Here is a 143,451-nt window from a genome sequence, read left to right on the forward strand (position 1 = left end):
TGAAAAAAGATTACATCCATCAAACACAGCGGACGATCTGTAATTGTTTTACGGGAATAATGTCATAATAATAACGTCGTTCGTGTGTGGCTGCGTGTGGAAAATGAAAACAAACAACGCGCCGCAGAGTCAACATAAATAGCGACATAATGCAAAGATAATAAAATTAATTATGATAATTAAAATATAAATCAAGAAACAAGGTTAATATATGCGCCGCGTAGCTAATTAAATACGTTTTAAGGCACACTTTTAACGGTATCGCCTTTGTAGACATTAATTTTTGCAGTATTTGCAATTGTGTCGCATGTCGACGAAAGAAAGGTTAAAATGGCAATTAATGTCTTTGAAGGTATCAAATGAGTTTTTTAGAAGAAAATGACGTGTTTTGATAAGTTTTCAATTTTTAATGTCAAAAATGTCTTTTTTTATTAAGGCAAAAGGTCAGGGCTTAAGATAAAAAATTTATAAGTGACAAGAAAAGGTCATTTTTGAACAATCTTGATAATAACAAGGCTGATCTTAGATTGATTGATAATTTTTTTTAAAGTAATTATTAGATAATAAAAAAAATAATTTAAAATTAAAAGAAAAATATTTAAAAAAAAAAATATTTACTAAAAATTTTGAAAAAATGAACAAAATTAATTTAAAAAAAAATGAAAAAATAATTTAAAATTTAATTAAATTCAATTTTTTAAAATTTAAGCTTTTGAAAAATTTTTTTCAAATAAAAATTCTGCTTTTGAATATAAAATTGCAATATTTTCTTTTGAAAAAATTAAATTTTATTGAGAAAATAAATTTGAGAAGATTTTTGAAAGAATTAAAATTTTGATTAAAAAAATTATTTAAAAAAATATTTTTTTATCAGAAAAAAATTTAATAATACCTAATTTAATTATTTTTTGATAAATTTATAAAAAATTATATTAGAATATTTTTTGTTGTAATAAAAAAAATAAATTAAATAATTAATTTAAAAAAAAAATGTTTCGATAATAATTTAATTTTTATAAATTCGTAACTTAAACAGAAATAAATTTAAAAAAATTAAATAAAAATTTAAAAAAATTTTAGAAAAAAATTAAAAAAAATCGAATTTAATTATTATAATTATTAAATTCGAACAAAAGATTTTTTAAACAAAATATTTTTTCAAAAAATTTTAAAAATAAAATTTGATTAAACTTAATAAAATTAAATAAAAATATTAAATTAAATAATTTATTATGATACTTTAATTCTAATTCAAGCAAAAAAAAATCACAAAAAAATTCAAATTAAATATTTTCAACAATGTCCCCATGAATTTATGTGAAAAATGCACTTCAAAAGCTCACGCCCGCAAGAATTCCTCTGGTTATGTGACAAATTCTCTCATGATCATCACTCAACCGACAAATAAATTCCCTCGCACTGCACATAAATCCAACAAATTTATTTACTTTTGAAACTTCTATAAATACACAGCAACACTCACTTTTTCATTTTATTAACACCATTTATTTATTTATTCACATTATTTGCAACCACAATATTTTTTTTATAATTTAAATGAATTTTATTTTTTTTTTTATATAATAATAATATAAAATGATAATAATGATTATCTGACTGGAAAAAAAATTAAAAAGAGAGATAGAGAGAGAAAGAGTAAGGGGAAGCCGGTAATTTCGTGTGTTCAAATTATTTAATGATAATTTATCATTTTGACTGACAATTTTCCCAAAAAAAAAAAACGACAAATTAAGTTGCTGTCACTTGCGCGGGCGTTGTTGCTTCCGTCGCGGTACTCGAAGTTTCGACATCTTTCTCGGTAATTGCGAGCCAAGGGAGTTTCTTTTGGAGTTCAATGCGGTATCTGGGATGAGAGATCGCATAAACGTATGGATCGAGGCATGCGACGAACTTGCATGTGCAAGCTGGGATCATCGTAACGCCCGGCGTGAGGAGACTTTGATCACCAAAAGCTAAAAAAAAAATTTTTTAGAGAAATTTTTTGAGATTTTTTAAGAATTTACCTCCAATTAAGGCTAAGACAGCATACGGAGTCCATGAAGCCACAAACAAAAAACAAACCGTAATCGCCGCTTTTGCAATTCTGATCTCAACTGAAGACCCAGCTTGCTGCTGACCCGATCTTAAACTCTCGACATTCATTTTTTTCGCTTGATCTCGAAGAGCTTTCTCGTGATTCGCCACGTGACTCACAATTTGGCTGTAATAGTAGATAATCAGCGACATCGGAATGACGTAACTAAAGGTGAAAAGGACTCCGACGAACATTTTGTTGTCAAAAGTTGTCGTTAGGTAGTCAAAAGTGCACGACGTGAGATATCCTTCGGGCACAAAACGTCCCCAAAATTCCATCACGGGTAAAATAGCCCACGGAATTGTGTAAAGCCAAACCATGGAGATCATAAAAATCGCCTTTGTATGTGTTAGACGCCCATCAAAGGGACGAGCGATGGTATTGTAACGATCATAGGCGATACAAGCATTTGTCGTTGAAGCTCCGATGCCACTGAGAGTACCCATGACGCCGAATATTTGACATCCCATGTTGCCGAGAGTGAAGCCACGCGTGAAAGAGTTGTAAATGAAAATTGGGGTCTTTAGCATCATCACAAAGTCACAAAATGCTAAATTTACGACGAAGATGTTGCTTGGAGTTCGGAGGCTTTTTGCACTGAAATTTTAATTTTTTTACTTGGAATTATTTTTTATTTAATTTTAATTTTTTTTAATTAAATAATTTAAAATATCATTGATTAATTATTTAAAATAATTAAAAAATTTAATAAATTAATTTAAATTCAATATCAATAATTAAATTTAATTTAAAATTATTTAATTACAAAATAATAATTTTTTTATTTTAAATAATTTATTAAATTAATAAAAAAAAATAATTATTTTTTAACTTAATTATTTAAATAAAAAATCATTATTTAATTAATTTTCAATTTAATTTAATTAATTATTTTTTTCAAATTTAATTAATTAACTTTAATTCAATTTTTTTATTTTAAATAAATAAATAAAATTAAATAAAAATTAATTATTTATTAATTTAATTATTGAAAAAATTGAATTGAAATTAAATTTAATTAAAAAATTTTTTTTGAGACAAAAATTAAACTTACGTCGTAAAAACCCAGATAACCAAACCATTACCGATCAACGAAAAAATCATGAAAAAGATGTAAAGAAGGCCCAAAAGGTAATTCATGGAGGCTTCGGGTTCAGGATAAGCCAACCAATGTGTTGGAATGTGAGGCAATTCGTGAGGAGGAACATTCCATCCGAGCATTTGCACGTCGGAGGCTAATCTGAAAAATAAAAATTTATTCAAAAATATTTGTTAAATTAATTTTCGATTTTAAAAAATTGAGAAAATATTTTTTAAAAAATATTTATTAATTTTATTCTTTTAAAATTATTTTTATTTTGAAAAATTTATTTTAAAAAAATTTAATAATTTTTTTTTTCATTAAATAAATTAAATTCAATTTTTTTGAATAATTCAGAATTAATATTTTTTATTTATTTTATTTATTTTTTTATTTAATTTTTTTATCACTTTTTATTAAATTAATATTTATTTTAAAAAATTAATTTTAAAATTGAATTTAATTTAATTTAATTTTTATTTTTAATTTAAAACTAATTTTTAAATTAAATTATTAATTATTAAAAAAAAATTTTGACAATTTTATTATTTTAAATAATTAAAAAAATTAAACTCACCGTCTCGCAGGCATCAACACCTGCTCAGTGACATTCACTCCATGGCTAAAATTAAGAGCAACCATTTTAAAAATTATTTTTTTTTTTCAATATTTTTTTAAAATATGAACTGAGTCCTAGACACAGTTCCTTTCGCGTGTCTACTGACAGAATTTCATGGTAAAAAATTCTTTTTATACTGTCGCTTACATCAAACAGCTAAATACCTTTAATAGGGATCAATCGAGACACAAGTGCCTCACTATAAAATTTCCAAATCCAATTAATTAGTGAGTGATATAAAAGAGATTTGCGATTTATTTTAGGCTGAATCTCCTTTAATTATCGCTAAGTTGAATTTCAAGTGAAAAAATATAATTTTTGTCATCCTATTAAACGGAAAAATTAAAATTTTAAAGGCTTCTTATAATAAAATAACGATTTTGTGATAAAAAGCCAATTGTTTAAAAAAAATTGCATGTCAAGTTTATCTAAAAATAAATTTTGAATAAATCTAAGTGACACGTGCAAAAAAGGTGTAAAAATTGGTTTTTACATAAAAATTTAACTTGGGCGTCCTAAATAATAATTTTTTAAGGTTTCACATAATCCTGTACTTGACATATTTTTTGTTTTTTAATTGATTGATGATGAGACCTTCTCCATAACATTTTATTGTTTTTTTAAATAAAATAATTAAGGATGACGCATGACATTGGATAATGTCATGAGAATGGGTATTTGGGCATAATGTTGTCATTTATTGAATTTCTATTGAAAAAATTTTTTTCTATTAAAAAATTACAATTTTATGAAATTTATTAAAAAATTTTGTCAATTAAACAAAAATTTTAAAAATAAATTAATTAAATTTTAATTTAATTTATAAAAAAAATATTTTTTTAATATTTTTTTTTTTAATCAAATTTTTAAAATTAAATTTAATTTAAATTATATTTTAAAAAATATTTTAATGAACATTTTTTAAAAATATTTTAATTGTTTGATAACAAATTTTAAAAAATTTTTTTTTCACCTTTTTTTTTTTAATTTAATTTTAATTTAATTAAATTAATTATGAAATTTGATCAAATTCAATTTTATTGACAGTTTGTCATTTTTATAATTTTTTTTAAATTTTGCATTAAAAATTTTTTTTAAGAAAAACTGACAATTTCATCGTAAATCAACTTAACACATGCAAACTGCCTTCTGGTTAGTTGGTCACGTGATTTATTTAATACACAAAAAAAAACTTTTCTTTTATTTAAATTTTTTTTCATGATAAATGCACGATAAAAATCCTACTGTGTCGACAACGGAATCGCGCCAACAACATCTCACTTAATATTCTTAATCTTAACAATGAAATTTGCATAAAACAAAAAAATTAATAATAAAAACGTCTCTCTGATGATTTAAAATAATCACAATAATACAAAAGACACGAAAAAAAAGTTAAACAAAAAAAAAAGAAGAAAGAAACAGGAGAAAGTAAAAAAACGTAAAAAATAGGCGTTTAATATTACAAGCAAAACTGCGTTTTGTACTGACGTTCATTATTACCCCGAATTATCTTATTATTGCCTTTTCGTTTTATTGTTTTATTTTTCTTTCTTTATTTATGCGTTCGGATGCGATGCATGAAAAAAAGTCTCAAAAGCGACGAAAGTGTAAAATATGAGGCAACAGTTCAAAAAAAAAAAAGATGATTGCAAAGTTGCTAATTTAATAACATGAATTTTACTTTTTTCTTGTTTGTTCCTTCTGTTTAACAACTTCACATCCTGATTGTTTTGCTTTTTTCTTCTGTTTGAGTAATTGCACGTCAAGGTCACGACAAAAGGTCGAAATTTTTGGAGCAGCAGACGTATTATTATTAATGAAAGAGAGAAATTATTATGCGTTTAACCTTTGATTGTGTCGTTAAAAATGTCGCATTTTTTGCGGTTGAGACCACGATGCTTGACGTCACGTAGCGATGAAAGCGGTTTCAAGGGTACTTAAGAAAAATGCGAATCTGAGGTAATTATGGGGACTTTAATTACAGAAATTAAAGTAAAAAATTTAAAATATTCGACAGAAAGTTTTTTTTTTGGGTTGTATCAAAAAATAATTTAAAGTCGATTAAGAGTTGAAAAGGTCAAGATTTATCTTTTCATCGTTCCAAAAAAAAAATTCAATATTTAAAAAAAAATAAATATTTATGAAGGTCTTGAAAAATTGATAAAATTAATTAAAATTAATTTTTAAAAAAATCAGAAAATCAATTATAAAAAAACCTTTAAAAATTTAATTTAATTTTAAAAAAAAAAAAAAAAAAAATCTAAATAAAATATTTAAAAAAAAATATTTTTTTTAATTAAAAGTGAATCTTTATAAATGAACAAAAATAATTTTTAAAAAATTTTACTTAATAAAAATATTATTTTATTAAATATTATGATATTATAAAAAAAAATTAATACAAAATATATTTTTTAAATTTATATTAATTTTTTTTAAAAAATTATTCGTTTTAAATAAAATTTTTAATTTTAAAAATTTAAATAAATTTTTAATTGCATGTCATTTTTAAATTCATCGTTAATTAATTTTTTTTAATTAATAAAAAATTTTAATTTTTTATTAATTTGTTTTTTAATTATAAATTTTAATTAACTTGGATTTTTATTCTTAAAAATTATTTGTAAAAAAAATAATTTAAAAAATTTATAATTATTTTTTATTAAATTTTTTTTAAATGTCACAAAAAAATTAAATAAATTCTCGTAACTGAAAGAAAAATATAAAAAATTACTTTTTGGTACAAAAAAAAAATTAATTTAACTAAAAAAAAAATGTCATATAATCTCAAAAAAAAATTTGGTAAAAAGCTCTTAATGTATTAAAGTCTTATCTCACTCTCGACATCCCATTATTACGAAATTCACTTTTCTTTTCTTTCATTTAAATAATTTCTCTCCTCCCACAAGATTTTTTGTCTTTAATAATCGCATTGTTTTACCACTCGTCGTCACTCTTATCGGCATGTTGTATCATCATCGGAAGTTCGTATCATAACTCATTTAATAATAACAACCCATAAGAGAAAAAAAAATATGTTTACTCAACACTTTGCTTTTGATATCTTCAAACATATTAAAAACAGAAGGCAGACACTTGAAAGCAGCGCTCTTTTAAAATAACAACAAAAACGCGAAAAAAAATGATAATAATAAAAAGGAAAGCCTGATTAATTGAACATGATATGGAAATGGAGTATTTTGTTTACACTCGCTCTTCTTTTTATTTTATTTTATGATATATGAAAAAGAATATTTTCTCTCGATTTTTTTTCTTCTTGAACAAAAAGAAAACAATCTTGATGAAATTCGTGTGTTTGTTTAGACAAAAATTTGACGGTGAAGTGATCTTGATAAAATGTTCAAATTGTATCGAGTGGCGTCATCGAAAATAATTATAAACTTCAATTTCGCGCTAAATCACTCCACAAATCTTCAATGGACACATTAAATCTATTTCATTAATTTAAATTAAAATCACTTAACTTGTCATTTCGTGTGTCGATGAGTCGCTGCACAAACTCCAAACTAATAATTATGGTCAAAACATAAATTATCTCCGCCGTTTTGCCCGGCATAATTATGCGAATTTAAATATTTATCATAAACAAAATGTATTCAATTGGTGCACGCGTCATATGCGAGCAAAACTTGATAATTATGGCAATATTTTGTGAATGCGTTTGCATAATTTTCAATTTTCATCCCCGAAATATGCAAAGAAGCGTTTCTTTGACTAAAGAGGATTTTAATGAGAAGTACTTTGAAAAGATATTTTATCATTGCGGTTCAATTAAAAGCAGTAAAGTTGATGTGACATCGATTTAATGCAAAATTTGAAGTTGTTAAGTGCATGAAAAGATAAATACTAGATGAGACATCAGTTAATGAAGGGAAAGGAATATTACTTTGTGATGTGAGATATGGGACAAGAGTTCATTAACGGGAGGTAAATTTGCAGGAAGCTTCATCTTTTCTCATTTGTACTTAAGTCTAACAATGCTTTTCAATTCGTTCTTAATTTCAATTCTTTTCTGAAGTCCATTGAAGTCGACAAGGTTGGTGAAATCATTCTGTTGCTCTTGTAAAGTATCAGTTTTGTATCTCTATCAATCTTTTTTCTTTTTAAAATGAGAAAACTTACCTCGATAACTTTTTTTGATGACATTGATGATCTATTTAACTGAAAAAAAATATTTTAAGTTTGCTATTTAGCTCCACGTTTATTTGCCATTAAACTTCTAATCGTCCATCAATTTATTGTAATCTCTTGGCGTATATGGCGGCGCACCAAAAGTCTCAAAGAAAAAGTGACCATTGACCTTTTTCTTGGCATAAATTCCCATACGATCTTGCTTTTTGAAGCATTCCCTTCGCAAATAAAAATAACTATCCAGGCATTGCTGTCCCATAAATACGTTATTTTTATCTAACGAATATCGGAAATACTCGATCGCCATTTTGTCAGCACACTCATCCGTAGCATCATCTTTGTAAATGCATGGAAGTTGCGGAGCTTTTCCCAAATTCGGATGGAATACTTGATGAGCAAAATCCTGTAAATATTCGCCATTGGTCGTTTGAATTACCTGAACGTAATTGGCGTCATCCAAACTTAAACGTTCATCGATATGTTGTTGTTTGTCGATCTCGCGTCTTCCATAGGGATTCAAGGCGTAAATTTCGCCAATTCCTTTTTTATCGCGTCCTCCCCCAATTCTATTTCCAACTACGCCAGCAATTTGGGCGCCAATTCCGTGACCAACCATAGTTATTCTCCCATAATCAACTTGGTGTTTTTCGTGAAGTTTTGTAATGAAATAAGCGATGAATTCAGAACTTGCTGCAGCACGAGTTTTACGAGTTTTCGAAGGCATAACGTCCTCAACTCGAGCCCAAATTATTTCGCAAACATTTGCATCGACGTGCGTTGAGTAATCTGAAAAAGGAAACATTTTAAACGATAGTTACTATAGAAGATGAAAGATCTTACCATGTTTTAGCTCATGGGGAAGCGGTTCGTTCCCGTGTATCAAAAAGACAATTTTTTTGCTAAAATCAATTTTTTCAGCAAGGTTCGATTCATTCGCGAATATTGCGAATACTTTGTATTTACCCTTTCCGAGTCTAAAAAATCGTTCATTTTTTTATGAGAAATTAAAAAAGCTTCATAAAACTTACGGTCGGTTACACGAATAGATGATTGCTTCATTCATATTCTTTGGTTTATTAGCATCGTCTGCAGCTAAAAAATAAACGGTAATGGATAACATTTCAGCCATTTGTTTTGCTTCTTGAAATTTAGTTTTAATAGGCTCTATAATTTTATCATTGAACCAATCCACAAAGCCACAGTGGGCAAAGTGAGGTAAACAAAGTGCTATAAGTAACAAAGCTACCTTCATTCTGAGATCGATGTTAGGTAACAACTAAACTAAAATGGGATAACGACACTTTTTATATTGGAGAAAAATTTCGCCAAAATTTATTTGATAATTGACGTCAATAATTGCGATATTTGAACAACTGTTAAATCTTTGTGAAAAACATTTTTTACTGATTTCGTTTTTTTTTAGATGAAAAACAAATAAAAAAAAATATAATTTGAATTGATCTGAACAAAATTGATCTTTATAAGAGTGAAATAAAGTTTCCAAAATTTTAGGCGGGAAAACATTTTCAATTTGAAATTAAATGAAAATTTTAATATTGTTGCAAAATTTCGATTATATTTTTCGATCTTTGAACATTTGATCTTCCAAGTTATCTTACAATGAGGACCCAGTGCATATTTTAAGATTTTATAGGATAATACACTCGAAATTTGTCCCAGTTAAAATTTTAACAAAATCCCAATCACCAATGCACATGCACATTTGAAATTTGAGAAAATCCGTTAAAAGTGCAAAAATTCACGCAAAAATAAAAACACGTAATCGATCTAAAACAATTTCTTCAAACGTAGATCAACAGTTGTCTAAACACTTTCAATTGACGCAAATCTTTCGTAAATTTCGAGAAAAATAACAAAAATTTTCAATATAAAAACTATCGTTATCAAAGTCGAATTCAGTTCATTTGGAGCCTTGAACCGTTCCACTTTAAAATGAGAAAAACTTTAATTTTTCTTGTGGTTCTTTGCGTATCCGTTTGTTACGCTGAAGAACAAGATTTTAAAATACGATAATTTGCCTATCGGTAGCATTATAAATGTGATCACACAACCAGAATTCAAAGAAAATGATTATGCTGACGTTGTATTTCACTGCATTAACAGAAACTCCGAGTAAGTCCTTGTTTTCAAGTCACAGCATCAGTTACAATGAGTTCTTTTTGTTTCTCAGCCACAATAGATTACAACACGTTAGAAAAAATGACAACAAGTTGAAGCAAAAAATTGACTTTTCAAAAGAAAAAATCGTTTTTCTGATTCATGGATGGAGTCTCTTAAACGTTGAATGGATGGAACCAACAGCGAAAGGTACAATCCTTGATTTGATTTGACAAACTTTTTCGGAAAACATCCTTTTCAGAGTACATCAAACACGAAGACACAACTGCCTGTGTTGTTTATTGGTTAAAATTAGCATGGAATATCCACTATCCTGAAATTGTAACTCGCGATGCGAGAATTGTGGCAAGAAAGATAACACAATTCATAGAGGATAATGAAATCGATCAGAAAATTGGCTTGGAAAATATCACATTAGTAGGTCATGGTATTGGTGCTCATATTGCCGGCTTTGTAGGACAACATTTTATCGCAGAACAAGACACAAAAATTGGAGCTATTTATGCATTAGATCCTGCAGGTCCTTTATACACGAATCTTGTGCGTGAGAAACCTGAAAATCGTTTGGACAAACACGATGCTGAATATGTGCAAACAATTTGCACAAACATGGGCGGCTTTGGGGCAAAGATAAATCTGGGTCATCAGAATTTCAGACCCAATTTGGGTTTGAGTCCACAACTGCCATGTGCTTATAGGAATGAAAATAAACTGTTTTCCTTTGACATGAAATGCAGTCACGAAATTGCGACAGATTATTTCAGGTATTCGCTGAATCCGAAAAATAAGTTTGTGGCTTTGCGATGCACCAAAGAGAGAGATAGTTACTTGAGGGACAAGTGTCATAAGGAGAGAATTTATGATCGAATGGGAATTCATGCTAAACGGGATTTTGGAGGAACTTATTATTTGGAACCTTTTGGATCGGAGCCCTATTCAAAGAATGACATTAATGTCATGAACTATAAAAAATTTAAAAACTTTGGGGTTTTCTTGTAAAATTAGGAAACCTGAAACATTTTTGATAGTTGTATCAGCCTTGAAATAATTTTTTAACATTTTTGCTTGGTTTGGAATAATTGGAATAAATTAAAAAAGTTTCAAAATTAACTAAAAATCAATAAACAAAATAATTTTTAATTGACAAAAATTTACTTACCTGCCAAATTCCATGAAAAGCTCTCATATTGATTAAATGAATCGCCCAATAATAAAAATTTAAAATAATAAATTTTGACAAGCTGCAACAATATAATCGCCGTGTAAGCCGCTGCATTCAATCCTGCCCTGGCTTTAGATAAAACCATTAAAATAATCATAATAACCAAAGTACAACTAAAAACATGCACTTTTCCATCAATAAACTGAACTATGAACGGCAAAATAGACCACTCTCTACAGATTGGATTAATTAATAAAATTTTAATTTGGTTTGGAGATGACGTCGGTCTGGTTAGTTCATAAACGAAAAGCAATTATTATTTGTTACTATCCCGTCGCTCGAAGCTGAAAAAAAAAAAATATTGAATGGAAAATCTTTTATAATGTTAACTCGGAAGACATTTGTGACACTTTCAATTTGTGTGACGGAAAATAAATATTTTCTGACCTGTTATGGATATTTCCATAAAAAAAAAATAAGAAGAAAAAAAAATTGAAAGTGAGAAGTAGAGTGAAACTAATAAATAATATGAGCCACTTATGTACTTACCCAGCTGCTGATATGCAACGAATGCAATTAACCTACAATAACAACATCAAATCAATTGACCTGCTCATTGAAATGAAACTTTTGTTTCTCTCTCTCTGTCTTTATGCAATATAGTCAAACTTTAAAAAAATATTCTATCGTTTATAAAATTTATGCTGGATAAACAGTTACAGTAGTAGTTACAATCTCTCTTCATTTATTATTTATTTTGATCTCCGTTCAACTTATTCGTTCTTTCATGATTTTATCTATTTTTCTCTTGCTTTGTGTTTTCTGTTATATTCTCTCTCTCTATGAGTTTGTTTATTGCTTATTTTATATTTTGAGTTGTTTATATAATGAGTTTGTGATGCAAAGAAACGTTAAACGAGGTCATCAGAGTTGACTGGAGCAGGTTCATGGCGGTTAATGAGAACGCTCTTATGGGAAATGTGGTTAATTTTGACCACTGTAGTTAACCAATAAGTTGATCAGATTGTTTTGCGTCATTTAGCAATTTGATTGGACTGAGAGATTTCTTGGAAATTGCAAATTTAGTATGTAATGTTCATTGCATATCGATGAAATTTGGAAATCGCCATCATGCTAATTCAATTTTTTTAAAAATCATATTATAGAAGATAAAAATTTATTTTTTTAGCTGAAAATCTAATTATTTGTCTAATTTTTAAAGTTTAAAAAAATTAAATCATTAATTAAAAATTATTTAAATAATTAATTTTAATTAAATAAATTATAAATTTAAAAAAAATAATAAAAAAAATATCATAAAATAAAATAAATTAATAAATAAGATAAAAATATCTCAGCTGAAATAAAAAAAAGGTCTAAAAGAATAAAAATTTTATATTATGAGGTTAAAATATTTAATTTTAAAATAAATATAATTTAGTAAAAGTAAAATGGATTTTGAGCATTTTTAAATTAGTTATTAATAAAAAATATATAAATTTAATTAAAAAAATCTAAAAAAAAAATTTAAGTTTCTTGACATTTTTTTATAAAAAATATTAAAGCATAAAGGCTAATTATTTTTTAAAAATTGAAAAAAAAATTTTTTGAACTTTTAGAAACATTCTTAATTTTTTTATAAATTTTGAGTAATTTTTTAAAAATAAAATTTTACAAGCCCTTTTTAAAATTAAAACATTTCTCATTATAAAAACTTGCGAAAAATTTATTTAATTTTTAATTTATTAAATAATTAAAATTTAAATTTTTATTTAAATTTATTAAATTTAATTTAAATTAAAATAATCAAAATAAATTTAATAATAAATAAATAAATATAAATTAATTAATTAAATAAATTAAATAATTAAAATTTATTTAATAAATTAAAAATTTAAATTAATTAATTAATAAATTAAAAAAAAATTTTTTTTCGAATTAAAAAAAATTTTTTTTTCATTGTCTTTAAAAAATGTTTAACTTAAAATTCGCTATAAAACATTTATTTCTTGCTCGAATGATCTCTTTATTCTCATTTGACTTCCCCTCAAATTTCCTCCATAGCACAAAATTCCCGGAAAAAATTCATCCAATTTATCCAAAGTTGATATATATTTTGAACAAATACAGAAAAGAAGAGATAGATCAAGTTATAAAATTTTTGAGTCATAAACTTTTACATAGTCATGCATGATACATGCCTATTATATCGATGAAATTCAGCAAAAGTTAAATAAAATTCGAAGAAAAAAAAAAGATTTAAAACTTTTAACCTTATCAAAACAAATTTATCTATTCCTCATACAAAATCAAACAAAATCCTTATTCATCATTTTATTATAAATTCTACATGAAAACAATTTTTTCTTGCAAAGTTTTTCTTCTCGTCTTCATCTTCTGCATTTTGCTGGAAGATGATGACTGTATTAAAGCGACACATTTGTGCATGATGCATTATGATTGCATCCGTAATTTAAACGTATGACAAAAAACACGAAAAAAAAATCGAATAAAAATATTTTCCAATCAATCCACATCATGTTTCTACTTCATCATGATTTTATAAGAAAAAAGTTTTTTTTTCTTCAAATTCAGAATATCATCGATATTTTTTTTTGCTACGACGAAGAAATAATAATACACAAACAAAATTATTATTAACGGAATAGATCACGTTCCCTCGTCTGCTTCGCTTTGTCTTCATTTCATGCCGTCGTCGTCGTCGTGGTTGCAATTGTCTCGTTTCAAGGCTTCAAGATGATTGCATTTTTCCTTCGTCGTCGCACCAGACTTCTTATGTGGTTAACAAGACTCCAGAGACCATTTACATTCCACTTTTTCATGCTCTTGATAAACAATAATGATGCGATGATGACAGACAAGTGAGGGAATTTGTTTTGGCAAGCAAGTGTCGTCGTCGTCTCGATGTTGCCGCAGGATTGGCGCGGGCGGAATGTTAATATGTGTTTCGACTCTCTTGAACTGCGGCGACGGAGTATTTATAAGGAGGGAGAACGTGACTTTTGGTCGACGATAATTTATTTGAACGAGAAAGCGAGACACTTTTTCCTTTTGTATTGATTGATGGGGAAATCGATTAAAGATGTGCTGTTTGTGTAGGCGACGCGAGAAAATATTGATGTAGGTCTGCGTTGATGAAAAAGGGACTGTGTTTGCAATCGTTTAAGAGGAAAATGTGAGGAAATTTATTGGAAAGAGAATTCATTTGTTGTTAAATTGTCACGTTTTAAATTTTTTTCTGAAAATTTATTAATTGTTTTTTTAATAAATTTTTAATTTAAAAATATTTTGAGGAATTTTTCAATTAAAATATTAATTTAATTTCGATTCAAAATAAAATGATAATTAAATAAAAATATTAATTATTAAAATTTATAAAAAAAAAATAATAAATTAATATTTTTATTTAAAAAATTATTTTTATTTTTTTTTAGTTAATATTTTTTTATAAAATTCTTACACAAAATCACAAGATTTCATTGTAATGCTAATTATTTTTTTTTATTTATTTTTTTATTTAATTATATTTTGTTTTTAAACTATTTTTTTATTTGTCAAAAAAATTAATATAATAAATTTAATTTTCGATGAAAACATTAAATTCCTGAATTTTATTTAAGAATTTAAAAAAATATTTACTAAAATAAAATCAAAATAAATTATAAAAATAATAAAACAGATAATTAAAATAATTAATTTCATAAAAAAAATGAAAATAAAATAAATTTGAAAATTTTTAATTTTTGCTATATAAAATCTGATTAAAAATAATTAAAGTTTTTAAATTAAAAAAAAAATTATACAAAAATATAAATTATTTTAAAAAAATTTAAAAAATTTTCAAAAATAACAATTTAAAACAAAAATTGTTAAGACAAGGAGTTTTATCTTCTTTGTTGGTTAAGAGAACAAATTTTTAAATTTCATTAGAATTATCTACTTTACGTTAATAACTTCTTAGCCTCATGAAATCCTTCAAAGAATACTAAAGGAAATTTTTAAAAATTAAATTTGAATTAAATTAAAAAATAATTAATTAAAATAAACTATTTGATTAAATGAAAATAAATTAAAATTAGTTAAAATCTATTAAAATTAATTTTAAAAAATAATTTAATTGATTAATTATAAAAATTTAATTTTAAAATTTTTAAGGCTTAAATTTATCTTGAGAAGCATTTATTTAGATTAAATTTCTTACAAATAATCACGCCCTTTACATAATTTACCATAACTTTAGATCGCTTCAGGAACTTCAAGGTGCTAATAACCGACAAACACACTACTTATTAATAACTTCATCTACCATGATATAATCAGCATGGCATGCCATAACATTCCTCCTTTTGCAATAACTTTGAACCCATTTTTTCGCTATTCGTCCTTAATTTCATTTTCTACAGACCCGCAGCAAAAAGTTCTCTACAATTACCGAACTGAAGTGCACGCGATATTCTAATCCATTCACAAAACTCGACTTTACATAAGTTTTCACTTGCAAAAAAAAATCATGTCAGCTCTACTTTTGCTTTCTTTTAATTTTTTTTTTATTTCTGAAATTTTGAATGAATTTTTGTTTTTTGCGTAACCAAATGAAGTGTAATCGAATTGCCTCCCGAAAAATAATTTTTTGTAAAAAAAATTTCCCTTTCATTGCCATATCAGACGCGATCTGGCGTTTTGTTGTGTATTAAAATACAATTTCCGGTTTCGTGAACATCATCATTGCACGCAAATTACTCATGAAAATGAAAAGAAAAGAAGCAAAAAGTGAACGAGAACGCAAAAAATTAATAACGGATTTCTTTTTGTACGAAAATGATAAAATAATAACAAAAAACCGATAATAATCGTAAAAAAATAAATGTAAGTTCAAGGCCGTCTGTTTTTTTTTTACGGGTGTAATTTTTTAAATGCATCATAATCAAAAATCGTTCAAGTGGCGAACGAGCGAATAAAAGAGAAAAATAAAACTTTCTTTAAAAAATTAAAAAAAAAACGGTTAGTTAGTTTAAACATAATGATAATAATGAAAAAAAAGTACATTGGCCCAGTCCTACCTTCGAAAGAAAGAAGAAGAAGATGAAGAAGCCGTGAAATACAAAATTGTGGTTAATTTAAATTTTTGTATGTTAATATGGGCGCACCGGTAAATCATTCAAGGCAGCTTCATAATTTTTTATTTCGCGCACCAAAAGAAAAAAAATGTATAATAAAATTAATATTATTATAATAATATAAATATATATCATGCAAAAAAAAAAATTGCATGAAAAAAACATTCATTATCATAATAATATAATTTTTAATGCTGTTTTACATGAAATCCCATTAAAAATTGTGCATTTAAGAAAAGTACCATATACTACATGGTGATTTTGCAGCATTAAAAGCAACCTTGCTTTACATATTTTTTTCGTGTGATGACGCGAGAGTCGCACCACAACCGTTAATATGTAATACAATGATAATTTATTGTTTTAATTTTGTAAGTTTTTATTTTAAAATTTTTACATGCAGACATGTAATTAAATCGTCAATTAAAGAAGTTCAGTTAAGTGTGTGGAAAAATGGTAGGAGTATCAAAAGTGACTGAGATTGAATGTTTAATGAAGATGTTGGAGCTTAATTTTCGTTTTATGGCGTTATTAAAGTGAGTTTAATGATTTTTTGGGAAGAAGCCACACAGGAGGCTTTTTTAATTAATAAAATAATTAATAATAAAAAATAATTTATTTTTTGTTATTTGAAATTTTTTCAATTTTATTTTATTTAATAAAAAAATAATTTTAATTTATTAATCAAAAATTTAAAAAATAAAATAATGAAAAAAATATTTAAAAAATTAAGATAATAAATAAAAAATTATAATTTCTATAAAAAAAAATATTTTGCAATTTTAATAAATTTTATTAAATGTTTAATTATATTTTAAATAATAATAAATAATAAAAAATATAATTTAAATAATAAAAAAAAAATAAACTATTAATTTCATTAAAAAATAAATTAAATTAATTTTAAAAAAATCAATATAAAAATAATTATTACTTTTAATCATGAATTAATAAAATTATTAATTAATAAATATTTGCTTGATTTGAATTAATTGGAATAAATTTAAAGCTGATCTCTCGCTGCATCGATTTTTAGTTTGAAGATTTTAAACTTAAAGGTTCCTTCTCAGCTTCTTTCCTGTAACGAAATTCAAGCTTTACTTATTTTAAAGTTTTACCCGTCATAAAGATTCAAATCTGATGCCTTTTTCGGAACATGAAACTTCAACACACGCCAAAAACTTTACCCGATAAACATCTTCTAACCCCCGATTTTTGTTTAATTTTAATGACTCTCCATTACCACTACCATTATGAGATTAGTAAATTCCTTTAATGTCGTATTTTCATCCTGCGTTATGGTCTACCGGAGTGAAAAACAAAACTACTCTCGACACATAATGTAACAACAATTCGTGCCATTAGAGACGAGAAGAGGATTGAATTAATTTACAATATCTTCTTTGGAAGAACATTTGATCCACATAATCAACTTAAAACTGTACCTTCTATAAATTTTATAAATTATTTTATACTTTGCCGAAGTAATAATAGAGCGCTATCTACCTAGATTCCATCGTGCTGGAAAATTCCTCAAGTTTTTTTCTTGTTTCTTATCTGTAACTGTATTGAAACTATTGTTATTTATTTTGCTGTAAATAATATGAAAATAATAATAATAGAGATACAGATAATAATGGGAGAAAGGTGTCAGATTAATTCTTTCTTTCTGTCAGCGCCAGTAAATAATAATGATATAAAATAAAAATAAAATGAGATATAATAATGAAATGCAAATCGTTTGCCAGCCGAGAGATAGATTTAAATCTTCAGCAAAAAATAAAATGAAACTACACAAAATTCCTTCCTCATTATTATCCATGATACTTTACGGATACGTCGTACAAATTATGTTGATCCCAAAAATGTTTATTAAAGTGACGAAAAATTGCAAAACACAGAGAGAGAGAGAGAGAGATGTGCTCAAAAATTTACGATAATGGTTATGTACATAGGACCGGGATTTTAAATATGGAAGGATGAATAACAAATATTTTACTTTCAACTCGGTAATAACAAGGCAACTCCATGCCCTCACCCTGTTCTCGTTCTCGTTCACGGATAAACGACTCGAGTCATCATCATTATTATCATCATAACGTTAATTATGTATCTCGTACCGAAATTCTTGTTTGTCGAGGAAATGAAATTATTTATAGAGTTGAGGACTTTAATGCGTTTTGATAACACAAAGGAATAAAAGTGCTCTTTACAAGACATTTCAAGCAAAATCTTCAAGCAACGGAAATTTTCCTTCAAAAATTTAACGAACCATATGCAATATATTGCAATATATGCACATACATAATTACTCATTCCGGTCTCTGTGGTACTACCAATCTCTCGCAGATCAATTATGTGTTATGCTGTATCATTCACGTACAAGGCATAATATTTTTTTCATAAATAGGTAACGTTATACATTTTATTGTACAATTATTATTAATATTGGCGTTTATTACATGGCAAGCTTTTCAGCACATAATGTTATAAAACCACATTAAAAATGGCTAGAAGACCAAAAACTCGTTCTACAACTTTCATTCAAGTTCATTTTTATTATTATTGTGTCATGCATTGCGCGCTTTGCCATGCATGCTATGAAATTGGTCTGCATGCGAGAATGAAATAAAAAACTTGCAAGTTTTTATTAGTCCGAAAAAATTTGTTGCTGCAGAAAAAAAATTGCTAATCTAATTTAATGGATATGTAACATACACACAAATATTGATGAAAAATAGTGAGAAGAGAATGTTGGGAGTTTTTTGGGGTTTGGTTTTTGTATGCGAAATTTGTTTGATATTAGTTTAGTTGATGTTTTCGACTTTTTTAGTTCTACTGTTTTTGTATCTGTACTGTGCAAATAATCAATAAATTTTACTCTATTTTCATGTTGTATATTTTTTGTGTATTTTCAGATGGATCATCCGCGAGCGCACAAAATATTATTAAATATTTAAAAAGCACGGGACAGGTAAGTTGTTTGTGTTTTGTAATTGAATTTCAATATGCATGCGTATTTATGTGCGAAATATTACAAAAGCCGGAATGAAAGTATTTGAAAAAGAGAAGAATTTTACTAAAGCGCTTTTGTATAATTTATGGATTTTTCACTCGTTTTATGTTTTTTTACGAATTTTCAATATTAACTTGGCGATTATTGAAAAAAAAAATGTTCTTGTATTCTTTCATTTCAAATAATTTTGGCAATGCATCTTCTTGCGTATTAAATAGCTTTTGGGATTTCTCTTCGAGGTTTCGAGAAAAAAGATATCTTTCCATTCAAAAATTTTAATGATGAATTTTGCTCAATAATTTTTTTCAAAAGGCAGATCCACAGAGAAAAAAATGAAGTAGCTGAGTTTAAGATTATTGCCTTGTATTGTTCATTAATTAAGGAAGCTTATAACTTTTGTTAGTCTGATGAAAGTCAAATGATTTGATTTCGATCCATTTTTCGATGATCATTGATAGAGCTTTTAATTTTGTAGAATATTGATTGGTTCCTTCCAAATAATATTTTGTTAGACATTTTTTCCCAATATTTAAGGAATAATTGTCTTGAACGACTTAATGTCTTAATTGTATTGCCACTGACCTAAGATATTAAGCTAAATTTTTATAAAGTGAAAACTGTTTAAAGATGCTTTGTTTAGAATTGTTGATGCTTTGTAATACGATTTAAAGTTGTTTATGCCGATGACTCCAAAGGAAAAATCCAAATTGTCGACTTCCATTCTTTCGACCTTTATTTGAGATCTTCTGTTCATATAAACCAAAAGTAGCATAGGTCCTTGTTCTTCACTCAAGTTCTTCCTTGTCCTCAAATCGAAATCTCTTCTTCTTCTTCCTTACTTTATTTTTTTATTTGAACTACAGGAATTGAAAATTTTCATTTCAGAGTCAAAAAATTAACATTTAGAACCTGAAATAGTAAAAAATTCAAATTAATTTAAAATTATACTTACCCAAACAGACAGACTCCTCCATTCCTCTTTGGCGCCATTTTCCATCTCTTCACCTAAAAAATGAACTTAAATTAGATAAACCGTCGCCGCATCAATAATTCAGTAACCTATATCGATAAAAATTGTCTCTCACAAAAAATTGCTGCTTTGTCCACTTTTTTTTATTATCACTGAATTCAATCTATAAAGTGACAAACATGTTCATCCAAAAAGATATTCAATTTCATCACACCCACAAAAAAAAGTATTTGTACTCTCAACAACAAAGCAATCGAGATAATTGAAGCAACTTTACACAAAATCAATTTTCCCTGATATCTACTTACATTACGACGAAAAACATTCCTTTTTATTGACGTTGCAGTAATATTTATCAAACACTGTCATTTACATAAATTAGCATCGTTAAAACGGTTACTACTACTTGCTACATAATTTATTGTCAAAAGATATGTGTGTTTGGTATAAATGCCACATGACACCGAACACTGATATCGATTAGAACCGCCGCACACACAAACACAAATTATTATTAATTGACTAGACAATAATTTGTATCAGTTCCATCTCGCTACACGATTTCCTCATAAAATGTTTGCTCGTTTTTGGCTTTGATCAAAAATTTAAACAGATATTTATGTCAACCGCAGACAATTTACCACAAAAAGTGATTTCAGAATTTCTCTATGTGTGTCCTCTATGCCAATATTGATAATTATAATTATTAGTTTTGCCTCGACGCCATGTGACATAAAATTACGGGAAACTTTGGGGATTTTATCGCTGCTCGGTAAACATTTTTAATAGCAAACAAGAAACCTTTTAAAAGTCGCTTTGAACCTCGCTTGAAGGTAACTGTTCTGATTTCAAGGACACACAAAATTTTGCTGTTAAAATGTGTTTTTTTCAGTTAAGCACAAAAGTTTTAAGTCAAAATCAATACAATGTCGTTCAAAATGTATTTACTTGGGTGTGTTCACAGTTCACTGCGTTTGAGTTAAATACTTTCAACTAACAATAAATCCATTTATATCACTAATTGACACCCATTCACGGGAAAAAATATGATTGCTAACGAAATTTTGCGTACAGTTGTAGTTCAAGAAGTATTTTTTTTTATTTTTCAACTTGTAACATAAAGTGCTTTCATTATTTCGAGTGACTCAACAATAGTCGGGCAAATCGAATGCCTTTTTGAAAAGGTTTATGGATCATTAGTGCAAGTGCACCACTTTTGCAACTAATTCTTTTTTTTCATGAAAAATTTAATTGTGCTCTCGATTTGTAGAGCATTATAGCAATGATTAATGCTAAATAAGCAAATCTCACCCTTTTGTCATACTTTGACTTGAATCGTGCTTTTTGTTAAACATTTCCGAATGGCTTGAAAGCAGGTAAGTTTTTTACATCTCAATTTCAGCATCTTTTGTTACTTTCAAGCGTCTTAAGAGCTTAAACAACTCCCTCAAATCAATTCAAAGGGACTTTTTTAAGCTCTTGAGACGCAAATCGATCTTTGAAAGTAAAAAAGATGCTGAAATTGAACCTCAAGATGTAAAGTTGGACTATTTGAAAATTTCCGGATGGCTTTACATCTCAATTTCAGCATCTTTTGTTACTTTCAAGCGTTTTAAGAGCTTAAATTAATCTCTCAAATCAATCGAGAGGGACTTTTTTAAGCTCTTGAACCGCGAATCGATCTTTGAAAGTAAAAAAGATGCTGAAATTGAACCCTAAGATGTAAAGCTCGACTATTTCCCGGAAATTACAAACAAGTTTCACATCATTTATCCAATTTCTGTCGCCTCGACAAGTGACGGAACAACAGCAGAGGATGCCAGTGCAACAAAAGTCATTGCATGTTACGCTCTTGCACACAACAATCTTTCTTCTCAAATTGAATAGATTTGAATAAGATAATTTTATTTTGTACGTCAGACTTTTTAGTTTATTATTGTTACAATCAGTGCACACGCCTTCGCCTTCTCGCTCGTTCAATTTTGCTACTATATTTTTTTCTTCTTTGCTCACTTGCGAGTTGTAAAGAAAAATGAAACAATAATGAAGACGTTTTGTGTTGCATTTCAAATAATTTATTTAGTTTTGTCTATGGAGTTGCAACGAAAATCATGTGTATGCACTTTTAATCTTTGCTCGGAAGATTTGTTTTCTTTTGTTAAAAATTTTAGTTGTTGTGCAAAAAAATTGAATTTTCCTCTACACATCATTAATTTGGGCAGTCAAGTGCGAACATGAAAAATTATAAATTTGAGAAAATTTAATTTTTTAGAAAATTTTCTCTTAATTCTCAAGAGTCTTGAGTATAAATTTTAATCAATTTGACAAAAATGACACTTTAATCTGTACAAATCGCCGTTAATTCCCATTGTCACTGAAGTGAAACAGAAATTTCGATAAATATCTCGACATAATCTCTCAATCTAATCTCGGCAATAACTTCTACTTAACGCAACTATTAAATTTCCAATTAAATTTGAAATTGAATAGAAAGGTGCGTGCGTTTTACATTCTCTTCTTATTTCTCGCCCATAGTTCAATTTTATATTTTACATAACTTAATTAAAAATATCTCCAAAGAGCCGGAAAATAACATCAAAAAATTTTGTTAACAATTTATAAACAAATTCTATTATTTCCATGCCTCATTGCCCGCGACACAATAAGACGCTTATTAGCATTTATTTTGAATTTGAGATGAGAAAGTATTCAAAAAATTTAGTGATCGAGTCATTTTTGATCGTGTGAGAATTCACCTGCAAAAAAATCCCAAAGTCACGTCTTTGTTACGCATTTTCTGTTCGCGTTCAATTTTTCAACCTTTCATTAACGTTTTTTTACAATTTTTTTTTCGAAAGCACATCCTGTGCAATACCGGCACGATGTATTAAATCCGAATTTCACGTAAAATATTGAAAACTACAGTACAACACCTTCCTGCTACAAACTAAAATGATATCTCTCCTCATCTCTCGTTGCGTGTCATTTTATCGATTGCAATGCTTAATAATTTGAAATAAAAAAAAAGTTTTAGTTATGTTCGTTCATAACACACAAAAAAAATGTATATTGAACTTTTACAACTGGAAATGGATTAAAAATTTGTGCTTTCGATACATTTATCACGTCCGTGAGATCTAATGCACTTTCTATCTGCAACTATATAAAAGAGTAGGCTCCGTATGAAGATGAAAATTGATGCAATGTAATTCACACAGACAATTTGTAAAATTTCCGTCTGTGATTTTATTTTTAGATATTTTTGTATAGAAATAAAGAGAGAGATGTCGGTAGATTTTTTGTTTTGCAAAAAAAGATCCGGTGAAATGTTGGACAATTAAGGCTTGTAAATGTAGTTTTAAAGATGGTTTCGGAGAAAATTTTAAGTAGCGAGTGTGTGGGAGGTCAAGCTAATGAAAAAAGTTAATAGATGCTTTAAACGTTTGTATAAAGATCGAGTTTTTGATTGAATTTCAACGAATCAAAGTAATCCAAGTTTGAGGTTAGGTTTGAGGATGCATCATCGCGATCCGAAGATCTATTGTGAAGTTTTAGTTTTATATGTTTGCTAATGTGATACGACGTTTGATCTCTGAATGGTATATCCATCAACAGGTAAGGTCATCAGGCTTTGAATGGCTCGCATCAGGATCTATCAAGGTCTACTATACTTCAAGCTCTCGAAATGGACTGGTATCATGAAACTTTTGATGAATTGAGGTTTTTCAAATTAAATTACTTTAGATTATGGGATATACTTGTGAATATTGAAAAGTCTTAAGTAGCTTCTATTAATTTCAATTCAAATATAATTAACTCCTTTTTTATTTCAATTCCTTCAAAAGCTATACGTCACTGAAATGGCAATGAGAATTTTTAAAAAGACATTTAATTAAGAAATAAAAAAAAATTGAGTAGGCGTTGAAAGGAATATAGTTAAATTTTTTCTGCTAATGAAAATTTAATTTAAAAAATAAATTTAAGCACTTTTAATAAGTTATTAACTCCATTCTAAATTCAAAAACAAAGCTAAACATTTTTTGTCTAACGAATTTATTAAAATGAGCCTACAAAGAACATCTATTAAAATGCAGCTGAAAAATCGCAACAAAATGGCGGAAAAAAATATTTTGGAAGATGACATAAAAAATAACATACAATAAAAAAATACAAAAAATACTTCAGACTCTGAAATTTTTCGAGTTAGATGATAGCTTTCAACCTTTAAAAATCTTTAGAAGTCTCTTAAAGCTCTTACAGAATTTTTTAAGTTTGAAACCTTAAAATTAGGGTCTTGATGCGATAAGGGCTTATCCAGAAGCCTATTGAATATCTCTGAGTTTTGTGAACGAGACCCTTAAATTTGCAAAGCCAAAATTTTGTACCTCATTAAATTTTTTTATACACGTTTGGACCTCTTGACCATTGGAAAAAGAATGAAAATGAATGTTGATGTACCAATGAAGTACTAAAAAAAACCCCGGCTCCCATGATTGAATTTTCCTTTTTTCATAATTTAACGGCGTTAACTGTTAACACGTTTTTCCATTACTTTTTTTTCCATAAATGGGTTGGATGTGCTCCTGCAGCCAGTGCTCCATCTCCTGCACTTCAACGCCAAACGGATCTATTTCCATTACTTATCACAAAGTATTTTGCTTTTACTCCAAATTGTGTCAAATTCATTGAACTTGTATCAGATTTTGTTCATTTCGTTGAATAATACTTTTCCTTTGTAAAAAATCGAATTGTTTTGAATGTTGATTTCAGTTGATTGTTTCTTCTTAAAATATTGTTCTCTTTCGATCTTCTTTTTTCTTTTACTCTCAATGTTAGGTACGTTCAACATATTTCTTGGAACTGAAAAAAACATGATACTTACCACACAAAATAATCCTGAAACCTTAGATGAAATCCAATAACTTTTTGTCAATAAAATCATTTTCTACAAATTTCGTGGAAATTCTCATCTCCTTCGGTTTGTTTAATTTTTCCAAGAAATAAACACCTTCCTTCCTAAACTAAAAAGAAACAAAAAAGTGTTATTTAATTATATAATCATCAACCGACACATTTTTACTCCTCTTACATAAACTTACCTCCTACATCATTAAGACTTTTTCTTCCTTTCCTCCTTTTTTTATTATTGAATATTATTACTTAATTTTTTTTTTTGAACCTTTTTCGAAAATGGATATTTTCTTCTTCTTCCTTGAGAAATTTGCTTGAGAAAAAATTAAAAGAGTCTTTGATGTTTTTTTTGCCTTTTTTTGTTCTTTATAAAAAAAAGCTATCTTCACACGTGGCTCGTCCGTAGATAGAAGAAGATATGATAATAATTATCAAAAGCGGCCTTTTTTGTTGTACTTTCATTAACTTTAATAATAATGTGAGCGCCGCAACGAGGACTGCTTCTTGGAGCGCAACGTGAAGTGTTGTTCTTTGAAATTGCACGGAAAATTTGAGGGCAACCCTTTCGTCGTCGTCGCGCGCTGTTATTTAGTGTAATGAATGAATAATGAAATAACGAGGAGGAAAAACGCTTAAACATCCTCGTTTCCGTTCCTCGTTTCTTTGTGCGTTGAAATTAATGCAAATGAAATTGAAATGCAATTAACGTTGCTCCAACGGGAACGCGCCGCTTTGTCTTGTCTTTTTGCTTGTGATATGCCATGATGATGGTAATGTGTGTGTATTTCCTTTTGTGAATTCCTAATGAAAATTATACCTTCCATATAAATATTAATATTTTAATGCTTTTCGTCGTCGTCGTGTAATTACAGATGGAGTCTCTCACGATGAATGACTTGAACAACACACGAAAGGCGGGCACTGAAGTGCTTTTTTTCAATCGTGTTCCGAAAGTTGGAAGTCAAACTTTTATGGAGCTCTTGCGTCGCTTGTCCATTCGGAATGACTTTAATTTTCATCGAGATGCCGTTCAACGTGTGGAAACAATTCGTTTGGCGCCAGATCAGCAACAAGAGCTTGCAGAGTTGATTACTGATCTGCCGGAGCCTTCGGTTTATGTGAAGCATGTTTGTTACACGAATTTTACGAGATTCAATCTGCCAACGCCAATTTACGTGAATATGGTAAGAGATCCCGTTGAACGTGTGATTAGCTGGTATTACTATGTACGAGCGCCATGGTATTACGTTGAACGGAAACAAGCCTTTCCGGATTTGCCGTTGCCCGATCCACGATGGTTGAGGAAGGTAAGAACATGAGATTAAAAAAAAATGAAAAATAATTTAAAAATTAATTTTTTTAAAAATTTTATGCATCAAAATTTATTTATTTAATTTTTAAAAAATTATTAAAATACTATATATTTAATTTTTATTTAATTTTTTTTTTTGTAATTTGAAAAAAATTAGAAATTTTCAATAAAATTATTGAATTAATTATTAAATGGTAAAATTTATTTAATTGAATTAAAATTATTAAAAAAAATTAATATAATAATTAATTAAATTTAAAATATATGAAATTAAAAAAAAAATCTTAATTAATATTTTAAATAAAATAAATAAAAAAAATTATTTTACATTTTTTGAATTAAATCATATTTAAAAAAAAATAAATTATTTAAAATTTTAATTAAAATAAATTAAAATTTAATTTAATTTATTAAAATTTTTATTTATTAAAATTCATTTATTTAATTTAAAAAAATAATTAAAATATTATTTATTTAATTTTTATTTTTTTTTTATTTAATTTTCATTTGATTGAAAATTAATTAAATATTAAATGGTAGAATTTAGTTGAATTATTCATTAAAATTAATAAAAAAAATTAAATTAGATTAATTAATTAAATTTAAAATATATGAAATTGAAAAAAATTGAATTTCAAATAAAAAATAATTTAATTTTTTAAAAATATTTTTTAATTCAAAAAAAAAGTTAAATTAATTTGTTTAATTAAATTAATTTAAACTATTAAAAAAATATTTTTTTATTAATTTAAAATTAATTATTTAAATAATTTATATGAAAATTTAATTAATTAATTCTAAAATAATTTTTAAATTAATATAAATATTTTTTTCACAGAACTTCGAAGCCTGCGTTCTCCGTGGCGATCAAGAATGCACTTACCGCGAAGGCGAAACCCACGAAGGCATCGGAGATCATCGTCGTCAAAGTCTCTTCTTCTGTGGACATGATTACGAGTGCACGTAAGTCTTTTTTTACTTTTCCCGCCAAAAACAAGATCTCAAAAATCTCCATATTTCAGTCCTTTCAACACAGATGGCGCTCTCCAACGTGCAAAACGTGCTGTCGAAACACAATACGCCGTCGTCGGAGTTTTGGAAGATCTCAACACAACCCTAACTGTCTTTGAAAAATACGTGCCTCGTTTCTTCCAGGGCGCAACAGAAGTCTATTATGACGAGATCGCGAACGGAAATCGCATCAACGGAAACGCCTTCAAACCACCCGTTAGCGAAGAAGTCAAAAATATCGTGAGACGCAATTTTACGCGCGAAATTGAATTCTACGAATTTTGTCGTCAACGGCTACATAAACAATTGTTAGCGGTGAATTTAGGGAAATAATACAAAAAATTGGGGGAAAATAATAAAAATTTGCACAAAAAGATAATTTTGTAGATAAAAAATTTAAATTTTAATATTTATGAACTTTTTTTGGGATTCTTTGAATTTTCTATGAAAAAAAAAACAAAAAATTATTTAAAAAGTGATATAGAATTGATAAGGAAAATATTGTATTTTTTGCCATCTCAATAAATATTATTCTCATTATGAAAATCGGATACTTGTTCACTTTTAACACTAATTAAAATACTTTGACTTTGGCAAAAATGTTAATCTTAGGATGTTGAACTGTAGATTTTAGGGAAAAAATAGTATTTTATGAACAAAAGTTATTATTATTTAATATATGTATATTTAGAATGTAAAATGTTAATTGATTAACAAATAAAGAAAAAAAGTTAAAAATAAAATAAAATTAAGAGTTTTAACGAAAATCTTGCGAAATGGCTTCAATTTTTCTTTGGCTTTTAAATTCTAACCTCAAAAAATTTATTAATTTTAAGTTTTTAAAAGGTAAAAAATATTCATGTTAAATTTTTTAGTATATTAATGATATGAAATAAATTTTTAATTAAAAAAATATAAAAATTATAAACAAAAAATTTGGATTTACAGAAAATTTTCTTATTTTTTATATTCTAACTTCAATTTTTTTTTCTAATTTTGCCCTTATTTCAGTATATTTTTTTGCATAGTCAAAAATTTAATATTTAAAATAAAATAATGAAGGTTTTTATTGCATTTGCGAGAAATTTTGAATTTAAATTAGAAATTTTGAGACTTAGCTTCAATAATTTTGAAATTTTTGAATTCCTAACCTAAAAAAATATTACAATTTCTAAACAAATTTAAGTAAAAAAAAATTCTTTTTAAAAATGACTAAATTTTAATTTATTAAAAATGACATGAAAAAAAAAAAATTTAAAAAAAAAGTTTTTTTTTAAATTTTATCGTTAATTAAATTAAAAAACTTTTATTAAAGTTTTTCAAAAGTCAAAATTAAATTATAAAAAAAATAAAAAAATTTCTTCACGTGATTTTCAAATTTTCGAATTTTAGAAGAAATTTAAATTTTTACTGGACATTAAACTTTACCAAAAAATTCAAAATTTTTCCGTTTTGAAATTTTTGACTTAAATTTATAATTAAATTTAATGGCCTTAAAAAAAAAATAATTAAATTATAAAGAAAAAAATAATTTTCAGAAGAAATTTTATAAACTGACTTCAATATTTCTTTAATTTTTTTATTAAAGTTCCAACTTTTTTTAAAAATTTATAAAAAAATTTCGAAAATTATTTTTTTTTAAATAACAGAAAATTTGCAAAATGTTTAATTTGAATAAAATTTTCATAGAAAACTTTAGAAATTTTCTACATTGATTTCTTTAATTTTTATTTTATTTTTTTTTATATTTTCGTAATATTTTTTCTTTAATTTTCAATACAAAACTGGCACAAAAGATAATTTTTAAGTAATTTTTAACGAAAATTTTCAAAAAAATAACAAATCATGCATGATCATCATGAATTCCATATGAAATCCAACCCAAATTTGTTATTGGGTATATGAGACGAACGAAATTGATGAAAAAAGTTACCCAGCTAACATAATTTATCACTTTCATTCGTCTCATTATTATCAAAAACGAACGATAACAATAACAAAAGGAGCAAAAACATTATTAATCGAGTATTTATCAAAGAAAGACGTAATTTTAAAGTTCTACGCAGAACTTTTCATCGAAAAAATGAATTATTCATTATTAGTCATTGCAATTATTTGCTCAAGTGTCTTACCGAGTTCAGCAAAAATTGATCATTTTCAACCGGAGCAAGTCCATATATCACTCGGAGGTTGATTTTTCTTCCTGTTTTTGTTCTAAAAGTGACTCATTAATTTTTTTTTATTTTTTTTTTTGCAGATGAACCGAATTCCATGACCATAACTTGGAGCACTCGCGACGACGCCGGCGAAAGTATCGTCGAATACGGCATCCGAGGCTTAGTTCTGTCCGCCAAAGGCACTTCCCAGTTGTTCGTTGACGGCGGAAATCTTCATTTATCGCAATACATTCACCGCGTTCATCTCCGAGACCTCACCCCAGGCGCGCAGTACGTTTATCACTGCGGCGGCGAGAACGGATGGTCCCCAGAATTTTGGTTCATGGCACCGCAAGAAGGCGAAAATTGGAGTCCTCGTTTCGCGATTTACGGCGACATGGGAAACGAAAATGCCCAATCTCTGGCGCGGCTTCAGGAAGAATCGCAACGCGGGCATTTCGACGCCATTTTGCATGTTGGCGACTTTGCGTACGACATGAACACGGAAAATGGCAAAGTGGGCGATGAATTTATGAATCAGATTCAATCTGTGGCCAGTTACGTGCCTTATATGGTTTGTCCCGGAAATCACGAGGAAAAGTACAATTTTTCGAATTATCGCGCGAGATTCACGATGCCCAACTTTAAAAATAGCGAAAATTTGTGGTATAGCTTCGACATGGGGCCCGTTCATTTCATCAGCATCAACACGGAAGTTTATTATTTCATGAATTACGGCATCAAAACGCTCGTTAAGCAATATTTGTGGCTGCAAAAGGACTTGGAAGAGGCAAACAAGCCGGAAAATCGTCAAAAGCGCCCGTGGATCATCACCTATGGACATCGCCCGATGTACTGCAATGACTTGGATGGCGACGATTGCACTCATAACGAGACCCTCGTACGTGTTGGACTCCCTTTTACTCACTTTTTCGGCTTGGAAGACCTTTTTTACAAACATACCGTCGATATTGAGTTATGGGCGCATGAACACACCTACGAGAGACTTTTCCCGATTTATGATTATAAAATGTACAATGGGAGTTATGAGGCTCCGTACACGAATCCTCGAGCTCCGGTTCATATAATTTCGGGTTCAGCAGGATGTAAGGAGAAAACTGATACTTTTCCGGAACATGCGCCGACTTGGAGTGCCTTCAGGAGTACGGATTACGGATATACGAGGATGAAAGTGCATAACAAGACGCACATTTACTTCGAACAGGTGTCGGATGATAAGTTGGGACAAGTCATCGATTCGTTCTGGGTTATCAAGACTGAGAGGAAACCGTATCCGCTTGCAGACCAAATTGATTAAAAATTGATGTTACCAAAAAAAAATTAGAAAAATTATTTTTTTTAGCACGAATGACGCAGAAATATTTGAATTTTTATACATTTTTATGTAAATTTATTGTGATTAATAAAGAAATATATTTTTATTCTTTTTTTTTTAATTTTTAAATTCTTTTTAATTGTGGAATTTTTTTTACCGCATTTTGAAAAAATTTTTTTTTTTAAATTGGTTAAAACTTGACGTGAGAGAAATCAACGGTTTTTGCTCCTCATATGAAAAAAATCGTTTTTTTTTATTTTTTCGAGGAGATATGCATGGAAATTATCTTTTGAATATTTATTAACTTTTAGCTTTGAAACCCAACAAAAATGGGTTGAAACTTGATGTGAGAAAAAAAGTACGATTTTTGCTCCTCATATGAAAAAATCGTATTTTTTTTATTTCATCAAAAATCGATCAGATAGCAATGGAAATCAACTTTAGAATGAATATTTATTCAATTTTAGCTTTGAAACCCATCAAAAATGGGTTAAAACTTGATGTGAGAAAAAAACAACGATTTTTGCTCCTCATATGAAAAAATCGTTTTTTTTTTATTTTATCAAAAATCGATCAGATACGCATGAAAATTATCTTCATATTGCATATTTATTCAATTTTAGCTTTGAAACCCATCAAAAGTTTGTTAAAACTTGCCTTGACAAATTTCATGACCGTTTTTCTTTTTTTTTTCTAAAAACGGTCATGAAAATATTATTTTTTTATTTCTTCAAAAATCGAGGAGATTTAGAAATGAGAATAAATTAAAATAAAAAATTCAAATGTTTTTTCAAAAAAAAAATTTCAGGAATACTTTCGTAAAAATAGAATTTAAAAAAAATAAAAAAAAGTTAAAAAAATAATTAACATTTTAATTTGTTAAATTTTTTTAAGTCTAAATTAAATTTTAAAAATTAAATAATTAAAAATAATTTAAATAAATAAATTATAAAATTAAATTGATGATTTTTAAATTAATTAATATTTTTATTGTTTATTAATAATTAATTAATTAAATTTAATTTTTAAAAATAAAAAAATATTTTAATTGAATATTTTAAGCCTCCATCTTAATTTTTTTTTATTTAGTATCTAAGTATTTCATTTATAATTTTTTTTTAAATTTTTTAAAATAATTTTAAGTTTAAAAAATCCTCTTTTTACATACTTTCACTTCTTTTAATCATATCATTAGTTTCAACTTTTAAATATTCCTTCATTTCCATTTTTTCTTTCATGAAGAACTTCCTCACAATCGGCGACAGCAAAGCTGGATCGACATTCTCGACGTCTCTTTTGCCAAATATCAAGGCACACAAATTAGCAACTACTATCGTAACTGTCGTTCCTATCAACGAATAATACAAATATGACACGTGATAGAATTTGGCTTCGGGAGTTTCGATATCGTCGAAGGATTTGGTCAAAAGTGTTGAATTGTCGAAGGCATACGTGCAATTTTCAACCGAAGTTGGTTTTTCCGGGAACACTAATCGACCACTTGCGACATCCATTTGCGTGAAATAAACGATTAATGTGCTGCATAAAAGTCCGAAACCTGCTCCGATGATCGTTTCCTTGAAAAAAAAATTTTTTTTTTTAATTATTTCGTCAAAAATTTAATAAAATATGAATTTCTTACCGTTGAATCAATATAAGGCATCACAAATCCAATTGTGAAAATTCCCAACAACGGTCCATACGTCACGCCCGCAAAAGTAATCGCAAGTTGCAAAACCGGCCCAAGTTTCTCGACAATAAAAACCATTCCGGTTGAAAGTGTCCCGAGTACAATTACGGTACTTTTCATAATGATCGCCGTTGCTTTTTCACTTAACGCCGATTTTCGATAAGGTTTGATGAAATCTTCCAAAATGACGGCAGTTATTGAATTCAAGCCGGTCGACAAGGAACTTAACGAAGCCGAAAAAACTCCGGCGATGAAACATCCCGCTAAGCCTGGATAATCTCCGAGAATTTGCATCACAAGTAACGGAACCAATTGATCTTTTTTCTTCACGAGACCCGTAGTTAAGGGATCGCAATCGTGATAAATCGCATAAAGAAGCAGTCCGTTGTACATGGAAAGTCCAAGCAAGACAAAAACGCCCGCGACGAAAATCCAAACAGCTTTACGGGCATCACGCAACGTCGGCAAAGAGACATAACGCTGAACCATCGATTGGCAAATTCCGTTAATGGCGCAATGGAAAACCCATCCTGAAAGGAAATTAATTGAAAATTAAAAGTAAAAATTAATTGATTAATTTTAAATTAATTTTTAGAATTATTTTAATTAATTTTATTTAATTTTTTTTAATAATTCTAAAAATTATTTAAATATTTTTTTAGAATTATTTTAATTAATTTTAATTAATTTTTTTTTAATAATTCTAAAAATTATTTTAAATATTTTTTTAGAATTATTTTAATTAATTTTATTTAATTTTTTTAATAATTCTAAAAATTATTTTAAATATTTTTTTAGAATTATTTTAATTAATTTTTTTAATAATTCTAAAAATTATTTTAAATATTTTTTAAAAATATTTTAATTAATTTTATTTATTTTTTTTAATAAATTAAATTAATTATTTCACTTTAATTATTTTTATTTAAAAAAATAATTTAATTTTTTTACTTTTTTGACGTTTTTGAACGTTAATCGTTGATTGAACACAATAAAATATTTTTTATTTTCATTATTTTAAATTTTTAAATCAAAATTTCACAAAATAAAAATTTAAGAAAAAATAAAAAATTTGGTCACGTGACTCACAAATTTTTTCATCAAATTTTTGATAGAGAATGCGTTTTTAAGCAAGTTACGTTCATATCTAATATAATTTTAAATTTTACACTTTCGTTTTTCAATCAAAAAGAACCAAAAAAATGTCAAAAATTTTCCTTTTTTTTAATTATTTTTATTTTTTCCCCTGAATTTTTTCGGCAAAATCGGAGGGGGGCGACATAAAGTGAAATAATTAAATTTAATGGCCTAATTCTAAAAATTATTTCAAATATTTTTTTAGAATTATTTTAAATATTTTTTTTAGAAAGATTTAAATTAATTTTTTTAATAATTCTAAAAATTATTTTAAATATTTTTTAGATAATTTAAAATAATTTTAACAGACAAAAATTTACCTCCAATGACAGTTGTCCATATCGTTGATCGAATCGTTGGATTGATATCCCAACTAAAAATCACAAAAAAATTAAAAAAAACTTTAAAAATTAAAAAAAAAATTATTTTCTTACATTGGAGGTTCAATTCTCCCGCTATCGTAATTAATTTGAAGAACTGTGCCTAATCCTCCAACAGCGAAAGTTGCTTTGACAGCAACCATAATTAAAGCGAAAATCATGACGACACTTTGGATGACATCGGTCCACACAACAGCTTTGATCCCTCCAACGGAAGTGTAAAAAACTGTAATTGCACACACCTTCAAGAGAAATTTTAGTAAAAAAATATTTTTTTTTTAATTTGCTGAAAATCTTACCACAGGAGTGGTTATGTGAATATTGACGCCTGTAACTGCGGAAAAACTTAAGGCTGGAACGTAAATCATGATGGGCATTTTAACAACCTGTGAAGAAATTTTATTGAATTTTAAGAATTTTTTGAGAATTAATAAAATTTTATAACTTACTGTGCTTAAAACAAACACGAGAGAACCAAAAAGTCGAATTCTGTTATCAAATCTTCTACTGAGGTACTGAAAAATGTTAAATTTTTAATTAATATTAAATTTAATTTCAAGTTAATTTTTTTAAAAATTAATTATTTAATTGTGACTAAATTAAATTTAAAAAAAAATAAAAATTAAATTTAATTAAAAAAAAATAATTAAATTTATTAATTTATTTAAATTAATTTTAATAAAAAAATTAAATAAAATTTAATTAATAAATTAAAAAAAAATAAATTAAATTAATTTCGTTTTAATTCATAAAATTAAATAAATTATTTATTATTTTAATTTTTTTAAATTTTAAATATAAATTTTTAAAATTAAATAATTTTTTTATTATTTAGTTATTACTTAATGTTAATTTAAATTGAATTAAATATTTTTATTTGTAAAATCATGAAAAAATCCAAAAATTAATCTCATAGAAAAAAAAATTTAAAGAGATTTTTTAAATAAAAATAAAAAAATATATATTAAAAAAAAAAATTCTTAAAAATAAATAAAAAAAATATTTTCTAAAAAAAAATTATAAAAATAATCTAATAATTTACCTATTTATATAATTTTTTTTAATTCAAATTTTAATTTTTAAAAATATCTTAAAATTTTGTTTTCTGTGACGAAAATTTTATTTCGTGAAAAAATAATTTTTTTCAATAAATTTCAATAAATAAATTTTGGCTGATGCAATAACGAAAAAAAAACTTAATAATGGCGCGCAAAGTGAATTTTGAATGATTTATTGACCAAAAGCCTCTTCAAACAAAGTCTTTCTTTATCTGAGTTAAATTTGCGTCAAAATTAGTTCAATGTTCTCTTTCAACGAAAAACGCCAAAAATTTTATAATTTTCATCTCGCGTGAATCTCACGTGTTTTCTTCAAAAAAATAAAAAAAAATCTTACCTCATAAAGAGAAGTCAACTTCAGTTCATGATAAACGGGCAAATAGAAGAAATGCAGAACGAGTCCCATCAAAACCACGCCGATCAGAATGAAGCAATATTGCGTTCCATAAAGATAAATTTCCGTACTTGTTCCCAACAGTCCGATGCCACTTATCAAGCTGTCACAAATATTTACAAAATTACTCCTCAAAATTTCCTTGTTTGCGTTTCTCGCCAAAATTACCTTGCAACGAGTGACATTGCTACCGGAAAAACCTTCATTTTTCTCCCGCCAACCAAATATTCGAGCGCCTCGGAGCCCCGTCGGACCTTTCTGCCGCGCATTTTTTTGTGCTTCACATGATCCTGCCAGCCAAAGAAGACGCCAATGGCACTGCAGAGCGCCAACATCAAGATAAAAACGAGATAATCGGGCCATCCGAAGCGTTTTAGCGACTCACTAACTCCCGCAATATCCATCGTGTTATCGCGACGGAAGCTAATTAAATACTGATTATGCACAACGAGAGATGTCAAGTGTATGAAGTAGCACTTTTCTTTATTTGCATCTTGTCATATCAGGTGAGATAACGAGTCGCTGACTTTTTTTTTTCGTTGTTTGCTCTCAGCAAGTTCAGCTTTACGATATTTTGTAATTTCTTTGACTTTGATCTAAATTTAGTCTCAAAATTTCCATTATTTCATAAAAAATTTAATTTAAAAAAAAATTTTTTTCAGTTTCAATTTTTTGGCAGTTTTGAGTTATAAAATGATTAAAAATGATAAATTAGAGCCTTCTGACAAATTTTTATCCATTTGGAGCAAGATTTGACAAAAATTGCTTTGACACAGTTTTTGACATAGTTTTTTTGCTCTTGATTTAGTTTTCAAAACAAAACTATGTCAAAGAAAATTTTTTTTTCAGTTTCAATTTTTTGGCAGTTTTGAGTTATAAAATGATTAAAAATGATAAATTAGAGCCCTCTGACAAATTTTTATCCATTTGGAGCAATATTTGACAAAAATTGCTTTGACACAGTTTTTGACATAGTTTTTTTGCTCTTGATTTAGTTTTTAAAACAAAACTATGTCAAAGAAAAAATTTTTTTTTCAGTTTCAATTTTTTGGCAGTTTTGAGTTATAAAATGATTAAAAATGATAAATTAGAGCCCTCTGACAAATTTTTATCCATTTGGAGCAAGATTTGACAAAAATTGCTTTGACACAGTTTTTGACACAGTTTTTTTTTGCTCTTGATTTAGTTTTCAAAACAAAACTATGTCAAAGAAAAAAATTTTTTTCAGTTTCAATTTTTTGGCAGTTTTGAGTTATAAAATGATTAAAAATGATAAATTAGAGCCCTCTGACAAATTTTTATCCATTTGGAGCAAGATTTGACAAAAATTGCTTTGACACAGTTTTTGACATAGTTTTTTTTTGCTCTTGATTTAGTTTTTAAAACAAAACTATGTCAAAGGAAAAAAAAATTTTTCAGTTTCAATTTTTTGGCAGTTTTGAGTTATAAAATGATTAAAAATGATAAATTAGAGCCCTCTGACAAATTTTTATCCATTTGGAGCAAGATTTGACAAAAATTGCTTTGACACAGTTTTTGACATAGTTTTTTTTTGCTCTTGATTTAGTTTTTAAAACAAAACTATGTCAAAGAAAATTTTTTTTTTCAGTTTCAATTTTTTGGCAGTTTTGAGTTATAAAATGATTAAAAATGATAAATTAGAGCCCTCTGACAAATTTTTATCCATTCGGAGGAAGATTTGACAAAAATTGCTTTGACACAGTTTTTGACATAGTTTTTTTGCTCTTGATTTAGTTTTCAAAACAAAACTATGTCAAAAAAATTTTTTTTTTCAGTTTCAATTTTTTGGCAGTTTTGAGTTATAAAATGATTAAAAATGATAAATTAGAGCCCTCTGACAAATTTTTATCCATTTGGAGCAAGATTTGACAAAAATTGCTTTGACACAGTTTTTGACACAGTTTTTTTTTGCTCTTGATTTAGTTTTCAAAACAAAACTATGTCAAAGAAAAATTTTTTTAGTTTCAATTTTTTGGCAGTTTTGAGTTATAAAATGATTAAAAATGATAAATTAGAGCCCTCTGACAAATTTTTATCCATTTGGAGCAAGATTTGACAAAAATTGCTTTGACACACAGTTTTTGACATGTCAAAGAAAAAAAATTTTTCAGTTTCTATTTTTTTGCAGTTTTGAATTGAGAAATGATTAAAAATGATAAAGTATTTTGACAATATTTGACAAAAAGTTTTGCTCTTGATTTAGTTTTCAAAACAAAACTATGTCAAAGAAAAAAAATTTTTTTTTTCAGTTTCAATTTTTTGGCAGTTTTGAGTTATAAAATGATTAAAAATGATAAATTAGAGCCCTCTGACAAATTTTTATCCATTTGGAGCAAGATTTGACAAAAATTGCTTTGACACAGTTTTTGACACAGTTTTTTTTTGCTCTTGATTTAGTTTTTAAAACAAAACTATGTCAAAGAAAAATTTTTTTTTCAGTTTCAATTTTTTGGCAGTTTTGAGTTATAAAATGATTAAAAATGATAAATTAGAGCCCTCTGACAAATTTTTATCCATTTGGAGCAAGATTTGACAAAAATTGCTTTGACACAGTTTTTGACACAGTTTTTTTTGCTCTTGATTTAGTTTTTAAAACAAAACTATGTCAAAAAAAAAATTTTTTTTTCAGTTTCAATTTTTTGGCAGTTTTGAGTTATAAAATGATTAAAAATGATAAATTAGAGCCCTCTGTTAAATTTTTATCCATTTGGAGCAAGATTTGTCAAAAATTGCTTTGACACAGTTTTTGACACAGTTTTTGCTCTTGATTTAGTTTTCAAAACAAAACTATGTCAAAGAAAAAAAATTTTTCAGTTTCAATTTTTTGGCAGTTTTGAGTTATAAAATGATTAAAAATGATAAATTAGAGCCCTCTGACAAATTTTTATCCATTTGGAGCAAGATTTGACAAAAATTGCTTTGACACAGTTTTTGACACAGTTTTTTTTTGCTCTTGATTTAGTTTTTAAAACAAAACTATGTCAAAGAAAAATTTTTTTTTCAGTTTCAATTTTTTGGCAGTTTTGAGTTATAAAATGATTAAAAATGATAAATTAGAGCCCTCTGACAAATTTTTATCCATTTTATTTGACAAAAATTGCTTTGACACAGTTTTTGACACAGTTTTTTTTTTTCTTGATATAGTTTTCAAAACAAAACTATGTCAAAGAAAAATTTTTTTTTTCAGTTTCAATTTTTTGGCAGTTTTGAGTTATAAAATGATTAAAAATGATAAATTAGAGCCCTCTGACAAATTTTTATCCATTTGGAGCAAGATTTGACAAAAATTGCTTTGACACAGTTTTTGACATAGTTTTTTTGCTCTTGATTTAGTTTTTAAAACAAAACTATGTCAAAGGAAATTTTTTTTTTCAGTTTCAATTTTTTGGCAGTTTTGAGTTATAAAATGATTAAAAATGATAAATTAGAGCCCTCTGACAAATTTTTATCCATTTGGAGCAAGATTTGACAAAAATTGCTTTGACACAGTTTTTGACACAGTTTTGCTTTGATTTAGTTTTCAAAACAAAACTATGTCAAATGAAATTTTTTTTTTCAGTTTCAATTTTTTGGCAGTTTTGAGTTATAAAATGATTAAAAATGATAAATTAGAGCCCTCTGACAAATTTTTATCCATTTGGAGCAAGATTTGACAAAAATTGCTTTGACACAGTTTTTGACATAGTTTTTTTTTGCTCTTGATTTAGTTTTCAAAACAAAACTATGTCAAAGAAAAATTTTTTTTTCAGTTTCAATTTTTTGGCAGTTTTGAGTTATAAAATGATTAAAAATGATAAATTTTCTGACAAATTTTTATCCAAGCAATATTTGACAAAAATTGCTTTTTGACAGTTTTTGACATAGTTTTTTTTTGCTCTTGATTTAGTTTTCAAAACAAAACTATGTCAAAGAAAAAAAATTTTTCAGTTTCAATTTTTTGGCAGTTTTGAGTTATAAAATGATTAAAAATGATAAATTAGAGCCCTCTGACAAAATTTTATCCATTTAGAGCAAGATTTGACAAAAATGGCTTTGACACAGTTTTTGACACAGTTTTTTTTTGCTCTTGATTTAGTTTTCAAAACAAAACTATGTCAAAGAAAAAAAATTTTTCAGTTTCAATTTTTTGGCAGTTTTGAGTTATAAAATGAAATTTGATTAAAGAAAAAAAAAATCAAATAAATTAGAGCCCTCTGACAAATTTTTATCCATTTGGAGCAAGATTTGACAAAAATAGCTTTGACACAGTTTTTGACAGTTTTTTTGCTCTTGATTTAGTTTTCAAATTAAAACTGTGTCAAAGAAAAAAATTTTTTTCATTTTCAATTTTTTGGCAGTTTTGAGTTATAAAATGATTAAAAATGATAAATTAGAGCCTCGTGACAAATTTTTATCCATTTGGAGCAAGATTTGACAAAAATTGCTTTGACACAGTTTTTGACATAGTTTTTTTTGTTCCTGATTTAGTTTTCAAAACAAAACTATGTCAAAGAAAATTTTTTTTTTCAGTTTCAATTTTTTGGCAGTTTTGAGTTATAAAATGATTAAAAATGATAAATTAGAGCCCCCTGACAAATTTTTATCCATTTGGAGCAAGATTTGACAAAAATTGCTTTGACACAGTTTTTGACACAGTTTTTTTTCCTGATTTAGTTTTAAAAACAAAACTATGTCAAAGAAAAAAAAAATTTTCAGTTTCAATTTTTTGGCAGTTTTGAGTTATAAAATGATTAAAAATGATAAATTAGAGCCCTCTGACAAATTTTTATCCATTTGGAGCTTTTTGACAAAAATTGCTTTGACACAGTTTTTGACACAGTTTTTTTTTTGCTCTTGATTTAGTTTTCAAATCAAAACTATGTCAAAGAAAATTTTTTTTTCAGTTTCAATTTTTTGGCAGTTTTGAGTTATAAAATGATTAAAAATGATAAATTAGAGCCTTCTGACAAATTTTTATCCATTTGGAGCAATATTTGACAAAAATTGCTTTGACACAGTTTTTGACACAGTTTTTTTTCTCTTGATTTAGTTTTCAAAACAAAACTATGTCAAAGGAAAAAAAATTTTTCAGTTTCAATTTTTTGGCAGTTTTGAGTTATAAAATGATTAAAAATGATAAATTAGAGCCCTCTGACAAATTTTTATCCATTTGGAGCAATATTTGACAAAAATTGCTTTGACACAGTTTTTTTGCTCTTGATTTAGTTTTCAAAACAAAACTATGTCAAAGAAAAAAAATTTTTCAGTTTCAATTTTTTGGCAGTTTTGAGTTATAAAATGATTAAAAATGATAAATTAGAGCCCTCTGACAAATTTTTATCCATTTGGAGCAATATTTGACAAAAATTGCTTTGACACAGTTTTTTTGCTCTTGATTTAGTTTTCAAAACAAAACTATGTCAAAGGAAATTTTTTTTTTCAGTTTCAATTTTTTGGCAGTTTTGAGTTATAAAATGATTAAAAATGATAAATTTGAGCCCTCTGATATTTTTTTTTCCATTTGGAGCAAATTTGACAAAAATTGCTTTGACACAGTTTTTGACACAGTTTTTTTGCTCTTGATTTAGTTTTTAAAACAAAAATGTCAAAGGAAAAAAAGTTTCAATTTTTTGGCAGTTTTGAGTTATAAAATGATTAAAAATGATAAATTAGAGCCCTCTGACAAATTTTTATCCATTTGGAGCAAGATTTGACAAAAATTGCTTTGACACAGTTTTTGACATAGTTTTTTTTTGCTCTTGATTTGGTTTTCAAAACAAAACTATGTCAAAGAAAAAAAATTTTTTCAGTTTCAATTTTTTGGCAGTTTTGAGTTATAAAATGATTAAAAATGATAAATTAGAGCCCTCTGAAAATTTTTATCCATTTGGAGCAATATTTGACAAAAGTTGTAGTTTTTGACACAGTTTTTGACATAGTTTTGCTCTTGATTTAGTTTTCAAAACAAAACTATGTCAAAGAAAATTATTTTTTTTTTCAGTTTCAATTTTTTGGCAGTTTTGAGTCATAAAATGATTAAAAATGATAAATTAGAGCCCTCTGATAAATTTTTATCCATTTGGAGCAAGATTTGACAAAAATTGCTTTGACACAGTTTAACAAAAAAAAAAAAATTTAATTTCTTCATAATCTCTTTAATTTATTTTTCGATTGATATTTTTTTTAATTATATTGCGAACATTAATTTTAAATTTTATAACAATAATACATTTTTAACAGGAATACGTTTTTTTTGCTCAATAATTATTTAGAAATCTCATTTTAAGGAGCAAAGCTGCGATATTTAGATTAGGTACTTGAATTTCATTGCAGTTGTAGATTTTTTTTCTACAACATGGAACGGAATGTTTTTATTTTTAAGTTTTTTTTTAAATATTTAAAAATATAAATATATAAATACTTCTTTCTATAATTTTCTACAAATATAAATTAATTATTTTTTTTTATAAATTATAACAAAGTACGTTTTTCGTTTCATTCACTGCCAATTTTGGAGCAAATTTTAAGGAATGTTTTTTTTATACAAATATGTAAATTCTTGATATAAAGGAAGAAGGCAATAAGCTCGTTTCGATTAAATTTTCGTTAAAAGGCCATCTAGTTGCAATCCGCTTGGGATTTCAATTTCTTCTAATTTTTTATCGCTCTGTTTATAGACTACAGCAAGTCCGATAACTGCGTTCTCGTCAATGGCGAAGGTTTCGTCAGCGAGCTAAAATGGAAAATTTGTTAGATTTTTTTTTTATTTTTAATGAAAATTTAAAACTTACGTTTCCGGGACGTCTTTTGAGCTTATCTGCCAATTTTTCGATAAATGCGGGTTTGATTGAATTTTCACAGTCGTCTGAGGTGTAGGATTTTATGATCTAAAAAAATTAAAATAAATTTAATTATTTATTAATTAATTTTATTTTTATTTAATTTAATGATTTTTTTTTCTAATTTTAAATTTATTTAATTAGTGATTATTGAAGTTTTAAAAAAATATTTTTTTTTATTTTTATTTAAAAAAAAAAAAATAAAAATTAAATAAAATTAAAAAATTAGTTGATTAAAAATTTATGAAAAATTTATGAGTTAGTATAATTAAATTGATTAAATAAAAAATAAATTAACTTTAAATTCAGTATTTTTGAATAAAAAATTTAATTTAAATTAATTTCTTTAAAATTTATTTTTTTTACATTTTAAAATGAAAAAATAAAAATATTTTTTAAAAAAATAAAAATTTATTGAATTAAAAATAAATTAATTTAAATAAAAAACTTTTTTTTTTTATAATTAATTTAAAAAAAAATTAAATAAATAAAAATAATTTTAAATTATTAAAATAATTAAACTAATTTTTTTTAAAATTAAATTTTACTTTTCTAAAATTAAAAAAATTAACAAAATTCAAAATTAATAAAAAAAAATATTTTAAATTTGTTTAAATTGTATTTAATTATATTTAAATTTGAATGAAAAAAATTAAATTAAAAAAAAATTAAAAAATCATTACAAAATTAAAATTAAATTTAAAATAAAAAAAAATAACAAAATTTAAAATTAATAAATAAAAATATTTGATTAAATAAATTTGAATTAAAAAAAAAATTAAAAAATTAATTAAATTTAAAAAAATAAATTAATTAAAAAATTAAAAAATAATTAAAAAAATAAATTAATTAAAAATTGAATAAAAAAATTAAAATTAAATTAAATTTTACTTTTTAAAAATTAAAATAAAATTAAAAAAAATTTAAAATATTTTTATTTTTTCAGCAACTCACCTTCAAAACTTGTCCTGCCGTCAAATGAGGGCACAATTCGCACAGCGATTCAATGTCTTCCTCCTCCAACTTTCGCGCTTGCAACACTTGAGCGACTTCATTGAGCGGTTGCAACGGATTCAGCACATCTTTCGACAACTGCGTCTCCCGAATCCATCCTTCCAAGCAACTCACGTTATACCGAATCCTCATTCCCGTCTTCCACATGCAAATTTCGGGGCGCAACATCAAATTATTCATGGCAACGGCGCAAATATACTTCATGAGCTGCGTTATAAACTGCTCGATGTAACACGGATCGAGCCCAAAATACTTCAATTTCTGATAAACGCTGTCGAGATGTTTAATGAGTGACTTTGGCTCGGTCGGCGATGTCGGACTTGCCGCTTCCAAGGATTTAGTTCGCGAACGGTTGAGTCCTCGCGACATTTCGTCGTGATCCAGCACTGCAGGCACTATGAATTGCTTAATTATGGCTTGAATTTGGCGAATTAGCACGGCATATCCGGCGAGAATTACTTCGTAAATGACCGAACGATATTCGGAAAGGTCGAAATTCTTCAGTTGTTGCTCGTTTTGTGTGGCACTGTTAAAGGCAAGGTACTCTTCGACACCCCCATATTGCTTTAAAAGGTTCAAAAGTGTGATGGCATTGACGATCCACAAGACCCGATGATCGACGGAATGCATAAATTTGTAAATTTTCTTGATGGCGAGGACAAATTGGCTCAAAAGCGTTCGCACATGTTGATCGGCATTCACTAAATCCGTGTACCGGATGCACATGAAGATGATAAAAGCGGGCAATCCGGGATCTAGAGTCAGCGCCGTGCGAGGACTCAAGTCATGAACGAGCCTCTGAAGGATTTTCGGTTCGTCTTCGGGGCGATATTTGAAAATTCCTTGATAATTTTGTGCCTTTTTCTTCACTGCCAGCAAATTATTTTGCTCATTTTCCGGTTTTGCCGCTGCCGTGGGGTCATTTAGTCCATTTTCCTTGATGACATGCAGCAACATTTTATTTTGCTTCGTTAACTCGTTCAAACGTGCCTGTAACTCGTTCATTTGTTCCTGAATCTCGATATAACTCGCCGCCGATCTCTCGACTTCGCATCGCAAATAATTATTTTGCCGCAAAATTTCTTCAAAAGAATCATTTTCGCTGTCGCCCGTCACTGCGTCGAGTTGCTCGTGCAAAATTGCGTGCAAACGAGTTTTTTCTGTCGTTAAATCGTCAATTTGCTTGTGAAGTTCGACCAATTTTGCGTTTTGTTCCTCCGTTAAGGCTTTCAGTTCGAGCTCCAGTTGCTTGTTGACCAGTTTTTGTGCTTGGAATGCCTCGACGAGCTCATTTTCGTCGTAAACGCGTTCGACATCGACGCGATTTGAGGGTTGCGAGAGCGAACGGAGCGATTCACTTTGTTGTGCGAGGATCGCTTTGAGTTGCACGACTTCTTCGCGACTGCGGGCAAGTTCGTGGATGACAGTTTGATACTGATTTTCGAGTTCCAAGCCGGCAACGTCGCGATCGATGCTGTTGCGGAGCAGTTGGTAGTCTTGTTTGAGCTTTTCGTTTTCGACTTCGAGCTCGGAAAGTCTGAAAAAATAATTTTTTATTAGAAATTTCGAAAAAATTAATAAAAATTTCAGAAAATGAATTTTCGAAATTAAAAATTTTATGAAAATGAACAATTTCGAATAAAAATTTTATGAAAATGAACAATTTCAAATAAAAATTTTATGAAAATGAAAAATTTCGAATAAAAATTTTATGAAAATGAACAACTTCGAAAAAAAAATTTATGAAAATGAATAATTTCGAATAAAAATTTTAAGAAAATGAACAATTTCGAATAAAAATTTTATGAAAATGAACAATTTCGAATAAAAATTTTATGAAAATGAACAATTTCGAATAAAAATTTTATGAAAATGAACAATTTCGAATAAAAATTTTATGAAATTGAATGATTTCGAATAAAAATTTCATGAAATGAATAATTTCGAATAAAAAATTTTCGAAAATGAACAATTTCGAATAAAAATTTTATCAAAATGATCAATTTCGAATAAAAATTTTTCGAAAATGATTCTTTTTGAATAAAAATTTTATGAAAATGAACTTTCAAAAATAAAAATTTTATAAAAATCAACTACTTCGAATAAAAATGAATAATTTCGAATAAAAATTTTATGAAAATGAACAATTTCGAATAAAAATTTCATGAAAATGAACTTTCGAAAATAAAAATTTTATGAAAATGAACAATTTCGAATAAAAATTTTACGAAAATGAATAATTTCAAATAAAAATTTTATGAAAATGAACAACTTCGAATAAAAATTTTATGAAAATGAATAATTTCGAATAAAAATTTTATGAAAATGAACTTTCGAAAATAAAAATTTCATGAAAATGAACTTTCGAAAATAAAAATTTTATGAAAATGAACAATTTCGAATAAAAATTTTATGAAAATTAATAATTTCGAATAAAAATTTTATAAAAATGAATAATTTCGAATAAAAATTTTATGAAAATGAATAATTTCGAATAAAAATTTCATGAAAATAAACAACTTTGAATAAAAATTTTATAAAACTGAAATGTTTCGAATAAAAATTTTATGAAAATGAACAATTTCGAATAAAAATCTCACCTAATAATGTCAGCAACCGTAATTTTCGAATTAGTTTTATCCCTGAACCGCCCAATTTCCTTCCTCAAAATCTCCCCGCGACTTTTTTCCTCTTCCAACAGCTTCCTTAAACGCAAAATTATCGCTGTGGCATCTTTGTGAGCAACTTTATCCCGATGATTTTCATACAAATGAACTAAAAACACAAAAAATCAATAAAAAAATTATTTTTTTTATAAAAAAAAATATTCTTACTATCGGACAAATTGGAAGATCTCTTCGACTCCAAGGAATCATCATTCGACGTGTTACTAATTGACTTTGAGTAAACTTCAAGCTCATTTGGATGCGTCAAGATATACTGAAGTCGCTTGACCTCAACTTTCAACGATGCGTTTTCGTTCTCCAAATTTTCCTTATCTTTCACCGACTTCTGATAAGCGTTGTGAATTTCGTTGTTATCGACATTCAACATGATTTTGCTGCGTTTCGTCGAGGGCGAGTCTACGATGGAGATAAAAAAAATTTTTGAACATGAAAAAAAAATTAAAAAATGACTCACCTTCCCGATTTGTCGTCAAAATCTCCAATTTTTGATACAATTCGTCTTTTTCGGCAATCCATTGTTGCTTTTCGTCCCTCAAGTTGTCCTCAATTTTTTGTTTTTCCTGTAAAATGTCCATTTTTTCGTCCTGTTCTTTCTGCAAGGCACTCTGAAGTTCCTCCAAAGTCACATTTTTTTCACTCAAAATATTTTTCGTGCTTTTTAATTCGTTTTCTAAATTTCTCATGTGCTCGAGACGTGATTTAAGTTCCGGCACATCCTTCACCTGAGCCTTCAATCCGTGATTTTCCTTCGTCAAAGTGTCATTTCGTTGTTGCAGTTCGAATATTTTCTGCTCCAATCCCTTATAAAGCTTCTGAATGTGAGTTATGGACCTCGCCTCAGCTTTTAGCTTCTTCAAAAGTCGCTTCGCCAAGAACCTCCGGACCAACGATTGCACTATAATTATACTTTTTTGTCGTTTCGCGAATGCCTGACGTGCCAAAAAGCCTCTGCAGTACCTCTGAACTTGCGTTGCCTTGAAATTATCCAACAAAATTTTGAATTTTCGTCTAACCAGCAGTCCTCGAGCTCGGGTTTGAAGTCCCAAGATGGTTTTTTTCGCGGAAATGAAGCGACTTCGACATTTCCAGCCCCGGAAATAGCGTTGAATGGTAATCGCAGCGCGAGTTTGTCTCAATTCTCTTGCTTTTTCTCGCGCCATGAAGCCTCTTCCATATCGCTGGAGCCCCAAAATTGTATTTTTTATTTTTTCGAAGCGTTTTTTGTAGATAAATCTCCGGATATTAGCTTGAACGAGAATTATCGAGCGTTTTCTGAGGTCAGTTCGAACTTGTTCAAGGAACGCTACTTGCCCAGCCCGGAAAAAAATCTGAGATTTTCCAAAGCGATATTTTTCCGGGTCTCGAATCCATCTTTTGACAATTTTAACGGAAATTTCCTTGATATTCCAGTCTGAAAGTACCATCTCGGCGTGTTTACATAGCAAGTGGTAGCGTTCATAGAAGCGATCGTAAGACCAACGTGATGGAAATCCCGCTGCTGAAATTCGAACCGTTTCTAAGACCCCGCAGGCTCGTAATTGTTGAACAATTTTCTGGGGCTCCCATTTAAAAGGCGCTTTTTCCTCATTTGGCTTGATGCACCGCACATAATGCGACGTTGTCCGACTCAAAGTCGAAATTAACGAAGAAAGGCTCTCCCGAAATTGACTTCCGACGGTTTTTTTCTGCGGTTGTTTCGTCAGTGTCGCGTATTTCGCTCGAATTACGACTTTTTCCTGTCCCGGACTCGTCGGCGAAAGTGAATTTTCTTTTTTATTGTTATTTTCAAGCGATTCCAAGCACATCAGTTGACGACAAAACGGCATATCGGACATTTGTAATACGCCTACCAACTCTTTCGACACGTGATCGCGATTTTTTTCCACAAATCCACGCGATTCGTACTGCACGGTGTCCGAAAAATGCTTAATTACGAAGGCTTGTTGCCCAAAACGGGGTTTCGCGAAGTGTTCGTACTTCGGGCATTTCTCGTAGAGCTTTGTGAGCCACGTTTCGTCACTTCCGTTGACCATGCGACACTCCTCGTCGAGTAAATCGAGCACTCCCAAGCGTTCTTCGATCAAATTGATGCATGGTTGGTTGTCATAAAAGTCAATCATGGTCCAGACGATGCCTTCTTTGAGATATTCTTCCTGTTCCAGCTTGAAAACGTGCTGATTAAATTGCTGCTGGAGCTTTTCATTGGCGTAATTGATGCAAAATTGCTCAAAACTGTTCGTTTCAAAAGTTTCAAAGCCATAAATGTCCAAAACTCCGATGAAAGCGTCTTGTTTCTCGTCCGAAACGAGGTTCTGATTGATGATTTGCACGATAAAATCGAAAAGTTTCGCGTAAATGTGCTTTGCCAAGGCATCACGAGCTGTTTCTGCCGCATGTTTGTTATGCGGGATCAGGACTTGTTCGTTATACGAGTCGATTTGACGTGTAATGAGCCATTTTCGGAGGTCTTTCTTGTTTATTTGAAGCAAATCGCATAAAACGCTGAGGCTTAGGTCGTTTACGGCGATGTTGCAGGCGTCTTCGTGTTCGCCCCCGGACTGATTTCGGCCTGAAGAAACGAATTTTATGTTGCCTAAATGCAAAATTCCCGCCAAAACGTGCATGATGTCTTTAATGGCGTCGACGTCGAAGCCACAAGTCTTCAGAGAATTAATTGTATCTTGAAAATCGGTGGGATCCGAAGCAATTTGAGTCGCATTTCCCTGATTTAAAAACGTAAATTTGTCCCAATCGTCGAGCAAAAGTTCACTCCAGTCGGATTTTGAGGCGCAAAGTTGGTAGAAAATGTGGTAGTTTCGCTCCCCGGGCGATTGGAAGACAACGCGGGACTTTTCCAGCAAATAAGTTTTCATCGTGGCACCCGTGAGGGACATTACACTCATCTCGTTCGTGAAAAGGAGTTGAGTAAATTTCCCAAAACGTGAGGAATTATTATTCCTCGTGGTTTTTGCGTTGCCAAATGCTTCCATAACCGGGCTACTGGCCAAAACTTTTCGTTCGATGTGAGTTTGTGAGTCATTTCCGCCCACAGCAGCGAAATAACGCATCGCATATTTAGCGGACATCGTTTTCCCGGCTCCTGATTCCCCGCTGACGATTATACTGATGTCGGATTTTTCGCGTTCGAGCTTTGCGAAGGCTTCTTCGGCTATGGCGAAGATATGCGGCTCCAATTCGCCCATATTGTGACCTCGATACGCTCGAATTATGTCCAAACCGTATAACGGGAGGTCTTGATAAGGGTTGATGGCGACCAGAATTATGCCGCAGTACGTGTAAATTGTTTGTTTGCCCAAAAAACGCACTTCCAGGTTATGCAGGACATCGGGTTCGTGCAGATATGACAACGCCGTGAGATCATTTTGGCCAATCAGGATACTCGGATTCCTCAAATGCGGTAAATCTTTCTCTAAATTGGCGATTTGCAGCTCTTTTTCGATGCCATCGTCGTCCGTAAGCAGTTTCAGCACTTTGTCGCCCTCCCGGAACGGCTCTTGGATCGTCGCACTTTGCCAAACACGCGTCGGATCCGGAATCCATACTTTGATGTCCTAAAAAAAACAGAGAAAAAATCACGGAAATGTGAGAAAAGGTGAAGGTGTCATGTAAATAAAACAATAGCTGAAAGGCACAGAGACTCGTGCACACACGTAACGTCTTGAGAAAAAAAGAAAACATACAAATACCCGACAACTAAGTTGAAGAAAGACGAGAATTGGGTCAAGATTTGATGAATTCTTTTTTTTAAATTCGAATTTTTTTTACCTTTTGATATAATTCCGACATGATTTTGATGATTCTTTAATTTTTTGACATTATTTGCGATGAAAACTGAAATTTTAATGAGAAACTTTGAATTTTTTGGAAAAAAAGAGGCAGAACACAAAAACACGACTGTTTTGAAGAAGACACGAATTTGAATGAGTAAGAAATTCGAATGTACGTACAGAAATCGTGCAGAAAGACACTGTTAAATGTCGAAAAAATATTAGTTTTTAACAGTGTAATAAATTTCTGATTGGATTTTAATGAAGAAATTGAACCAATCAGAGATGAGGTAATTTTAGGTTTGCGTACGGCAGATTTTTAGTGAAATTTGATTTTTTTGAGAAGTTTTTATGGAAATTTAGTAAATAAAAATTCGTGAAATGCTTGAAAAATTAAAGTTTTGTTAATTAGAAGTAAATTTTTCATAAATTTAAAAGAAAATATTTTAGTTTTATTGGTAAAAATTATGATTTTATGTAAAAAAATAAAATTTTTTTTAATTTTTATTTTTTTTTTAATTTTAATGAAAATTTAATGAATTAATATTTTAAAAATTAACCAAAATATTTTTTTAATGTTTCATTTTTCTAAAAATTATTAAAAATTTTATTTTAATTTTTTTTTTTTGAAAAATATATTACAATTTTCGCAAAAATTTAATTTTCTCAAAAATAAAAATAATTTTTTTTTTATTGAGTTTTAAAAATATTTAAAAAGAAATATTCATTTTTTTTAAATTTAAAAGAATTTAATTTTTCTTAAAGTCATTGAAAAATTTTTAAAAATTAAGTACTTTAAAATAATATTTTTTTTAAAAAATTGAATTTTAGTGAAATTTGAGAATTTTTTAAAAAGCTTTAAATAAGTAAGAATTAAAAAAAAAATCAATTTTTATAAAATTTAAAAAAATAAAAATAATTAAAAAAAAAATTTTAAAAATAATTTAATTTTATTTCTTAAAAATATTATTTTTTGTAAAATTTTTAATTTTAGAATATTTAAAAAAAAAAAATTTTTTTATCATTAATATAGAAATTATTAAAAATTCGAATAAATTAAAGTTTTGTTCAAAAAATATTCGTTTTTATAAAATTTTAAAAAATATCCGAATTTTATTCGTTAAACGATGAACTTTTGTAAAAATTTTCAATAATTGCTCTTAAAAATTTCAAAATTAATTTTTTTAAAAATTGTCAACTACTCAAAATATTTTTTTTAATGAAAAAAAAATAATTGAAGTCACTTTTAGTTAAATTTCACCTAAATTTATGAAAAATTTTAAAAATTTAAAATTTTCATATAAAAAATAATTTTTGACATTGTCGTACGTCATTTCTATCCATTCACAAGAAATAAATTTTTGTTTTGATTTTTTACAGAAAACAACTACTCCACAAAAATCCTTAAAATTCATCAAAAATATCACTAAAACTTGTAAAAATCATCACATTTTCAATAAAAAGAAGAAATTTTCTATCAAAATCCATAAAATCTTGAAAATTCGCCATCATGCGATCAAGAAGAGCAAAGGTAACTTTTTTGTTTCTTAATTTTTTGTTCCCGGCTCTTTTCCAACCTCAAATTTTTATTTTATTTTCTTTTCAGAAGCAACCTGCGCCACAAACTGAAACAATTGTTGAAGTAAAAATACCTGAAGAGCTTTTGAATACAGACGACATCAACTTCAAACTCAACAAAAACCCAGAATTTCTCGACACAAACGAGATTTTACCAAATTCTGATGCATTTCCCGCGGATTCTGAATTCATTATTTCACTCAAAAATTCAATTCGAGACTTGGAAGGTACTGAAAATGCCGCAAAACGTTCGGAAATGTTCAAAAATCTCGTTGCGAAAATCGTTGCCGGCACTTACGACACTGAAGAAAAATATTTTTGGCTAATTTCTTGCGTCGCTCGGTTATTTTTGCAAAAGGAACGTACCAATAGTCTCATTTTAGAGTCGGAAATCTTACAAAAATGGAATTCCAACACTTTTTACTGTCCCGCCAAACTTCATCTCATCGCAAAAGAAATTTTTCAAGTCGCCCGAGGAAACACTTTTGGCGTCGCTCTGCTCGTTTCGAAGTTAAATCACGTCAACGCAGCTTTTCATTATCTTTGCATCACTCTCGTCTCGGCTGTGATCAACAAAATTCACACAAAACGCGATCCCGAAGTGTTTCAACCTCACAAACCCTCGGATTTGGTGCCGATTTTGACGAAATCCGCAATGCCCAGTTTGAGTTTTGAGGAATTTCATCAAATGCTGAAGATGGTTTCGTTGTACAATTGTTTGGTTGTGATGAATAGGAGTTTGGAGGAGACGCATGCCGCAGATTTGGTTAAAATTTTGACGAAAGGAAGAAAGTCGTACGTTGAAGCAGCGAAAAAGTGGTTGAAAGATGCCTCGAATTACGTGGAGAAGCTCAGACAGAAAAAGCAGTTTTGTTCGTGGCTGATAGATTTGAACCAGCAAATCGTGATGGAGTTGCAATATGGCTTGAGGGACGCTGTGGAAGAAGCGAAAGTGTATCGTGATGATGATTTGTGATATTTTTAAGGATTTTGAATGATTTAAGAAATTAAAATTCGTTGAAAATTACTTAATTTTTTTTTTAAATTAATTTTTTTTTTTTTTGAATTAATTTTTTTTATTTATTTTTTTTAATTTTTTTTTTAGGTTTGAATTAAAATCCGAAAATTTTTTTTTATTTTTTTAATTTATTTATATTTTATTTAGGCCGCTCCAAATGAAAATCAAAAATAAAGTCCGAAAATTTTTAAAATCCAATTAAAAATTTCATCAAAATTGATCGTTTTTGTTGTATTTTCATAATTTTTCAAGACATTTTCAAAAAAATTTTCAATTATTTTAATTTTAGTTTTAAAAATCATATTTTAACTCGAATTTTCTTCTCTAAAAATATTTTTCATAAAATTAGGTACTGAATTTTTTTTCAAATTTTTTTAACAGTTTTTTTTTATGAAATTTTAATTTTTCAATTTTTAACTTAAAATGATCTAAAATCAATTTTTAATTTGAAAATTTCAAAGAAGATCATAAAAAAAAAATTTGATCAACGATTAAAAATTGCTAAAATTCTGTCATTTTGTATGAAAATAAATATTTCAAAAAAATTTTTTTTTATTTTGCCCCCCCCCATTTTATTTCCAAAAATTTCGGACTTTATTTTTTATTTTCATTTGGAGCGGCCTTAAGGATTTTGAATGATATGAAAATGAAAATTAATTAAAAATTATTTATTTACTTTAATTTTTTTTTTAAAATGAACAAAAATCCGACAAATTTTTATTTTGATGAAAAAATGACTTAAATTTCTGTAAAATTATAAACTTTTTTTTAATTAAAGCTTTGAACAAAAATTTAAAAAAAATTTATATTTTTAGGAAAAAATTAAAAAAAAATTTAAAAAAAAAACAATTTTCAAAATTGGAAATCCAGCAAATTTTTTGACGAATTCTTCTCTTTTATTTTGTTTAACTTTAATTTATTTTTTTTTAATTCTAAAGAATTGCCAAAAACAATTTTTTTTTTGAAAAATTTAGAACAACGAAGGTACCTAAATTTATTTAAAATTTTGATCTCTCAAAAATTTTTTTCATCAACTTTCGACCTGAAAATTTGTCTCTCAATATTTTTTTTTCAAAGATATTTCACGATTCGTCGAAAATTTTTACTTCGATTCGCAAAATATGTCAAAGTTGATCGAAATTTTTGAGATTTTATTAAATAATTTTAAGAAAAAAAAATATTTTTTAAATTCTTTGTTTTCTTTTTATTTCTCACAGAAAAAAAAATAGTAAGTTTCCTTCATTTTGAAGAGAATTTCCAAGCAATTGGAATAATTTTTTTTATAAAAAAAATGTAATTAATTTGTTTTTTGGGACTTTAAAAGTCACAAATGTACTCTTGCTCATTGTAATCAAGAAGAAAACCATCTTCATCATAATCTTGAAAAGCTCCTTCGAAGAGATCATCCTCTTCACAGTTTGCATCTTGATATGCCATCCATTCATCAAACTCAAATTTGATCGCATCATGGGGTGTAATGTCATCAAACGGATTTTCTTCAAATTGTGAGCCGTATTTTCCATTTAATTTCAATTTTGCGAAAATTTTAGCCTTTTCATCTTTAGACAAAAGTGTAGTGTTACGAACTTCTTCTTTTGTTAACTTCAAAAAGTCAATTTTTTGAATAGCAGCACGAATTTTTTCAGCTATTTTTGGATCTTTTGTCAAATTTTGGGCAATGTAACGTTCCAAAGCGACCAAAAACTCTTTTTCAGTCTTAACTGACAAAGTTTTTCTCTTTTCGTATAATTTAACAACAAATTCTGGTGCTGCCGATAAGAATTTTTCGCGTTCCAAAATCTTCTTGTCTGCAGAAATAGTCTAAAAATTAAAATAAAAAATTAAAATATCCGAATTTTTATGTAAAAATTAAAAAAAAAACCTTCCAAACAGCATCTTGCAATTCCTTAAAGTTGAATCGGACTCCAAATTTATAGAATTCAATCGAATTTTCACGACACAGATTGTCCAAAAGGTAATTTAAGACGAACTTAATTGCATGCTTGCATTCGTAATAATTAGCTGCAATGTAAAAATTACTAGCGACTTGAATGCTTTCGAACGTAATTTTTCGTCCATAGATGAAACTACGGAAAAAAGTTGTTTGAAAATTTTGAGGTTATGTCATGAAAATTTCAAATTTTACCTCAAAAACATTTTAAAAGCCGAAAAATCAGCAATGGGAGATTCGTAGATGGGATTATCTTCTTTGGTAGCCAATGGTCCGTAGAAATTTTCATGAAAAACGTAACTAGCCGTGGCAAGAATCATCTTGTGAGCTCCAATGTGCTTCTTCGATTCGGGATTTGCCAAATCTGTCCACGAAAAGTATACGTCGCAGTTCTGTTGGGTGTCAAACCACTCTAAGAAGCTTTTGGAAACGTGTTGGGGATCCATTTTTGCTGCAAAAACAATTAAAAACGAATTAATTGAGAGAAAAATGAAAGGAGCTCCTTTCGCTTTGACTGACAGAACACAAATAACGAGCGTCGTTTGTCGTTTCGTTAATTTTTGCATCATTAGAGTGGGTTAAGATTTTAAAAAAGGTCAAAAAAAAAATTTTATTTAATATTAGGTAATTTTATGTTTAAATTTAATATATCCATTTTTTGTTTCGGATTTTTCGAAAAAATTCAGGGGAAAAATTAAAAATTTTTAAATTAAAATACAAAATTTTTGACAATTTTGGAATTTTTTTTAAAAAATCATGAAAAATTAATTTTGGTAAAATTATATAAAAAACTAAAGAAATTTGCTTAAATACGACATTTTCTATTGAAATTTTGAAAAACATTTTTTTGAAAATCACGTGACCAAAATTATTTTTTTTCAAAAATTTTTATTTTGGGAGATTTTGTTGATTTTTCTTTACTTTTAAGTTCAAATTTTAAAATAATATAAGCTAAAATTAAAAAATCAACGTTTAACGTCTAAAAACGTTAAAAAATTACAAACAAAAAAATCAAAAATATTTATAATTTTATTTTTAAAATTAATTATTAAATTTATTCGCCTTAATACTAATTAATTCTTATTTTTTAATTATTGAAATAATTTTTTTTAAATCAATTTTTAAGCTAAAAATTTAATTTTAAATTTTTTAAAATTTATTTATTCAATGAAAAATTTTTAAATTAAATTTTATTAAAAATGTCTTGAATTTAACAAATTTTTAATTAATTCAATTAATTTTTGTAAAATGTAAAAAGGGTAAAATTAATTAAATTTTTAAAATTATTTAATTTTTAAAATATGTAATAAAAATAAAATTTAAAAATTGATAAAAAAAATTTTAAAATTTATTTTTTAGTTTAAAAATTAATTTAAAAAAAAAAATATTATTATTATTACTCAATTTAATTAATTTAAAATAATATATTTAATTAAAATTTTTGAAAAATTAACTAAATTAACGTAAAATTAAATTTTCAAGTTTGTTTAAAATTTTAACCCACTCTAATGATCCAAAAAAATTAACGAAACGGTAAACGACGCTCGTCATTTCTGTTCTGTCAGTCAAAGCGAAAGGATCAATTTCAATTTTTCTCTCAATTAAATCCTTTGTTAATTGTTTTTGCAGCAAAAATGAGAAATCGCCACTTTTTAAAAGGTCTTTTGACGTGGTTCGAAACCCAAACGGATTGCAACGTGTACTTTTGGTGTCCAGATTCCGTAAATCCTGCCCAAAAATGGCAAATTGGAGCTCACAAGAATATTCTTTCAATGACGAGTGATGTTTTTAAAGGGATGTTCTATGGTCCATTGGCTCATAACACTGCTCAAGCGATCGAAGTTACGATGGATTATTCGACTTTTAAGATGCTTTTGACGTAAGTTTTGAATTTTTTGTGACATAACCTCAAATTTCAATTATTTTTTTTTATAGTTTTATTTACGGAGGAAAAATTTGGTTCGATAACATCGAAGTTGCTCGTGATTTTTTCGCTGCTGCTAGTTACTATGCTTGCAAAGATGCAATGAAATACGTCATGAAGTATTTATGGAACAATTTAAACCGCGAAAATTCGATTGTTTGTTGCGAAATTGGGCGTTTGTACTGTTATGATGAGCTGAAAAACGCTGCTTGGAAGGTTTTTATTCAAAAAATTATTTTTTTTTCAATTTTTTTTATGTTTTTAATTTTTTTAGGTAATTGGTCGAGACCAAAAGATCTTAGAACGTCCGAAATTTCTCACAGCAAGTCCGGATTTTGTTGTCGAATTGTACCAAACGCAAAAGTTTACAAGTGTGCAGACGGAAAAGGAGATTTTGGTCGCTCTCGAGCGTTATGTCACCCACAATTTGGCAAGAGATCCGAACATAATGGCAAAAATTCGTCCTGCTATTCAAAGTATTGCCTTTTTGACGTTGAAAATTGAGGATGTTCAGAAAACAATCCTTCTGACTGCTCATGAAAAGGCTGGAATTCTCATGAATTTGAGAGCAAATAAGGATTTCATGCCTGAGGGATTCTCAAAGCGTTCGGTACCTATCGAAATGGTTCAAGGAGTCTCTCGAATGTTTGTTGACACCTTATATCGAGGCGATGGTTACGACGAATATGATGAAGATAGCGATGATTATTACTCCGAAGATCAATATGAGAATGAATATTATTGAGATGATGAAGAATTTCAAGCCAGCAAGTGAAAAAACTTTCACAAAAGATTATTTTTAAGACAATTTTTGATAAAAATTTATGCTTTAAATACTTGAAAATTACTTCAAAATGAAGAAAATTAATTATTTTTTGAAATAAATGCCTGAAGATTAAATTTTTTAATTTTTTTTTTTTTAATTATTTACCATAGTAGAAAATTTATTTTTTTAAAATAAAAAAATTAATTTATTTATATTATAAAAAATAAGAATTATTTTAAAAAATTTTATTTATATTATTTAAAATAAGAATTTTTTAAATTTTTTTTATAAATAATTTTCATAGTAAAAATTTGATATTTTTTAATATTAAAAATTTAATTCATTTAAATTATTTAAAAAAATATTTTTTTTCTACAAATTTCTTGTAGTAAAAATTTATAAAAAAATTAAAAAATATAGAAAATTAAAAACTATTGAAATTTATTTAATTTCGTAAAAAAAATTTTAAATAATTATTTTTTCATAATTTGTTAAAAAAATATATTAAACTTCGAATTTTGACTCAAACAACCTTGGAGGACTTTCGAAAAAATTTATTGATTTAAAAAAATAAAACATTTTTTTTTATAACTTTTTCAAAGTAATTTATTTTATTTTAGATTTTTTTTTAATTTATGCACTTTAAAATCACCAAATAACACGTTTTTCTTCTTATTTCCTTGCATTAATTTTTTTTCTTGTTATATTTATTTTTTTTTTTTTTTTTTGTAACCTTTTACCATAATAATAATTAATAATTTAAATTTACAATTAATTAAAAATCGCTAAAATTAAATATAATTTTTTAATAATAAAACCTTCGGGATAAAAACTGATAAAAATTTAAATTTTAAAATAAGGATACATTTTTTTTTATCACTACTACATTTTTTTATTTTATTTTTTTTTTTTTTAATTTTTAATATTTAATTGAACCTTACAAATACGTACTTTTGTCATATTTTAATTATTTTTTTTTATTTAAAATTTTATTTATTTATTTTTACACGATTAAAAATTAATTCCCTTTTTTCATTTATTTATTTTTAATTTTTTTTTTTTTTCATTGTAATGATGAGATCGGTTTCTTCAATGTTAGCTTAATAAATTATTAATTTTATTTATTTATTTATAGTTTTATAGAAAGGGCAAGTTTTTTATTTTTAAATGAAAGTAATATCTGAGTAATTACTTGCTTAATGTTGCTTTTGTTGTTCTGTTTTAATAAGTCGTATGATATGTCTCTAAAATATTTTTCCTTTTTCTGTATTTTTTATTTTCGATAAGAAATATATATTATTAATAATATTTTATTATTTATTTATATATAAGTATTTTTTTATGTATATTTTAATGTTGTATGCTAATATTTATAATTTTTTCATAACAATTGGTAATAAGTACAAGGAGCTAACTATATTTTTATTTTATTCGCATATTTTTTTTATTTAATTTTTTACGTAAAAAATATCGTTTATTTATTTTTTTTTTAATTTTATCGCTTTTAAAAATAAAAATGATGCGCGAAAATATTTTTTTTTTATTTTTTAAATTAAATTTTGAACCATATTGATTAATTTTTAGACATTGATTGTTATTTTTTTGTATTTATAATTTTTATCAAAGCATTTTTGTTGAATATTTAATTTTTTTAATAAACATCGATATTATTATCAAATATTTTTTTGTATTAATTTTAATTTATTTACAATTTTTTTTTATTTTTTAAAAAAATAAAATAAATAAAAAATTAAATTAAAAAATTTTAATTGAAAAATAATTAAAACTGGTGTCGAAAAAAATTTATAAGGCGGTTTCAAGGCATTTTTATTCAAAAATAAAAATCATAAATGGGAATTAATTATATTTAAAAATTAATTATTATTAAAATTATTTTTGCACAGCATTGTTGCTTCTCTATTTTTTGTTTTGTTGTTTTATATTCAATTTATTTGAAAAGAATTTATTTAGCAATTTTAACAGTGTTCTTTAGTGTATTTAGTAGTTGTTAACCATTTTTTTTGTTGTTGCATTGATTACGTTTTTGTTTAATTTTTTAATTTTAAGCTATTTTTAATAGAAAATTGAAAGCAAAAGTGTCTTTCGTACGTTTTTAAATTTTAATTTAATGTTGAAAGCTTCACATTAAAAATTTTGTATTTTTTGTTCGTTTTTTGTGAGTGTTTCTTGTGTATAAATATGAGTTAAAATCACAGATAAAAGCCTTCTATCGTAAATGATTTAATATTTATAATTTTCAACAGTAGCAAATACTTTTTTTTTTGGTTTAATAATTATTTTTTGAAAGCATTAGAATGACGAAGTACGTTTTTTGATGAATGTTGCTGCGATGATATCAAGATTCTAAAAAAGAAATAATTTTTTTTTAATTTTTTTGAATAATTTTTTGAGTAAAATATTTTTTTTACCTATTATTGCTACGAATTTACATCGTTTTTTGCACTTGTTCCATTCTTATTGCTACTTTTGACTTCAACTTGCGAGATATCTTGTCGACTTCGGACTGTGCTGCCTGTTTCGTCACTTCCGCTTCCTGCGTCGTTCGTTTTTGACAATGGAAATATCGAAAATGCGGTTTCCGATTCTAAAAAAAAATAATTTTTTAATTAATTATTTTACATTGTTTTTAATTTTTCAAAAAAAATTTATAAAAATTTAAATAATATTCATAAACAAAAAATTTAATAAAAAAAATAATTCTCAAAATAAATTAAAAAAAAATTTTAAATTAAAAAAAATTTAATTAAATTTAATTTAAAATTAATTTATTTTTAATTTTTTTTTATTAAATTTAAAAAAATTATTTTTTTTTTAAAACTTTATAAATTTTTTAATTTAAAAAAAATTTTAATAATAAATTATTAAAAAAAAATTAAAAAAAAAATTATATATTTTTTTAATGTTTAATTAATTTAAAATTATTTTTTATTAAATTTTTATTTTTTATTTAATTTAAAATAATTTTTTAATTAAAAAATATTTTTTTTTAATTTATAATTAAATTTAAAAATTTAATTAAATTAAATTTAATTAAATTAAAATTAATTAAAATAAATAATTTTAATTTTAATTTTTTTTTTATTAAATTAAATTAATTTTTTCTTTTTAAAGCTAAAAACTCACCTAAACTACTTTCGCGCGTTCCGGTAATAATTGTCGTCGTATCCATCTCATTCCCTCCCGACGTCAAATGATCCACATATCCCGCATTCCTCACGACAACTGGATTTGTTGCTGCTTGTTTCGACGCTTGACGCGTTAATAACTCCTCCGCAAGTCTTGGCTGTTGGAATTTCCCTAATTTTGTGCTATTTGAGCTGCTTCCAAGTGATCGTTGTTGCAGTAAAACGCGATGTTTCGACGGAGGCGTGATCGAAGTGGCAAGAAGTCTCTTATTTGGCGAAAAATCATCAAGCTAAAAAATTAAAAAATATTTTTTAGAAAAATTCAAGAAAAAAAGAAAATTTTTCTTACTCCAGACAATCCATTGTCAGAAATTCCTGATCCCGACATATTATCGGCGAGCAAACGTTCACTTTCAGGATCTGCCAGGGCACGAGGATCAGCTTTATTTTTCAAAATTGACTTGGAGCGTCGATGATGTTCGAGATTTGGCGATGCTTCGAGAGATTCATTGGAAATTGAGGAGTTTTCGTAAGTTCGTCCTATATGAAAAAAAAATTTTTAGTTAAAAAAAATTTTAAGAAAATTTTTTAAAAAAAAAAAAAAAAAAAAAAATTAAAGAAAAAAAAAAAAATAAATTTTTAGTAAAACAAAAGTTTTAAAAAAAAAATTTATGGAAAAAAAAAATAAACAAAATTTCCAAAAAATATTTTTTTTAAATTATTTAAAAAAGACAAATTTTTTAGAAATCTTTTTAAAGAAAAATTAAAAAAAAAATTTTTGAAGACAAATTTTAAAAAAGATATTTTAATTTTTATTATATTTATTTTTTATTTTAAGTTTTTAAAATTAAATTAAATTTTTTTAAAAAATTTTTTAATTTTTTAAAAAAAAATTTTTATTTTTTTAATTAATTTCAAATTTTTTTGAAAAAAAATTTTAGATTTTTTTAAAATTTTTTTTAAAAATTTTATTTTTTTTAAATATCAAACAAATATTTAAAAAAAAAATTTAAAGAAAATTTAAAAAAAAAATTTTTTAGATAAATTTTTAACATATTTTTTTATAAAAATTTATTTTTTTAGACAAAATAAATTAATTTTAATGAAATTTTTTACCTTTTCCCGTTAGATTTTGTATCCCAAACAGATGCTGATTGATCAACTTCGTCGCCGATGCCAATCCCTTCGTCTCAAAAAGTTTCCGGCGTGTCTTTTTACTGCTCACATTGCTTGCTGGCTGCTGCTGCGACGCATTTCCATCCGTCGTTTCATCCAATTTCTTCATATCCATGTCATTAAATCGCGCTCTTGGCTTCGCACTTGACGCACTCGACTGAAATCTTGCTTTGCGATGCTTTGGCACAGGTGTCTCATTGAGACTTGTTGAGCTACTGCCGCCCCGAGGCTCAGCATTTTGCGCGGCAAACGTTTGAAACGCCTGATAATCCGCCGGATCGTCATCGAAAGAACTTCCCCCGCCGCTAATCGCGAAACTACGAAGTCCCGTGTCACCCGAAGCACTTTTCTTCACTTGCCCGAGTCCAGAAACGTCTTTTCCCATGGGATTCACGTAAAGATTGTTCGTATCGAAATCCGTGAGATCTGTCGTCAAATCGCCCTGCGACAGGAACGGATGCGTTTGGCAACTCGCATAAGTGTCGCTGCTGTCAACGCTCGCCAAGTCGCTTTGATATTGCGAACGCGACGCTACCGAAAGCACCGATTCGACAGATTGCTGCTGTTGGTACTTGCTGATGTTGTTGTTGCTGTAATTCATCGGATAATTATTGTTTAGCGGTGTTCCGGTTGAATTGCTCGGATTTATGTTGTTGTTGCTGGCACTCGAATTGTTGTTATTGTTACTCAAATTAGTTACGGGACTGTTATCGATGACAGTGGTTAATGCGGTTTGCTTAATTGGCAGCTCGACGACGTTGTATTGAGCGGTAGTTGGGGTGGGATCGAAGGACGACGATGGATCGCCGATGCAATTTCCCTGCAACATTTGCGATGAAGAGTTGGAGGATTGCGTTTGCAGTTGACGTTGTTGGTTTTTGAGCATCCGCATCTCCAGACAGACAGTTGTGTGGAAGTCCGATGTGGGAAGCGGCATCAAGTCTTCGGCGTCGCAGTGATCACGATAGTCCTAAAGAGGTAAGAAAATTTTTTTGTTAAGATCAAAAAAAAAAAAAAAAAAAAAAAAAAAAAATTTTTTTTTTTAATTTTTGACGAAATAAGAGGTTTGTTAAAAAACTTTTTCAAGTAAAAAAAATTAAAATTTAATTAAATTAATTCTTTAAAAAAAATTAAATTAAAATAATAAAAACAACAAAAAAAATTAAAATTTATTTAAAAAAAAATTTTTTGATAATTAATTTTTTTTAATTTAAAATTAATTTTAATTTAATAAATTAATTTAATTTAAAAAAAATAATTCACTAATTAAAATAATTAATTAATTAATTAAGATTTTTAATTAAAAAAATAAAAGTTAAATTTTTCGTTGAATTTATCTTATGAATTTTCTAATTTTTTTTTCTAATGTAATTTAATTTTTGAGAAGTCTCAAATTTAATAATTTCTTTTAAAAAAATATTATTTTTCTTCAAAATAATTTTTTTTACATTTTTTTTATTCTTAGCTATATTTTAAAATCAAAATTATTTAATTTAATTTTTTTTATGATTTTTTTTATTTATTTTTTTCTTTACAATTTTTACATTGTTTCTTTAATTTTTTTTATAATTCTTTAAGATTAGAATTAAAAATATTCAAAAATTAAAAATATTTTTGTTAAATTTATTTTTTTTATTTAAATTTTTTTTTTTTTTTTTTTAAAAATATTTTTAACTTTCAAAAATTAATTAATTATTTAAAATAAATTATTTTTATTTTTTTTTTAAATATTTAAAAATTTTGAAAATTAATTAATTAATTTAAATTAAATTTTTAATTAATTTTTTTAAATATTTAAAATATTTTTAACTTTAGAAAATTAATTAATTAATTAAAATAAATTAAATTTAATAATTATTTTTTTTAAATTAATTAAAATTAATTAAATTTAATCAAATAAATTTTTAGATTAATAAAATAATTTTTTTTCAAATTATTAGAATTAAATAATTATTTTTTTAAGTTTGTTTAATTTTTTTTTAAATTTAAATTTTTTAAAATCGAAAATGTGTCAATTTTTAAAAAAACATATTCTTGCAAACCTATTATTTCGCCAAAAACTCAAAAAAAGTAATTTTGTTTACTTTTCGAACGTATAAAAACGCATAACGATGAATAAAAAGGTTAAACACAATCCAATTCATTTGGTTGTTCAAAGTAAGTATAAATGCGTCAAAGAGATGAAATTATTATAACATTACACACTCAAACAAAACCAAACACTCCTACAAGAAATCTACGGAACTACAAAACAAAAAGCTAAAAGTGAAGAGGAAAAATAAATTATGAAGTGAAGAGATGCTTTTCATCTATATTTAATTATTATATCTAACATAATCTACTTGTTGCACTAAATGCTTCATAAACATATCGCCGCACTATCAAACATCAATTAAACAGCAGAGAATAAACCAGTCGAGAGCGAAAGAGAGAGAGGGAGGTAATTAATAATGAATGGAAACAAAAAGATTTTCTGATATAGTTTAAAAGTGGTTTGACCTTTTTTCTCTCTTCATCCATCTTCTGCACTTTTTATCACACGCTGCACCGACTGAAGCTCAACAGATCAGAGAAACTACATTAAGGGTCTTTTGACATTTTGACACGTGATACGACCGACTCTCCATATTTTCTATATCTAACCGAAACTTATGTACTCTCGCAATTGTTGTTGCTGTTTTGCGCCCGAATCCAACTATAATAACTGCAAAATCATGATTTTTGCCGCGTTTAGTACTGTAATAATGTGAGTTGGCGTCGTGCCAGCAAAATTAAATCCCTGTGAGTGTGTTCGGGAAATTGTATTACATTCGTCGTGCTTAGCGATTGTGCCGAGTGTTTAGAGATATAGAACACACGAGAGAGAGACTGGATGTAAAATATATGGGTAAAAAAGATTGATGTTGCCACTTAAAAAAGCGAGCGAACAAGTGGTGCTCAAAAACATGTAAGACTTTGATTGACAATCTCCCTCCCGTTCTTTCTTTTGCGGCTCCTCTTTCAGTGATGAGGGTAATAAATGTAACGATTTATGAGATACCAAACTCGTCTTTACTATTTATTGCTGTATATGCCGAACATTCATTCAAAATTTACGACACAATTAGCCTAGAAGCTCAACGTTGTAACTAACATGGAACATTAATTTGTACTTTGCTGAAACAACGATTTCACACACAATTTTGAAAGTAGTTTTAAGTAAATTAATCCATCTTCGAGAACTGTGACAGGCAATATCAATTATTCAATTAAAGCAATTAGCCAAGGAAGTGACACTTAATTGTAAACTCTAAACTACGATGGTTGCCAAAAAACATGATTTGTGATACAATTTCAATGAAAAATGGATTGATAGTGTCAAACATGACACTCGAAACTTGTTAGGTCAAGTGCTTTTAAAAATTGCATCAAAAAATTCTCACACGATGAAAAACATGTCACAAAAATTCAAAATGAGTGTGAAGTTTGTACAATTTTTAACGAAAGTTTGTGAAATCTTATTTAATTCTAATTTTCTTTTTTTTTAAGTTTTTTTTAGCTTTTTGACTTTACAGAAAATCCTTTAGCTTCTTTGAAAAATTTAAGAAACTAATTATACTTTGAAAAATGTTTAGGGTAGATTTTTAAATTTTCTTATACTTCTCATATTGAATATTCAAAACTAAATTTTTTATCCCCTCTGACAAATTTTTATCCATTTGGAGCAAGATTTGACAAAAATTGCTTTGACACAGTTTTTGCAGTTTTTTTCTTTGAAAGTTTTCAAAACAAAACTATGTCAAAGAAAAAATTTTTTTTCAGTTTCAATTTTGTGGCAGTTTTGAGTTATAAAATGATTAAAAATCATAAATTAGAGCCCTCTGACAAATTTTAATCCATTTGGAGCAAAATTTGACAAAAATTGCTTTGACACAGTTTTTGACACAGTTTTTTGCTCTTGATTTAGTTTTCAAAACAAAACTATGTCAAAGAAAAAATTTTTTTTCAGTTTCAATTTTTTGGCAGTTTTGAGTTATAAAATGATTAAAAATGATAAATTAGAGCCCTCTGACAAATTTTTATCCATTTGGAGCAAGATTTGACAAAAATTGCTTTGACACAGTTTTTGACATAGTTTTTTTGCTCTTGATTTAGTTTTTGATTTAGTTTTGACAATTTTTTATCCTTGAGTTTTTTAGTTTTGCTAGTTTTCAAAACAAAACTATGTCAAAGAAAAAATTTTTTTTCAGTTTCAATTTTTTGGCAGTTTTGAGTTATAAAATGATTAAAAATGATAAATTAGAGCCCTCTGACAAATTTTTACCCATTTGGAGCAAGATTTGACAAAAATTGCTTTGACACAGTTTTTCATATTTGGTTTTTTTCAGCAATATTTGACAAAAATGGCTTTCAATATCTACCTATCTTAGATTATAAAATCCAGAAAGTGACTTACGTACATAGTACCCGAAGTAAGATGGCATCGGTAGAAATTTGTCGATTGTGTTATAAGGCAGCATTGAAAAAAATTATTTTCATTAGAATTATAGAGCCTTCTGACAAATTTTTATCCATTTGAAGCAAGATTTCTGTCTTAGATTGTAAAATCCAGAGCACGTACATAATAGTAAGATGTTATTAATTTTTCGCTTAAAAAATTTTGAGATCAGGTTTTTGTTATGCATTACGATAGGTCTGTTAGCTTTAGCCATTTTTTTTCGATTTCTTTTAAAAATTACCGTAGTTGAGTATCGCATTTATTCCAGTTTGGAAGAATACTCTTCTTAATATTTTCTACCATTATTTCGATTGTAGATCATAAAGAAGAAATCTTTCGATTTTGTTTAGAAACTCAGCTTAATTAGTTGGTTTGGCTTGAATTTTCACAAGTTTTAAACATCTGTTCCGATTTGTTATAATTTTGTTTCCTCAAGATCTTCATTTGAATTTTGAATCTCCATATAAGTCATCTTATAGATTTATTTTTTTTATTTCAACAATAAATAATGTTTCGAATCCTAAAAGAAATTTAATTACAAATTAAAAGTTTTTGATAATTTTTTTATATAAAACCTTTACCCTTAAAATATGAAATGAACATTTACCCTTAACCAGTTCAAACTTCACACTCATTTTTTTCCATGAGACAAAACAAGACATTTTTTAGTAATAAAAAGTTCATCTTAATCAAAAACACAAAAACCAAAAAAAAAAAAAAAGAAAAAACCTACAAAAATCAACTCACCTGTCGATTTATATGATAATTTCAACTTGTTCCTTTATTCAAACTTTATACAAATTTTCTTAACTTTTTTCTTTGTCTTTTTTTTCTCAATTAATATATTTTTTAATTAAAAACAACTATTACGCAAAAAAGATAAAAAAAAAATTCAAAAACGTGCTTTTGTCTTTTTGATTTTCTCTTGTTTCGTGATGTTAAAGCTGGCTGTGAGTTGCATAAAAATTAATAAAAAAAATCTACTACTGTTGTCGTCTCTTAATTTTTTTTCGATGCTTTGTGCCTTAATTTTAATAAATTTTCTAAAGTCTTTTTTTTTCAAAATCGGTATCAAAAGCGTTCTTCCGCTGTGTTTGGCAATACTTGAGGCTAAATTAACACTTTTGGTCAGACACTATGCGATCGCAATGGGATACACTCTCCTTGACATTGACCATCCTGAAAATGGTTGTTTTGTTAAAAGAAAATATGTATTTTTGCATGTTTAAATTAAAAATAATTAAATTTTTAACACAAATATTTATACAAATTTTTAGTTAGAATTTTTTCATGTGAAAAAAAAGAAACAGAAGTTAGTAGCAAGAAATTTTTTAAACAAACACAAAAAAAATGTATGTCAATTATGTACAAAATGTGTGTTAAATTAGTGTAACAATGTATGTATGTTGAGTACTTTTTTTGTCCTAATTACGGAAAATGTAAATTTAACTCTCTGCCATTAAACATTTTTTTTTTGCCTATACAAATTTTCGCACCAATTTTTTTCTCGAGTGTTTTTTGCGAATTATAAAAGCATGAGACGTCACAATCACAGCACATTTAACACAATTTTCAAACGAGAGAGCTTTCAATCAACGACGAGATGACACATGACTAGATTTTGATTAATTGCTTTTTTTACTTTTTAGGTTTTTGTGGCGTGAAGTAATTGAACATTATATTGTTACACTGTTCAGAACGAGGACAAAAAGTTATTTACAACAATTTGATGGAAAACACATCAACAAATTTTTTGACGAAAAATGAAGGATTTTACATTGAACTAAAAAATTAAGGGTAAGCTTTGAATTTTTTTTAAATTTCTTCAAAATTTTTCGAAGAAAAAAAAAATAAATTTTAAAAATCGAAAAATTCCAATTAATTCAAACCAAGCAAATAAAAAAAAATTTCCGATCCGAGTTTTAAAACTAATCGACAGAAGCCCAAGAAAATTTTTTCACAAAAAAGGGTAAGCTTTGAATTTTTTTTAAAATTTCTTCAAAATTTTTCGAAGAAAAAAAAAATTTAAAAAATCAAAAAATTCCAATTAATTCAAACCAAGCAAATAAAAAAAAAATTTCCGATCCAAGTTTTAAAACTAATCGACAGAAGCCCAAGAAATATTTTTCACAATAAAATACACGTAAGTCTTTTTCACATTTCACATAACAAAAAGCACCTTCTAAAGCTTCATAATTTATAACACAACACGAAACGTGAGAAACTTTTCACGCTCATGACTGATTCGGTTAGCTGTTAGTTCGTTTGAAAAGGTGAAAAATCATGCAAAAAGCAACAACAACAACTAAATAAAATTACGTCAGTTTTTCAAAATACAAAAAGTACAAACTAATATTTATACAAATTTAAATTAAAAATTATTCGTTCATTTTCTGTTGAGAAACAATGAAAAAAAGAAATAAACTAAGCGACAACAAACGATGACGATGAATAAAATTTAAATTTAAATTTCGTCTCTCTACACAAAAATTTTGACTGTTTAACCTTTTTACATATTATTCTTTTTGCGACACATGAATAGAATTGAAACAAAAGAAGTAAAAAAAAATGGAGGAAAAGAGGATAAAATATAATAATAGCATTATATTCAATTTGAATAAACATTGAGAGAAGTTTGACGACTAAAAGATTCGTGGATTTTAACGAAGAAGTTACCTTTTGTGTACAAAAACAACACTCAAACTCAGATGGTAATTCTTGTTCAGACTTTTCCTTTTTATCAGCCACAATAGCTGTTTCTAACGCAATTTGTCTTCTTAACTCTTCTACCTCCTAAAAAGTTTTATTATTTATTTAAAATTATTATTAATATTAATTTAAGTTAAAGAAAGTTTTTTGAAAGTAGAAAAAACAACAAAGAAAGCGAGACAAAATAAAGAGCGAAGCAGCAAAAGCAAGGCGTCTCCATCGTGAATTATTTTTTAAGCAAGCATAGCTGGAAGGCATTTTTGCTAATTTTAATTATTTTTTTTCTCTTTAGAAAATATTTCGAAGCTTTTTTAAAGGTGCTTGCTCTATTTTTTTTTTGCATTTTTGCGAAGGAAAAATTTTTTGCTATAGTGAGAGTGAGAATAGACATTTATACCTCGTAGCTCCATTGATGACTCTAGATTGTCGTAAATTAAAAACAGCGGGTTAAAAAACTATAAAAGGTTAATTTTTTGTTGTTATTCATTTAACTTTCGTTCACTACTAAACGAACAAAAAATTAATGATAGACAAGCCAATGTTTCATTTTTTTGTTTTTTTGATAGAACAACATAAAAAAAAGTTTCACAGTTAAAGACACTTAATGAACAGTTAAAAACAAGGAAAAAAGTGACACACGGGGTTAAAATTAAAAAGTTTTACGATTTTTTTGTGTGAATTTGAACAAATATGAAAATTGACACTTACCGCCCTCGTTGCCATCATAATGGTGGGTTCGCGTTTCGGAGTGTTTTGTGACAGGAGTTGTTGTTCCTCTTCGTCTAAATCAGCGACGCCGGGATCGTAAACGCGATGTTGCGTCATTGGACTGTATGGCGGTACAGCTTCAGGTTCAGGAACTGTGTTCTGATTATTTTTGAAAATTATTTAAAAAATTAATTAAAATATTTAAAATTAAATTAATTTTTTTTAATTTAAAAAATAATTAATATTTTTATTTAAATTTTAATTATTTTTTTATTTAAACATAATTTATTTTATTTTATAAAATTTTAGAAAAAAAAATTAATCAAATAAAAATTTTTTATATTTATTTTTTTTTAATTTAAAATTTTTTTTAATTTTAATATTAAAAATTTATTTGATTATTTTTTAAAAAATTGAAATTTTAAAATAATTATTTTAATTAAAAAAAATAATTAAATTTTAGAAATTAAAATAATTAATAAATAATTAAAATAAATAATTTTAGAAAACAGAAATATTTAAATAATTTTTTATATTTTTAATATTTTAAAATAAATTTAATTATTTTTTAAAAATTAAATTTAAAAAGTTTGAAATAATTAATTTATTTATTTTTATTTAATTAATTTTTATTTTATTAATTAAAAAAAAATTATCTAAATTTATTTTAATTAAAAAAATAATTAATTAAAGATTTTTTTATTCAATTAAATTAAATACCTATTTATTTTAAAAATAATTTTTTTTTTCAATTTTTAAAAAATAATTACCTAAATTATTTTTTTTTAATTACAAAATAAATTACTTAAAAAAATTAAAAAAAATTTAAAAATTAAATTTTTAATTAATTAATTTTTTTTTCTATGAATTAAATTAAAATTAATTATTTTAAATACTCTAATTAAATTTTAATTTTTTTCAGAAAAAACAAAAGAAAAATCTCACCTGTGATGCATTACTTCTCCTCTGTTGTACTGGAAAATGTTCATAATTTTTATAGCAGCCCGTTCCCGTTGTCATATGCCGATCCAAATCCGTCTCATCGCCCGTACTATTGCCATCGCCTTGCGACAAGTTGTGTCCTGCAGATGATCGTACCCGAAGTGCGTGAGTCATACGTCTCCATTTTGACTTTTGATTAGTTTTTTCATCTTGCGCGGAATCTTTTCAACGTTTTTCGAGTAAAAAACAAAAAAAAATCGCGCGATTGATGGAACAATGAAAAAAAAATTGATGAAATTCTAAAAAAATATTTTACGGGGTTCCATCAAATACAACATGAAGTGAATGAGGATTCTCTTTACTGTACAAAAGTGACCATCGACGACGACGACGACGACAACATCAAACAATCAACCTCCGAGCAACGCGCTTCCGACGGAATGTACTTCAACAAAGAAATATTTTTCTTTTTTCATAGAAAAAAAAATATTTTATTAAAAAAAAGCGATTCAAGAAAAAATTTTTTTTATTAAATTTTAAAAAAATCTTGAATCACCCAAAAATTGAAGAAAAAGTGCAGTGAAGAGTAAAAAATTTAAAATATTTCTTTTATTAAAAGTACATTCACTCCGTATTCAAGATAGCGCGCCAATGATAAAAATTAATCAAAAATCTTTCGGGTCTTAATTATTTAAAAAAAAAATTAATAAAAATTCAACAAAACCAATAAAAATTACGGAAAAACTCAAAAAAGTTGTGCATGAAAAAAAAAGTGAAAAGACTCGTTTAAGTAATTTTATTATTGATATTTTTTAAAAGTTTTTCCTGATTAAAATCAACGAGACTTGTGGACTGTAAAAATGTTCAATAATTTTATTTTGAAAGTTTTGTTTTGATATGAAAAGACTGAGAAATTGGTTTTGTTTAAAATTGAATCAACAGTTTTTATTTGTATTTTAAAAGCAATTTTTTTTATTTTTTTTTATACAACATTTAAAAAGTTTTTTGTTAGTAATAATAACAACAACAGGAAAAGGACAATCAAGTAGAAGGAAAAAACAAATCTAGACAAAAAATAAAGTTTTACTGCTCGATTAAATTAAATTAGATACGAGAAAGACAAACAACATGAACAACACGAAGACACATGACACTTAATTTTTAAACGTTTTTGTAAAAAAAAATATTTTTTTTAAGTTACTTAAATTTTTCTAATTAACTACTTTACAAAATACAGAAAAAAATAAACAAAAATTTTTTGATGGTAGAATTTTTTTTAATTAAAAAAAAATATTTTTTTGAATATTGATTTATTTTTTTAATTAATTAATTTTTTTTTAATTAATTAATTTTTTTTAATTAAAAAAAAAAAAAATAAAAATTATTTTTTTTTTATTAATTAATTTTATTTTTATTTTATTTTATTTTTTTATATTTTTAATTTTTTTAATTAAAATTCTCAAAAAATTATTTTTTTTGAAATTAATTACAAAAAAAAATTTCTACCATCAACATCAACTTATAAAGAAAAACATTCAATTAGTCACACAACAGAACTTCAACCAATAAAAAAAAGTTTTTTTAGAAAAAAAAACAAAAACAACACATTGAACAAAAGTGTAGTTTTATGATGTCAACCGATTTCTTTTTGTTTATTTTCTTTCAAAATACTAAAAAAAATAAGAATATAACCAATCAATGACATGCACCAGCGCTTGTTATTGTTGTTTTTCATTAGCTTCATTACGGAGCTTTATTATCTTTCTTTTTCTTCGAAGAGTTTTATTTATAAAAAGTTTCTGTTTACGAGACTTCGAGACGAAAGAAAATTATAGAAAAAAAAGGAAAATTTTTATGAAATATTCATGAGATTTTCATAAGTAGGCTATTCTACATTTTTTTCTTCTTTTTTTCTTAAAGATTGATTGATCTCTCTATCTAAAATTTTTTATAGTATGATTTTTTTTTCATCATAAGAATAAGTTGAGTTGATGCGATATATTTTTTTGTTTGAAAAATATTTTTTTGACAATAAAAAATGACAGCTTTAATATTTAAAATTTAAATAATTTTTAATAATTTAATATTTTTTAAAAATATTAAATTTTTTAAAAAAATTTAAATTAATAATTTTTAAAAATTTAAATTTATTTAAAATATTTAAAAAAAATATTTTTAAAAAATATTTTTTTTATTTTTTAAAAACAGATAAAAAAATTATTTATTAACTTAAATATTTTTAAATTTAAAAATTATTTTTATAATTAAAAAAAAAAATATTTTTAAAATTTTTTTTTTTTTAATTTTTAATATATCAAAAAAATACTTTAAAAATTCCTTTGAAAAAAATTAATTTAACTTTATTGAATATTTGTTTCGTATTAATAAATTGATTTAAAAATTTTTTAATTTAAAAAAATTAAAAATTATTTATTAAAAAAAATGAATTTTTTAGGTATTAAAATTTAAATTAAGAATTAAAAACTTTATTATAAAATTATTTTTTATAATTTTTAAAATATAAAATTAAATTTTAATTATTTAAATTAAATTAATTTAAATTTAATTTCTAAATTAATTTAAAAAATAAATTTTATGAAAAAAATTCATAGCTGTCATTAAATTGTCAAAAATAATTTTTCAAACTTAATTAAAATTTATTTACATTTTTTTTCTAATTTTTATCAAGTCTTAAGGAAGCAATCAGGATTTATTTTTTGAAATGTATTATTTTAAGGAATTTTGATTTAATTTTTTTTTTCGTATAAGAAAGCTATCTAAGTAGAGAATTGGGAATACTTTTGATAAGAAGGCAATTCTTTTTGTAAATTTTATCATTTTTGATTAGTTTAAATTTAGTTCAATTATAACAATAATAATAAAAATTGATGTAAAATAATTGTTCGATAAAAGTTTGGAGTGTTGCTCGTTAACTATCAATAATACTATTACTATTGCTAAAATTTAAATCATATAATTGATTACTATCTTCATATTCCCTATTGATTTCCGCTAAACGCGATGATAGATGTTGGCGTCTATTGCTACGTTGTTGTAAAAGTGGTGTGATTAATTGCGGCGTGTCCTGTGGCGTATCGTCGAGTACGCAATCATCACCTGTGTTCACGTCAAAAGGAGGAGAAGAAGAAGAAGAAGATAGATAGGAGAAAAAAGATAAAGCCAAGGACGCTACTTATTGTTTTTTTTTTATTCGGATCTGTGTGTAAATATTTTTTTAAAAAATTAATTATTTTTTTGGTGCATCTGGAAAAAAGTTTTCTATTCTATTTTTTTCTGTTCTATTCAAAAAAAATTAAAAATCATGCTGTCAAAATTCAAATTCGGTTGACGTGTTTTTTTTTTGTACAATTTTACAAAATCAAAATACACACGAGAGAGAGAGAGAGAAGTGTTAAAGGGAGAGAAGGAACAAACACGTGCAAAAAGTTAGGAGAAGGCTGAGAAGTGCTTACCTGTGTCAACAATGACATCGATCAGGTCCATGCTCTTGGCAAAGGCCTCCTTCAGATTGATATGATGGAATGAGACGATGCTGCCTTCGCGTTTCGCCCGATCGAGGGCTTCGCGACGCTTCAGTGCCTTCTCGCGACGCATCTGATTCTTATAAAATTCGGCAAAATTGTTAACGATGATGGGAATGGGCAATGCAATTACCAGTACGCCGCAAATGCAACACACGGTGCCAATGACCTTCCCAAGCGGAGTAGTGGGGTAGATGTCCCCGTAGCCAACTGTCGTCATTGTGATACCCGCCCACCAAAATGTCTCAGGTATTGATACAAATTTAGTTTGTGGCTCATCCTTTTCAGCAAAATATGCCAAAGATGAAAATATGAGAACGCCCATTGCCAAAAACAACATTAGCAGACCGAGTTCCTTATATGAATTTTTAAGTGTAAAACCTAGCGACTGCAGGCCCGTTGAATGCCGGGCCAGTTTAAGGATTCGCAGAATTCGCATTATCCTAAATACTTGTACTACCCTACGCACATCCTAAAAGTAGTGTGTTTGCAAGCAAACCAAATTAGATTTTGACGTATTTCCAAAAAATAGTTACGCGAATGTCATGTAGATGGCGTGCGAAACTCAAATTTTAATCAAAAATCTCTCAAAGAACTGAGAGAATGATCAACATTTGAGTCTGAATTGAAATTTTGAAAACCATGCACTTTATAAGTTGAAAAAGAGCGAATTTAACATCTTCAGAAGTTAATTTAATCCCATCTGAGGTTAAACTAACATCTTCTGAAGTTAATTTAATCCCATCAGAGGTTAAACTAACATCTTCAGAAGTTAATTTAATCCCATCAGAGATTAAACTAACATCTTCTGAAGTTGATTTAATCCCATTTGAGGTTAAACTAACATCTTCTGAAGTTAATTTAATCCCATCAGAGCTTAAACTAACATCTTCAGAAGTTGATTCAATCCCATCTGAGGTTAAACTAACATCTTCAGAGGTTAATTTAACTTCTCATGGGATCGAATTAAAGCTTCAAAGATGTTAAATTACGCCCTTCTTCAGTTCACAAAGCACCCGCACGCCCCAAACTGCATGACATTCGCGTTGGAAATACGACAAAACACAACAATTGTCGCCTTGTCAAACACCTACCTGGAACTGGTCAGTTGCGTTCTTGTTGGTCTCCAACAGAAACAAGGACACGAAATATGGGAGTATTGCTAATAAGTCGATTATGTTTAAGCCACCTTTGAAAAATTTCCATTTGTCTGGCGACGCACCAAATCGCAAGATGTATTCTAATGTGAACCACGTTATGCAAACACCTTCGACCATGGCCAAATCGGGATTGTCGATAGGTACGTTATCATCGTTAAAGTGTTGCAGGGACGGCAATGTGTTCAGTGTCAGACCAATGGTCGATAAAATAATGAATAAGATTGAGATTACCGCTATCACCTGCAATGCGAGATTTTTTTCGAAACACGTGAGTAAATTTTTCTTTTTTTTTGGGTTTGTGTGTCTTTTTGTATCATTTTTTTTAAATGAGGGAAGATCATGAGAGACGAAGAGAGATGAAATTCGCAGCAGAATCCTCTTTATCTTTTTTTTCGTAATTCGTAAAATTTACAATAATAAAATAAATAAATAAAATGTGATTTTTTTTCACACAACACAACGAATAAGTACAAAGAAAAGCTATTTTTGGATAAATAATTTGTAACACATAATTTAAATAATTTTTTATTTTTTAAGTTTAAATCATGCCTGATTAAAAAAACAACTAAAATTTATTAATTTATTTTATGATAAATTTTTAAAAAAATATTTATTTGAAATAATTTTTTTATTTAAAAAAAAAATAAAATTTATAAAATTAAATTAAAAAAAAAATAATTTTTTGAAAAATTAATATTTAAAAATTAAAAAAAAATAAATAAAATATTTTTTTTAATTAAAATTAAATTTAATTTAATTGAATTATTTTTTTTAAATTAATTTTAATTAAAAAATTTTATTTTATTTATTTTAATTTTTATAATTTTATTTAAATAAATTAATTAAAAATTTACTAATTAAAAACAATTTGAAAAATTACGTGTTTGCATTTTTTTTCTCTAAATAAATAAATTATAAAAAAAAATGAATAAACCACAAAACATTAAAAAAAAATTTGAAAAGTAGAATAGAGGATAGTTTACGTATAGAAATAGACAGAAAGACAGAAAAATTGATGAATGATCGTGTAAATTTTTTTTGTTAGTATTTTTTTTATAAATTTAGCAATATTTGCAAGGTGACTTAAAAACTTTTACATTACTGACACACACAAAAAGTGAGAATTTGTGTGGATTTTTTACTCAAAAGTGTGCAATTTGTGGCTGCTGTCAACCTTCAAGAAGTTTATATTCAATAAGGGTCTGCAGTCGTTACATTTGATGAATTTCAATTTTATTTAAGCGATCAAATTATTTTATTTTTTAAAATATGCATTTTTGGAGTAATTTGCTTAGAAGAAAATTTAAAAAAATAAAAATAAAATAAAAATTTTTACTTTTGTTGATAAAAGTGTTTTGTTTGTGTGCGTAATTGTGATGTGTGTGTTTTTTTGAAAAAAATACATCAATTACATTTAAAAAAACATTTAGAAAAATAAATTGAAGGATTTTGGAGGAATGAATAAATTTCTAACATTCAAAATTATTATTTAAAAAAAAAATTCATCAATATAAAAAAAAATAAAAGTCGCGTCAATTATTCGAAGCTCATTCCTTAGCTGAGCATTTTTTTTCAAACTTGAAACTGATTGAAAACTAGCTAGTAACTGATTTTTTATTATATTTTAGTAACGCAAGTCAAAACATTCTTAAAAACTTCAATTTTTTGAAAAATTAAAATAAATTCCCTTAATAAATTATTTAAAATAAAACTCAAGAATTGGAAAGCCGATTGTACAAAGTTAACCTCAAATTTTTAAATTTTACTTTTTTTGTTAAAAATTTTTTTCTAAAGTATTTTTAATTAGACTTAGATATTTTTACTTAAAAACTGACAAAATTTTATAAAAATTACAAATTTTCTCATAGTTTAAGTCAAAAATTAATTCTTTAATTAATTTAATTTATTATTTTAATTATTGAATTTAATTAATCAAATATTTATGAAAAAACATTTTATTATTATTTTTTTTTTCTTAAAAGTTTATAAAAAAAAGTCATCGACTTTTAACATTTTTAAAATTATTTTAAGTAATTTTATAAAAAAATTAATTAAATTTAATCTCGAGAACTGAAAAGCCGATTTTACAAATTTAACCTCAATATCTTACAATTTAATATTTTCGAATTCAAAATAATTTTTTGAAATTTTTTAAATATTTTTTTCATTAAATTCAACAATTTTTTAAACAAAATAAATAATTTTATTAATACTTTAAAATTTTAAAATATTTTTGACAGATAAAAAAAATTAAATAATTTAAAAAAAAAATCAGAATTTTTGAACAATTTTTTCCCTAAATTAATTTTTTTAAATTAATAACTTTTCTCGTATTTTTTTATTTTTAGGCATTTAAAAGGACAGACAAACAACCTAACTTTATCGTAAATCGTTACTAGTGATGTTTCAGACAATGGTCGATCATCTAAAAAAAAATCTTAAAAGAAAAACTTTCCAAACAATAAAACACTTCAAGGATGCAAAGGATCAAAAACAAAAAATCAGGAAAAATTCAACTCAAAATCTAGGTCATTGTCATACGATGCAACAACAACAACTTACAACAACTTTCTAAAAAAAATTCTAACACAGACAAAAATATGAAAAAAAACATAAATTTATTGAAAAGGAAGAGCACTTTTGGTTCAAAAAATTGTTTTTTGCCAATTAATTAATTTTTGTTTCGTGTAAAGCTGAAAATGTGAGTGTTGTGTTTTTTCGAGAGTTTTCATATTTTTTAGGATGAACAGAACTGAATTTACATTCAATATCTTATTTGGTTCAGTATTTCGCACGAACGTGCTTGAATTCGGTTTTCGCCTCGAGTATTGTAGGTCAGTTCAGAAAAAACTAAATTTTTCATGAGAAATGTGTTAATTGCAGTAAAAATAATCGTTCAATGTCAAAAGATCGATTTTTGACACACAAAACGTCGGAATTTGGGCAAAGGTCGCATAACCTTTCGCCGCAATAAAATTGTAATAAAAATAAATCCTTTTTATGGCGAGTTTTTTCCGTTTTTTCTGAATCTGCATATCTTTCGAGCACATTTTTCTTTATCTTAATTAGGTATGCTGCCATGGTTTGAACGCTAATTTTATTGCCGTTTTGCATACGATCGACTCTTATGTACCGAGACCTGTTGAAGAGTTGAGTTACGAGAAAAAACTCACGGTCAAGCTTTTTTTTTATTATTATTGTTACGTTAATGACGTTTAATCACCGTGATTAAAGGACTTGAAAAAAATAAGTGATTTTGAGTTGTTTTGAAACGACGACAGAACGACGCGCGTGTTTTTGTTTTTTTTCTCTTCCCCCCCAAAAATGAGGTGAGGAGGAAGTTTGCATGTTCAGACCTAATTTGAGGAGCAATTTGTACTACTTGGTCGTGCACGAAGCTTTTTACTCGACTTGACTATAATTGATATATAAAAGTAATGTGAATTTTTCTCTTTTGGCATTACTTTCGTAACCGATAAAAATTCTTTGGAAGGTCTTCTTTTACACTTCGTTATGCGAGTTTAACTTTTGACGCGTGTCTGTTGATTGATGATGAATGGAAACGTTGTCAGTTGATTTTTGGTTAAACATAATTTTTCCTTTATTGTAATTTTATACGGGGTTTTGTGAATGAAAAATAATTTTATATGGAGAAATTCATGAATTTTTTTAAGAATTTCAAATATTTTTTTATTTAAAAAAAAATAAATTATTTATTGAAGAAAAGTAATTTTATTTTATTTTATTACTTTATTAAAATAAATTTTATTAAGTTTATTTAAATAAAAAAGAAAATGAAAATTTTAATTTATTTTTAATTTCTATCAATTAATTTAATTAAATTTTAATAAATAAAAAAAAAATTTATAAATTCAAGAAAAATATAATTTTAAACATTTGTTATTGTAAAATTTGTAAAAAAAAATAATGTTTAATTTAAAAAAATAATTTTAAATTATTTATTTAATTAAAATGTTTAAAATTTAATTAAAACTTTTTTTTAATTTTAGTCGATCAAAAATATTTTTTTAATTTCTTTTAAAATTATAATTTTTTTTTTAAACGCTTTGATAAATTTTAAAACAAAAAAATCTTCAAGGATTCGTTTATTAAAAATAAAAATATTATTTTTTCATTTTTAATTTAATTAAGTTAATTCTTTTAAAATAATTATATTCTTTTAATTTAATATTAATTTAATTAAAAATAATTTTAGTTTTACAAATACAGCAAAAAAATATCAAAATTCCTTTAAAATTGATTAAAAAAAATTATTTCCTTTTTAAATTTTTTTTTAATCGATCAAAAAATTTTTTTTTTATTTTATAAAATGAAATCCTATAATTTTTCTCATAGAAAAATTTCATTAAAATTAAATTAATTTTTTTAAATAAAAAAATATTTTTAAAAAATAAAAAAAAGAATTAAATAAATTTTATTTAACATTTTTTTTTAAATAAATAATTTTAAATTTTTTTAATTAAAATATATTTTAATTTTTAATTATAATTATAAATGCTTTAAATTAATTTTTTTAAATTTATAAAAAATTTTTATTTTAATTATTAAAATTTAGTTAAATAAACTTTTAAAAAATATTTTTTTAAATATTTTTTTTTTGTATTTTTTATGTTCAAGTCAAAAATCAACTGATTTCCCTAAAAAAAATAATAATAAAATACAAAATTATTTTATAACCGATTTTTTATCGGGATAAGTTTTCTGTAACTTTTTTCTCAATTTCATGTCGAAACTTGTTCATAACTATTTTCAATACATTTCATTTTATAAATTTATTTTTCGAAAAAAGGAAAAAGCTTTAGCCGAGCAAGTAGTGCAGGTAAAACTGCGTGCATTTTATTGTGATAAATTGCTTTGATATAAATTTTTCGTATACATTTTCATTTTATTTCCTTGAGTTTTTTTTTTTCGTTAGAGTAAGAAATTGTTGGAGTGAAGTGAAGTGAATTAAAGTAAAGTATATGGTATGAAGTTATTAATAGTTGTAGGTGTCTTGAAGGGAAAAATAGTAAATGTTGTGGTGTTATTTTGATCATATGTTTAGATAAATACGTTACTTTTATGTCGAGTTAATAACAATAATAATAACGTAGAAATTGAAAAATAAAAAAAAATGAAGAAAATTTATGGAAAATATTTATCACGTTCGTGATGTTAAAAGTTTTGCATGCAATAAAATGTTGTTTTGTGGCTTTTATTTACTCTTTTTTTGTTCTTTTTCCTTCGTGTTTTGAAAAATTGATGAAAATTGGTTGTGCAAACACAAAAAAAACTAATACAATGATAACAATAAATAGAGAAAAATAGAGTGATGAAATATTTTTCTACAACTAGCAGCTCTTTTACACTCAATCTAATACAATTTTCTACACATTTCAATAAAAATAAAAAAATAATGAAAGTTATGTGACACTGTGATGTATACGTGTAAAAAAATGAAAAATATTGATAAAAAAAATAATTACACTCAATAAAGAGGGTATCATGCTGTGTTATAAGGAAACATTTCCGTTCCATACAAAAAACTAAAATTAAATAACTGGGAACTAAAATCGATTCCGGGAAATTTTTTTCATTCATTTAATTTTCTTTTCATTCAATTGAGGGGGAAATTTTCAGGCAAATGAATCAAAAATTCTCGTGAATAATTAATCTACGAACGTTTTAAATATTAATAAATTTTTCGGATTTCACACAAAACACACGAAAATGTTGATTTTCAGCACAAAAGTCTCTTTTGACAGATTGGATTCGCATTTTTTTATTTTTTTTTTAATTTAAAAGGCGTTGATTTATTGATTTTTACTTTTTGAGTGACGAATTCTTTTTTTTTTTAATCGAGACGAGTTGATGAGAGAATTGCTTTTTATTGAAAAAGAACAAAACATAGAAAAAAAGTGAAAAATTTGAGCAAACAATATTTTTTTTGCAATTCTCGGGGGAAATTAACATCGATTTCTTTGATAATAGCGAACAATAATAATAAATATATTGGGAACAAATTTTAATATAAAAAACGGTCTTGGGAGTGCTGTATAGTAAATAACAACATCGATGTGTGTTTCTTTGAGGGTCAGAATTGTTTGAAAGTACTGTGGGTTTTTTTAGTTTTTCTTTTTTTATTTTTACAAAAATTTTAATTTTTTTTTTATTTATTTTTTATTTAATTTTAGATTAAATTAAATTAAATCTTAAAATTAAATTTTATTATTTTAATTTAATATTTATTTAAAACATTTTTATTTATTATTTTTAAAAAATAAATAAATAATATCTTCGAATATTTTTTTAAAAAATATTTTAAAATAATTTTTATTAAAATTTACATTTTAATAAATTAAAATAATTTTAATCTAAAAATTCAGACAATTTATTTATTTTCTTTTTTGTTTAGTTTAAATTTTTCAAAAATTTTATAATATTATTTTACAAAATATTTAAAAATTTAAATTTAATAAGTTTTTAAATTTTTGTTTAAATTTTTATCTAATTTTTTTTTTAAATTTTTATTTTTCCAAATTATTTTAATTTATTAAAAAGTAAATTTAAAATATTATTTATTTAAAAATATTTTTAAAAAAATTATTCGAAGATTTTATTTATTTATTTTTTAAATTAATTTTTTTAAATAAAAAAAATATTTTCGAATAAAATTAATTAAAAAATATCTTGAATCTTTAAAAAAAAATCTAAAAAAAAAAATTTAAAAAATGAATAAATAAAATCTTCAAAAAAATGTTTAAAAAATATTTTAAAATGAATATTATTCAAAAAATTTTTTCTTTAATTTAAAAAAAAAAATAATTAAAATATTTTAATCTAAAAATTAAGAAAATTTATTTTTTTTCTTATTAAATTTCAATTTCTAAAAATTAAAAAAAATATATTTAAAATTTTTTTTTTTAAATTTAAAAAATTAATTAAAAAATTTATTAAATTTTTAATTTAATTTAGTTCAATTTTTAATTAATTTTTTAAATTTAATTTTAATTAATTAATTTTAATTTTAATTTTTTTAATTTTAATTAATTTAAATAATTTTAATAATTTCATTTAATAATTTAATAAAAAATTTAATTATTTTATTTAAATCTTGTAAAAATATTTTCTTTCAGAAAAACTAAAATATAACCCACAGTTCATTAAATATTTCAAGTAACATAAAAAGTTACAACATCAAAACACAAAAAAAATACTTCAAAAATTGAATGAATGTCTGGTTTTTTGATCTCTTGTGTGAATATATCGTATGTTTTTATGGTAATTTACGAGCAATAAATTTAAAGTTGTTCTTTGGGACAATTCCTTTTAATATTTTCGGGCATTGTCTCTCTTTCATCACAATCTAAATAAATTTGTTGCTCCATTAAAAAACAAGAAGAAAAAACAAACAAAAGGGAATTCAAGTTCGTAGTTCGTATGTTTAGATATGCATATTTTATTATTTATGGACGTCTCATAATTTATGGCAATAATTTATTTATTAATCTTCTCCATTAATTTTCGCGCGTATAAAATATACTTTTTTGATAAAATTCCGCAAAATCGACAAAAATTATTTATTTTATTATTTAAAGCTTAATTTTTGTGTATTATACATCGATTTTTACAACGACAAGGCGTTCCATTTTTTTACAAAAAAATTTTTTTTTTGAAACGCGAAACATCGAAAAAACGACAAAATTATTCACATCAAGTCTGCCGAAGTAACCGGAGACCATTTAACAATCTTTCATTAAATTAACATCGAGAACATTGACATTTTTTTTAGCGAGGAGCCTATTAAGTCGGCATTATGGCATCATTAAGGCTCCTTTTTTATTACATTAGGTAAGTAACATTAATTTATACACAAATTTTATGATATTTTTTTACAGACGACGTTTTTTTCATGTCTTCAATAAAAAAAACGGGAATTTGTAACATTTAACGAGAGAAAAAGCTGGGGGAGAAGTATAGAAGAGTGAAACATTCACAACGACATTTAACGAAATTCCATTGATCACCGAGTTCCGAACGAATAATTTACATGAAAGGAGAAGCACCTCGCATGCCGTTTGGCAGCATGTAGCTGCTTCTCCCCGGAACTCATTTTTGAGGCTGTTTAGATATTTTTCTGCGCGTTTTTCGTGTTTTTTTTTCGTAAAAAATATCGAGGATTCTACAGCACACGTCAGCCGCCTGGTCATATCGCATTACTCCATTCCCAAAGCATCAATTATACAAATTTTTAACAGAAAATATTATTTATAGAGAGACAACATTGATTATTTTTTTCCCATCATCATTACCATCATCGTTAATTTTTGTGAGTTAATAATTAAGAAGGCGACAAAATTCAAAAATTAAACCACGAATCAGGCACTTATTTAATATTTATGATATTAACACCAACAAATAATTCCTTTTCTGCAAAAAAGTTGCTTTAAAAAAAAATTTTTTTAAATTTTTACCAATTTTTTTTTTTTTTTTTTTTTTTGAAAATATTTTCTGTACAATTTTTTTTATTTATACAGCAGCAGCGAAAAAAAATAAATTTCTTTAAATAAAAAAAAAATATTTGTGCTGAAAAAACATTGAATTAATTAATTAATTTTAATTAGTAGATACAACGATGTTAATCCATGGCGATCAATTTTTTTTCAGAAAAATATTATTTATATTAATTTTATGATACAAAAATTACAAAATTGTGTGTGTGAGTATTTTTTGTTATTATTTTTAAATGTACAGATGGGATTCATTTTCAGGATGACAACAGGAGGATTAATTGATGTTTTATTTATTTTTTATTTTTTTAATTTTTTTTCAGGGAATTTAAATGGGGTTTTAAAGTACATGTGATGATGATAATAATGAATAAAAATAATGTACATATTTTTTTTTATTTAAACCACACCAAAAAAAAATTAAACAGTAAAACATAAAATAAAACATGAATTTTAATGTTGAACAAAATAAATAAATAACATGAAAAATAATAGTAAAAAAATGTACAAAATATGCGGATTTTATGAACTGTAATGAATTAAAGAGAGCATTATTCGTTGTTTATGGGGATATGGAGACGACTGGTTTGTCGTAAATTGAAAGATCTATAAAAAAATTTGAAGTTCGTGATAGCTGGGTGAATTTTGAGGTTATGTTAAAAGATCTTTTAAGAATTTTTGAAGGTTTTTGGTTTTAAATCTTTACTTTTACATTAAAATTAAAAAAATTAAATGTTTACTTTAGGAAAAAAAGATGAGTTCATAAAATGACAGATGTCAAAATATTTAACAAAAATTTAATTTATTTTAATAATTTTAAATTTCTAATTTTTTATAATAATTATTTGTATAATTTTAATAATTAATTTCATAATTTAATTTACTTTTTCGTTTTAAATCTTTTTAAAAAAAAAAATAAACAAAAAAAATTAAGAAAATTTATTTTTTTAAGAACAGATTCTAAATTTTTCGTTGAAATTTTAGTTTTAGGTAAATTTTTGGTAATTTTTGACAATTTTTAGTTACATATAATCGATTTTATAAATTTGAAAATGCTCAAAAATTAAAATTTAATAAAAATTTTGACATCTGTCATTTTTCCCGCCAATTTTGAAATAGAAAAACGTCAAAACTGAAGTACCCAGCTAACATATACTTGTAATTTTTTTAAAATATTAATTAACGACTTTTCATCAAATCGAGGTAAATAAGTTGAGTAATTAAAATTAAAACTGACAACTTAATAAATGAAGTAAAAAATAATAATAAATGACGATGAAAAACTAATAAATTGATCATCATGTACAATATTTAAACATTTTTGGAACACTATTGGATCGTTTTTTGGATAATTTTATATCAGGAAAGGAATTTTTCCATCGCAGAATTTTACTTTATTGATTCAGTCATCAAGATATTCAGAAAAAAAAAAGAAATTATTATCGTCAAAAGACCTTTTTGTTGTTAAAATAAAAATAATTTTTTCGCATAGAATGTTAAGATAAGAGAAAAGAAACATTTTTCTCATGTAATTTTTTTTGTACCTCTTCCGCTTTAAAAATTTCTTTCTTTTTATACAAGAAAAGAAAACGAGATAAAAAAAATAAAAATGAGATGCGCGATTTCCGATTACAACAGGTTTTTTGTACATTGCTTTTATATCTTGTCGCATGTTCATTCGCATGTGATGCCATTAGAAATTTTTTTTAGCTTCGTGAAACATTTATCGCAGAAGAGAGATACATAACAATATCCTTCCTTCCTTTCGTGTGTTTTATCTGCGAGGAAGCCGCCGTCTCTTGACAACGCCCGCCGCCATGAATTTCCCGGAAGTGAAGATGTAAAAGCAACGCAATGAAAAACGTGTTGCTGACGATTCGATTAGTGACGCAATAAAGTAAAATTCCAGAGGATTCGTGTTTTTTGTGTCTTTTGAGTGAAAATCTTACCCGTGCCGCGAAACTCGAAGTCGGTTTCTCGAGCATGTCCCACACGAACTTTTGGTACTGGGCGCACTTGCCTTCGCCGAATTCGTCTTCTTCGCGTTGCCGCAAACTTTCGGCTTCTTTGCGCATTTCCTCGTGCACATTTTCCTTCCGCTGATGGTATTTGTGTTGGCAACACGACTCGAGATAGAGTTCGTCGATGCCCCAGTACTCCAGGTCGTCGCTGAAGGCAAGCACGCACATTTCGTCGACAATGTGCAGCTTGCCGGTGCGATAAAAGTTCAGGATCGAGCTGAAACTCTTCGGATGCCGATCGAAAAAGTATTCGTTGTCTATGAGGGAATAGTCGTCGCACAGCTCGGTGATCGCTTCGTGCGTATTGCATTCTCGGAGACGCCCGAGACGCGTATGAGGCAAGCGTTCAAGTGTTCGCCACAGTACTTCGTGTTTGACGCCGCCAACGTTTATCAGGACACGACGATTCATCGATTTGGAGCGTTGTATCATGAAAGGCTCCGGCGGAATTGACGACATTGATCTAAATTCATTTTTTTTACAAATTCGTGTCAGCTGGGAATCTAAATGTCAAAAAATTTGTGTTTACCTGGAATGTGCTCGTTGTAGCGGTGCCTGACTAAATAATTGAGATGCATTATTTGTACTAAGGTGCGAGGGAGATTGCAGCGGAAACGGTGCATAACGAACTTCTTTTCCGCTGGCGCCTCCTGCGGGTCTCAAATTTGTCGTTGACGATTCGTAGCCGTCGTACGAACCGAAGGGCAGGGAATCTTGCATGCCGCCGCTGCATAAAGCCTCTTCCTCCGACATCGTCGCCGCCATATCGGCAGACATGATTGCCTGTGTTTGTTGCTGTTGTTGCTGCTGGTCCAGAATTGTCGATTGCGGATCGCTTGCCGCATTATTTGACGTTGTTGTTTGGGGTGACGTCGTCGTGTTTGTTGTTGTGAGTTCCCAGCGCACCGCGTCACGCTCAATTTGATTGCGTTCGCCCACCATACAGTCGCTGTGCAAAAAATTTTTGTAACCTAAATTTGTGATTTGTGTGAAAATTGCGAGACTTACCGCTACAAATAACCGACCATTACGCTCTATGTTTCGCTGGACAAAGACATCGCCTGAAAAAGAGAAAACAGGTAATTTTTATTATTAGAAATTTTTTTCAAAATTTAAAAGATTTTTGTAAAATGCACATTTTTAAATTTTTGTTGAAATCAAATTTTAAATTTTCATCCCAATGCACAATTTTAAAATTCATTTTCTTTCACATTCTGAAGCTTTAGCCCATTCATAAATGTTACCTTTATGATATTCTTAATTTGTCATTCAAATTCTCTAAATATTTTGATTTAAAAGATTTTTAATTTTTAGCCCAATGCAAATTTTATAATTTGAATTTATTAATATTTTAGATTTTCAGCCCAAGGCACATTTTAAAATGTCAACTTTTTGATATTTTTGTTTTTTTATGTAAATGCTCATTTCAAATTTTTCGCTTTTTTAAAAAATTAATCTATCTCCCAATGCACAATTGAAAATTCATACCTAATGCATTTTTTTGAATTTGACCCAATGCACATTTTAAAATTTTCATATTTTGGATTTAACCCAGAGTAAATTCAAACTTTTAATTAATAATTTTTTGAATTTTTATCCCAATACACAATTGAAAATTCATACCTAATGCATCTTTTAAATTTTTGACCCCAAGTCACATTTCGAAAATTTTAACCTCAATTCCTTAAATAAACGACAAATCTCAAAAATTTCAATATTTTTCTTCAAAATGCATCAAAAATGATAATTTCTATTACGATATGGCGCCTGTCGTGCCTTGACCTTCAATAATTTTTACATAATTCGATCGTTAAAGCGAAGACAAACACGCAGTAATTGCCTTCCCGTCGTCTCCTCGAGAACTCATCATTACTTGAAAAACTATAATAAAAATAATTTCTGCATATTTTTCTTCATTTTCAGATCCATCGAGATGAGAATCATGCTGTGAATACCAGATCTAGTCATTTTTGCTCCAATTTGATGATTTGACGACAAAAAACAAACAAAAAAAATATGGGGGGAAAATCGATACAAATTGCTCGTCGTCTTCGTTTCTAACACAATCCGTTGTCTGTTAGAACATTTTCTCCCTAATTCAGTGCCGGAATTGGATGAGAAGGATTACTTTCTGAGCATCAGAAAGAATTCTGTTATAAATTAATCCAAACCAAGCAAATTTCAATTTTTTTCAGATGACTTAAAGAATTTCAGGCACTGCCAAATAGTTTCATGCGAACGAGCGACGAAGCATTGTTGAACGTAGTTTACTCCAATAAATGATAGAAAAGGGAACCATATGGCACTAAAAGTGATTGAAACGAAAATCGAACCGAAATTGATATTTTTTTTATGGAGTTCCATACACAAAAATACCTCGGAAAACTGATATTTGTGTTTTTAGAGAGATATTGAGTTATTTGATCTAATAAACTTTTTATGTCGTTCGTTCGTGGAAATTGTGTTCAAGGACACCAACAACCCCTTTTCCAAAACAAAAACGAAATTTCATCGTGAATCCAGTTCAAATGACAAAGCAAGTCCCTTTTGACGAATTTCCCTAAAACCTAATTATTTCCCGATTTAAACACCTGTAACGAATTTTGGTTTTGTGTACACTTTAAATATGGTCATGGTAACCGCTTCATACGAGGCACATGTGAAGTAAGTATCTCTTGCATGAAGCACATGCCAAGGGCCGGCGGCACGATGCGAGAAAATTAATAGGCTTTATTTTTGTTACAAACGACAAAAAAGTGTCAAAGCTGTGTCATGGAAACATTAGTGGCTTTTTCTTGTGTGATATGATGCACGTTTAATAATCAGGAATAAAAAAATGAAACGTGATTTGGTGAGAAATTGTGGTTTTTGTTGGTTAAAGAGAGTTAAAGTTTGAATTTCTATGATAGAAAAAATTAAAAAAATATTTTTGGTGAAAATAAATTTAATAATAATTTTTTAAATTAATTAATAATAATTAATTTAATTAAATTAAAGTCAAATATAAATCGTCAAAATTTTTATTAAAATTTAATTTAAAAACTAAAAAATTTTTAAAATCTCAACTTTTTTCATGAAAGATTTTTTTTTAAATAAAATATTTAAATTATTTTTTTAAATAAATTAAAAACTAAACATTAAATTAATTTTTAAAAAATTAATCTAACAAAATTAATTTTGTTTTGAATATTTTTATTTTTAAATAAATGGTAAAATAATAAATAAAATTATTAAATAATTAAAAAAATTATTAAAAAAATAATTAATTAATTAAAATCTATTAAAAAAAAATAAATAATTAATTTTTATAAATAAATAAATTATTTAAAATTATAAAAAAATTTAAATTAAATAAATAATCGAAAAAAATATAATTTTTTCTGAATATTTAATTTTTAAATAAATTTTAAAATAATTTCTAAAAAATTAATTATAATTAAACTCTTAAAATTTAGAAAAAAAACAACTTTTCTAAAATAATTTTTTGAAAAAAAAAAAATTAAAAAATAAATTTTTAATTAATTAAATAATTAATATTTAATTAAAATTAAAAATAATTAAATAAATTAATAAAAAATTAAAAATAAATTAATTATTTTAATTAAAAAATTTAATTAATAAATTCAATTAAAAAAATAAAATTAAAATTTTTCAAATAAAATTAATTTTTTTATTTTTTTTAAAATTATTTGAAAAAAAAATATTTTTTTTCTGCAAACTTTATTTTTATCAAATAAATTGTAAAATAATTTATCAAAGTTCACAGACAGTCTTAATTCCTCTCAAAAACTTCTTTTTCCCAAAAAAGAAGAAAAAAACAAAAGAAAAGTAACTCGTTGAAACTTAAACGACCAGAACGAAATAATAATGCACGGAAGTCATTTTTTCCATTATACAATTTATTTTTGTTGTTCATGCACGATCTCTTCACATTTGGAAAAATACAAAAAAAAAACGACGATTGTGAGTAAGGTAAAGTACTGAATAGGGAGTCATTATGCTTTGTTCATTCATTCACACAAACACACACACAGAAAAGGGCAAAATAAAGGATTTTTTATTCGCTCAAGTGTTTTGGAATGGCGACGAAGGTGTTCTGTCTGATAATAAATTACACACAAAATAGTTCGTTGTTTCGTTATTTTGTTACTTTGAACGTCTTTTGCCATAAATTATTTTTTCACGCTTTATCGTCGACATCGTCGTCTTTGTCGTGTGTCCTGATTATTCCGTGTTTGCATGCCTGTTTGACTTGGAAATTCCTCGGCAATTCCCTCGAAGTAAATTGGAGAAAATGCTCGAGGAATGACTGAAGGTGTGCTGATAAAAGTTCGCATGTGAGTTGTTTGAGATAATTTATGTCTTGATGCCTTTTTTTGTATAAATACGTCTTTATCTTGGAAAAGTACAGAAAAAAAATTAAATTTATTTGAGGAACATTGCACGCACCTGTTGCGATGAAAATGTTCATGGAGAGCCCATAAAATTCCATGTGAAGGTAGTTAGACTTTGTGTCGTCGTTATGTGAACGAAATGAACTTGTAATGTTTGGAGGTAATGAAAATTGGCAAATGATACTTTTACTGCATTTTTAATATTGCCCGGAATTTTTGGAATGCAGTGACGTTAACATCATGGGGACAAAAATTGTAAGTTTTTCTTAAATATTTTTTCAAAATTTCTTAATTTTATAAAGAATTCCCATATTTTTGAAAATTTTTCAAAAAATAATTTTATTAATTTTTTAAATAATTTAATTTTTTTATTAATTTAAATTTTTTAATTAATTAATTTGAAATTTTTATTTTCTTTACATTTAAAATTTTTTTTCTATAGTTCAAATAATTTTTATATTTATTTTTTGTAATTTTTTTGCTGTTTTTGAAAAATTATTCTCAGTTTTATTTTATCATCTAAAAAATTTAAAAATTTGCCAATATTATTCTAAATATTCTTCTTTTTATTCATAGAATTCCTTTTATTTCATAGAATTTTCCAATTCCAATTTTTTTTTTATTAATTTCTTTCATTATTTAAATAATTTTTGATTTTTCATTATTTTTGAAAAAAAAAAAAATACAATTAAATTTTTTATTATTTCTTTAAAAAAATAATAAATACATATTTAAAATTTATTAAAAATTAATAAATAAATAAAAAAAAAAACATTTAATAAATTTGAATAATTATTTATTAAATTTTAAATATTTTAAAAATAAATATATTTTTTATTTTTTGATTAGTTTTTAAATTCTTATTTAAATATTTTTAGTTAAAGAAATTAGATTTTTAATTAATTTTTTTTTTAATTATTTTTTTCTGAAAAAAATAAAAAAGTAGATTTTAATATTTTATTAATTATTTAAAAAAAATAATAAATAATTATTTAATTTATTTAAATATTTTTTTTTAAATTTTTAAAAAATAAATTAATTATTTAAAAAAAATTTAATTGAATTAAATAATAATTATTCTTTAGCTTTAATTTTTTTTATTTTTTTTTTAAGTAATTACAATATTTTTTTTTTTTTTTTTTTGATAAAAACTACAAGTTTCACTAACATCTCTGCACTGATGCCCAAATAAATACAACTTTTTCTTAAAAAATAAAAAAAAATAAATTATTTTATCGTTTATTATTCAACTGCAGCATTATTTTTTGCGCAATATCTCAATTACTTTTTTATGAGCGTATGTGTGAGAGAGAGTTTCTTTACAAATAACAACAATTTATTTACGATCTTAATTTTTCATTCTCGTAAATGTGTCGGCGAAACATTCCAAAAAAAATGTTCTTCACTCAATTCACAATTTATATCGATCCGTCAAACATTATCAATATTATGGTTAATTTAAGAGTAATAATATAAAATATTATTGTTATGATGTTTTATTTTTTTTTTCACTGATCGACGGCGCACTTTACGGCTCTTTATGTTTTATTTATCAAAGAGACTTGCTTACAAGTTCATTCAATTAACAAGCACTCAAAAATATATTTGAATGTTTAAAATATAAATATTTACATGAACGCACGCACGAATTTTTCGCAAAAAAAAAACTCATGTTTAGATTTTCTCAACGCTCTTTTTTTCACACAGCGTTGATTTACACTTGTCATTTATTTTAATGATATTTCAGCACTTTTCACTTATTTTCTTCTTTATTTCTGGGAATTCTTTCAGATGTTTCAAGCAATTTGTTAAGATTTATTTTTTTTGTGAATTTTTTTGAAAAATTGCTCTTGAGGTGAAAACAATAAAAAAATTCTTTTGTAAAATTAATTTTAACAGAAAAGAGGTTAAATACAAAAGATTTTCCATTCCAGGAAAGTTCATAAACTTTTAAAAGTAAATTTGAAGGAAGTGTTTCTCCTGAATATTTAATGTTTAAAAACTGTCGATATTTTCACGTAGAGAAGTTGAAGTGATTTCAAAGAAAAGTCTCTTTGAGAACTAAAAACGTTTTCAATTTCCTTTGCTTTGTTTCGTTTGATTCGAGGAAAAAAGTAAAAGAGGATTTCTGGGAGGGAAGTTTAAATTTAAAGTCAAATATTTGAATGAAATTTTCACTTTCGACATGATTTTCAAATAAATATTTAAATTTTATCCACAAAATAAAATTAATTTAATTTAAAATGATAAAATATTTTTTTTTTTTTTTTTTAACTTTTAAAAAAATATAAATTTTTACATTTTTTTTTTTAATTAAAAAAAAAAAATTTAATTTAATTTTTATTTTTTTTTTAATTGTTTTAAATTTTTTAAATTATTTAAACAAAATTTAATTTTTTAAATAAAAAAAAAAAAAAATAAAAATTTTTATTAAAAAAATATTTATTTTTTAAATTTTATCATCTTTTTTTAAATTATTATTTTAATAAAAAAATTTTAAATTAAATTTTAAAAAAATTAAAAAAAAAAAATAAATAAATTTTATTATATTAAAAAATTAAATAATTTAATATTTTTATATATCTTAAATTTTAAAATTATTTTATAATTTTTTCAATCATAAATAATTAAATATTTTTTTTAAATATTTTTCATTTTAAAAATTTTATCAATTTATAATAAAACAAACTAAATTTCTCACTTCAAGATTATTGTTAAGACACATATTGATTTAAAACTTTACTATTTAATCCTTTTAATCACTTCTTCGATATAAATCGTTTCTCTTGAAAAGCAATTTAACTACTAACTCTATCAGAAAATCGAAACAACAAATTTTCCAAATAAAATTACAAATAATTCATGAGATTAAACCACTTTCAAACAAAAATTCACCTTACCCCAAAAACCCGGCTCAATTCATTCTTCTTCCGTTTTTTTCCGCACCGAAGAATTTCAAGAATTTTTCCCACATTTTTTGCACTTGTTCCTCTCAATCATTCGCGCAAAACACAGACCTACCTCAAAAAAAAAATCTCATTCAATCCAAATCATTAACTTTCATCCTCCCATCATTTCACATCGCACAACGAGGTTGCCTTGCTTTTGCTTTGCCACAACAGACCGCACACCGTTCGTCGTCGCTCTGTTGTGAATTTTAAAAAATAATAATCATAAAATAACGCCTTTAAAAACGTGCATAATTTACCGATGAAACATCTTTTTAGAGGAAAATGTGAGCATGATGTGTTAGAAAAAGATTTGCGGGGGTTTCGTGTGTTTTGTTGTAGATTTTTTTGTTCAGTCAGAATGATATTTGAGAATAAAGAAAATCAATTTTAAAAGATTTCGAAAATCAAAAAAGATTTATTTTCGAATTTCGAAGATCTTTCGAAAATTTGAATTTGATTTTTTTTCGAAATTGAAGAAAATTTCGAAAATTCGAACTTAACGAAATATTTAAAAAATTTAAAATTATTAAAAAAAATTTTTTAAAATAAAAAAAATTCGAAAAGTTTTTTATTTAATTTCGAAAAAAATTTTAATAAGTTCGAAAATTTTATTAAGAGTTTCGAAAAAAAAATTTAAATAAATTTTTCGAAATTCTTTTAAATTGAATTTTTAAATATTCCGTTAAGTTCGAATTTTTCAAATTTTCTTCAATTTCATAAAAAATCAAATTAAAATTTTCGAAATTCATTGAATTTTTATTCGAAAAAACATTTTCGAAAAAAATCAAATTAAAAATTTCGAAATTATTTAAAAATTTTCGAAATTAATAAAATGTTTCGAAAAATTAAAAACTTTTCATATTAATTCAATAAAAAGCACAGAATATGAAAAAAAAACAAAAAAAAAATATTCTATTCTAACATTCCTCTATATTTTGTTTAATATCGGGTTAACTAAAACAGATGTTTCGGTTCAAACGTTCACTCCACACAAAACATCGCACAGAAAATAAAATAAAAAAAGATGAAACATGACATTGACTTTTCCGGAGACGACAACAACCGACGACGAGAATGTATTTTTAACTCGTTTTTATTGTTGTTTGTCAAAAAAATTTGCATTCCGCTCTCTTGTTTTCTATTTTTTTTATTTATACAACACGCACTAATAAATATAAATAATCTAATCATCATTCTCATCATCGAGAGAGAAAAAAAATTATGTTTACTTAGGAAAAATCCCAAATAAAAATGATAATCACGAAAACCCTTATCAATCATGTTCGAGCAAGTGTTCCGAGCTTAAATCAACATCCGGACGCAATAACCGTATCATGAACAGCCAATATTTATTCAAATAACGTCATCAATTCAATTTCGATTTTCTTCTCCTTTCCTCTTGTGTTTTCTACTCTCGTGTCATGTCATGTCGTCGTCGTCGTCGTCGTCGCCGCCGCAGAGAAGAGCAAAAACATCCAAGCGTATGATGCGATCAGCATGTGTGTGTTGTGTGTGGTAATTCAATTTCGTTTATTAGGTCTCGTATACGCCGTTGCCGCCCAAGGTTCATAAAAAACATGATTGAAGGTAAACACTTAACATTGAACATCATTGTGTGAGATTTATTTTTCTTTTTAGCGATTTATTTATAGACAAAATTACGTCGAAAGAGTTTTCGGTAATTATTATGATTCATTTTTAACCACGTGACGTTTTTGGCCCAGTGCGTATTTTGAAAATTTTCTAAAATATTTTTTCAAATTTTTTTGACCCAATGCACATTCTAAAATGTCTAAAAAATAAATTATGAAAATTTTAAAATTTTCCCAATGAACAATTTGAAGATTTTTTTAAATTAAAATTTTGACCCACTGCATATTTGAAATTTTTTATTTATTTCAAAATAATTCAATTTTTTTTTTATTTTAAAAAATTTAATAAAAAAATTAATTAATTTTCAGCAATTTGAAGTTTTTTTTATTTTAAATTTAATTTTAAATAATTATTTAATTAATTAATTTTTTTTTTAAATAAATAAAATTAAAATTTTTTACCCAGTTCACATTCTATAATTTTCCAACTGAAAAAAAATTACATTTATTTTTAAGACATTTTTATTTTAAAGTCAAATGAAAATTAGTTCAGAGCTTTATTTAATATTTTTTAACCCAATGCATATTCTGAATTTTTTTTTTACCCAATACATATTTTAAAATAATCCAATTTTTAATTTAAAAAAAAACCCAATGCACATTTTAATTTTTTTCAAATTTTTAACCCAGTTCACATTATTTAATTTTTTTAATTAAAAAATTTTCCCAGTTTACATTTTTTTGAAGGTTCTTTTTATTTTGAATTTTTACCCAGCTTATTTTCTAAAAAATTTAGATATAAAATTTTTACAATTTTACAATTTGTTAACCCAATGCACATTCTTAAATTATTTTATTTTTCAAATATTTCTAAATAGGCCCAATACAAATTTAAAAATTTTTCTCAATAATTTTTGAAAATTTGTTTTGACCTAATACACATTTCAAATTATTCAATTCTAAATTTAAAAAAAATCCCAATGCACATTTTTATTTTTTTTCAAAAATTTTCCCAATAAACAGACAGACCTAAATTCCTTTCTTTGTTTTTTCCTCAAAATGCCGTAAAAAAATGACGATAAAACCTCCTCATTAATTCCGAATTAATGGCGTTGCGTGTTTTCCCCCCTCTCATTTTTCCAAGGGGGAGGAATTAATCACACAACAATTGACGAAGAAAAAAAAACATTTGTAAAAATAAAAAAGAGAGATAATAAAAAAGAGGGAAAACACAACAAACTAACAGGTGATCTATAAAAAAAATACCGTATGACGCGACGCAAGGCAGGAGGGACGAAGAAGAAGAACAACAACAATAACCTTGCAATACTTAATTTTCAACACGCACGCACCGACAACCGCTCTCGCAATTGAGATAACACAGAGATAGGTCGGGTGCGATTCTCCCGCAACATCGACGGTTGATTATCATCATCTGCTACTCAGTTATGACGTCACACGAGTTCTGTACGTGAGAAACGTCATAACTGTGACGTCAGAAAAAAAATTTTTTTTTTAGAGAAAATTAAATATGCATGAAAAACAAGAGTAATTCCGCTCTTCACTCACACACGAAAAATAAATAAACAGAAAAATTTTCTTTATTTTTCTCAAATAAAACTCAAGTTGTTGTCGCAAAAATTCTCCGACATTGTTCGTTCGCATGAAAATAAACGAGATTGCGCAAAATACATTTAATGCCCCACCCGTTCAAGTGATGTTTTCAAGTTTTTTTTTTGTTGTTGTCTTTTTTGCTTGCGAATCTCTTGTCGAACAATAATCTTTCATGTAGATGTCTGAGCAAGTTGTTAAAAAAAAATATGTGATAAAAAAATTGTCGATACTTCAGAATTCAAGTGAAAGGGAAAAGAAACAAAAAAAACAGCTGCTGAAAAAAATTCGGTCCGTTTTTTTTTTGTTTTTTAATTGAATCGTTAATTCGTTGTTAATTGCGGTGATGCTTTTATGAGATGAAAATGTTGGAAAAAAAGGGAAAGCGCAACAAACGAACCACAATGTCAACCCAATACCGAGAAGATTAGTAAACAAAGAGGAAATGTACGATGTAGTTTATGCAAATATTTACATGGAATGGTGATGATGATGATGATGACATTAATTTTGCAGATAAAAGTTGTGTTTGTTGAAATAATGAGGAGAAGTGTTAGTTAAGATTACAAGTTTGGAACAGATTATCCTTTTGAGATTTTAGAATAGATTTTTGTTTTCATAAAATTCTTATGAATATTTATAAGAAATTAAAATTTTCATGAAATTTTCTAAAAAAACTCAATTTTTAACATTTTTTAAAATTAATTTTTTTTAATATTAAATTATTAATTTAATTTAATTTTATTTTATTTAAGTTTAATTTAATTATAATAATTTATTTTTAATTTAATTTTATTATTATTTTTTAATAATTATTATTTAATTAAATTATTAATTTTAATAAATAATAATAATAAAAAAAATTTTTTAAATTAATTTAAAATTTTTTTTAATTTTTTAATTTAATTTTAATTTAATTGACAAAAAAATAATTAATTTAATTTAATATTGTTTATTAAATAATTAATAAAATTAAATTAAATTTTTTATTTTTATTCAAATTTTATAATTAATTATTATTTTATTTAATTTTTATTTAATTTTTTTTTAAAAGAAAAATCAAATTTTAAATTAATTTTAAATTTTTTTAATAAATTATATTAATTAAACATCAATTTAAAAAAATTATCGTTGAAAATTTTAAAATCGCCTTTTCGCTAATTCATTTTTTTTTTTAATTAATTTTGTTTTGAAAAATTTAATTTAGTATATTTTAGAAAAAAAAAATTAAAAAAATATTAAGTTAGTCCAAAATTGATAAAAAAATCAAAACAAAACTGAAAATTTGCAAATGTCAGCTCAAAAAATGACCGTTAAAATTTTAAAAATAAAAAATCCGCCATTTTTCTCTTTTTAAAAATTTTAACGGTCACTTTTTGAACTGACAGATGTCAAATTCCACAAATTTTCTTTAATTATTTCTTAATTTCATTGACTTTTGAACCATATCACTCGTCATAGCAACAAAAATCGTCCTTGATACCATTCTCAGTTAATTAATTTACAACAACTAATTGAATATTTTGTTGCAAATCTCTTTTTTTTATTTTATTGGATCAAAGTCAACGTTCAGTAGACCGCACCACATGCATGAAAACCACAGCAAAGCAACAACTAAATAAAAACAAGCATGTGAGAAGTCATTCACTGCAAAGAAAAAACAGTCTACGAGATGATTATTCATCTTTTTTTATTCTCATTAGACGATTTTAATAATAAATCATCCTTGGCTTTGCTTTGTGAATGACTTGACTTGTTTTACATCTTCATCGCTTGCTTTGATCCGAACATGAAAAAAATAGTTTGTTTATTTTTTTTAAATAATTAAATTAATTATCGCGAAAAATTAATTTAATTTTTTAAAAAATGACCAGACGCCTCCATATCGATGAAATTTCAATCATTTTCTCATCACATCGCCTCGCCGAAGGTTTTCTTGTTTATTGAGCGCAAACAAAATAAAATTAATTATTATGTTAGGAACGATATAAATTATAATAATACATCATCTAATCGTCGTCTTGCGCGTTCTCGTGTTGGTCCATTGTGTGTGTTTATAATAATACGAACAAAAAAAAAGAAATACATGTTGACACATTTTGTTATTATTATATTTTGTATGTCAAGGTAGAAAATGGCTCTAACGAAATTTTTTATTTATTTATTTGTTTGTTTGTCGTTTGTCGGGTTTTTAGTGAGAAACACACAAAATTTGATTGAAAAATAATAAATTAAATTACGGCGGTTGGTTCGTTTGGTCAGTGCGATGATGATGATGATGACGATGATTTATTATCCGGAGCAGATGTTGCTTTATTTCTGTCCTCAGGCTTAATTGTGGATTTCCGATCAGGTGATTTTTTAATTAAATTACGAGTTTTGCATGGAAATAGTTTGAAGTTTTCATTAAAAGTTGAAGAGATGTTGGTTGACCATTACGTTTGCTTACTTTTTGGTTGCTTTGACATAAGTTTTTGAATTTTGATTTTATTTAAAAAATTTTTTTGACAATAAAATTTGACAGCTTGATAAAAAAAAAAAATTGGCGAAAAGATTTGAATTATTTCATTTAAAAAAATTATTTGATAAATTGAATTAAAAAATTAAATGATATTTTTTTTCAATTAAAAAAAATTTAAATTTTACAAAATCTAATTACAGGAATATTTTTTTTAAATATAAAAATGGCGAATTTTTTTTATCTTAAAAATTTCTAACGGTCATTTTTTGAATTGAAAAATGTCAAAATTTCTTTTAGTAATTTCATTTATTATTTTTTTTGTTAGATTTTAAGCCCAAAATAATAGAAAAAAGCTTTTAAGTTTTACGAGAAAAAAAATCATGAATTTAACTTAAGGTCGTTAAACCCTAAAAGTCAAAAAAAATCCTTTACACAAAAATTTCTTAAGAAAAATGAACCTTTATTAACAAAATCTTGCTTTCTTTATTTTTTTTCTTATCCAACTTTATCTAATAACCCAAAAAATGTGCGTTTCCCATAAATAAAAGTCCCTCTGAAAAAAAAATCTATTTTCATGTCCATTAGTTCTCATTGTGTGTGTGCGTGCCTGTATGCTTTGTGCAGAAAAATTTGCCATCATAACATTAAATCACTGCAAACTTTTCTATTAAATTACACGAAAAATCCAGTTCTGTTACTTTCTCCTTTTCCATCTTCTTTGTCGTCATCAAGCAGCTTATTATCTTGTAATTAGAACGCTTCATTTAGCACAAAAATGCGAAATTTCGCCAATCTGAGAGAAAAATCAAGGAAAATTTTTATTGTGACACTGCGAATGTAATAAAGCGAGAAATGTAGTTTTCTTTAAAAATGCTCAAAAAAGGCGAACATTCACATGAAAAATGTCGTAAAAAGTTTTTCCTTGTAATGCTTGAGGACGAACGAACAAGAGAGGGATATTTAATAAAAAAAATCTTGCATTATTAAAATTTAGGGAGAAAAAAAGCAAGAAAACGTAAGATTTTTATTATTAGTATACTCCCTGCTTCCCTCTCGACATGCGGGAGAAAAGTTGGATGTGAAGTCATTATACCATGACACACATTATTTTGCTCATTTTTTCTCTTCCGCCCCGATAATTTTTTGTCAACATTTTCCTTTTTCATACATTTTTGGGCTGTGGAACGACGAAAAAGTAGAAAAAATCCGAGAAAAATGCAATAACGTCATTTTATTGACTTGTCGAAATGAATTTGGCACACATTCGAACACACGTTTTGCTGATATTTCTCTCCGGTCTCGGGATATTTTCATGAAAATAAAAATAATAATTGTTATTATTCAAAGCATTGATCAGATTTTCCATGCAATGCTCTCCTCTGCCGCTGTTATAATAAAAATAACTCGTTTGACAAAATGTGCTATTTATAGAAAACAATAAAAAGTCGACGTCGTCGTCGTGATCTGAGAAATTATTCGAGAGCAAAAGAAGAAGAAGAAGAGACGACGTACAAATGAAATAATAATAAATATCGCAAAGTACTTTGTTTTAAAATGATGATGATCATTGTAATAGACTCGAGCATGTACGAGTGCTTAATAAAAATAAACAGAAATTTGCATCGTCTTATTATTATTTAGTTTTAGTTTTAGGGGATTTGCAAGTCGTTTGCATGCTTTTTCATGGAAAATTTTTAGGTTGGCGGCAAGTTGGAGAGCTCTGTTACAATTTTCCACTAATTTGACTCGTTTATTGTTTGATGAGTCGAGTTAATGTTCTCTCTTGTGATGTTTGTTTATTTGGATTTGCATCGAGTTTTTCGTTTTGTGGTTCGGGAAATTGATTTATCTTATTCCAAAATATTTTTTATTTAATTTAAAATCAAAATAATAAAATGAATTAAAAAATTAAATTAAATTAAATACCTAAATAATTATTTTATTAATTAATTATTTTTTATTAATTTTTTATTTTTTTAATATTTTTTTTTATTTTATTTGTTTTTTTTTAAATATAAAAATGATTTTAGAAGTTGAAAACTTCAAAAATGTTTTTTTTTTCTATTTTTTTTTTTTTTAATATTTTTTTAAAAATAATTTTTTTTAAATATTTTTTTAAAATATTTTTTTAAATTTTATTTATGTTTTTTAAAAATATTTATATATTTTATTAATTAATCAGTTTATTTTTATAAAAATAATAATTAATTAATTATTTAACAAAAAAAATATTTATTTTTATTTTATTTATTAAATAAATAAATTAAAAACTTCCCATGAAGCAAAAAAATAAATAAATAAAAATTTTACATCTGTCAGTTCAAAAATGACAGTTGAGATTTTCAGGAGAAAAAAATCCGCCATTTTTATATTTTTTTAAACAGTATATTTAAATAAAAATGTTTTTAAAATTAGAATTTTTAGGATTTTGTTAAATTTTTATAAACAACTTTTGAATAAAATATTGCTAAAACTTAATTTTTTTTAATAAATTTTATCGATTAAATATTTTTTTTATATTAAGAACATGGAACGTCAATTCAAAAATTAACCGTTTAAAATTTGAAAATCGCCTCTTCGCTAATTCAAAAAAATTATAATTTCATATTTTTCAGTGAAATTTTATTAAAGCGTAAAATTTATTATAAAAAATGAAAATTTTCTGTCAAAAAAAAATATTTTCTATTCAAAATTTAACAAAACCTGTCTTACTCAACACTTTTTTGCTCTCCCTTTTATCTATTTTTTTCTTCTCGAATTTTTCGAAGGTCATCCCCTCATCCATCTCAACTTTTTTTTTTGTAAATATTTTTTTATGCTAAGCATCATGACACTAAATATCACTCCATCAACTCGGCGATCATATTTCACGAATCGATTCTTCTTCCTTTTTCCTCATTTTTCGTGTTTCGCTTTAAAAAAAATGTCCTGTCAGAAAATTATTTTAATCGATCAATCACAACCTTTTTTTCGAGTCATCCTTAACCAATAACACGCAGCAGTAATAAACGACGACGATGTGGACAAACGAGGTATCGAAAAAAAATCACAAACCTTTGATTGAAGGATTAATGGTCGTGTTTTTGTTCGTTCGTAAAAACTGCTTTGAAGTGAAAAAAAAAATAAAAAAAAACAAGACAGACAACAAACACGCATTAAATGGCGCCCGTCGTCGTCATGTTTTTTTTCAACCCCAATTTTTGAGTGGCTTTTAGACAAAAAGAAGCAATTTCATGCAAGTGCCTGAATTAAAATAAATTTCTCGAAAAAGAAGAAAAAACCACAAATGGACACAATTTTTAAATTGAATGCTAATTTTGTGTCATGACCAATGCAAGAAAAAAAAATCTCAAGTAACACATTGATTGCCAAATTGTGATTTCCTGCATCGCCGAGTGTCCTTTTTGTGCGAGGCCGAGTCCTTTACAATAATAATTTTTGATCAAATACGCCATAAAATATCTCTCCAAATACTGCATGAGATGTCCTGCTTTTTTTCCTCTTGTTTCGTTTTTAAAGCCCACAAAAAAAAATCACACAAGGCAGACTGCCAAAAATTTTATGAGCAAAAAAAAAGTTATAATGTCACTTGATTTGTGTTTACGTAGTTCCCGAAACGTAGTAGTCGAGGGTGAATTTGAATACAAATTTGGGTGATGTGTGAAACGTTCTTCGAGTGTTGTCGACACTTTTATCACGACGACGACGAACTGAAGAAGAATGATGTCGCATTATGCTCAAGTCACTCACCATGACACCCGGAAGAAACTTTCTTTTTTTTTGCTTTTTTTCGGGGAAATGAAAATAAAACGTTTTAGTAAGTTGATACTTTTCCGTGTTTGTCTTGTAATTAATTGATTTTTGTGCAAGTTTTACATGAGAAAATTTTCAAAGGAAATTTGTTTGAAAAATTTAAAAGGAAAAAAATTAATTGGATGTCAATCATTTTAGTTTTTAGTTGTTTTGACAAAATATTGAAAGAAAATATTTTTTTTCTTGTGTGTCATAAATTCGTCAAAAATTCTATTGAGCAAGAAAATTTTTTGATATTTTTTTTTTTTGTAAAAAAAATATTTTTAATTAGTTTTTTAATGAATTTATTTTTTTAATATATTTTTTATAAGCATAAGTGTTTAAATTTTTTGAGTAGTCAAAAATTAATTATTTATAATTTTTATTTTTTTTTATTTAATTTAAATAAATTTAAAAAATAATTTTTATAAATTTTATTTTTTTTAATTAATTTAATTTAAATAAAAAAAATTAAAATAATTTTTAAAAATAAATTTAAAAATAATTTTTTAAAAATAATTTTTTTTTATAATATAAATAATTTTAAAACAATATATTATTTCATAAATTTAAATATTAAAAAAATAAAAAAAAATATTTCTTTAATTTTTTTATAATTAATTAATAAAATCAAATTTAATTTTAATTTAATTTAATTTTTTTTTTCAATTTTTTAAAATTTTGTTTTGAAAATTATTTTTTTTAAAGACTTAAATTTAAATTAACATTAATTATTTAATTAATTATTTTTATAATAAAAAAATATTAAAAAATAATAAAAATATTTTTCTTTAAATTTATTTAAATGAAGTAAATAAATTTAATTTGTTTTGTTTTTAATTTTTAAAAATTTTATTTTTTTATTTTTTAATTTTTTTTATCATAATTATTTAATTATTTTTCAAATTTATTGTATTTAATTAAAAAATAAAAAAATAATTTTAAAAAAATAATTTAAAAAAATTCTTTAAATTTATTTTCTTTAAATTCAATTCAAAATTGATTTTTAATTGAATTCAAATTAAATTTATTTATTTTTTCAAAAACTTATTTTTTTAAGTTTTCAAAAAAAAATTATGAAAAATTAAAACTTATGAAATTTTATATTTTTTTAATCCTCTTAAAAAAAATTTCCATAACTCATTAAATTTTATGCAATTTCAAGCAGTATTTTGATGAATCTATTAAATTTTTATTGTTCTCGAATGCTTTTAAAGCCATATAATTTTGTTCATTTATTTCTCCATAATTCCACTTAAAAGCAAAAAATCACTGCTAGTTTTGTATACAATTCAAAAATTGCTCGAGACACGCCATCAACTATCCAGCAATATTTTTATGACACTGTTTATCTGAAAATGCCATAAAATTTTTATCTGTCATGTCATAAATGAGCTCGCGCGAGAGACACAATTCAACTAAAAATTTATGAATTTTCGATCAATATTCAGCCCCCTTTTTATTTTTTTATTTTTTCTACCCGAGATAATGACTCTGCCATGCCACAACTAAGTAGTAGTAAATATAATCAAGAACATGATAGTTGCTCGTTCGTGATATACAGTAGTCACTTTGTCTAGACATTACTTTTACGAGACTACGTCACATATATACTCTCACGAAAAAAGAACACAAAAGGCACTATCAATGATAAATGATTTATTACTTTGTTTCTCATTCTGCCTTTTTTACCTCTTTTTTTGCTCTTTGGTACTTTGTGCGATCATTCAACTCATTTTCTGACAATAATCTTGTTTTTTGTTGATGATTTTTTCAGAAACGAAGGGGACGATTTTCTAAAAATAATGTTGAAAAGTTTTTTGCTGTAAGTAGCGTGAAAAAATGAATGACAGCAAACTAATAGCAAAGTAATAAGAAAAGATATTTTTGAGGGAAAAAAAGTAAATAATAAGATATTTTTCTTCAGAGCTATAAAAATTCGTTAGATAACTGTCTGAAGAAAGAAGATTTAAGTGCTTTTTGAATTAAACCACGTGGTTTTTTTCAAATCTTTAATTTTAATTAAACTTCATGGTTTATTCGGATTTTTTAATTTTATGAAACCACGTGGTTTTTCAAATTTTTAATTTTAATTAAACCTCATGGTTTATTCGGATTTTTTAATTTTATGAAACCACGTGGTTTTTTCAAATTTTTAATATTTATTAAACCTCATGGTTTACTCGAATTTTTTAATTTTATGAAACCACGTGGTTTTTTCAAATTTTTAATATTAATTAAACTTCATGGTTTATTCGAATTTTTTAATTCTATTAAACCACGTGGTTTTTTTAAATTTTTTAATTATATTAAACCACGTGGTTTTTTCAATTTTTTAAATCATATTTAACCACGTTGTTTATTCAAATTTTTCATTTTTATTAAACCACGTGTTAAAAAAAAACAAATTTTAACCACGTGACCCAAATACGCCTAAAAGAGCATTTTTCTTTCAGAATCTAAGCAAACAAAAAATCATTACGCAGTAAAAGAAGAAAAATAAACAACAAAAACATCTAAAGAGACGAAGAAAGAAGATAAATAACGAGGCGCCTCCATTATTGATCAATTCAACTTTTGTCCCAATTTCTTCTTTTATGGATTTGTTTTTCTTTGCTTTTCCGCTCGCCTTATTTATCAATTTCACAAAAGAATTCAACAAAACCCGAACAAAGTTAATTCACGTAAGAAATTTCCTTTTTGCCTCGAAATTGCATTAGGAAGTATTTCAAAAGAGTCTCCTGCCGACTTCGGTGCACGTACAAAACTTAACAATAAAGGAAATGTCATTAGCAAATCATTTTAAAATGCAACATATTTCCCAAAGTACTTCCTTTGTGAGTTTACTGCAACGCTGGCAAATGCGACTCGCATGCCTTCACAAATTAAATTACATTAAAAATTATTTTATTACACAACTTTGTGCCAGTCATGTGTGCGTTCGGGGTGCAAAAACGTGTGAATTTGATGAATTGCAACGATAAAAAATGTGAAAAATGACATTTTTGTGCCGTTTTTTATGTATAATTGCACAAATGCACGTAATTAATGCACTTCTCATGTGTGGCATTAGCATAAAAACGGGCGCTTTAAATCACGATTACGAAACTATAATTAGCTGTTAAGAGGACAAATTGTGTCAAGTAGGGGTTTTTGTGCCGATGCCACGAGGTAGATGACTTTCAAGGGGGTTTTTGCAAAGATTTTTTATTTAAAATGATAAATTTGAAGTTTTTTTTGAGTTAAAGTGCACTTTTAAAGTGAAAGAAACTTTTTTAAATAGAATTTTCAGAATGTTTTTTACCTTTTTCAGTATTTAAAGAGCTCTTGAAAAATTATAAAAATTTGTATGAAATGTCATTTTATGCTTTTGAAAGTCTTTCATAACTTTTAATTAGATTTTTTCATATATAATAAAAAATTCAAGAGGATTTTTTTTTTATTTTATTTCTGAAAAGAATTTTTTTAATTAAAAAGGTACTTTTAAAAAATAAAAAAAAAATATTTTTTCGAGTTTTGAACAATATTTTTATAATTTTCAGGGGATTTGCTAATGAAAATTTTAAAAATTAAAAAAAATTTCAATCCACTGAATTTTGTTATTAATTTTATAAATTAATTTAATTTTAATTTAATTTTAATTTTATTAATTTATTTTTATTTTTATTAATTTATTTTTAATTTTATTAATTTATTTTTAATTCGATTTGATTTTTAATGAATTTTTAAATTGATTTATTTATAAATTAAATATAATTTTTAATAATTTAATTTAATTTAATTTTTATTTTATTTTATTTATTTTTTTTATTTTTTAATTATAAAGAATAATTTTTTACATAAAAAAATATAATTAAAAAAAAAAACATTAATTTATTAAGTTCTAACTTTTAATTTTTTTAATTAAATAAAAATTCTTGAAAATTAATTTTTTTTTTTGAAATCATCAATTTTTATCAAAAAATATTTTTCAAACCATCAAAACTGCTAAAAAAAATTCAATTTCTCATTATCGGTCTAAAAATCAATTTTTTACCAACATATTGTATCAAAAAATATCCGATTCTTCACACATTCTCGTCATTTTATTCACACATAAAAGCAAGATGTCACTCTCCGGATCTCGCTTAAATCGCATTTTACGACCAAATCCGACAAACAGACACGTAAAAAAAAAGTGTCTCCAACACCACTCGCTCACATCCGACGATTATTGACCAAAAACCGACATTAACATTTTATAGCTTGAACATCCTTGATGCCAACGTTTGCCATTTATTGCACAAAAATGGAATGAAAAGTTGTTTCCTGTGCTTTTCCTTCTATGAACAACAAAAAAAAATTAAATATTGCATCTCGCTGTTTTAGTAACAAACAAAAGTTTTTTTTTTGATAGTGAAAAAAAAAATAAACAACGCAACTTTAAATAAATAAATAAACAATTTTTGGAACAAAACTGAAAATTCATAACTTTCGAAAAAAAAAAATAAAAAATAAATAACGAAACTGGAAGAAGAAGAAATATTTACGCGAAAATACTTCATAATGCGTATAAAAAATATTTTTTGAATGGAATCCAAAAATTGTATTTATGCAGCACTACTTAGGGGAGTTTTATTGTTTAGCAGCGATTTTTCGCAGGAAATAGAGTAGAAAAGGACTTTTCTTCTTCCTTTTTGTTTTTCGTAAATAATGGCTTCACAAAGAGGAATCAATTGAAACAAAAAGCAAACAAAGGAAAAAGGGAGATTTGGATTGTTAATTCTTCTTTTTATCTTTTGAATGAGTTTTGTTTCAATTTTATTCTTTGTCTGATTCTTTGTGAATTTTTTTTATTTTAATTTTTTTTTATTTTATTATTTTATTAATATAATTTTGTTTTTTTTTTTTTTATATTTAATTTAATTAATTTTTATTTATTTTATTTTTATTTATTTTTTTTTTATTTATTTTTTTTTTTTTATTTTTATTTTTTTTATTTAATTTAAATTTTATTTAATTTAATTTAGTATTTTTTAAATTTTTATTTATTTTTTAAATTTTTTAAAATTATTTATTTAAAATTTATTCATTAATTTAATTAATTTAAATTTTTTTTATTTTTATTTATTTTTTTTTATTTATTTAATTTAATTATTTTTTTTATTTTATTTTATTTTTCAATTTTTTATTTTTGATTAAAATCCTATTTTTCAGATTTTAACCAAAAGTAAAAAAAAAAATTGAAAATAAAATTTCAAGCAAGAAAAATCGATTTTTTGTCTGCAGAGTCGAGTTGGAGTTGCGAGAGGAGAAAAAGACGAAGAAACCAATGAACCAACACACACACACGACACAAAGAATGACAACATTCCTCACCCATCCAACAACATACACGAGACGATTACGAAGCACCATATGGTTTGTTATATCTCTTTACGTTTTTGTTCCCTTTTTTCTTCGTTGTCGAGAATTTCTTTCGAGCAAAATTTCTAACAAAATAAAGTAATCTCATTTCATGTGTGGAACAGCGCACAAAAATATGTGAATGCATCACAAATATCATCTGTGTCCCTTTTTGTCTCTTTTTTTCCTTCGTTCGTTTGGAAGCATCTAGCTCGTTTTGTTTGTTGTTGGAGTTATTTAAGCGCTAAAATAAATAAAAGCTTGAGAAACGCAAATCACACTTAATATTGCATGAAGAGAAAAGTTTACAAGTATTCATATTTTTTTCTTGTCTTTTTTGTGAATGTGTGTTTGTGAATAGTAACAAATGAAAAAAAAAAACAAAAAAAAATGAAGAATAAATAAAGAAATTTTTTGTTATTTCAGAATTTTTGAAAAATGGTTATAAGAGCGCATTCTATAATTATTTAATAAATAATTATTTTTAAAAAAATTAAAATTATTCAAATGAATTTTTATATTTTTTTTTTCAAAATATTTAATTTTTTAGCTTAAAGAAATAATTTTTTATTTAAAATTTTTTTTTAAAAATAAAATAAATAAAATATTTTTTTTAAATTAATTTTTTTTAAATAAATTTATTTTAATTAATTTAATTTATTTTTTTTTTAAATTATTATTTTTTTATAAATTTTTAATAAAATTCAATATATTTATTGTTTATTAATTTTCAAAAATTTTTTTTTTAGTTTTGAGAAAGTTAATTATGATTTTAAGAGCTATAACTCTTTTTTTCGTATTTATTCCATTTTTAAATATTTATTTAAAATATTTGACGAATAAAATATTTAAAATTTCAGTTCATTTTTTAGAAATTAAAAATTTTCATATTAAATTGAGAAAAAATGAATAATTTAAATTTTACTCTTTAAAAAAAATAAAATAAAAAAATTTCTTAGTTTTTAAAAATAATTATTTTAAATAATTTTAAAATAAAAAAAAATTTTTATAAAAAAAATATTGTTAAAAAAAATTAATTAATTCAAAATAAAAAATAAAATTAAAAAAAATAAATTTAAAAAAAAATTATAAAAAATTAAAAAAAAATTTTAAAATTATTTTAAATTTTTTAAAAAAAATGTTTAAATGTTTAAAATAAGGTTTAAATTATTTTAAAATAATTTTAAAAAATTATTCACTGAACAATTTTTTTTAAATAATTTTTTAATGAATTTTACCTTAAAACAAATTTTAATAATTTCTCAAAGAAATTTCCTTCCTGGAAATCACTTAAAACAGACAGACATGTCTCTGAGCTTAACATTTCGCCCGCAAACAAAATCCCATGAAGCACATAAAATACCCAAGTCTCATAGTAATAAAGCGTTTTGCCACGTACTCGTTTATTGCCATTGAGAAAAATAAAAAACACACACATTTCATCTCGCATGGTTGTCGTCTCCGTCAACGACGACGAGCGACGGGCAATGAAGCAACATTCATAAAACTAAAAAAAAAGAGACGAAGGAGAAAAAAAAATAGGACGACATAATTTTTTGTTTATTTTTCCCTGAAGCTGCTCTCTCTGGTCTCTGGCACAAACGTTTTTACAACAACAACAACTTTTTGCATCGATTTTCCCTCTCCTTCACTCGCATTTTCAGCAGTTTTGCGTCAACAAACAGAGCAAAACGCAACAACTTTGGAAGCTGCAGCATTTTAAGTACTACCGCAATTTATTCAATTTGCTGCCTCATCATCGGAAATGCGCGCATTAGTGACCAACGGCTCTCCGTTAATGGATTGCTGATGTAGATAACGCGACACGCCACTGCTCCCGCCTGATTGAATTCCAATTGAAAATTCCAATAAATGTAACTACTTAATGAAAATTTATTGAAATGTCAACAATAGTTGTGCACTGCATGTTTTCCGTGAGATCAAAAGTTTTCCGGGCACAAAATTAAAATAAATTGCATTCGATTCAAATCGAGTTTGAGATTTAATTTTGTTAATAAGCTCGACGAGGTGACATTTAGTCTGTGCAAAAAATTATTTTTACGAGCAATTTAACCTATTTGGACAGCTTTTCCTTCGTTGTTGTCGCCCATTAAGACAATTTCTTAATCCGAGTAAATTCTACTTTAGTTATGGCATAAATCAATATAATCCCCTTTTTAGTATGTGTTTGCGAAAAACACACAAACTTGGCCCGAAAAAGCTCTTGGAACACGTGTACGATGATATCGACATCAAAACACTGGTTTCTCGATGTTAGCTGTTGTTAGCTCGAGAAGACGGAGAAACTATAAAAAATAATATAATACCATAATCTTAAGTTTTAATCAAAAACTTTAACGTTCGACTGTAAATGGAGCTATGGAACGTATATAGAGAGAGGAGCAAAAACCGTAAGTACCTCAATTATTTTTACGAAGAAAACTAAAGTCTTTGTTGTTCTTGTTTTTCCTGTTTCTGCCCTGGGGGATTGAAAAGCGATGAAATTAACTATATTTGACATAAAAAAGTTTGTTTTTCATTAAAAATTTCAATTCAGCGGATTTTCAGCAAAATTTTTTTTGTTGCTGAATTAAAAAGATTTTTTTCAATTGAATTCAGCAAATTTTTTAAAAGTATTTTTTAAAAAATTTCAAAGATTTTTAAATGATTTTTATTTAAATTCAGCAAAAATTCAATTCAGCAAATTTTTTTTATTTGCTGAATTCAAAAGAATTTTCTTTTCAATTGAGATCAGCAATTTTTTTTTAAGTATTTTTAAAAATTTGAAATCTTTTCAAATTATTCTTAATTAAATTGAGCAAAAATTCAATTCAGCAAATTTTCAAAGTGATTTAATTCAATTCAGCAAATTTTCAAATTTATTTTTAATTCAATTCAGCAAATTTTCTGAATTAAAAAAAATCTTTTAATTCAATTCAGCAAATTTTTTATGTGCTGAATTATTTTTTTAAAATTAAGTTCAAAAAATTTTTTGAAGTATTTTTAAAAGATTTGAAATGATTTTTAATTCAATTCAGCAAATTTTCATTAAAATTATTTATTTGCTGAATTAAAAGAATTCTATTAATTTAGTTCAGCAAATTTTTTAAAATTATTTTCAAAAGGATTTTGACTGAAATCTTTTTTAATTCAGCAAAAAGTATTCAGCAAAATTCGCTGAATAGATTTTTTTAATTTTTGAACAGAAAAAACGAAATTAAAATCTAACTTGATAGAATTTCCTCCTTTAGACGTTAATTTAATATATTTTAAATCCTCAGAGTACTCCTTATGTATAAGAATGTTCGTACGTGGACATCATTTCCCATTTTAGATTAAAAGTTAAAAGACGTCGGAGAACAGACACATGAAAAACTAGGTACATTTAAAAGGCATTCATTGCACTCAACTCTAATTTATTATTCATCAACTGTCTACAAAGTGGGTGAAGTGAGTCAGTGTTACTCCGCATAAACGTACACAGCAGGCACTAACCACAATATTATTCATTTCACTTTACTTATCGATTTATTTTCATTTAATAGTCTTTCTAACCCGTGCTGATGTTTTGCTGCTGTTCAACGTAACTCAACTCGAAAAAAAAACGCCAATATTGCTTCTTTAAATATCTTTGTACTCAGTGAAATGGAAATTTGTAACGACTCGTTCATGTTGTCCGGTCGTTCAATTGTTGTTGTTGTTGTTATTGTAATAAATAAAATGAAAGATAGTCCGGCATATTAATTGTGTATTGAATGACATTTACACGGGCACTTGTGTCTCAGCTTGATTGCTTTGGTATAGTCCATCCAGTTCGTGATAATGATTGAACGGCGCGGAAAAAATAATAAATGGAATTTTCTCTACATGGTAAGTTCTCTACATGATGATAGAAAAAATAACTGATTCAAGTTAAATTTTTTACTTGTCTTTGTAGTTTTTTTTTTCGATAAGTGAATGGATAAATAATCCATGGAAAAAATAATTATTTAATTTGTTATTTGTTTTAGAATAATAAGAATTCGATTGACAATTGACAAGCAATCAATATATTCAATAGAACTGAAATAACAATGGGTAAGGAAGGAAACTGATTGTAGCGAGTTATATTAGAAAAGAAAAGAAACAGTTGGTCTATTGTTTGAAGAATATAAAAAACAGAAAAATTACGACCCATAGTCAACCGTAAATAAGTTATTCGGTGTAGACCAACTCAGTTTAACAATAAAACTTAAAGGCTTGACGACTTTTGAAATTGGAGTTTGGGATGAGAGCGCATTTCGTGAAAGTACAAAAAACGCTCAAAGGATTTAAAAGGTTAGTATTTATTTTTTTTAAACTTTCAAAAATTTTTAAAAAATATATTTCATACAATTTTAGATTGATACTTAAAGGAGAAGAAAAACTTCTAATTTTTTGAACTCAGGTAAGAATAAGATCCGTAAGATTCTTCTATGTTTTGATACACATTTAATTTCAAGTTTCACGAGAATGAGAGGAGATTTAGCAAACATCCCACAAAAAACGAAACAATATACGAAAAAAAATCGTAGAAGAGAAGGGCAAAAACTATGAAAGATATTAAATTGGAAGAAGATAATTTAAGAAAATACAAGATGATGAAATCCTCCGTGGTCCAAACTGATCATTATGTCATTCAGAATCAATAATAAAAGACTTAAAAATTGCAAAGTATTCGAAAAAATAAAACGAGTACATGAATCCAAAATACAACGAGAGTTCTAAAAATATTATTCACTATATTTAAATACGTACACAATGGCTTTCCTCAATAATCTGGAGGAGAAGAAAACTGCTGTTTCAGTCTAAAGTTAAAACTTTAAGGTCTAAAGTACTTGCCATGACAACTTTCTTTGACAAAAGACAGACTTCTATTTTTTATTAAACAGAAATATATTTTTAAAAAACCAAAAGGCAACTAACAGAAAGTACGAGATCTACATTTAAGGAAAGGATGGCATCCGAAACAAGTCATAGGATTCTTAACGTTTAGAAACTTTGAACTATAAAAGAAGACTTATGACTTAGAGCTATTAAGTTTATGATGAAAAAACGTTAAAAAGACAGAAACTTCATGAAATATTTTCTCTCAGACTTCAAATTAATAAAAAATGTTCAAAAAAAATATTTTCTTACAGTAACAGACAGACACCTTCCGAAACCCCCAAACCACAAAACATTCCAAATACCAAAAAGACACTTCATAACACACAAAATTCCTTCTAGGTATCTCTCCCATTCTCCATCTATACACGTGCATGTATTATTTATTGTTTTATTGTATTCATGCCATGAATATTGAATGTCCTGCTTTATAGTACACTGTACATTTTTTTCACTGACCTCCATTCCTTTCCTTCACATGTATACACGTTCACTCGTTTTTTTATGTATTTCTTTCTGTTTTTTTTAAATACATTGTAGCAGCAACATCGGAAAAAAAGGAACAAGATTTAGGATATGGATTTGTAAGATAATAAAAGTATTTCTAGGGATTATGCTTTAGAGAGCAGAAACGGCTTAAAAGAATGAAATATTAAATATACATATTTATTTATTGATTTTCTGCCGGAACGGGACACACAAAAAAATGGGGAGTAACGTTTTCCTTCAAAACGGGAAGGAACAAAAAAAAAACCTTCCGAGGAAAATGCTAAAACAATTTCCGGTTTTCATAAGTCAGCCAAGGTGAAAATTAAGTTTAGATTGATTTATCATCGTTGTCGACGAAAAAAAATCGACTTTTTACAACAAAACAATATGAAAAATTTATAGGAAACGGAAATAGAATCCAACTTACCTTTTTTTTCCTTGTTGTTTATCGCTGATGTTTTTCTTTTTTTGATTATATATGATGATTGATTTGTTATTTTCTTTGTTTGTAATTTTTTTAATCCTTGAACGATTATTTTGTATGAAAGCTCACTTTTTTTTTCTTTATTCCTTTTAATTTTTCTTTGCAATTATTTTTTTGATATGATCTCACACTACAATTACTTTCGCTTGTTATTTCATTTTTTTTCGCTGAAAAGGTAATAATAAAAAACCTATCTAGCAATTATTCAAACAATGACGACAACATGAAGTAACACTTTTCTTTGTTTTCTTCACTTTTTTACACTTTTTTTCCTTTTTATATAAATGTGTTGCCCTTTCAAGCACTTTTTATTGTGTTGACTTGTTCGATGATTGATATTGACGTATTAATTATTATATCAATAAAAAACCTTCTTGATCGGAAACGAGTTAAACTGTAACTGCAATTAATTTGAGTAAAATTGAGTGTTTTTATCTTATCAGTTCATTAGAATTTAAAAAACAAGCAAAATGCTTAAATTGATGAATCATGTTTACTTAACAAACATTAAAAAAAATATAAAAAAAATTCGCTGCACGGGGTAAATGTTCAAAGCTGTATACAGCAGGGTGCGGTTTGCATTTGTTGTTTTTGACAAGTCATAAACTACATTTAAAAATAGATTTTTTATTCGATGTTGACACAAAGCGGGAATGAACGATAGAAGGTTGAAGGTTGGGTGTCTGGAACGCATTCCACGCCATCGACAAAAAAGGTAGAAAATGAAATTAATCAAACAGCAAGAGAGAAAAAATGTCACAGTTCATCTACTGCTAGATCTTTATCCGGCCCGGGTTATTCGTCTCTGTATTATTTGCACAGAAAATTGAGGTAAATCCTACAAAAATCAACCTTTAGGGCGGAAAGCAAGATAAACTCTCAACTTTGTGTTACATCTACCCCCCGAATGACATGAGGTATGTACGCATGGCGTGGCATGACAAAAAACGAACAAGTACAAGACAGGTGAAAATGGTTTATCTCGATTGCTGAGCAAACACTCGAGACTTATTGCTACATTCAATAGGTATCTTCAATGCGACACACTTTTCTTTCATTTCTTTTATTATGTGTGTGAAGGTAGGTCGTCTTTTATTTCTTTTTTTTTTCTTCTGCTTATTTTCTCTCTCTCAAGGACGTTACTGATATTTACAAAGCAGTCTGTCTGTTTGTTTTCTCATTTAAAATTTCAATTCAGCGAATTTACAGCAGATTTGTTGTTTGCTGAATTGAGAAATATTCCTGATTAACAAATATCTTAGTTTGCTTCAGTTTATAAAACTCGAAAAAAAATCATTTTGAATCAAAATTTTTTTCAATTCAGCAAAAATTCGTATTTTTAATTCAGCAAATTTCACTTGCTGAATAGAATAACTTTTGTTCAGAATGATTTTTTTTTTCGAATTTTAAAAACTGGAGCAAAGAAGATAATTTCTAACAGAAATATTTAACAGAAAAACTATAAAAGTCAAAATAATCAATTTCTATTCAGCGAATTTGTTGTTTGCTGAATTAAAGGTAATTCCTTTAGAGAGAAATTGCTGAATTGCTGAATTGAAATATTTGCTAAATTATTTTTTTTTGTAAATTTTTTTACAATTTTTGAATAAATTTACAAAAAAAAATTTAATTCAGAAAAATTTGCTGAATTGAAATATTTGCTAAATTATTTTTTTTTGTAAATTTTTTTACAATTTTTAAATAAATTTACAAAAAAAAATTTAATTCAGAAAAATTTGCTGAATTGAAATATTTGCTAAATTATTTTTTTTTTGTAAATTTTTTTACAATTTTTGAATAAATTTACAAAAAAAAAATTAATTCAGAAAAATTTGCTGAATTGAAATATTTGCTAAATTATTTTTTTTGTAAATTTATTACGATTTTTTAATAAATTTACAAAAAAAAAATTAATTCAGCAAATTTTTCAATTCAGCAAGTTTTTCTGAATTTAATTTTAACTCTTAATGTTTGAATAAATCGTATATTTTGAGATACGAATTGAAAATTTTAATTCAGCAATTCAGATTTTTTGCTGAACTAAAATTTTAATATTTGGAGGCACTTTTTATGACCAAAAATACACTGAAATTTTTTTTAATTCAGCAAAAAAAATCTAACTTTTAAATTAAAACTTTTCACAATTGCTTTCCTCAAAAGTGCGCTCTCAACCTAAATTTCGCCGCAATTTCCTCTTTTTAACACACACTTGAGCTCAACAATGCCATTGTTATACCTTAAAATAAAGGAAAAACTAGAAGTAGGAGTTAACTGTTCTCGTTAGTGCAAATTGAAATGAGAAAAGAAAAAAAATAAAGAAGAAACGTGTCATTGTTCCTTTGTACACGCACTGTCACTTCTTCTTCTTTTATTTTTTTCATATTTTCTACCTTTCACTTTTGCGACAATGGCGTCCTTCATTCATTTTCCTTTTTTTTTTTTTTTTTTTTTTAATAAAAACGAACTGACCATCAATCGCCATTGGATTTGCAACACGAAAAATTCTCGGGCTTTGTGCAATTACGAACAAAAATATGCAAAACAAAAAATGTAATAAGGCACGCAATAATGTCAGTGGATCATCATCAGCATCCGCATCATCATCAAAGAAGGGAGGAGAACACAATTTACTGTCAGTTCGGAGAGAAATGTGTTTTTTTTTATTCAGCTTGTTGTTGTTGTAGGTCCTCCTACTTGTTATACGTAGGTGTAGAATGTCGATTCGAATTTTATTATTTTTTTCCTTTTTTTTCGTGATATTCTGCATTGGAGCATACCTTTGAGCTTTGAGTGATGTAGTTAATTTTATGGTTAACATTAATTGCTTTTTTCTCCTATTTTTTGCGCTTCGCTTCGTTGCTCAGCTATTTTTGTGGTTACGTTTTTTTGTTTTGTCGACAAAAACAGCCAACACAAGAAAAAATGAAAGAAAATTGGACAACCACATTTATCTTAATAGTTTAACGAATTTTTTCTTCTTCCGTTTTTCTTTTTTTTTTCTTTTCTATCTTTTTCGTTGTTTGTCGCAATCATTCTTAATCATAATATGCCGCGCACTTTTTTTTTTACCTTATTCTTCTTTTTTTTCTATTTTTTCATTATCACTGCCTCTTGGCTGCTGCTGCTGCGGTTGTTTTTGTTGTTGTTGCTGATGATATTTTTATTTGTCAATTTTTTGTGCAAAAAAAAATTTTTTTTTCTTCTTCGAAACTTTTCTCTCACTTTTTTTTCTTGTTTGAACGACGAAAGGTTATATTTTCTCAATTTCCATAATTTTCGTGAATTTTTTTTTATTCTATTTCGCGTAATTTCTAAAATAATTCTTTTGATGTTGGTCTCCTAATTTTTTTTTATACTTTGGGATACAAAGTATTTATCGTTAAAATATTTCAGAAAAAAAAAATTCGCGTATAGTCGACACGAACGCGTGCACACACACACACACAATTAAATTTTCCCTATGTATCAAAAAATGTGTGTGTGTGTCTCCTCTTCCAACTTTTTACTTTTATATAAATATTTTTGGTGTTGATGCCGCCCGTGTGGAAAAAAAACGATGCGAACGAGACAAAGGCCGAATCTCAACTAGTGAAAATTTCTGTATTTCTCTCGCACTCTGCAGCTTATTTTCCCCTCACTGTAGGAAAAATTTTCTCTTTGCCTCTCGCGGTACTTGCCACCCGTTATCAGTTGGAGGACCTTTCATCTTATTGTTCTCGTTGTCGGTTGTCGAGACATGGTCGTTGTGTGATAAATGTATCTGCACAAGATAATAACAATAAAAATTCATGAAATATTGTTCGGGACAATTTTGTGACAAAAAACTCACAAAAGAAAGAAAATTCTTGTTAAATTTTTTTTTCTAATGAAATTTCTTTGAAATATTTCAAGAAAATTTTCTTTTTAATTTCATTTAAATAACTGTTGAATGAATGATGAACTAAAATTTCTTCTTGCAAAAGTTCTTTATTTATTGTTATGATGATAAAATGGAGTCGACTTGTCAATTTCCTCCGTCATCTCTCGAGAAAATTGTGTTCTGCTCATGCGCTAAGTCGTTGTTTTTGTTCGAAAGACAGAAAAGCCGAACTGATAAGAGAACGCTCATTTTCCATTTCTGCCATATATAAAGTTGTATGGTAATATGTAGCGGAAAATGAGAGAGTGAGAAAAAGAGTCGAGAACACTAATTGCAGGTGGCGATGGAGATGGATTCTCGTACTGTAAAAAATGTGAAACAGGTTGTTGTTTTGTTCCTCAATGAATTCTCTTTTTTCTTTTCATGGTAGGCGGTTGCAAATAAGGAAAATATTTTGAATTATTGAAGATCGAAGAAATATGGGGGTTTTTATTAATTATGAGGGCTCACATATCGATTTTTCAAAATTTTTTCAACTTTTGTAGATCACGGTTCTCCGTCTCAAATTGAAGGTTTTGGCATTAGAAACAACTTTTGTTTTGGACTTTTTCTAAATTTTGCGTTTTCGATGTACAGGAGCCATTTAAAGATGTTAGCAAAAAAATTGATGAAAAAAAATTTAAGTCAAAATCCTCTTATTATGAGGGCTCACATACCGATTTTTCAAAATTTTTTCAACTTTTGTAGATCACGGTTCTCCGTCTCAAATTGAAGGTTTTGATGTTAGAAACAACTTTTGTTTTGGACTTTTTCTAAATTTTGCGTTTTCGATGTACAGGAGCCATTTAAAGATGTTAGCAAAAAAAATTGATGAAAAAAAATTTAAGTCAAAATCCTCTTATTATGAGGGCTCACATACCGATTTTTCAAAATTTTTTCAACTTTTGTAGATCACGGTTCTCCGTCTCAAATTGAAGGTTTTGATGTTAGAAACAACTTTTGTTTTGGACTTTTTCTAAATTTTGCGTTTTCGATGTACAGGAGCCATTTAAAGATGTTAGCAAAAAAAATTGATGAAAAAAAATTTAAGTCAAAATCCTCTTATTATGAGGGCTCACATACCGATTTTTCAAAATTTTTTCAACTTTTGTAGATCACGGTTCTCCGTCTCAAATTGAAGGTTTTGATGTTAGAAACAACTTTTGTTTTGGACTTTTTCTAAATTTTGCGTTTTCGATGTACAGGAGCCATTTAAAGATGTTAGCAAAAAAAATTGATGAAAAAAAATTTAAGTCAAAATCCTCTTATTATGAGGGCTCACATACCGATTTTTCAAAATTTTTTCAACTTTTGTAGATCACGGTTCTCCGTCTCAAATTGAAGGTTTTGATGTTAGAAACAACTTTTGTTTTGGACTTTTTCTAAATTTTGCGTTTTCGATGTACAGGAGCCATTTAAAGATGTTAGCAAAAAAAATTGATGAAAAAAAATTTAAGTCAAAATCCTCTTATTATGAGGGCTCACATACCGATTTTTCAAAATTTTTTCAACTTTTGTAGATCACGGTTCTCCGTCTCAAATTGAAGGTTTTGATGTTAGAAACAACTTTTGTTTTGGACTTTTTCTAAATTTTGCGTTTTCGATGTACAGGAGCCATTTAAAGATGTTAGCAAAAAAAATTGATGAAAAAAAATTTAAGTCAAAATCCTCTTATTATGAGGGCTCACATACCGATTTTTCAAAATTTTTTCAACTTTTGTAGATCACGGTTCTCCGTCTCAAATTGAAGGTTTTGACATTAGAAACAACTTTTGTTTTGGACTTTTTCTAAATTTTGCGTTTTCGATGTACAGGAGCCATTTAAAGATGTTAGCAAAAAAAATTGATGAAAAAAAATTTAAGTCAAAATCCTCTTATTATGAGGGCTCACATACCGATTTTTCAAAATTTTTTCAACTTTTGTAGATCACGGTTCTCCGTCTCAAATTGAAGGTTTTGACATTAGAAACAACTTTTGTTTTGGACTTTTTCTAAATTTTGCGTTTTCGATGTACAGGAGCCATTTAAAGATGTTAGCAAAAAAAATTGATGAAAAAAAATTTAAGTCAAAATCCTCTTATTATGAGGGCTCACATACCGATTTTTCAAAATTTTTTCAACTTTTGTAGATCACGGTTCTCCGTCTCAAATTGAAGGTTTTGACATTAGAAACAACTTTTGTTTTGGACTTTTTCTAAATTTTGCGTTTTCGATGTACAGGAGCCATTTAAAGATGTTAGCAAAAAAAATTGATGAAAAAAAATTTAAGTCAAAATCCTCTTATTATGAGGGCTCACATACCGATTTTTCAAAATTTTTTCAACTTTTGTAGATCACGGTTCTCCGTCTCAAATTGAAGGTTTTGATGTTAGAAACAACTTTTGTTTTGGACTTTTTCTAAATTTTGCGTTTTCGATGTACAGGAGCCATTTAAAGATGTTAGCGAAAAAAATTGATGAAAAAAAATTTAAGTCAAAATCCTCTTATTATGAGGGCTCACATACCGATTTTTCAAAATTTTTTCAACTTTTGTAGATCACGGTTCTCCGTCTCAAATTGAAGGTTTTGGCATTAGAAACAACTTTTGTTTTGGACTTTTTCTAAATTTTGCGTTTTCGATGTACAGGAGCCATTTAAAGATGTTAGCAAAAAAAATTGATGAAAAAAAATTTAAGCCAAAATCCTCTTATTATGAGGGCTCACATACCGATTTTTCAAAATTTTTTCAACTTTTGTAGATCACGGTTCTCCAGCTTAAATTGAAGGTTTTGGCATTAGAAACAACTTTTGTTTTGGACTTTTTCTAAATTTTGCGTTTTCGATGTACAGGAGCCATTTAAAGATGTTAGCAAAAAAAATTGATGAAAAAAAATTTAAGTCAAAATCCTCTTATTATGAGGGCTCACATACCGATTTTTCAAAATTTTTTCAACTTTTGTAGATCACGGTTCTCCGTCTCAAATTGAAGGTTTTGGCATTAGAAACAACTTTTGTTTTGGACTTTTTCTAAATTTTGCGTTTTCGATGTACAGGAGCCATTTAAAGATGTTAGCAAAAAAAATTGATGAAAAAAAATTTAAGTCAAAATCCTCTTATTATGAGGGCTCACATACCGATTTTTCAAAATTTTTTCAACTTTTGTAGATCACGGTTCTCCGTCTCAAATTGAAGGTTTTGGCATTAGAAACAACTTTTGTTTTGGACTTTTTCTAAATTTTGCGTTTCCGATGTACAGGAGCCATTTAAAGATGTTAGCAAAAAAAATTGATGAAAAAAAATTTAAGTCAAAATCCTCTTATTATGAGGGCTCACATACCGATTTTTCAAAATTTTTTCAACTTTTGTAGATCACGGTTCTCCGTCTCAAATTGAAGGTTTTGGCATTAGAAACAACTTTTGTTTTGGACTTTTTCTAAATTTTGCGTTTTCGATGTACAGGAGCCATTTAAAGATGTTAGCAAAAAAAATTGATGAAAAAAAAATTTAAGTCAAAATCCTCTTATTATGAGGGCTCACATACCGATTTTTCAAAATTAAGCTAGATCACGGTTCTCCGTCTCAAATTGAAGGTTTTAGCATTAGAAACAACTTTTGTTTTGGACTTTTTCTAAATTTTGCGTTTTCGATGTACAGGAGCCATTTAAAGATGTTAGCAAAAAAAATTGATGAAAAAAAATTTAAGTCAAAATCCTCTTATTATGAGGGCTCACATACCGATTTTTCAAAATTTTTTCAACTTTTGTAGATCACGGTTCTCCGTCTCAAATTGAAGGTTTTGACATTAGAAACAACTTTTGTTTTGGACTTTTTCTAAATTTTGCGTTTTCGATGTACAGGAGCCATTTAAAGATGTTAGCAAAAAAAATTGATGAAAAAAAATTTAAGTCAAAATCCTCTTATTATGAGGGCTCACATACCGATTTTTCAAAATTTTTTCAACTTTTGTAGATCACGGTTCTCCGTCTCAAATTGAAGGTTTTGATTAGAAACAACTTTTGTTTTGGACTTTTTCTAAATTTTGCGTTTCCGATGTACAGGAGCCATTTAAAGATGTTAGCAAAAAAAATTGATGAAAAAAAATTTAAGTCAAAATCCTCTTATTATGAGGGCTCACATACCGATTTTTCAAAATTTTTTCAACTTTTGTAGATCACGGTTCTCCGTCTCAAATTGAAGGTTTTGGCATTAGAAACAACTTTTGTTTTGGACTTTTTCTAAATTTTGCGTTTTCGATGTACAGGAGCCATTTAAAGATGTTAGCAAAAAAAATTGATGAAAAAAAAAAATCCTCTTATTATGAGGGCTCACATACCGATTTTTCAAAATTTTTTCAACTTTTGTAGATCACGGTTCTCCGTCTCAAATTGAAGGTTTTGATGTTAGAAACAACTTTTGTTTTGGACTTTTTCTAAATTTTGCGTTTTCGATGTACAGGAGCCATTTAAAGATGTTAGCAAAAAAAATTGATGAAAAAAAATTTAAGTCAAAATCCTCTTATTATGAGGGCTCACATACCGATTTTTCAAAATTTTTTCAACTTTTGTAGATCACGGTTCTCCGTCTCAAATTGAAGGTTTTGACATTAGAAACAACTTTTGTTTTGGACTTTTTCTAAATTTTGCGTTTTCGATGTACAGGAGCCATTTAAAGATGTTAGCAAAAAAAATTGATGAAAAAAAATTTAAGTCAAAATCCTCTTATTATGAGGGCTCACATACCGATTTTTCAAAATTTTTTCAACTTTTGTAGATCACGGTTCTCCGGCTCAAATTGAAGGTTTTGATGTTAGAAACAACTTTTGTTTTGGACTTTTTCTAAATTTTGCGTTTTCGATGTACAGGAGCCATTTAAAGATGTTAGCAAAAAAAATTGATGAAAAAAAATTTAAGTCAAAATCCTCTTATTATGAGGGCTCACATACCGATTTTTCAAAATTTTTTCAACTTTTGTAGATCACGGTTCTCCGTCTCAAATTGAAGGTTTTGATTAGAAACAACTTTTGTTTTGGACTTTTTCTAAATTTTGCGTTTTCGATGTACAGGAGCCATTTAAAGATGTTAGCAAAAAAAATTGATGAAAAAAAATTTAAGTCAAAATCCTCTTATTATGAGGGCTCACATACCGATTTTTCAAAATTTTTTCAACTTTTGTAGATCACGGTTCTCCGGCTCAAATTGAAGGTTTTGGCATTAGAAACAACTTTTGTTTTGGACTTTTTCTAAATTTTGCGTTTTCGATGTACAGGAGCCATTTAAAGATGTTAGCAAAAAAAATTGATGAAAAAAAAATTAAGTCAAAATCCTCTTATTATGAGGGCTCACATACCGATTTTTCAAAATTTTTTCAACTTTTGTAGATCACGGTTCTCCGGCTCAAATTGAAGGTTTTGGCATTAGAAACAACTTTTGTTTTGGACTTTTTCTAAATTTTGCGTTTCCGATGTACAGGAGCCATTTAAAGATGTTAGCAAAAAAAATTGATGATTTTTCGAAAAAAAATTTAAGTCAAAATCCTCTTATTATGAGGGCTCTTATACCGATTTTTCAAAATTTTTTCAACTTTTGTAGATCACGGTTCTCCGTCTCAAATTGAAGGTTTTGGCATTAGAAACAACTTTTGTTTTGGACTTTTTCTAAATTTTGCGTTTCCGATGTACAGGAGCCATTTAAAGATGTTAGCAAAAAAAATTGATGAAAAAAAATTTAAGTCAAAATCCTCTTATTATGAGGGCTCTTATACCGATTTTTCAAAATTTTTTCAACTTTTGTAGATCACGGTTCTCCGGCTCAAATTGAAGGTTTTGGCATTAGAAACAACTTTTGTTTTGGACTTTTTCTAAATTTTGCGTTTTCGATGTACAGGAGCCATTTAAAGATGTTAGCAAAAAAAATTGATGAAAAAAATTTAAGTCAAAATCCTCTTATTATGAGGGCTCTTATACCGATTTTTCAAAATTTTTTCAACTTTTGTAGATCACGGTTCTCCGGCTCAAATTGAAGGTTTTGGCATTAGAAACAACTTTTGTTTTGGACTTTTTCTAAATTTTGCGTTTTCGATGTACAGGAGCCATTTAAAGATGTTAGCAAAAAAAATTGATGAAAAAAAATTTAAGTCAAAATCCTCTTATTATGAGGGCTCTTATACCGATTTTTCAAAATTTTTTCAACTTTTGTAGATCACGGTTCTCCGTCTCAAATTGAAGTTTTTGACATTAGAAACAACTTTTGTTTTGGACTTTTTCTAAATTTTGCGTTTTCGATGTACAGGAGCCATTTAAAGATGTTAGCAAAAAAAATTGATGAAAAAAATTTAAGTCAAAATCCTCTTATTATGAGGGCTCACATACCGATTTTTCAAAATTTTTTCAACTTTTGTAGATCACGGTTCTCCGGCTCAAATTGAAGGTTTTGGATTAGAAACAACTTTTGTTTTGGACTTTTTCTAAATTTTGCGTTTTCGATGTACAGGAGCCATTTAAAGATGTTAGCAAAAAAAATTGATGAAAAAAAATTTAAGTCAAAATCCTCTTATTATGAGGGCTCACATACCGATTTTTCAAAATTTTTTCAACTTTTGTAGATCACGGTTCTCCGTCTCAAATTGAAGGTTTTAGCATTAGAAACAACTTTTGTTTTGGACTTTTTCTAAATTTTGCGTTTTCGATGTACAGGAGCCATTTAAAGATGTTAGCAAAAAAAATTGATGAAAAAAAATTTAAGTCAAAATCCTCTTATTATGAGGGCTCACATACCGATTTTTCAAAATTTTTTCAACTTTTGTAGATCACGGTTCTCCGTCTCAAATTGAAGGTTTCGATGTTAGAAACAACTTTTGTTTTGGACTTTTTCTAAATTTTGCGTTTTCGATGTACAGGAGCCATTTAAAGATGTTAGCAAAAAAAATTGATGAAAAAAAATTTAAGTCAAAATCCTCTTATTATGAGGGCTCACATACCGATTTTTCAAAATTTTTTCAACTTTTGTAGATCACGGTTCTCCGGCTCAAATTGAAGGTTTTGATGTTAGAAACAACTTTTGTTTTGGACTTTTTCTAAATTTTGCGTTTCCGATGTACAGGAGCCATTTAAAGATGTTAGCAAAAAAATTGATGAAAAAAAATTTAAGCCAAAATCCTCTTATTATGAGGGCTCACATACCGATTTTTCAAAATTAAGCTAGATCACGGTTCTCCGTCTCAAATTGAAGGTTTTAGCATTAGAAACAACTTTTGTTTTGGACTTTTTCTAAATTTTGCGTTTTCGATGTACAGGAGCCATTTAAAGATGTTAGCAAAAAAATTGATGAAAAAAAATTTAAGTCAAAATCCTCTTATTATGAGGGCTCACATACCGATTTTTCAAAATTAAGCTTTTGTAGATCACGGTTCTCCGTCTCAAAATGAAGGTTTTGATGTTAGAAACAACTTTTGTTTTGGACTTTTTCTAAATTTTGCGTTTTCGATGTACAGGAGCCATTTAAAGATGTTAGCAAAAAAATTGATGAAAAAAAATTTAAGTCAAAATCCTCTTATTATGAGGGCTCACATACCGATTTTTCAAAATTTTTTCAACTTTTGTAGATCACGGTTCTCCGTCTCAAAATGAAGGTTTTGATGTTAGAAACAACTTTTGTTTTGGACTTTTTCAAAATTTTGCGTTTTCGATGTACAGGAGCCATTTAAAGATGTTAGCAAAAAAATTGATGAAAAAAAATTTAAGTCAAAATCCTCTTATTATGAGGGCTCACATACCGATTTTTCAAAATTAAGCTAGATCACGGTTCTCCGTCTCAAAATGAAGGTTTTGATGTTAGAAACAACTTTTGTTTTGGACTTTTTCAAAATTTTGCGTTTCCGATGTACAGGAGCCATTTAAAGATGTTAGCAAAAAAATTGATGAAAAAAAATTTAAGTCAAAATCCTCTTATTATGAGGGCTCACATACCGATTTTTCAAAATTAAGCTAGATCACGGTTCTCCGTCTCAAAATGAAGGTTTTGATGTTAGAAACAACTTTTGTTTTGGACTTTTTCAAAATTTTGCGTTTTCGATGTACAGGAGCCATTTAAAGATGTTAGCAAAAAAATTGATGAAAAAAAATTTCTGCCAAAATCCTCTTATTATGAGGGCTCACATACCGATTTTTCAAAATTAAGCTAGATCACGGTTCTCCAGCTCAAAATGAAGGTTTTGATGTTAGAAACAACTTTTGTTTTGGACTTTTTCAAAATTTTGCGTTTTCGATGTACAGGAGCCATTTAAAGATGTTAGCAAAAAAATTGATGAAAAAAAATTTAAGTCAAAATCCTCTTATTATGAGGGCTCACATACCGATTTTTCAAAATTAAGCTAGATCACGGTTCTCCGTCTCAAAATGAAGGTTTTGATGTTAGAAACAACTTTTGTTTTGGACTTTTTCAAAATTTTGCGTTTCCGATGTACAGGAGCCATTTAAAGATGTTAGCAAAAAAATTGATGAAAAAAAATTTATTTTTCAAAATTAAGCTAGATCACGGTTCTCCGGCTCAAATTGTAGGTTTTAGCATTAGAAACAACTTTTGTTTTGGACTTTTTCAAAATCCTCTTATTATGAGGGCTCACATACCGATTTTTCAAAATTTTTTTAACTTTTGTAGATCACGGTTCTCCGTCTCAAAATGAAGGTTTTGATGTTAGAAACAACTTTTGTTTTGGACTTTTTCAAAATTTTGCGTTTTCGATGTACAGGAGCCATTTAAAGATGTTAGCAAAAAAATTGATGAAAAAAAATTTAAGTCAAAATCCTCTTATTATGAGGGCTCACATACCGATTTTTCAAAATTAAGCTAGATCACGGTTCTCCGTCTCAAAATGAAGGTTTTGATGTTAGAAACAACTTTTGTTTTGGACTTTTTCAAAATTTTGCGTTTTCGATGTACAGGAGCCATTTAAAGATGTTAGCAAAAAAATTGATGAAAAAAAATTTAAGTCAAAATCCTCTTATTATGAGGGCTCACATACCGATTTTTCAAAATTAAGCTAGATCACGGTTCTCCGTCTCAAAATGAAGGTTTTGATGTTAGAAACAACTTTTGTTTTGGACTTTTTCAAAATTTTGCGTTTTCGATGTACAGGAGCCATTTAAAGATGTTAGCAAAAAAATTGATGAAAAAAAATTTAAGTCAAAATCCTCTTATTATGAGGGCTCACATACCGATTTTTCAAAATTAAGCTAGATCACGGTTCTCCGTCTCAAAATGAAGGTTTTGATGTTAGAAACAACTTTTGTTTTGGACTTTTTCAAAATTTTGCGTTTTCGATGTACAGGAGCCATTTAAAGATGTTAGCAAAAAAATTGATGAAAAAAAATTTAAGTCAAAATCCTCTTATTATGAGGGTTCACATACCGATTTTTCAAAATTTTTTCAACTTTTGTAGATCACGGTTCTCCGTCTCAAAATGAAGGTTTTGATGTTAGAAACAACTTTTGTTTTGGACTTTTTCAAAATTTTGCGTTTTCGATGTACAGGAGCCATTTAAAGATGTTAGCAAAAAAATTGATGAAAAAAAATTTCTGCCAAAATCCTCTTATTATGAGGGCTCACATACCGATTTTTCAAAATTTTTTCAACTTTTGTAGATCACGGTTCTCCGTCTCAAAATGAAGGTTTTGATGTTAGAAACAACTTTTGTTTTGGACTTTTTCAAAATTTTGCGTTTTCGATGTACAGGAGCCATTTAAAGATGTTAGCAAAAAAATTGATGAAAAAAAAATTTAAGCCAAAATCCTCTTATTATGAGGGCTCACATACCGATTTTTCAAAATTAAGCTAGATCACGGTTCTCCGTCTCAAAATGAAGGTTTTGATGTTAGAAACAACTTTTGTTTTGGACTTTTTCAAAATTTTGCGTTTTCGATGTACAGGAGCCATTTAAAGATGTTAGCAAAAAAATTGATGAAAAAAAATTTAAGTCAAAATCCTCTTATTATGAGGGCTCACATACCGATTTTTCAAAATTTTTTCAACTTTTGTAGATCACGGTTCTCCGTCTCAAAATGAAGGTTTTGATGTTAGAAACAACTTTTGTTTTGGACTTTTTCAAAATTTTGCGTTTTCGATGTACAGGAGCCATTTAAAGATGTTAGCAAAAAAATTGATGAAAAAAAATTTAAGTCAAAATCCTCTTATTATGAGGGTTCACATACCGATTTTTCAAAATTTTTTAAACTAGATCACGGTTCTCCGTCTCAAAATGAAGGTTTTGATGTTAGAAACAACTTTTGTTTTGGACTTTTTCAAAATTTTGCGTTTTCGATGTACAGGAGCCATTTAAAGATGTTAGCAAAAAAATTGATGAAAAAAAATTTAAGTCAAAATCCTCTTATTATGAGGGTTCACATACCGATTTTTCAAAATTTTTTCAACTTTTGTAGATCACGGTTCTCCGTCTCAAAATGAAGGTTTTGATGTTAGAAACAACTTTTGTTTTGGACTTTTTCAAAATTTTGCGTTTTCGATGTACAGGAGCCATTTAAAGATGTTAGCAAAAAAATTGATGAAAAAAAATTTAAGTCAAAATCCTCTTATTATGAGGGCTCACATACCGATTTTTCAAAATTTTTTCAACTTTTGTAGATCACGGTTCTCCGTCTCAAAATGAAGGTTTTGATGTTAGAAACAACTTTTGTTTTGGACTTTTTCAAAATTTTGCGTTTTCGATGTACAGGAGCCATTTAAAGATGTTAGCAAAAAAATTGATGAAAAAAAATTTAAGTCAAAATCCTCTTATTATGAGGGTTCACATACCGATTTTTCAAAATTTTTTAAGCTAGATCACGGTTCTCCGTCTCAAAATGAAGGTTTTGATGTTAGAAACAACTTTTGTTTTGGACTTTTTCAAAATTTTGCGTTTTCGATGTACAGGAGCCATTTAAAGATGTTAGCAAAAAAATTGATTAAAAAAAATTTAAGTCAAAATCCTCTTATTATGAGGGCTCACATACCGATTTTTCAAAATTAAGCTAGATCACGGTTCTCCGTCTCAAAATGAAGGTTTTGATGTTAGAAACAACTTTTGTTTTGGACTTTTTCAAAATTTTGCGTTTTCGATGTACAGGAGCCATTTAAAGATGTTAGCAAAAAAATTGATGAAAAAAAATTTAAGTCAAAATCCTCTTATTATGAGGGCTCACATACCGATTTTTCAAAATTTTTTCAACTTTTGTAGATCACGGTTCTCCAGCTCAAAATGAAGGTTTTGATGTTAGAAACAACTTTTGTTTTGGACTTTTTCAAAATTTTGCGTTTTCGATGTACAGGAGCCATTTAAAGATGTTAGCAAAAAAATTGATGAAAAAAAATTTAAGTCAAAATCCTCTTATTATGAGGGCTCACATACCGATTTTTCAAAATTAAGCTAGATCACGGTTCTCCGTCTCAAAATGAAGGTTTTGATGTTAGAAACAACTTTTGTTTTGGACTTTTTCAAAATTTTGCGTTTTCGATGTACAGGAGCCATTTAAAGATGTTAGCAAAAAAATTGATGAAAAAAAATTTAAGTCAAAATCCTCTTATTATGAGGGCTCACATACCGATTTTTCAAAATTAAGCTAGATCACGGTTCTCCGTCTCAAAATGAAGGTTTTGATGTTAGAAACAACTTTTGTTTTGGACTTTTTCAAAATTTTGCGTTTTCGATGTAAAGGAGCCATTTAAAGATGTTAGCAAAAAAATTGATGAAAAAAAATTTAAGTCAAAATCCTCTTATTATGAGGGCTCACATACCGATTTTTCAAAATTTTTTCAACTTTTGTAGATCACGGTTCTCCGTCTCAAAATGAAGGTTTTGATGTTAGAAACAACTTTTGTTTTGGACTTTTTCAAAATTTTGCGTTTTCGATGTACAGGAGCCATTTAAAGATGTTAGCAAAAAAATTGATGAAAAAAAATTTAAGTCAAAATCCTCTTATTATGAGGGCTCACATACCGATTTTTCAAAATTAAGCTAGATCACGGTTCTCCGTCTCAAAATGAAGGTTTTGATGTTAGAAACAACTTTTGTTTTGGACTTTTTCAAAATTTTGCGTTTTCGATGTACAGGAGCCATTTAAAGATGTTAGCAAAAAAATTGATGAAAAAAAATTTAAGTCAAAATCCTCTTATTATGAGGGCTCACATACCGATTTTTCAAAATTAAGCTAGATCACGGTTCTCCGTCTCAAAATGAAGGTTTTGATGTTAGAAACAACTTTTGTTTTGGACTTTTTCAAAATTTTGCGTTTTCGATGTACAGGAGCCATTTAAAGATGTTAGCAAAAAAATTGATGAAAAAAAATTTAAGTCAAAATCCTCTTATTATGAGGGCTCACATACCGATTTTTCAAAATTAAGCTAGATCACGGTTCTCCGTCTCAAAATGAAGGTTTTGATGTTAGAAACAACTTTTGTTTTGGACTTTTTCAAAATTTTGCGTTTTCGATGTACAGGAGCCATTTAAAGATGTTAGCAAAAAAATTGATGAAAAAAAATTTAAGTCAAAATCCTCTTATTATGAGGGCTCACATACCGATTTTTCAAAATTAAGCTAGATCACGGTTCTCCGTCTCAAAATGAAGGTTTTGATGTTAGAAACAACTTTTGTTTTGGACTTTTTCAAAATTTTGCGTTTTCGATGTACAGGAGCCATTTAAAGATGTTAGCAAAAAAATTGATGAAAAAAAATTTAAGTCAAAATCCTCTTATTATGATGGCTCACATACCGATTTTTCAAAATTAAGCTATATAACGGTTCTCCGTCTCAAAATGAAGGTTTTGATGTTAGAAACAACTTTTGTTTTGGACTTTTTCAAAATTTTGCGTTTTCGATGTACAGGAGCCATTTAAAGATGTTAGCAAAAAAATTGATGAAAAAAAATTTAAGTCAAAATCCTCTTATTATGAGGGCTCACATACCGATTTTTCAAAATTAAGCTAGATCACGGTTCTCCGTCTCAAAATGAAGGTTTTGATGTTAGAAACAACTTTTGTTTTGGACTTTTTCAAAATTTTGCGTTTTCGATGTACAGGAGCCATTTAAAGATGTTAGCGAAAAAAATTGATGAAAAAAAATATTTAGCCAAAATCCTCTTATTATGAAAGGCTCACGTATTAATTTTTGAAAATTGAGCTAGATCACGGTTCTCCAGCTCAAATTGAAGGTTTTGACATTAGAAACAACTTTTGTTTTGGACTTTTTCTAAATCATTAGATTTTCTGAAATAAATTTAAAAAAAATCAATATGAAACATTTTTGATTAAATGTTTAATCAAATTGAATTGACAAAAAATTTTAATTTTTTTTTGCTTTTGATACAGTATCGTTTTAAGTATCTTTTTGAAATAAATTTTTGATTAAAGTGTCCAATTCATTTAAAATTTGTTCAACATTACTTACCTTTTCGTAGAATTACTTTCAACGAACTTTTTGTATTTGCCCTCATTCCATTTTTTTTGCTCGCAAAACTTTTTATTTCCCTTGTTTATTTTTCGTAGAAAACATCAAAATAGGAATCAATTCAATCAATGTTGGGCCATCTAATTGACACTTTAAAAGTATAAAAATAAGTTCGTACATTCCTGACGACGTCAATTTACTGTTTTGTATGTTGCGAGAGTGCGAAAAAGGATTATCCTTCTCCGAATTCACAGACGACACCTCCATCTGTTTTGTCACCCATAACCAATGAAAACACAATAAAACATCATCAATCAGCTTAGCGTCGTTTTTTTTTCATCTTTTCTTTTTGTACATTAAGAAGTGCTACAACATCCATCGTAATAGATTCAGTTTATTTTTGCTCCGACAGTACGTGCCTTGATCGAATAAAGATTAGTTTCAGCACACATGTCTTTGAGATTACCTCCAGCCAAGTAACAAACAAGCGAGGCAGCGTAGCAAGATGCAACTAGAATATTATTATTATTAAGATATATGATATCGAAATATTGGCAAAAAAGACCTCATCCACTCGCAGTGAAGGTACATAGACTTGGGAGACAAGATTTATGATAGGGAAAATTTAATTAAAGTGCAAGCCATGCTTTGCTAACCTTTTACGCTTCACTTTCGAACATGTGACACAAAATGTTATTACAGCTTGTCTCGTTTGTTTCGCCGAAGACGTGTTCATGTCAACTTCAAACAAAAACCCTACTTCAAAGAACGGGAGTTACAATTTTTAATTTCCTACATCTCAAAAAAAAAATCAATCGATATTTGTACAAGTCCTATTTTCATGTTTTTGCGAACCAATTTTTTTTCTGTGAAACGAGTAAAAAATCATTGAAACAACTTCTTTAGCTATGTGAGCCAAACATAACAAGATTTCACATTTTTTCACATCATCATCCTTGAATTCGAGGCGAACATGGATGAAATTATTGTAAGATTGAGGAAAAAAAATTGTAAGATGAGTGTTGCAGCGAAGGTACTTGTGTGCAATTATTTTTCTTTTTCCCATTATTTGTTTCTCTGTCTATAAAAACATTATTTTTCATGTACTTTTGGAAGTTATATCTCAAGTACGGAGCAAAAATAACGACAAAAAAAAAACGAGGAAGAAAAGTTTAATGTTCAATCAATGCAGAACCGTAAATTAGGGCGACTTTAATGAATGTTTGAATAAAATTGTAGCTGACGAGTTTGATACAAATAATGGTTTCAACACTCACTGCAATAAATTGTAGAAGAAAAAAAATATTGAGAGTGCTTTCAGTTCTTTTATTCTGCTTGATTGAATTAATGTGTTTTGTTTCCTCGTTGCATTTTTTCTTCATTTCTTGCCATCTCTCATTCTTTCGCGAGCATTGTTTCAAGTTTCATTAAAATATTTCTTTTAAAGATTTAATTTCGCACTCCATTAGAAACAGAAATACAAAACTTGTAACAATTCACCTCTTACCCTTTAAAATGTAACAAATTGCCAATTATATCTTATCTAAAGACGCGTATTTCCCGCTAATAACTCCTCAAATATCACAATCAGAAAAGTTAAGTAAGCAATTAAAGCACTTTGTGTTATCATATAAATTACATCTGCTGCTAATTTTACTTCCACATCATAATAATAATAATAAATTTCACATATGTTGTACATAGAAGAGCATAAATGGCGTTTTCTGCTCATAATAATAATGTTTTAAGCCGATTTGCGTATACTTTGTGCTACTTATGTTTATAATAATAAATACAAATAAATAATGTACACACACGAAGTGCATGAATAAATAATAAAATTGAGGCGCTGGCGTCTCCACGATTTTTCGCAGCAAAATGTTCGCCGCGCAAAATGATTGTTATCGTTGTTTGTTATTGTTTGTCTGCTCTAAACACAGAGAAATAATTGGAATGCAAATATATTAAAATGCTTTTTGTTTCGCCAGATAAATAGAAAATTCAATAGGGGTTGCCAGATTGTGTCTTTGATCGTCATGGAAACGTCTAAAAATCATTTATCACATTTCCAACAAGCTCTAATGAAACACATTATTTAATGTTTTTCTGCGGCTTCTAAAGTAAATACGTATTATAAAATAGTTATTGTTTCGTTATGATTATTATTATCATTTTATTATTAAATCAAATAGCTGGATAATGAATCGTTAAATATTATCGATAAAAAAAAATAAATGACAAAGATGTTGAGAGCAGCGGAATGACCAAGCGTAATCCGAGACAGGCAATTAAATGATCAGCTGCGGAAAATGTGGAGAGAGAAAATTGTTAAATAAATATGTATTTTGTTATATATGAAGGAAAAATATTGGCTATTATTACATGTCGGTTTGTAAAGCCTCGTATAAGCTGATAATAAATGATATTAATTGATGGTGACAATAATGATGATATATTATGCGACACAATTATCTGTTCGCGATTTGTGGTGACCAATTATGAGTTTCATATTTGTTGCACGAGAATATTCTGTAGCGCGTGCAAGAAAATGATTAAACATTTTTTTTTAGAATGAGACAACAAAGAAATACTAAAAAAAATATTAAAAGCCTTTTATCGTAAATATTTTTTTTGACTTGATCGCTTTTTGTAAGAAATACTTTCATGTAAATAAAAATTATTTTTGGAATTATAAAATTGATAAAAAAATTTACCCAAATATGTAACATAGAAGCAAAATATGTTTGTGGTCATTGAATGGAAAACTGATGTTCATATTGAATTGATATTTTTTGGCAGAGTACTTCTTTTTTCAAAGACAAACAACTTTTGATACGTTCGATATTTATATCATCATTTCATTCAAAGAAACTCAAAGTGACTTCTTTCATTATTTTTGAGTAAGAAGATTGAGTTGATTGATTTAAAACTCTGCTATAGCCTACTGGGAGTACAACTCATATGGTATTTGGTAAGTCAGTTATTATATGAAATTGTGAAAAACCACAACAATTCATGAGTGCCCTCAGTTCCTTTGGCGTCTTCAGTTCTTTAGACATTTTTAAATGCTGCAATTAAGACACTATTGTATCTTTGATGTTGTAAGTCAATATAGCTACCAATATTGCGTTCCGTGTTTTCTGCCTATGGATTCCTTATAAATAGCATGATATTTTTGATGAGCTTCGAACCATTCGGCAAGTTTCTTGGCAAGTCATATTTTTCGTTGTGGCAATGTGTTTAGTTTTATAATCCTGTAGTTGTATAAATTTTCTTTTTTAATATGATACTTCAATTTAAATACACGTTCAAAATTTGATGTCTTCAGATATATTAGCTTGAACGGACAGACAATCCTCAATATCTCTCATTTTTCTAAAAGAAACGCACTTTATATTTTTTTTCGTGCCCTTGTTAAATTATGTAAAAAAAACTTTTTAAAAACATTTTAAGTCCATATAATTATTGTTAAATAAAACTTACCAATTTTTTTTTTCTTGTATCGCTTTTTTTCCACGGATCATTTAATGAAAGAAAAACACGTTCGTGCTTTTATTTTCCTAACTGTAAAATTTCATGTTAGAAGAAGATAATAGGGCGCCAATTCATTCAACACTTAATATTTTTTTATATTTTTCTATCGTTCCACTTAATAAATATCTGAAAAAAGGGAAACTTCACAGGTGTCTTTTATCACGTGGCAATGAAAATGTTTCCCAACACACAATTGTTACTATCCTTTGTTCTTCATATCGATATTTTTTGTTCTTTTTCTACATTTATGATGCACATAACTCCTGAAAAGAAAAAAAGTGAAGAAAAATATGAGATTATCTCTCTTTCTTTGTTTGAATTGCTTGCAAGAAAACTGCGAGCTAAAGAAGTAGAACAAGAAGAAGAAGAAGAAACGAATTGAAAATCAATATTTATCTAAAATAAATTTATGGAGTATAAAAAATATATTGCGATAGACAATCAATATGACATTCCTCTTTCGTTTCAAAGTTTCTCAAGAAGAAGAAAACGATAATGTCAACGTTATTGTTTGTAAATTTTTCTTATTCCATGTACTTGCTCTCATAGATATAAAGTAACAAAAAAATTGAATGAAACCAATTTCTCATGATGAATTGCGTCCCCATAGAACTTTTATTTTGATTTAATATTGAAAACAAAATTGAAAATTTATTAAGTGTTACTCCGAGCAGTTTGGCATCGAAAAGACATCGCACATGTGAAGTAATAATTCATGAATGTTATTGTAAAATTTTCGTGATGCCATATTTTTTATATGTTTTGTGGCAAGGCAACATTCGCTGCCATTTCATCGAATTTCGAATTATTTACGACACATCATGTAAAAGATAAGTTTGTTTGTGCAGGTAACACGCTCTTCGACATCATGTTTTTTTTAGTCGTCGGCAACGAGGGGATCAGATGAAAATGGCGAATTAAACGCCAACCGTTGCTGCACATCAGGTGTTTATTTATATTAAAATGTCGTAAATTTTCTTTTTATTATCCGCCTCATCATTTCTTCTGGTAAAATATTGTAATCTACCGAAAATTATCTTCATGATATAATCAAGTTTAAGTTTTATGACATTTTTTTACCTTTTTTTTTGGTGTGGCGGCGAAGAAATTGGAAAGTCGTAAAAGACATATGTGACACATGATTCTGCCAGAAAAATTACGGTTTTTTATGGTTATTCGTGTCGGTATTGATCAATTTTTACATTTTTTTTTTGTTGAAAAATTTAAAAAGACTTTTTGCCTTTAAAAAGTTGCCCACGAAGAATATCAGAAAGTTATTCAAAATAAATAGAAAACAAAATTTAATTTAATGTTAAATCGAAACCGTATCATCTTCACAATATGCAAATTATGTCCTTGGGTAAGTTAAATAAGTCTGCTCCAGTGAACCAATTTTCTTTCTATCTTTATCTGTGAATCAACTTGAAATCAACAAAAAAGTGTTTTTATCGCAGGTTTTCTCTAACAAAAGCGCTTTTTTGTTGATTTCTTTTTAATTCTAATACTTTGTAACGAAAAATTTTGTAAGAAAAATGATAATTTTAATATCTGTTACTCACCGCCTTGCCCGATATTGACTCAAGGGACATCCATTGCGAAACGCCTCCTTTTCAGCGAAACTTTTTTAATGAATTCAAACAACATGCTAATTTAATCTTCGCACAACAACTCGCCTTTTCTGATAAGGAAAAAAAAATATTTGACATTTGTTGTTGTTATTTTTGCTGTTTGAAAAGGGACGAAACGATAAAATTTACACGTTCTTATTAAAAAAAGTGCGATCCAGCTAGCATCAAAAACAAAGTTTAAAATTGCTATCCTTTGGCGATTTGGGAATTAATCCAGGCCAACTCATCAGAAACGCTGAAGGAATATAAACAAAAACACGTCCGAGTGCACTTGAATGATGATTTATTTTGTGGAAAGTTAAGTGTTTTGTGCTGATTAAACCTCAAAATGGTCCTCCACAGAAATGGTCAATTGCGAGCATCAAAGTTTAATTAAATGTCACAAGAATTGATGTTCGCACAAATAATTCCCCATTTACAAAGTTCCAAATTGCCAAGTTTAATTTCAAAACAACAACAACAACAACAAACCAAGCGGCAATTCACATTCAATTTTCCAGTCAATAAAATGGACAAAATGTATCTGCTGGGAACTCCTCGCTTTTCAATGCTGGTCCTTTTATCATCCACAAACTCGTTTACACAAAGAAGCACATAATATTCGTGATCTATGGCATCTCTCCCGAAATTGAAGTGCGTTGACGAACATTTATCTGTCATTGCATTACATTACACCGAGCCATTCACAAAAGCCTAGCTCAATGATGATAATTGGTTATTGTCTGTTTTGTGTGGTACAAAATTACAACGCACACAGCGAGAGCAATACTCAGAGGAAATTCAATTAAAATTGTTAAAACCCGACAAATGTCGAGTGTTTCTGATGTGTGTTGCTTTTAAATAGAGAAGAAAAGTTCACAAAAAATAAAAGCATCAATACAAGTGAAATAAAACAAAGTTAGGTTCATTTGTTCCTCGTTTTGTTTGTGAAAAGACTGACTGTGCTTTCGGTTTAAATTGCTTTCGACGACACGACATGATGTGTGTCGGTGTGAAATTCGAATAAATCATGCATCAATGATGTTTCGTGGGAAGTGAAGGAAGCCAATAATGAACTTAGCTTCAAGTTCGGCAGAATTTCGTCTCGTATCTTGTATCAAGGGACTTTTTGGCTTGTATCGTTTTTTGAGTGAGTTTAAAAAATTTCTTAGAATGACGAACAGTCAAGTACATCATAACATTACAGGTAAGTAAATTATTATAACAGAAAAAAATTTAATTTGAAATTTTTTTGAAGTCAAATGTTGATTTTTTTTTTTAAATTTAAAAAAATGAATGTAGATCGAAGAAATTGCTTCAGCTGCAATATTTGGGCGTTTTGTAATTCAAACTTAATTTTTACCGCATTTCTAAGAAAAAATTTCTTAATTTGTTTAATTTCGACAAAAAATGTTAAACTTTCAAAATTAACATTTTCTTCGACTTTTGGATAATTTTTAATGCTAAAATTTTAAAAAGTATGTAATTTGAAGGTCACTTCAAGGACTTTCTTCTTTCTTTCGACTCAAAGAATTTATTAATAAAGTTTTGAGGATGAATGACATCAATAAGAGCTGCAAAACCTGTAAAAAAGAATAAAATTAATCATTTGAGTAAAATTTGATTCAAAACTTACAAATTCGTTGAACGAATTTCGTTCCATTAACTTTTGCTTTTCAAAAGCATTTTTTCCATTATTACATATTTTAATTTTTTTTAAAAAAATATTATTTCGGTTAAAATAATTAATTGTTTATTTCTCAAAAATAATTTTTAAACCTAAATTTAATGAAAATCAATAAATAGTCGTGAATTTCCAACATTTAAACCTAAAACCCGTAATTATTAAAAAAAATTGGGCGTTTTGTTGAACGAAAGTTTTTCTCAAACAAAAACATTTAAAAGCAACATTCGTCTTCAAAATTCATCATTTCAGAAAAAATTCTCAACAATGAAGCTCCCTCAATTATTTCAAGTACCAACAACTGAAGATGAAATTTTCAAGTTTACCAAGTTTGAACTTTATTACATTGGTGCATGGTTTTATCCTGGTTCCAGTAAATTTGCGGCAAACATCCGAATGATGATCAATTTTTTCATCAATACCATCAGCGTTCTGGCTCAATATAGCTATGCGTACATAATTCGAAAGGATTTGGTAGTTTTGTTGGATTGCTGTTGTCCCGCCACGACAATGGGAGTTACTTCGTTCAAAACGTGGATCCTATGGTGGCGAAAAAATGAGCTAAATGACATTTTTGAGACAATTAAAGAAGCCTTGAAACGAGAAATTGATGAGAAAGGAACATGGGTAAGGAAGAGGATACCAACTATTGGGTTTCGGGCGACGCTTATTTTAACTATGTTGACGTTTTTTACAGGAACATCGGTAAATTTTTAAATTTTTATGACTTTTTAGTGCAATTTTATTCCAAAAAATTATTTTTTCAGTACACTATCATGCAATTAATTTACAATTTTCAACATTACGGAGAGTATTTTGAGGTACAACTCCCTTTTAAAAGTTGGTAAGTCGAAAAATTTTAACTTTTTTTCAAAAATAATTCAAGTTTGTGTCTTTTAGGTGGCCCTTCAACTACAAACAAAGCCCGATGTATGAAATAATGTTCGTTTATTCGTTTTACAGTGGAGTTGTTACGCAAATTATGATTCCCGCGTGTGATGGACTTTTTCTGGACATTTATTTGCATATCGGAACACTTTTTGACTTACTTTGTTACGACTTGGAAACCGTTTGTCATGGAATTTTCGGTAAAATATCTCATTATTTCCGATTTTTTACTAATTTTTTTATTTCATTTTTAGTTGATGACGAAGATTTTTCTTCACTTCAAAAATTTACGCCTGAACAAAATCGTGCGATTTACAAGAAACTCTCCCAAATAATGCAAAAACATCAATTTATCTTTGATTTATGTGATCGTGTCCTAAAATTCTTTCGCGAGATAATTTTTTTGCATATCGCATCGGCAAGTCTCATCATCTGCATGAGTTTAATGGACTTGATATTGTCGCCAGGCGTCAAAAAAATGATCTACATCAACTATATTTCGGCAGCGGTAATGCAAGTTTTCGTTTACGCCGTCGCTGGAAGTCATTTGGAGGAAAAATGCTTGTCTGTGGGCGAAAGTGCCTTTTTCATGCCATGGAACCGAATGGATGGCAAGACACGTGCTTTGGTCCAAATGCTGATTATTCGAGGACAGAAACCGAAGAAAATTGAAGCGCTCATTGTGACAGCTTCGTTACCTTCGTTTACATCGGTGAATGACTTTTTTGACCGATTTTTTTTAGTTTTTCAATTTTTTTTTATTTTTAGATTATGCAAGCAGCTGGATCTTACGTGACTTTGCTACAAACATTTATTCATTAAAAGTTTTTCGAAACTTTTGTCTCAGACAGCGACTTTTTTAAAGTCTATTTTTAATGAAAAAAAAGTTCAATAAAATTAAATCTGTGTTAATTGTTTCGAATCACGACAAAAAAAAATTATAAAAGAAAAAATTTCTTTAATTTCTTCCCAATTCTGATAGAAATTTCAAGAAAAATTGTTCAAAATGAGTCAATTCATTGAATCAGAGAATGAGATTTTTAAGGCGCAAAAAGCACTTTTGACTTTTCTCGGTTGTTGGACGAAAGAATCTTCGTCTTTTGCTTGGATGACATATCTTCGAGGTTATTTCAATGCTACGATGAACAGCATTTGTGTGTTGGCGCAATACACGTTTGCGATAAAGCATCGTGATAACTTGATCTTGGTGCTTGATTGCATGTGTCCTGCAACGACAATGGGTGTTACGGCATTTAAAATTTTCATGTTGGTGTGGAAAACTAAGGAGTTGAACGGGATTTTTGATACGATTAAGGATGCTTTCAAGAGAGGTGAGATTTTTTCTTTAAATAATTTTTTTCATGAATTATTTTTTTTTTCAGAAGTGGCTGAAAAAGGAGTTTCTGTGAGAAAATGGATTCCATTAAAAGGATTTTACTCAACAATATTTTTGATGTCTACTACAGGAACTGTTGCATTTTCCGTAAGTTTTCAAGATTAATTTTGATCCAATTTTAATAAACTTTTTTTCATAGTTTTTTGCTTTTCCGATTATTTTCAACATTCAATCCAGCATAAAAGGCGTCGATTTTGTACCTGAAACGATGTTCAAGAGCGTGTAAGGAAATTTTTCGTGACTTTTTTTACAAAATTAATTAAAAAATTTCTTTTTAGTTGGCCATTTAATCATTTAGTTACTCCTTATATGGAAATTATCTATCTTTATATGACTTACTTGCTGTTTGTTACACAATTCGGCATTTCAGGCATCGACAACTTGTTTATGGATATTTATTTGCATGTTGCTGCTTTGATGAATATTCTCGCTGAAGACTTGAATTCTATGGAAAAACGATTTTTGAGTAAAAAATTTTAATTTATTACAAAAAAAAATTTTTTCTAATTTTATTTTTTATTTTTAGCTAATTACAAACTTGATTCCGTCTCGAAATTCACTAAAGAACAAAACACTAAATTCTATCATGAAATTAAAAGATTGGTCAAAAAACATCAATTTTATCTGGAATTCTGCAAACGTGTTGAAATTTTCTTTTCTGAAATAATTTTAGTTCATTTTGTCTCATCCAGTTTCATTCTCTGCATGAGTTTGATGGATCTCTTATTGGCGCCTGGTCTTATTAAAATCACGTACATTAGCTATATTATTGCCGCAACAACGCAAGTTTTCATCTATTCTTATGCTGGAGGGCAACTTGAAGAAGCGTGTAATAACATTGAAGTAGCTACTTATGGGATTTCGTGGTATCGAATGGATTCACGGAACAAGAAATTGTTGATGAAACTCTTGATGCGATCACAAAGAACGGTTCAGATAAAGGCTCCTTTTGTGACAGCTTCGTTGGCAACCTTTGAAGCGGTGAGATGTTTTGAAAAAAATAAGTTTTTACTGGAATTTTTTTTATTGTAGATTGTTCAAGCTGCTCGTTCGTATGTTACTTTGCTGTATACATTTATCTAAAAAAAATAAATTTTTAATTTTTAAGGAAATTTTTTTCATTAAATTAAATTTTTTAACAATTAATTATTTAATTTTTTTAATTATTTAATTTTTTTAATTACATATTTTATTTATTTTTTTCATCGTCAAGAATTTTTTAATAATTTTATTTTATTTTATTTTATTTTTATTTTTTTTAAAACTCTTAAAGCTCTAGAGATTAAAAATTTTCGAATCATTTGTTCAATAAATATTTGACCAATTTTTAAATATTTTTTTTATAATTTTTTAAAATAATATTTGAATAATTTTTAAATTTAAATAATTCAATAAGCAAATAAATTTTTTAGATTTATAAAAAATATTTTTTTTAAAAAAAGAAACATTTTCGAAACTCTTGATAATTAAAAAAGTTTAAAAAATTTTAAATCTTTTTTAATTGCTTCAAATCACGTAAAAACGGTCATTAACGTAAACCTTTCATTCAAAAATTTACCTTTTGATGCCAGGATCATTGGTTTGTCACAAAATCATCATCATTGGTTTTTTAATCGTTCCTTTGTTCAAGATTTACCAAAATATCGCCATGTTCATTTATCAAAAGCCAAAAATCTAAATCCTCCGTTGGCGACGACAAAAACAGACAATTCTCGCTGAATGGATAGCAACATGACATTCTATTGAAATTTTCGGTTTTTGATTATTTCATTAAATACACGGATTACATTTAAAGCGGCTTATCATTATGCTGTCTTACAATATTTGTTCAAATGAAAAATAATAAATGGGGACAAATCACGCAGATTTGCGGCGATGTCATTCGTCGATGTCCCGTCGAACGAAGTTAATAATGATAATCCTACAGACAACAAACGATGCCGATAAAAACTTTGATTGATGACCATTCAATCTATTTTACATTTATTAAATCAACTTCGTGGTGTTGTGTCTTTTGCTCCGAGCTTCTGGTTTCCTACAAATTATGGAAAGATAAAAAATGGCATTCAATATAAGGCAATCTGTTGCTAATCTATTTATTACTGATGTCGATATCGGCTGCTGCTGCTGCTGTATCTTCGACGAGAGAGAGAGAAAACGAGAACGATACAGATAAAAAATTGATAATAAGAAAAATATCCGAGAAAAATAACATCGATGCAGAGTAAGAGAGTGGTTTGTCAGGATTTTGCGAAACATGGCAGAACATTATAAAAGCATTCCTGATGATTTATACGGGGGCAGCGAGTGAAACAACAACAAGGCAATAGATTATGTTTTTTTTGTGCGATTTCTTGTTTGGCAAAAATATTCCTTTGAAAGGTTTTGTCAAAAAGTGAGTATTTTTTATTTGTTTGGACACGTGTCTTGTTAAAAGGTATTTTTTTGTGATTTGTCTCTTAAGTATTTTGTTTTTTTTTATTTGATATCCTAAGAGTGCGTAGGTCAGAATTGTAAACATCCATTGTGATAAAAACTTATTGTTTTCTTGTTATAAAAATATTTCAGATTTTTTTGTTCATTTTTTTTTATTCAAAATCATGCTTCTAAATTTTTTTTTTCAAATAATAATATTTTTATTAATTAAAATCATAGATTTTTTTTAAATTTTTTAGCAAGTATTTAATAAAAAAAAAATGAAAATTTTAAAAGGGTTGTTTACCTTGTATTTTTTTTTATTTTTTTAAATATCTTTTTGAAGGAATTATTTATTTACTTTTTATTTATTTATCTAATTAAATTTTACATAATTTTAAATTTAAAACTAATTTTAATAAAAATAATTTTATAAATTTAAATTAAAATAATTTGTAATAAAAAATTTTAAAAAAATTAACTTTTTATTTTTTTCAAATAAAATTTTAAAACTTTTTCATTCATATCCCTATCGAATAATTTTACAATTTTTAAATTTTTTTTAAAATATTTTTTAATCAAAATACTTAATCTTTTTTTCAAATTAGAATTTTCATCTAATAATAATAATAATTTTTGAATTTTTTATTTCTTATATTTTTTAACTTTAAAAAATTCTTTCGTTTTGAAGCAAAAATAATAATGAAAATTTCAATTATTTATTGAAACTCTCTCATTTCTTTTAACTCTATTCAATTTTTTACAAAAAATATTTTATATTTTTAAACAGAAAAAAAAGGAAAAAATAAAAAAATAAATAAAAATAAAATAAAAAAAAT

At 26.7% G+C, this 143,451-nt stretch overlaps 13 protein-coding genes across 14 annotated transcripts; 7 read left to right on the forward strand and 6 right to left on the reverse strand.

Moving 5' to 3' along the window:
* Positions 1-1,439: 1,439 nt before the first annotated feature.
* LOC134832887 (opsin, ultraviolet-sensitive) lies at positions 1,440-3,894 on the reverse strand. Its single transcript, XM_063847093.1, has 4 exons — positions 3,754-3,894; positions 3,150-3,335; positions 2,025-2,692; positions 1,440-1,973 (listed from the first exon to the last, which is right to left on the reverse strand). Exons 1-4 carry the CDS (start codon positions 3,816-3,818, stop codon positions 1,750-1,752), a joined length of 1,143 nt encoding a protein of 380 aa, XP_063703163.1. The 5' UTR covers positions 3,819-3,894; the 3' UTR covers positions 1,440-1,749.
* A 4,144-nt stretch (positions 3,895-8,038) lies between these two features.
* LOC134829051 (pancreatic lipase-related protein 3-like) lies at positions 8,039-9,079 on the reverse strand. The gene is made up of 3 exons (XM_063842043.1): positions 8,979-9,079; positions 8,791-8,924; positions 8,039-8,736 (listed from the first exon to the last, which is right to left on the reverse strand). The coding sequence occupies exons 1-3, from the start codon at positions 9,077-9,079 to the stop codon at positions 8,039-8,041; spliced, it is 933 nt and encodes a 310-aa protein (XP_063698113.1).
* Positions 9,080-10,037: 958 nt separating this feature from the next.
* On the forward strand, positions 10,038-11,088 carry LOC134829052 (lipase member H-like). The gene is made up of 2 exons (XM_063842044.1): positions 10,038-10,083; positions 10,331-11,088. The coding sequence occupies exons 1-2, from the start codon at positions 10,038-10,040 to the stop codon at positions 11,086-11,088; spliced, it is 804 nt and encodes a 267-aa protein (XP_063698114.1).
* Positions 11,089-26,158: 15,070 nt separating this feature from the next.
* On the forward strand, positions 26,159-27,942 carry LOC134829053 (heparan sulfate 2-O-sulfotransferase pipe). The gene is made up of 3 exons (XM_063842045.1): positions 26,159-26,593; positions 27,437-27,561; positions 27,621-27,942. Exons 1-3 carry the CDS (start codon positions 26,159-26,161, stop codon positions 27,940-27,942), a joined length of 882 nt encoding a protein of 293 aa, XP_063698115.1.
* A 1,656-nt stretch (positions 27,943-29,598) lies between these two features.
* Positions 29,599-31,207, forward strand: LOC134829793 (acid phosphatase type 7-like). The gene is made up of 2 exons (XM_063843049.1): positions 29,599-29,798; positions 29,867-31,207. Exons 1-2 carry the CDS (start codon positions 29,693-29,695, stop codon positions 31,081-31,083), a joined length of 1,323 nt encoding a protein of 440 aa, XP_063699119.1. The 5' UTR covers positions 29,599-29,692; the 3' UTR covers positions 31,084-31,207.
* Positions 31,208-32,169: 962 nt separating this feature from the next.
* LOC134831001 (sodium-coupled monocarboxylate transporter 1-like) lies at positions 32,170-36,169 on the reverse strand. The gene is made up of 8 exons (XM_063844627.1): positions 35,929-36,169; positions 35,704-35,863; positions 34,758-34,823; positions 34,608-34,694; positions 34,363-34,550; positions 34,249-34,301; positions 32,744-33,321; positions 32,170-32,678 (listed from the first exon to the last, which is right to left on the reverse strand). Exons 1-8 carry the CDS (start codon positions 36,162-36,164, stop codon positions 32,262-32,264), a joined length of 1,785 nt encoding a protein of 594 aa, XP_063700697.1. The 5' UTR covers positions 36,165-36,169; the 3' UTR covers positions 32,170-32,261.
* Positions 36,170-41,947: 5,778 nt separating this feature from the next.
* Positions 41,948-50,221, reverse strand: LOC134831824 (unconventional myosin-Va). Its single transcript, XM_063845646.1, has 7 exons — positions 50,087-50,221; positions 46,755-49,872; positions 46,448-46,696; positions 46,214-46,388; positions 43,554-45,150; positions 42,552-42,647; positions 41,948-42,493 (listed from the first exon to the last, which is right to left on the reverse strand). The coding sequence occupies exons 1-7, from the start codon at positions 50,105-50,107 to the stop codon at positions 42,356-42,358; spliced, it is 5,394 nt and encodes a 1,797-aa protein (XP_063701716.1). The 5' UTR covers positions 50,108-50,221; the 3' UTR covers positions 41,948-42,355.
* Positions 50,222-51,464: 1,243 nt separating this feature from the next.
* On the forward strand, positions 51,465-52,680 carry LOC134831400 (uncharacterized). The gene is made up of 2 exons (XM_063845120.1): positions 51,465-51,619; positions 51,695-52,680. Exons 1-2 carry the CDS (start codon positions 51,599-51,601, stop codon positions 52,640-52,642), a joined length of 969 nt encoding a protein of 322 aa, XP_063701190.1. The 5' UTR covers positions 51,465-51,598; the 3' UTR covers positions 52,643-52,680.
* Positions 52,681-53,866: 1,186 nt separating this feature from the next.
* LOC134830369 (BTB/POZ domain-containing protein 6-B-like) lies at positions 53,867-55,161 on the reverse strand. Its single transcript, XM_063843823.1, has 3 exons — positions 54,831-55,161; positions 54,567-54,771; positions 53,867-54,505 (listed from the first exon to the last, which is right to left on the reverse strand). Exons 1-3 carry the CDS (start codon positions 55,079-55,081, stop codon positions 54,002-54,004), a joined length of 960 nt encoding a protein of 319 aa, XP_063699893.1. The 5' UTR covers positions 55,082-55,161; the 3' UTR covers positions 53,867-54,001.
* Positions 55,162-56,178: 1,017 nt separating this feature from the next.
* LOC134831007 (uncharacterized) lies at positions 56,179-57,462 on the forward strand. Its single transcript, XM_063844634.1, has 3 exons — positions 56,179-56,514; positions 56,571-56,775; positions 56,834-57,462. The coding sequence occupies exons 1-3, from the start codon at positions 56,270-56,272 to the stop codon at positions 57,302-57,304; spliced, it is 921 nt and encodes a 306-aa protein (XP_063700704.1). The 5' UTR covers positions 56,179-56,269; the 3' UTR covers positions 57,305-57,462.
* Positions 57,463-59,556: 2,094 nt separating this feature from the next.
* Positions 59,557-113,823, reverse strand: LOC134829679 (uncharacterized). Of its 2 annotated transcripts, XM_063842891.1 has the most exons (14): positions 113,724-113,823; positions 86,725-86,777; positions 86,246-86,665; positions 85,645-86,179; positions 75,120-75,425; positions 73,957-74,497; positions 70,487-70,623; positions 69,542-69,700; positions 68,801-68,917; positions 61,588-62,617; positions 60,821-61,011; positions 60,470-60,761; positions 59,755-59,930; positions 59,557-59,689 (listed from the first exon to the last, which is right to left on the reverse strand). In XM_063842891.1, exons 3-13 carry the CDS (start codon positions 86,656-86,658, stop codon positions 59,764-59,766), a joined length of 3,888 nt encoding a protein of 1,295 aa, XP_063698961.1. In that variant the 5' UTR covers positions 86,659-86,665; positions 86,725-86,777; positions 113,724-113,823; the 3' UTR covers positions 59,557-59,689; positions 59,755-59,763. The 2 variants fall into 2 exon arrangements, with proteins under 2 accessions (XP_063698961.1, XP_063698962.1); XM_063842892.1 differs by lacking the exon at positions 68,801-68,917.
* A 23,579-nt stretch (positions 113,824-137,402) lies between these two features.
* LOC134829054 (odorant receptor 22c-like) lies at positions 137,403-139,623 on the forward strand. The gene is made up of 6 exons (XM_063842046.1): positions 137,403-137,436; positions 138,206-138,540; positions 138,681-138,757; positions 138,814-139,001; positions 139,056-139,513; positions 139,570-139,623. The coding sequence occupies exons 1-6, from the start codon at positions 137,403-137,405 to the stop codon at positions 139,621-139,623; spliced, it is 1,146 nt and encodes a 381-aa protein (XP_063698116.1).
* A 184-nt stretch (positions 139,624-139,807) lies between these two features.
* On the forward strand, positions 139,808-141,280 carry LOC134829055 (odorant receptor 22c-like). The gene is made up of 6 exons (XM_063842047.1): positions 139,808-140,132; positions 140,184-140,284; positions 140,337-140,419; positions 140,476-140,663; positions 140,724-141,178; positions 141,230-141,280. Exons 1-6 carry the CDS (start codon positions 139,808-139,810, stop codon positions 141,278-141,280), a joined length of 1,203 nt encoding a protein of 400 aa, XP_063698117.1.
* The last annotated feature ends 2,171 nt before the right edge of the window (positions 141,281-143,451 follow it).

The sequence above is a fragment of the Culicoides brevitarsis genome, chromosome 2 (genome assembly GCF_036172545.1).
Source record: "Culicoides brevitarsis isolate CSIRO-B50_1 chromosome 2, AGI_CSIRO_Cbre_v1, whole genome shotgun sequence".
In the NCBI taxonomy this organism is placed as follows: Eukaryota; Metazoa; Arthropoda; class Insecta; order Diptera; family Ceratopogonidae; genus Culicoides; species Culicoides brevitarsis.

Coding starts and splice junctions, on each gene's coding strand:
- LOC134831400 (XM_063845120.1), top strand. CDS start 51,599: ATGCGATCAAGAAGAGCAAAG. Junction 51,620..51,694: donor TGCGATCAAGAAGAGCAAAG/GTAACTTTTTTG, acceptor TTTTCTTTTCAG/AAGCAACCTGCGCCACAAAC.
- LOC134831007 (XM_063844634.1), top strand. CDS start 56,270: ATGAGAAATCGCCACTTTTTAAAAGGTCTTTTGACGTGGTTCGAAACC. Junction 56,515..56,570: donor ACTTTTAAGATGCTTTTGAC/GTAAGTTTTGAA, acceptor TTTTTTTTATAG/TTTTATTTACGGAGGAAAAA. Junction 56,776..56,833: donor TGAAAAACGCTGCTTGGAAG/GTTTTTATTCAA, acceptor TAATTTTTTTAG/GTAATTGGTCGAGACCAAAA.
- LOC134829055 (XM_063842047.1), top strand. CDS start 139,808: ATGAGTCAATTCATTGAATCAGAGAATGAGATTTTTAAGGCGCAAAAA. Junction 140,133..140,183: donor TAAGGATGCTTTCAAGAGAG/GTGAGATTTTTT, acceptor TTTTTTTTTCAG/AAGTGGCTGAAAAAGGAGTT. Junction 141,179..141,229: donor CGTTGGCAACCTTTGAAGCG/GTGAGATGTTTT, acceptor TTTTTATTGTAG/ATTGTTCAAGCTGCTCGTTC.
- LOC134829052 (XM_063842044.1), top strand. CDS start 10,038: ATGATTATGCTGACGTTGTATTTCACTGCATTAACAGAAACTCCGA. Junction 10,084..10,330: donor TGCATTAACAGAAACTCCGA/GTAAGTCCTTGT, acceptor CATCCTTTTCAG/AGTACATCAAACACGAAGAC.
- LOC134829053 (XM_063842045.1), top strand. CDS start 26,159: ATGGAGTCTCTCACGATGAATGACTTGAACAACACACGAAAGGCGGGC. Junction 26,594..27,436: donor ATCCACGATGGTTGAGGAAG/GTAAGAACATGA, acceptor TTTTTTTCACAG/AACTTCGAAGCCTGCGTTCT. Junction 27,562..27,620: donor GGACATGATTACGAGTGCAC/GTAAGTCTTTTT, acceptor TCCATATTTCAG/TCCTTTCAACACAGATGGCG.
- LOC134831001 (XM_063844627.1), bottom strand. CDS start 36,164: ATGGATATTGCGGGAGTTAGTGAGTCGCTAAAACGCTTCGGATGGCCC. Junction 34,824..35,703: donor AGTTGACTTCTCTTTATGAG/GTAAGATTTTTT, acceptor AACATTTTTCAG/TACCTCAGTAGAAGATTTGA. Junction 34,551..34,607: donor TTCACATAACCACTCCTGTG/GTAAGATTTTCA, acceptor TTTCTCTTGAAG/GTGTGTGCAATTACAGTTTT.
- LOC134832887 (XM_063847093.1), bottom strand. CDS start 3,818: ATGGTTGCTCTTAATTTTAGCCATGGAGTGAATGTCACTGAGCAGGTG. Junction 3,336..3,753: donor GTGTTGATGCCTGCGAGACG/GTGAGTTTAATT, acceptor TTTATTTTTCAG/ATTAGCCTCCGACGTGCAAA. Junction 1,974..2,024: donor TGTCTTAGCCTTAATTGGAG/GTAAATTCTTAA, acceptor TTTTTTTTTTAG/CTTTTGGTGATCAAAGTCTC.
- LOC134831824 (XM_063845646.1), bottom strand. CDS start 50,107: ATGTCGGAATTATATCAAAAG. Junction 49,873..50,086: donor TGTCGGAATTATATCAAAAG/GTAAAAAAAATT, acceptor TGTTTTTTTTAG/GACATCAAAGTATGGATTCC. Junction 42,494..42,551: donor TCAAAAGACGTCCCGGAAAC/GTAAGTTTTAAA, acceptor TTTCCATTTTAG/CTCGCTGACGAAACCTTCGC.
- LOC134829679 (XM_063842891.1), bottom strand. CDS start 86,658: ATGGTGGGCGAACGCAATCAAATTGAGCGTGACGCGGTGCGCTGGGAA. Junction 68,918..69,541: donor TTATGATGGCAACGAGGGCG/GTAAGTGTCAAT, acceptor AAAACTTTTTAG/GAGGTAGAAGAGTTAAGAAG. Junction 62,618..68,800: donor GTTGTTTTTGTACACAAAAG/GTAACTTCTTCG, acceptor TTACCTCTTTAG/GACTATCGTGATCACTGCGA.
- LOC134829054 (XM_063842046.1), top strand. CDS start 137,403: ATGACGAACAGTCAAGTACATCATAACATTACAG. Junction 137,437..138,205: donor AGTACATCATAACATTACAG/GTAAGTAAATTA, acceptor AATTATTTCAAG/TACCAACAACTGAAGATGAA. Junction 138,758..138,813: donor CAACTCCCTTTTAAAAGTTG/GTAAGTCGAAAA, acceptor TGTGTCTTTTAG/GTGGCCCTTCAACTACAAAC.
- LOC134829051 (XM_063842043.1), bottom strand. CDS start 9,079: ATGGCTGAAATGTTATCCATTACCGTTTATTTTTTAGCTGCAGACGAT. Junction 8,925..8,978: donor ATCTATTCGTGTAACCGACC/GTAAGTTTTATG, acceptor ACGATTTTTTAG/ACTCGGAAAGGGTAAATACA. Junction 8,737..8,790: donor TCCCCATGAGCTAAAACATG/GTAAGATCTTTC, acceptor TTCCTTTTTCAG/ATTACTCAACGCACGTCGAT.
- LOC134829793 (XM_063843049.1), top strand. CDS start 29,693: ATGAATTATTCATTATTAGTCATTGCAATTATTTGCTCAAGTGTCTTA. Junction 29,799..29,866: donor AGTCCATATATCACTCGGAG/GTTGATTTTTCT, acceptor TTTTTTTTGCAG/ATGAACCGAATTCCATGACC.
- LOC134830369 (XM_063843823.1), bottom strand. CDS start 55,081: ATGGATCCCCAACACGTTTCCAAAAGCTTCTTAGAGTGGTTTGACACC. Junction 54,772..54,830: donor GCTTTTAAAATGTTTTTGAG/GTAAAATTTGAA, acceptor TTTTTTCCGTAG/TTTCATCTATGGACGAAAAA. Junction 54,506..54,566: donor TGCAAGATGCTGTTTGGAAG/GTTTTTTTTTTA, acceptor TTTAATTTTTAG/ACTATTTCTGCAGACAAGAA.